This window comes from Epinephelus fuscoguttatus, linkage group LG2, assembly GCF_011397635.1.
Source record: "Epinephelus fuscoguttatus linkage group LG2, E.fuscoguttatus.final_Chr_v1".
NCBI classification, from domain to species: Eukaryota; Metazoa; Chordata; class Actinopteri; order Perciformes; family Serranidae; genus Epinephelus; species Epinephelus fuscoguttatus.
The window spans coordinates 9,937,165-10,080,709 of NC_064753.1; the positions used below are offsets into that span (position 1 = coordinate 9,937,165).

At 40.8% G+C, this 143,545-nt stretch overlaps 7 protein-coding genes, 2 long non-coding RNA genes and 1 pseudogene across 14 annotated transcripts; 5 read left to right on the forward strand and 5 right to left on the reverse strand.

Moving 5' to 3' along the window:
* Window positions 1-2,019: 2,019 nt before the first annotated feature.
* Window positions 2,020-41,616, reverse strand: mmp15b (matrix metallopeptidase 15b). The gene is made up of 10 exons (XM_049597154.1): window positions 40,564-41,616; window positions 25,466-25,614; window positions 24,939-25,061; window positions 23,583-23,890; window positions 20,041-20,202; window positions 18,428-18,624; window positions 14,086-14,224; window positions 10,206-10,356; window positions 9,220-9,338; window positions 2,020-8,771 (listed from the first exon to the last, which is right to left on the reverse strand). The coding sequence occupies exons 1-10, from the start codon at window positions 40,675-40,677 to the stop codon at window positions 8,254-8,256; spliced, it is 1,980 nt and encodes a 659-aa protein (XP_049453111.1). The 5' UTR covers window positions 40,678-41,616; the 3' UTR covers window positions 2,020-8,253.
* Window positions 41,617-42,802: 1,186 nt separating this feature from the next.
* LOC125879107 (adhesion G-protein coupled receptor G5-like) lies at window positions 42,803-59,426 on the forward strand. Of its 2 annotated transcripts, XM_049560758.1 has the most exons (16): window positions 42,803-42,831; window positions 43,326-43,416; window positions 48,614-48,660; window positions 48,962-49,068; window positions 49,156-49,231; window positions 49,477-49,618; window positions 50,075-50,194; window positions 51,804-51,923; window positions 52,070-52,115; window positions 52,213-52,307; window positions 53,913-54,031; window positions 54,418-54,686; window positions 54,784-54,880; window positions 55,152-55,281; window positions 56,623-56,779; window positions 57,775-59,426. In XM_049560758.1, exons 4-16 carry the CDS (start codon window positions 48,963-48,965, stop codon window positions 57,867-57,869), a joined length of 1,572 nt encoding a protein of 523 aa, XP_049416715.1. In that variant the 5' UTR covers window positions 42,803-42,831; window positions 43,326-43,416; window positions 48,614-48,660; window position 48,962; the 3' UTR covers window positions 57,870-59,426. The 2 variants fall into 2 exon arrangements, with proteins under 2 accessions (XP_049416715.1, XP_049416723.1); XM_049560766.1 differs by lacking the exons at window positions 42,803-42,831; window positions 43,326-43,416; window positions 48,614-48,660; window positions 48,962-49,068 and having other exon boundaries at window positions 49,173-49,231; window positions 49,482-49,618.
* On the reverse strand, window positions 47,455-54,490 carry LOC125879123 (uncharacterized). 2 transcript variants are annotated; one of them, XR_007447831.1, is made up of 4 exons: window positions 54,390-54,490; window positions 52,681-53,160; window positions 52,210-52,314; window positions 47,455-48,652 (listed from the first exon to the last, which is right to left on the reverse strand). It is a non-coding gene; the product is annotated as an uncharacterized LOC125879123 (long non-coding RNA). The 2 variants fall into 2 exon arrangements; XR_007447830.1 differs by lacking the exon at window positions 54,390-54,490 and having other exon boundaries at window positions 52,681-53,918.
* Window positions 59,427-59,660: 234 nt separating the features above from the next.
* LOC125902538 (adhesion G protein-coupled receptor G3-like) lies at window positions 59,661-72,620 on the forward strand. 2 transcript variants are annotated; one of them, XM_049598984.1, is made up of 14 exons: window positions 59,661-59,783; window positions 60,523-60,599; window positions 62,566-62,790; window positions 62,918-63,086; window positions 63,952-64,111; window positions 66,184-66,306; window positions 66,462-66,599; window positions 67,958-67,994; window positions 68,373-68,467; window positions 68,717-68,832; window positions 70,492-70,760; window positions 71,050-71,155; window positions 71,756-72,081; window positions 72,206-72,619. In XM_049598984.1, the coding sequence occupies exons 2-14, from the start codon at window positions 60,548-60,550 to the stop codon at window positions 72,316-72,318; spliced, it is 1,929 nt and encodes a 642-aa protein (XP_049454941.1). In that variant the 5' UTR covers window positions 59,661-59,783; window positions 60,523-60,547; the 3' UTR covers window positions 72,319-72,619. The 2 variants fall into 2 exon arrangements, with proteins under 2 accessions (XP_049454941.1, XP_049454949.1); XM_049598992.1 differs by lacking the exon at window positions 59,661-59,783 and adding an exon at window positions 59,896-60,253 and having other exon boundaries at window positions 72,206-72,620.
* A 1,744-nt stretch (window positions 72,621-74,364) lies between these two features.
* LOC125902552 (adhesion G protein-coupled receptor G3-like) lies at window positions 74,365-84,599 on the forward strand. The gene is made up of 13 exons (XM_049599005.1): window positions 74,365-75,128; window positions 75,211-75,291; window positions 75,407-75,458; window positions 75,837-75,927; window positions 76,222-76,353; window positions 76,739-76,897; window positions 76,983-77,037; window positions 77,121-77,212; window positions 78,750-78,868; window positions 80,007-80,287; window positions 83,503-83,605; window positions 83,688-84,004; window positions 84,094-84,599. The coding sequence occupies exons 1-13, from the start codon at window positions 75,068-75,070 to the stop codon at window positions 84,207-84,209; spliced, it is 1,659 nt and encodes a 552-aa protein (XP_049454962.1). The 5' UTR covers window positions 74,365-75,067; the 3' UTR covers window positions 84,210-84,599.
* On the reverse strand, window positions 80,176-83,483 carry LOC125902561 (uncharacterized). The gene is made up of 4 exons (XR_007451108.1): window positions 81,986-83,483; window positions 81,852-81,909; window positions 80,708-80,885; window positions 80,176-80,316 (listed from the first exon to the last, which is right to left on the reverse strand). It is a non-coding gene; the product is annotated as an uncharacterized LOC125902561 (long non-coding RNA).
* Window positions 84,600-85,309: 710 nt separating the features above from the next.
* LOC125879342 (uncharacterized) lies at window positions 85,310-87,763 on the forward strand (annotated as a pseudogene).
* A 6,324-nt stretch (window positions 87,764-94,087) lies between these two features.
* slc7a6os (solute carrier family 7 member 6 opposite strand) lies at window positions 94,088-102,221 on the forward strand. The gene is made up of 5 exons (XM_049559884.1): window positions 94,088-94,331; window positions 95,071-95,400; window positions 97,762-97,968; window positions 98,528-98,660; window positions 101,260-102,221. Exons 1-5 carry the CDS (start codon window positions 94,143-94,145, stop codon window positions 101,397-101,399), a joined length of 999 nt encoding a protein of 332 aa, XP_049415841.1. The 5' UTR covers window positions 94,088-94,142; the 3' UTR covers window positions 101,400-102,221.
* Window positions 102,222-103,325: 1,104 nt separating this feature from the next.
* slc7a6 (solute carrier family 7 member 6) lies at window positions 103,326-113,045 on the reverse strand. Of its 2 annotated transcripts, none has more exons than XM_049562834.1 (10): window positions 112,878-113,045; window positions 107,500-108,082; window positions 107,267-107,392; window positions 106,912-107,056; window positions 106,687-106,810; window positions 106,506-106,609; window positions 106,255-106,351; window positions 105,722-105,871; window positions 105,190-105,373; window positions 103,326-105,064 (listed from the first exon to the last, which is right to left on the reverse strand). In XM_049562834.1, exons 2-10 carry the CDS (start codon window positions 107,987-107,989, stop codon window positions 104,997-104,999), a joined length of 1,488 nt encoding a protein of 495 aa, XP_049418791.1. In that variant the 5' UTR covers window positions 107,990-108,082; window positions 112,878-113,045; the 3' UTR covers window positions 103,326-104,996. The 2 variants fall into 2 exon arrangements, with proteins under 2 accessions (XP_049418791.1, XP_049418800.1); XM_049562843.1 differs by lacking the exon at window positions 112,878-113,045 and adding an exon at window positions 112,038-112,085.
* Window positions 113,046-114,596: 1,551 nt separating this feature from the next.
* Window positions 114,597-136,837, reverse strand: LOC125904860 (adhesion G-protein coupled receptor G5-like). 2 transcript variants are annotated; one of them, XM_049602564.1, is made up of 15 exons: window positions 136,614-136,837; window positions 127,136-127,208; window positions 125,018-125,313; window positions 123,974-124,160; window positions 123,699-123,744; window positions 123,313-123,427; window positions 121,583-121,705; window positions 121,224-121,340; window positions 120,242-120,284; window positions 120,005-120,111; window positions 119,657-119,772; window positions 119,280-119,539; window positions 119,094-119,193; window positions 118,567-118,841; window positions 114,597-116,950 (listed from the first exon to the last, which is right to left on the reverse strand). In XM_049602564.1, the coding sequence occupies exons 2-15, from the start codon at window positions 127,197-127,199 to the stop codon at window positions 116,823-116,825; spliced, it is 1,977 nt and encodes a 658-aa protein (XP_049458521.1). In that variant the 5' UTR covers window positions 127,200-127,208; window positions 136,614-136,837; the 3' UTR covers window positions 114,597-116,822. The 2 variants fall into 2 exon arrangements, with proteins under 2 accessions (XP_049458521.1, XP_049458512.1); XM_049602555.1 differs by having other exon boundaries at window positions 119,280-119,542.
* Between the last annotated feature and the right edge of the window lie 6,708 nt (window positions 136,838-143,545).

Consider the following 143,545-nt stretch of genomic DNA (forward strand, 5'->3'; position numbering starts at 1 on the left):
TTTTCAATATTTCATAATAAAAATAGTTTAAAAATACTATGTATAATGCGTATTATAATAATAATGTGAAAAGACTGTCTCATAGTAACCTGTCACCTGTCTGTGCAGTTCCCATCACCTCATCTTCAGTTTGTTTTGCTTTTACAGTTAAAACTTTACTGTTTTGGTTGAGGCTCATTACTCTCATCAGAGGCCATGCAGGCAGCTGATGACAGTCACCCATTGTTCAGCACCTCCCCAGCACCAAAAGGCTGTTTGCAACATAGTGGAGAATTGAGCAGCTAAAGAGCCATATATTTCACTCAGCCGCTGGTGGAGACCAAAAACAGAGCTTAAAGGAGAGTGACCATTAAATTTACATAAGCCAGGTACCCAGGAAAATATTTTTGGATTACTGCTAATGTTGCTCTGTGTTACCTGAATGTGTAAAGAGGTGGCTGTTTGTTAACCTGTTTACCATTCGCCTAAGTAGCTAAAACATTAGCTTAAAAGAACAGTTCACCCCAAAATCAAAAATACATGCTTTTCCTCTCACCTGTAGTGAGATTGTTTTGGTGCCAGTTGCCCAGTGCTGGAGATGTCTGCCTTCTCTCCAGTATAATGGAACTAGATGGCTTGGCTTGTGGTATTGTTGGAATCTATTGTAACTGGGAGGAAGCTAGTTACAGCTTTTCAGAGCCACCTTTCAAACCAGCAGGCGGTGAACATTAGATATGTAAAACTTACATGCTGGGACAGGTGGAACATTTTACCCGCTGGTGGCATGAAGTGCAGTGTCAGAGAACATCAAAGTCAGAGTCTAAGAAAATATCCTGCACTTTCACTTATTCAGTAATTTCCATTATAATTTCCATTAGACCCAAAACAAAAATTAATTGAATCTAGTAACTGTCTTTGTATTTAAAGCTTGATATATTCCTTTGTGTGATAGAGCTCCATTGTTGCAACAACAATTGAGAGCACATCCTTGAGCCACACTGCTGCACTGGGTGTTCCTTCAATACCCTGAACATGGACAGCTTATTTTGAGTGAACCTGCTGCATGCCTATGTAGGCTACATACACTCCTGTTTGACTAAAATTCGCTGAAAACGTTAGAGCCAAGCTGTTTTAGGAAAATTCTTCGCCTTTTTATAAGTGACATTTTTGAGGGAAGTTTTTTAATATTCATGACTTCAGTAGGAAAAATGGTTATGGTTCTGACTGAGTATCACTGACAGGGTAGAGATGTGAGAAAGTACTGAGAGAGGGCCTGATGTGTTGGTATCTTATAGCATCTGTTGACAATATGTATAGTGAGGATTCTTTTACTGGGGGGCATTTTTATCTACTATATGTCAACTATCCATCCAGTGGTTGGCAAGATATTTCACTCTGAACCAGACAGACACACTGTCTTCCCTTAAGACATGTCTGTAGTATGTCTTGTTTTCTTTGTTTCATCCCACTGATATATACCTTCTTTCGAAAAGCTTGCAGTCCTCAGATAGCCTCCCAAATTGATCACAAGGACCCAGATGAAAACAAAATAACTATCATTTGGTGTCAATTTTGGCCAATTACGCCTGCGATGGGATGTGAGTAGGTGTCGCTTTATTTTCGGTCTTGGCAGCAACTTACTTCAAGTCACAAAACATCTTATTAAAGGCAGCCGTCAGTCTCTGTTCTGTAATTTGGGTGTTTGGATAAAATCCATCACAAAAAAAGTCTTGCAGTGCTGCGAACAATGAATTTCCTCTCAGTGTGATGACACCATTGCCCTGTCGGTTTCTTACAGGCTCTACAAGCTGCTCGCTAACTTCCTCCCTGCTCATGTGGCTTCCTGGCAATCAGCCAGACCCCTCTCTCCCCACGCCTCAGCCGCTTTGCTGCCTGTCCCGTGTGAGACAGGAAGCAAGGCCCTATGGACAGTGACCTCACCAGGAAGAGTGTGTGTGTACTGTATGTGTGTGCACAACCGTAACCCTCTAGTCTCTTCAGATAGCCAGAAAGCATAAAAAAAACATTACTTTCAATATTTTCAGAGCATTTTTTTAATGTGTACATGTCCAGCATGGCTTGTTAACACACTCAACTAGAGGTGAACACACAACACAAATGTATAAAATCTTACATTTTCTACAGAAAAACAAAACACTAACAACCAATCAAAAAAACTAATTGGAATGTTATTAACAAAAATATTCTATCAAGTTTGGAGAGAAAAAAATGCACAAATAAAATCAAAATAATTTTTTTAGACGAACAGTAACCTCATCTTTTCTGATCGACGCTGCTTTCTTCTTTTTCTCGTCTCATCCCAGTCAGGGATGATGGTTTAGTTTTTTTCAGAAAGTCACTGAACCATTACTCAGGTAGTAATGAAGAGAGGCCTAGTGTGAGATGCCAAGTTCCACTATCGATGGTCAGCACAGGATTGACTGAATCCAACATCTACTCTCTACTTTAGCTGCAGTTAGAGGATGAAAACAGTTTTCTACAGTGGGCTGCTCAACAGTTTGTATGCCTGTGTGAAGCACCATGAGAGCTGCACTCGTCCGGGGCAAAGCCGTGACACAGATGCTGAAAGTCATTTGTCAGCCATCTTTCCTGTTCCATCCCCAGCGGTGAGGAGTGGAGTGGTGATTTAAAATGAGTGGTTTCAGAGTGGATAGGGGTCGATGAGCGAGGTGAGATGCACTCTGGGAAAAGAGAGAAGCATCTGGACAACCCACGATCCTTTGGGTTCGAGCCATCATTAAGCCACAAAGTTGAGCCAAGTGAAACGGTAACAGAACACAGTCATACTGTTGCAGTTTTTTTTTTCTTTTTTCTTTGATCTGTTCAGTCCGTTATTTATTGATCTGGTTTTTCCCAGTAGAGTTCAGACTTTGCACAGGGGCTGATGCAATGACTTTGAAGCTCGTGGTTATTAGAAAGTGCAGGGATATACAGTGACCGCAGGAAGCTGAAACTGGAGAGCACAGACACAGCTAGAAGAATACCTGCCGTTTGAGTGATTGTGGAGATTTTAACAGTTCATTAAAATAAAAGACAAAAAAAAAAGATGTTCAGAGTCAAAACAGTGGGGCTGAATGAGAAGCGCTTAACTTGCAGTGTTTACAGAAACACATCCTGAGAGAGATGAAAGCTTAGACAAGCTCAGCGATGTCCTAACCCTACCTAAACTTTGCATCAAGGCCCTGTTCATCAAAACGACCGCGGCATTAACATAAAAGAAATTCAGCCTTTGCAACTTTATATGTGAATGTGACATCCTGTTGCTGCGTTCAACAAACCTGACAGGTACACTGTTTGTAAGTGAGTCATTCCACAGTATTAAATGTTGCTGAACAAGGAGGTTGATCTAAAAACAGGCTCCGCTGTGTGAAACTGGACCTTGGCCTGGACTAGTTTCTTAAAGGGTGAGGGAGGAAAGAGGGGGAAGGAGGGGAGGAAGGTGATGCCGGGGAAGACAATAATGTGTTTGTGTGTGTATGATGGAGAGAGAGAGAGAGAGAGAGAGAGAGAGAGAGAGAGAAGGCCATTGTTGTTGTTATGATCCCCTCGGGTTTAGAGGGCTGGGCTGAGTATGTGGAGGGGTGGGGAGAGAGGGAGAGCGTGGCAGATTTACAGTCAGAAAACAGGCCTCGCTTATGGAGAGCAGAGCTGATTAACTGAACACCTCCACACACACACAAACACGCATCAATCAGCCTCTCTCCATACCTTTCAATGTTTCTCTCCCGCTTGCTGTCCGGAGACAATGAATCTCCGTCAGCCTCAAACCACAGAGAATCTCTCAAACTGCTGAATCGCAGAAACTAACATTTCAGGTAAAGAGAACTCAGGTGACTTTTTTTCAACACTGAAGTGGTTACTTTAGCTTTGAAGTGGTTACCTCCCTGTGGGCTCGCTGTGCGGAGGTTACAGAGGAGAAAAGGAGGTCTGATAAACAAGAACTGCACACACAATGCTGTGTCTAGTGCAATGAGTCGACATTTTCTGAGCCTGTCCAGACACTCGGCTGTCTGAGCGCTCATTGATGTGCCTGTAGGACCAATGGAAGGACAGGACAGCTGAGGAGAGAGCAGAGGAGGTGGGGGTGGGGGCTTTTAACGCTGATTAGCTACGTCCGCCAACCCCCCCCCCTCCACCCCCAAAACCCTGATGGCGAGGAGGTGAGCGATGGACACAGGACACCGTTTCCTGGCAACTACTATTGACTGGCCACAGATCAATCTCCAGACTTTTGGTGACGGCTGATTATGCTCTTCCCTTTCTTCCTTTCAGTAAGTGTCCTGTAAGCTTTACCTCTGTTTGTGTAGGTGTCTCACCTCAGCCTGTCTGCACCTTGCTGGAGGCCTGACAGAACAGCAGAGTCATGTATCTATGCCGTCTTTCAACATGTGGGGCAAAAGAAAGATGGATGAAGCAAAACTACTGCTGCTCGTGAGGCACAACTGGAATCGATATGCAGGTTGTTACATGGGGGACATCCGCAAGCAAAGCGCTTACTTAAAATATCTGTCGCCTACTGTAAGCTAAAGATTCCTCTTTGGCCAGCGCTGCTGTTGAGCTAACAGAAGATTTGGGTCACATGAACTTTTGCCAGTGGGATAGAGCCATCAAACTCCTGTCTCACTCTCTCTCCCTTCCACCCCTCCTTATTCCTGAGATTCAAGCTCTGCAAGCTCAGGGAGACGAGGTCTGCCTCCCTCCCCCTCCACCCGCTTTTCCTTGTCTCCAGTCTCTCCTCACCCTCCCAATCCACATCTGTAACCTGAGCCGGGTGAGCTGAGCCCCCACTGGTCAATTTGGCAGCTTACCTCTTAGATAAGCCTTCCTCCCATTCATATTTGAAGTGGCACTCTAAAGTCGTCCACTCCTACACTCTCTTATTTCAGGCTGGTTTCAAGACTCAAAATTGATTTTTTTTTAGTGAAAGACTAGCAATGATGGGATAATTTCCCATTTTCCATTCCTGCTACAATTTTCGAACATCTTAAGATAAGGCTGCTCATTCCACAAGAAATGAGTTATGTCACCAGACCAAAGAAGTTCCTGAAAATGTATTCACAAATGGGTCAAAGGAAATGTTTTTGTCTTTGATGAATATTGCTTCGCTTCTTTCAAGGAAAAATAAGAGATTATTTTACAGGAGAACACATTGCACCTCCTGAACTACTACTAAACAATGTAAAAACCATTTACAACAGTCCTGTATACTGTGCTGATTTTTTCACGCATATTTCCATGGCAACCACTGGCTTCCATTAATTTCTGTGCAGTATAAAAATCAGTAAGCAAACTCAAAAAACTTGTTTGAGATGCTTAAATCATCAAAGTAAACTATTTTTCATTAGTTTATTAATGTGATTTCCATACTCTACTACAGAAATAAATGGAAATCAATGGCTGCCAGGAAAAAAGGATAACACAGCCTTTTTTTTTTTTTTTAAACTGATATAACAGAGTAGTTAAGAAGGACAATTTTCTTTGTCCCATCTTTGTTCTTGCAAGATGAAAAGGGGGCAGTGAGTGTTTTGGTTCCGGGAGTTCAAGGTTTAGTTTAGGGGTCGCAGGGGTTAACAACATTCGCACACACCTGCTGTTTTTTAATGAAGAGGATTAGTCTGTGTTCACATGATCCTGCAGGGCCTGAGCCCGCCCCGGTGCTTACAGCTACGGTATATTTACAACAGATAAACCGCAGGTCATCTGTGAAGTTTCTTAAATCGTCCTTTCAGAAAACACCAGCAGTAAAAAGTCTATTACAAACTGCATGGTACATTAGCTGCACCCTGCCACTGCTGTGTTGCACTTGTGGTGTTACATCCTGTCCCGAAGTTAAAGGCCGCGGCTTTGCTTTGTTTCTCCCTTGTTTTATGTTACACACACACGCACACGGATGCGATGAATGCTCCCTCTCTTGTGTTATTTCACAGTGAGCTGACTTTTTAAATTAACCATTAGTCTGTCTCCTCTCCCGTACAAAGAAAAGGTCTTATTGTTGACAGAAAGGAAGCTCTCTGAGAATTAGCCACATAAATGAAAGTTAAGGGAAGAAATCCCCTTTAAAGTCTGAACCCTTTCAGCCAAAAGGTCTTTAAAGGCTTTCCAAATAAGGAAAAGAAAGAAGGTAGACTTATTGTTCAACTACGTGAGCACAAGATTAGAAGGAAAACAAGGCAGCAGTGGTCTGAATTCAAAGGACATTTACTATTTATTACAACTTGGGTCTTATTTTTATAGCTACAATTTCTATGTGTTATAACGTTTTACTTAGCTTAAAGACTGGAAGCAGCGGGAAGCAGCTATACTGATTAAAGCTTCCTCCATTTGTTGGAGTTTATCATTATCTGAATCGTGGGTCTATGGATAGAGGGTGTTGAATACTGTACAGATCATAAAGCCCCTTGAAGCAAGTTTTGATATTGGGCTACATGTCCACCAACAGAGCCCCATGTTAGACATTGCCTGAACCAATTTATTTGGAGTTAGGCCAACAGTGAGCACACATAAAATGTGAGCATCATCGCACCCTAATGCTGTCTGTGCACAACTACGTTAAGTATGGCAGGTCAAAATCGAACCAGGAAGCTGGTCTGTAAACTGATTTATGTTTACACCAGACAGTTTGAGTGTGAATTTTACCATCTGTCTTCATTTTTTCCTCCAAATAAGTTTGGCTGACATGGGGGTTTGTTTTTAAGGAATACTTCACCCCCCAAATGACCATTTGTATCAATTAATCTTAGGCAAGGACGAGAAGGGTGCCTGCGCTGTTAATGTGCAAGTGTTTTAAATAGTACCATTTTAGAGAAAATGCATGTGTCTGGGGAGTACTGAGCAATATGTCCGAATAAATGAGAATGAGAATTACAGTTTGTAAATGGGTGTTTTGCTGTTATTAAATGCAGCCCCCTATAACTTCAATTCATTAAGAATTCTCTGTTTTCGGATTCTTTGCTCAATGTGAAGGCGTGAGAAAACGTTTTATCAAACGCAACAAAAATAATCTACAATTTATCATTTGGTGGGTGAAGTGCTTCCCTAAAGCTCTAGTGCGTCTTACTGTGAAGTTGCAGATTGCAAACAACTGAAATTTCTCCTGTGTGTGTTGACAAACTATGTTGGCTGACGCAAAAACGCAATTAGCCCTATCTGGAGCCAATGTTTGGTTTGTCTCTTCTGGGCTACTGTAGAATAAACACAGTGGTAAGGTGGTGACGAAAACACAACAATTTTCAGGTCATTGTGTGAATACTATATTCTATTTCTGCCAATAGATGCCCCTTAATCCTACACACTGAACGTCTGAGCCTGTAAAATCTTTTCAGTGATATTGCTACATTCCCAGTTATCAGCTATTATCTTGATGAGTACAGTGTTATTATAATTATTATTATTATTAAAACCACTATAAAAAATAAAATCTAAGTTGTCATAAATTGGAATTATCCTTTAAAACCAAGGTGATGCCTGTATGACAACAAACTGAACTGGTCCAATCTTCAGACTAACAGCCGTAGCCTCATCTGTTAGTGGGAGTCAAAGGGAGGATAATATCTGGGCTCAAGGCAGGAGTCAAAATACCTCTTAATGTAAACTACAGTGAAATGTCTGTGACCAAACCCTGTTTCACTCTCGCTCACCTCCCAGCCCATGACATACTGTACTGCAGAGCATAGGGAAGAGATGGAAGAGGATGATGAGAGAAGGGAGAGCACTACTGAAGCACTGTGGTCCGTCTACAATTCTCGCTCTTTCTTTTCTAACCCTTTGCATTAGTTCCTTTTGTGGCAGCTGCGATAGCATAAGCAGATGTCAAGTTATCAGGGAGGACAAAGCCCCTACTGAGATTAGAGGGAGGAGGGAGGCGGTGCAGAAAGAATAGAACGGTCTTCCTGGTTTAGAAATAATAATAATAACAACAAATAGTCACACAAAATGAACCAAAACAAAAACATGAAAAAAAAACCAATGTGCAAACTTCTCTCATATAAATAGACTACAGTCAACGCATTGTAGAGCACCATGGGAGACGGAAGGAGGTTAGGGTGGTGTGTGTTTGTGTGTGTGTGTGTGTGTAGATGTGTGTGTGTATCAGTACAGTATTGGATCTTCTACCACATGTACTAAGAGTTGCAGGAGCCACTGAGCACAGAGACATGAGACAGATGGATCACTGGGAGAAGGGATGGATTAGAGGAGGGTGGTGTCTAAGGTTTCCATTTAAGTTCAAAGTTCACTGTCCCCTAATGTCAAGGGTCAGACCCAGTCCTGCAGCGAGCGCTTGCAGTGCACCAGCAGCCGCGGTGCCCCTTTGCTCTGCAACGTGTTGATGATGGCGTAGATCAGTCCCAGGATGCACAGCACCAGGACCAGTGGGATGGTTACCATCAGGATGTTCATGGTCCGCTCCTCGCTGTCGTCCACCTTCAGCACCACGTCCACCTCGTTGGTGTCTTCCTCGCGACCCTCTCGGTAGTCTTCGTCTTTGTCGCTGTCCGACCCTTTGCCCGTGTCTTTGTCCGTTCCACCACGATCCGTTCCCTCTGGGTCTTTGCCTTTGTCACCGTCACGTCCGTTCACATCCGGGTTGAACGGTGGGCGGTTCACGTCAGGGAATTTGCGTCCTGAGTCTGTGTCTGTGTCTCTGTCTGGGTCCAGATCCACGGTGCAGCCCATGAAGTCTCTTAGGATGGACTTGGGGTAGCCTGGTTCGCTCTTCATACGGTGGTTGTCAAACTTCCAGTACTTGGAACCCTTGTAGAAGTAGGTGTACGCTGGAGAGGGCAAAGAGCGCAGAAGATGTCAGCCAACATAACAATTGGAAGTCATGAAATTTATAGCAATAGTTCCAAATTTGCCAAGAGTTAAATGAGAAGCATGATACCACTCTTATTATTGAGTGGCATCAATCTTCTCATCATAAAATTCTCTTTTTATCAAAACTAATTTGTTGTATAAATGGAAAAATGTCTTTAACAGAGACTCTGCTTTGAGATTGGATCAGCCCTCTCTGTTTTCACTCTCACTAAGCACAGCAGAGCAAAAAGCACTTCACATGTAGGCTCAAATTCTCACACACATGCTATCCCCTGTCCCTCCTGACGATTGCATGACCACACCCTAATTCTTTGTTTCAGGCGTGTCTCTCTCTCCCCAGCCCCTCCTTGCTCCATTACGCACATATACACACACACAGAAGCCACTTGTCTCGTCTCAGCTCACCTCCATCATCGCTGAGGAAGGCCCCCTTGGGAGAAGAGGGCACTGACGTTCCCCAGACACTGATTGGTTTTGGGTAGCCTCTGTCAGCCAAGCGCGACTGCTCGTTGAAGCGCCAGTACCTGCAAAGGACAGCAACGGAGATGGTTGTTACTGTTTATGAACTGTCCAAATGAAAAAAGAGCAAACTTCTTACACAGTACAGAACATGGTGTGTACATATCTGTTCTATTTCCACACAACATCCATATCTGTTGTGTGTGTAAATGCACCAGTAAACCTTAAGCACGTCAGTCATAATGTGCTTAGCGAGGGCTTATTGGATTCACAGACCTAAAGTGAAATTATTTTTCTATCAGTACTGTATATATTACCCTTGCATATTTACAGAACTTGCTCATATTGTTAACACAGAACTGTACAAATACAGCTGCTGCTATTCGTCATGTGTAGCTTATACTCACAGGGCAATGGGGGAGGGGCACTCTGCCATATTCTCTGCTGTGATTGGTTGTTACATCACCAATTATCCATTCTTACACAAGCCAATGCAAGAGTGCTGATTCTGACCACACCCCCGAAGCTTATCAAAAACAATAATTCCAAAATCACATTTTATAAACTCTTTAGAAATGGGCTGGAGAGGCAGTTATGGTGGGTGAGAGATGAGCCAGGGCCCACAGAGCATGCTGGAGGCTCCACATCCAGGGGTGCGTGGACACTGGAGGACATTTGACAGTGGACACAGGGCCGTGGGCACTGTCTCTGCAGAGTTACTGTCGCTTGCTCTGGTTCTCAGACATGTTCTGCAGGCCCTGGCTCTCCATTCACCCACCATGACTGCCTCTTCAGCCCCAGTAAAGCATCCAGCATGCTATGGGGGCCCTGGATTGACTCTCAGCTGCCTGGCTCTATCCCACAGCCCCTAAGAAGCTCAACAGGTGAATGAGAGGTTTCATGTGATGTTGACAGTTTGCAGGCTACATTACCAGTCTCCTTGGAAGAAGTAAGTGTAGCCGGATGGCTCCCACCAGATGGCTGTGTCTATTCGGTCGTAGGGAATATCTTGACCGTAATCAACCAGCTCCATTGGATAGCCCTGTTCCAGGTTAGCCTCCCTGAAGAGCCAGAATCTGTTTGCTGAGGAGAGGAGAGGAGAGGAGAGGAGAGGAGAGGAGAGGAGAGGAGCGGAGCGGAGAGGAGAGAGAAAAAGTGCTCAATGATCCTTTATGGTGCACACATCTGTACATTGCATATCCACCCCCACTCATAACCCTTAAAGACTCTGGAAAATGTTAACGCACACAATCATACAGCATATGTCATGTACACTTGGTTACACACGCGTCCACTCACACACAATAACAGATGTACCAATACACACTCGGGCACGCACATTTTAATTTGCTGGCACAGAATATGTTAAATAATTGAAACTGAATGAGAAATAAAAGAGAACAATACAGACAATCAGAGAAAGCAGACCAGCATTTACACACTTGTAAATTATATGAACACAATAATGATTTGCTGGCAGGCAATCAGAAACACAGCAGAAATGAGCACATCATTGACTAAGGAGTTTTGGTTTAGCTTGTAATTATCCATTAGGAGCGGCTTGTCTCGTGTCAGGCTGAAGCAGATTTCTCGCTGAAGGGAAGGTTTTATTGTGTTTTATTGTGTCAGACAGGGGGACTCCATTCCTCCTGGCACCATTACATCTCTCTTCTTGGCTTCAATCCGCCTTTCCCTCCTTCTCCCCCCCTTCACACCCACCCATCCATCCACCCACCTCCAGCCCCTTGCTACTTGTTTAAAATGAAAGCTCTACGCTCAGCATCTGGAGAGAACAAGAGGTTGACGCAATGCTTCCTAGGGTTCCTGCAGTGCACAGCCCTCATGTAAAATCCCATGACTTATTCCATGACTTTCCATAACCACACTGGAGCACTTCAGTGACCTAAAGATTTGATTCCTTCCTGCTGTGTATCTTGTTTTTCTGAAAGGATAAACAGTTTGGTTTCTATTACAGTTGGGCTTATTTGGGATAAAAACAGCTGTGAAACCCCTGGGTAATAACACAACAGCTGTGTAAGAGACGTGGATAAATATTTTTTACACCTTTTAAAATAGACATTCCAGATATTTGATGCCCAATATGTCCTAAATCAATTAATCCCTCTATGCATCCACCCATTTATCCTCATTAACCCTTTGAACTCTGCAACAGAAAGTCCAAAGGCGTTGTGATGGAATCATCATTCATTCCTCTGGCACCGCCACATGTAATGTAATGTGATGACACAGATGATAGAAGCCTTAGCTTTTTTCTGCAAAAAGACTGAATGTTCTAGCTGTTATAGTTTCCATTTTAGATCTATATATATCCAGGATTATGCAAACAATGAATCCCGCAGCCATTACAGGAAATTGCCAGCATAATTATGGTGAAATACCGTGTTCCTAAGGTCATTACGTGACGACATAGAAGATAGAAGCCTTAGCTTCCTGCTGCAAAAAGAAGGAATGCTGTAGCTAACACGGTTGCTATTTTAGAGTGATTTCAACAAGATCATGCAAACAACAGTCTGCTGCAGCCATCCCCAGGAGCTCTATTTTTAAAGGGTAAAGTATAATTTAAAGCAAACAAAAAAAAAAATCAAAAGGTTTAGCCAGCCAACACATGCAGAATGCATCGTATTGTCAAAGCAGAATATGTATACTGTTGATACTGGGCGTCTTGTCACTCCCCAAAGGGACACACCAAGCTCAGGACAGCAGGAGGTGGGGAGTGACAATAATAATTTCCCCCACAGGGAAATGTAGACTGTGAAAGCTGTGGGTTTTGTTGACCACTGTTTCCGCTGATTGGATGCAAACTGTATACTGTGATTCTTGTCTATCTCAAAATCACACGTCAGCTCACAAAGCAAGTATAAGAACAAGAACACATCCCTACATTTGGACCATTCTGGACTAAGTTGAGGCCATTAGTCCACAAAAAAAGTACAGGAAAAAAAAATCAGGTCTGCTGTCTTCATGCTGAAAGCATCAAGATGATGTTCTATTTTGATGTGCCCATTTAAAGGTCTGTGTTTGTCTCTCCCTCTCACAGGTCTGCCAATCCTTCCTTCCTTCCTTTTATCTTCCCTTCCCCTTCATTCCTCTTGTTCCTTCTTTGCTAATGGCTTGCAGCCAAGTGTCACACTGAGAGGCTTGCCGATGACATCATCCTCCTCATCAACAGCTGCCCCAAAGCCTGTAGCTCTCAGAGTGAAGCGGCATGAAAGACTGAATTCTTTTTTCGTTCAACAACTTTATCCACCGTTGTAAAAGACAAGCCTCTCTCAGCGACTTGCAGCACAAATAATGAGCTGTGCTAAAAGAGATTTATACTCTGCATGTAGAATACATTATGCACCCTCTCTAGGAGGTGGGGGGTGTATATCTTTAACATAATCTAAAGAAGATGAAAAAAGTTCCAGAATCTGTTTTATTGTTAATATATGAAAGCAGTGAGATATGGTGGTTTCAAATGACCATGGAGCATTATAAATGTATTTAGGTTGTTAAGAAGAAACCAGATGGTGGATGGTTTTCTATGCAGGAGGGTTACGTTGAAGGGTATGATTATGTTCCATATAATAGTGATATGAACCCTGCACCACTTGTACATTGCATTATCTATAATGATAAAAAGAAAAGAATATATAAACCTCAAAGAGCTGACATGCTGCTATATATGGTATAAGACAAACTGACATAATGATAAACCTAGATCTCGTGAATCCAGCTATGATTGTGTATTGGCACGACAGCGTAAACGGCGCTGCTTCACTGGAAACTGAATCCAAACACTGGTGTTGTTTGTCATTGTTGCTACTTGAGCATAGCAGTGCTGAGAAACAAAGTTTGTATGTTACTTTCCTGCAGGCTGTAAGGCAGCTACAACCCTAATTAAAAAATTGGGCATATTTTCAGAGATTGTTTTTGATACTGGAAGTCTGTCGTGCTCTAGAAGTGACAGCTAATAATACCAGAAGACGATTATTTAAAACAGACCCAGGCCTGTTTTTACAGCAACAATAACCAGATACATAAATGATATGTGTATTTCCTGCAGGAGGGTGGAGAGGCTGCTTTTCACTAGCAAGATAAGAGGAGTATGGATGAAGAGGTGAATGTGAGTCAGCTGGTGAGATGATCTTTCAAAACGAGTGGACCACTTTCATGAGGTGTTGTCTCTTTCTTATTCACATCACATTGCAAATCAAGGAGTTTTTTTTAATTTACACAACTGCATAAAAAATGTAGTTTTGATGTCAAACTGTGAGTCATTATCTATTTTATATCATTCAAAAATATATGAATGATAATTGTAGGTTTCTGCTGTATTAAACATGATTCAGCACTTCTTTTATGACCTAGAGATAAAAGATAACAACTACCGGTCCTGACCAGTTATTCTGCGCTCTTGTTCTTTACAGTAATAAGTGAGTTTGTTGCCATTTATATCCCACCCCCCACCCCCCCCACCCCCCCATTGGGCAGCAAGGTAAAAGGTAGCAGATTCAGAAGATGGATTTCTTACTCTGTTACCAGGAATTGCTTCATTTTGGTGTCAACATTGCTCCATCTGGATATTGTGGAAACAACAAGTATACCAGAGAACTGCTAACTTTGGGCAATGCAGAGCTTGTCTTGGAAACAAACCAGCAATTAATAACTTGATGACTGTACACACAGTGAGGTGCAGACCAGTGTGAGCTTAAATGCAAGTAAATCAAAATGAAAACACACAACACCACTCTTCTCCAGTACAGCATTCCTCATATACCAAAACTCTATATGCATGTGTTTGCTGCTTACCTTTAAAGAAGACGAACCTGCCGTCGTGTCTCTCATAGGCAGCGTCTATGTCTCCAGGTAGACCCCTCCAGAAGTGACTGATGGGCATGGGGTAGTTATCCAGAACCCTGTTCCTACGCACTCTCCAGAACCAACGGCCCTGAGGAGACAAAATTAAGAAGTGTGTTTGACACATGCCTCCATGGTGGACAAAGAATCCAAAAACCAAGAACATTATTGATTAATTGAAATCCTGAGCAACCACATTTAACAACAGCAAAACTATATCAAAACATCTGCTAACAAACTCACACAACTCCTGTACACCTCCTGAATGAGCTGAAATGAGGTGGTATTTCAGCTGAAAGCACAAGCAGAGTTCAAATTTACGTGCTTGCCAAGGCATGCTACTTCTCCCTGCATGAGACTGTTGATGCAGAAGTGTTTTAAATAGTAAGGTTTTAGCAAAAATGCAGGTGTTTGGGCAGTTCTGAGCATACAACAAGGTAATGAGACTTGGATTATACTGGACAAGTTGTATGAGAGTTTGTAAACAGGTGTTTTAATATAGTTTTGCTGTTGTTAAAGACGGCCCCCATTTACTTCAATTAATCAAAAAACTTTTTGGATTCTTTGTTCATCTTGAAGATGTGACAAAAACACAGTTTTCTTCAAGAATTCACTGTAACAGGAAGTGAGCCATGAATTTTCCAATAAAAATTTGGGGGTGAAGTATTCCTTTAATTCCTGGCTGAGACTCAACTCCTCCGAATAAATCAAAATTAAACCAATGCTATGGTTTCTTATCTAAGTATAAATATAAATCTCTGTTCAGTGGATGCACAGAAAGCTACTGTAAGCAAGGTGTTCTCTTTTCATTAGTCAACTGATTATAACAATTTTACCTACTGACATGAGCACTGAAGTAAGGCTTTATGGTCACCATGCCAAGCAAACTGAGGTCTGCAGGATAACTAGACCAGAACGTACAATAAACTAACAATAGCAGAACACTGGCAGGCTAATAATAGTCCGTCTCTGCTCTGGTGGCTTTATCATGTCCCTTATTGCACTCTCTCTGTCGATCACAGCCTGATACAAGATCACTTTTATCAAGAGCTGTTAGGGTGATTTCCTCATCAAGTCAGCAGCACAAAACATGGGAAATCACTGGTAGTACTTTTTAACCTAAGAACTGCTGAACATTCATATCTTCTCTTTGTGCTGCGCACACAAAGCAGCAGACAGATTTACACCAGAAGCCCTCAGACTCATTCATAAGTGGTGAGTCAGTGGCCCTGCTTGTCCTGGATAATGTAACGGTAAAATGCTCAGTGCTGCTTCTTTCTGGCAAGCACACCTAGTTTTGTCCTTCACGCAGGACACACTGGCAGACAAGATGGCGCGGCAAGGTATGGAATGGAACAGAACGGAGATGGGTTGGAGAGAGCTGAGAGAAATAGAACAGGGCCAAACAGACCGCACACCCTTCGATCTGTGTGGTCTGACAGCTCCTTGCGTTGACCAGATTAAGAGTGAATTGACCATATTAGTCCTTAGCAGACGAGAGCTGATCTCAGTGTGGGAGTCTTAATACTGAAAGCAACTCCATGTGCTCTGCTGGTTGTCTTTATGTCCAGCCCTCTGCTGTGAAGATATTCGAAAAGTGAATAAAAGAAATGACAGCTCCTTTCTTCTTTTAATGGACAGGACTCTGTGGAGAAGAGAGAGTGGTGCTGATGTGCTACAGATTACTCCCACTCATGCAGTACATTAAGTTGTTTGCCAATGCAGAGTAATAGAAGGGAAGAACAATGTCTGCCATTAATAACTAGAATTTCTTAACAGTGGAGGCATCACTTCCAAATTTACATTGGAGAATATCTGAATATAGACAGCAGTCTGAAATGAATCCCAAGTCAAGTACTGAATAACAATAAAACATATAAATCAATAACAGTCAATACTAGCTGAACATTTCTGACAAGTGTCAGTGTCTCAAGTGTGTACATCACATGACTCTCTTTGCCCTTTCTGACACACTCTCGGAGCCACGACTGATGTATTTTACTATTTGGCACTTGGCAGGTGGCTGTTCCAAAAATACCTTTTTCATAATGTTTTAAATTCACAAAATTCAACTTCTCACTCAAAGTATATGAATTGCTTTTGGTCTGCATTCACTCTGATCAGGTCTGCAGGGCCGCCCATACAGAACATGATTGTTCCCCATGGGGGACAACAATTATCATGTTCAGCCTAAATATGAGCAACGATATCCACATTTCATTTTGAACCAAAATATTCACCATTACTTACTAAATTAATACATTTAATTAAAGTAAATGTATTATTGTTGCTTGTAAGCAAACTGTTGCAGGAAAAAAAAGAAAAAATGCTGGTGGCCAGCCACATGATCCGAGAAATTTAGTGATCTTAAACAAACCAAAGCCAATTTGACAGTGGCCAAACTGTAAAATGACACCTTTACACGCGTCACGTGATACCATGGGGCCAAAATGACATCTGTAAATAAGTGGACATATAGATATTTTTTGAGATACAACAAAGTACAAACACTTAAATAGCTCTTATTTAAATCACTATTTCCTAAATGTTGCAAAACCCAGAGATATCTTCCTGCTGTTATTCATGTGAACAAGCCTGAGACAGAGTGGTTGGGAGGAGGGGTTAAAGGAAACGCTGGTGCGCTTGGTCTATGGGCCCATGGATGCAGAAGATCTGGGTATTTTTATACCTGGAAGTAAAAGTTTTTTGGCTTCATGCACCACTGAGCAACTTTCAAAGGAATGAAAATGGCTAAGCCTCCAATGCTGTATCCAGTTCTCTTCATAAATCTATGCTCTAAACTAGGAGAGAGAGCACGCGCATGCTTAATATGAGAAAAGCAGATCTGGGGAGGTCCTATTCACTTGACCTTTTCAGGGGCTCAGCCATTTCTGTGGGTGGGCCTAGTCATTTGTATTAGGCTAAGAACCGCTGGTTGGCAAGGAAAAAGTTAATTTTGGACACTGATTAATGTTATCTGGTCTAGCTTCATGACTGTGGATGAAACCTAAGAACACAGACATTACTGGCTGAGATGAAACCCGAGAGCACAGATATAACTGTCTGACCATGTGCAGCACTTGTCCAGGCAGCTGTAGGCCAAGTGTTATAACTACCGGTCAGTGTCAGACACACTTACAGTCTGAGATAAGAGATATTCATAGCCTGATCTCTGGGTGTTTGTGGGGACAGGGCTATTCTATACTTCACTCGTCAGCAATAATAATGCAAAACAGAAACACCTTCCTAAGTTTTTTTTATCTTTCTTTCGCTCAAAGTATTTTACATTTTCCCCTCGACAAAGGCATATCAAACAGTTTACTTCAAGATATGGCTGATAGTTTGATACTATTAGATATCTTCAGCTGCTTGAATCCGTGCTGCTGCCGTTCCCTGTGAAATGTCAAAAATTGCAGATATCATGACAACATTTGTGGAAGAGAGGCTGATGCTATTTTACAGTAAAGCCTGGGTGTTCTCTCTCCAGCTCTGTCTAATAGCTGCCAAACTCTTCAGAGTTCATCGCTGCCAACACTGGACGCCTCCTCTGACCTCTCTCACTGAAACACATCATTGCTTATCTTTGTAGAGCTGCACTATGTATAGAGCATCACTGAATAATCCCTGAAGAAGAAATGGAGTCCCTTTTCTTCAGAAATTTCTGTTACTTCAACTTTGAGAATGACCATGTAAATTTCTTGCATGATCGCCACTGAGCAGGAACCCTTACCTGGTGGTAACACTTAGCAGATGTTTAATAACACGACCACAGGGCTGAGTTACATAATATCAAAAGACCTCCAATATTAAATAACGAAAACAACCCAGTTGACAGCAACTGCAGCCAACAGTGAAATGACCTGTAGGTAAAAACCCAGCTAATAGCTCAATGCTGCTTCAGCCCTTATGAATATTTTGTGTGGGTCCCGAGGCTCTTTAAGTCAAACACCTGACCACACCCCACCCTTTAAAAAGCGTTCCGTCTCATAAAAAACACAGGCCCTGTTGGTTTACAATCCACAAGGACCTGATTGAAAACAGAGCCCTTGTTGGCTGTGCACACGCCGTTTGTTTTAAACTGATTCTACAGAAAAGAATAAGTAATTTATTGACACTGTTAACTTGTCAGGACAGCTCCTCTGCTGGAAGCCAGCTAAATTTCCAAGCAAGGACATGTAATAAACCACTGTGAAGGTACAGTAAACATATCACTTCTAATTTTTTATGTTCATAACAAGCTAGCAGGCTGTGGCTGAAGTTAACATCCTCATTTTCTGATCCCCAAACAATTTACCTTGAAAACAAACATCTCTCCTCGGAGCATTGCAACCGTGTCAAAGTTCCCTTCGCAGATATTGGGTCCATAGTGATCTGGTCTCTCTGTGGTCCTGGGACGGTCAGGATGCCGAGGAGGTGTTTGAGGTGGCCTGGGCTCTGGGCGGCGGGGTGTCACAGTGGGCAGGGCCTGGGTGGGGCCGCTGTCTGGTTGACCTACAGGGACAAACGGAATGAGTTAAATATATTGTATCACATTATGAATAATGACAAGATATACCTGGGACTGGCTGAGCAGGAAAAATGTTACCCAATATGTCTTACTTTTCCTTCAGTACTTCTGAAATGCTTGAAATCAATTTTCTAGATAAATTAAGGCAAACTATTGGGATAGGAATTTGGATAAACTAGAATTACAGCCTCACAGATGTATGCCTCCACCAACCAGTGACGTTGCAGTTTACATCCATGTCTGTCTGAACTCATATATTACATGCAGTGAAGACTTTGATGGAATTTAACGAAAGGTATTAAGTGTTATACTTCAGCAAAACATGGCTTCAACCCAGCAGCACAAATGTTCTATATAATCAGAGGAGTTTCAAGGTGGACACTCAAGATTATTCTCACCAATTCAGTATCTGACCAAATGTCTCCCCTTCTGTCTCTTAGTTTCAGTGTTGAATAATGTCCAGGAAAGTAATTTTGCAGAACATTCTGATATAAGCTGACCTTTGAACTTTTGGATATAAAATGTCATCATGTCTTCGTTTTATCTTATTAGGCATTTGTGTAAAAAACTGTCATAATAAGTTATGGCGAAAACATGATTTATGAGGTCACAGTGACCTTTGACCATCAAAATCTAATCAGTTCATCCTTGAGTCTAATACCCCTTTTCCACCAAAATTAGCATGTGTATGCAGGTTGTTGTTTTTTTAACTGGTGTGTCACGTTTGATCAGAGACAGGCCGGAAAACAGGTTAGTAAACAGTAGAAAGCAGCATGGAAATGTTACAACGGTTACATCTTTATATATATCTGTTACTTATTTGGTCTCTCTTTCAAACTCAGTGCAGACTAAGTTGGAATGATGTTTAAGTGCTGCTTGGACAGAGACAGACAGGGTTTTGTGGTGGCGTGTCATTGCATCTCGCTAGTAAAGGGGCTAAAACTAGCATGTTCACCTGTGCATTGTGTGCCGTTTGGAGCAGGAGGCGTGAGTAATTTGACCTGGGTGTGAATGCCGATTGAAACCTTTCCCATTGCATTAAAAAGCCAGATGTTAGCAGGTTTCTTGTGCAGTGGGATGAGGGCTTAAGTGGATTTTGTGCCAAATTTTAAGAAACGCTCTGAAGGCATTCCCGAGGTATTATGCTCACTAAAAAGGGACGGACAGATGGACGGATAGACTAATGAACCAACAACCCAAAAACATAATGAAAACACATAAAAATGAAAAGAAAATGGTCATCAACAGAGTGGTCATTTTGTTACTGGTAAACATACAAAAAAATATATTTCAATTTTACAGAAAGTGCAATCATCAGTTGATGTTTGCATGATTTAACACACTGAAAGGGTTATTTATATACTCTTGACATCAGAAGAGTCATCCATAAAACATCCTACCATAGATCTGCTGTATGCCCCGCCGGTCGTCCTCAGGCAACTGGAAGTCGTCCGTCTCCATCCATTGGTAGAAGGGAGCCATGATGGCCAGTGGGTTGTTGGAGTGCTCTAAACCCAGGGCGTGGCCCAGCTCGTGGACTGCCACCAGGAAGAGGTCATTACCTGTGTGAATATAACAAAGCAAAGACACAAGTTAGGAGAGGAAAATTAGAAGATATGCACTGAGTTTTTTACATTTGATCTCAAGAAAGGAACAGTTTGAGTTTGTTCAGAAGAACTAAGAGAGAATACACGTGCCCCGCTGCATTTATTCATGTGCCTTGGAAAAACAGGACGGCAAAAGCTGCAGGCAACAGAGAGCAGGAAGGCCCAATAAATCCATGCAGTCACTGTATAAAAACAGCTTTTCATTGTTCCCTCCCAGTTATGATGTCATTGAACATCTCCATAGATGTGACACATAAATCACACACAGGCATGCTAATGATTGCTGATATGAATCAACATACATTTCTAACATTTCTACCCAGTCAAAGGATGCTGTTGTCCACTGCCACCACAGCAATTACACACTGATACACTGGCAGAGCTGACACACTGACCACTGCATCAACTTCCTCTTTACACAAAAGATGTCTTTTTTTTAAATAGAACCAAAGAAAACCTGGTCCAGAATTGACCAACATATCCCTTAAAGTTCATCTCTGAAGTAAAGCCAGCACACACACAGTTATTTCCCCTCAGTCAATACCTCCTTGTTTCCCTGCCCTGCTCTTGGTGAACTTTGAACTTGCTAGGCATTTTGTCAGGCGAGATGGACTTTGCTGATTGGTCAGATTTGTACGAGTGACATAACGCAGTTGGGGGATTGGGACTTGGTGATGTCACTGCTGTGCATGCAAAGGGAAGGGGAGATGTTCTGGATGCCTGTCCTTGCACATATCCTCATTTCCTCTTTGCAAAACACAAACACACGCAAACACAAATACACACACAGGGATACACACAGTTCATCTCCCCCACCATCTATAATTTCAGAGTCACATGAATGTCCTCATGGTGTACTAAGCTGCAGCTCACACTCAAGGAGAGAAAACAGCAGAGGGCAAGACAGAGTGCTAGAGATAGCTGGGGATGGAAACAAAGAGAGACAGAGAGAACTGAGAGCAGATAAAGAGGCCTTTGTGAGGTAACTGTGACAACCATTCAGTTCGACAGAGTAAACTTCAAAAGTCTGGGCAAAGTTAGAAGTTCAGCCAGTGCAACTACTGCTAATTCTGACTACCCTGTACACATACATGCATATTTTGTCATTTAAGCAGTATTTCAACTCTTTGAAGCTTTGTTCACTTGTTTACCATGTCTCACACCTCATTCATCAGCAGCTGAAGGGACTCCCTTTGATGAACACGCACACTAAAGCAGCACCCTGACAACCAACATGGACTCTCCAAGTCATTTGCTCTGCCTTTTTGCCAGTAACTGACTCACATTTGTCTCATCTGACCACAAAGCACCACAAAGGCCTCTGACCTTTTACTGCTACTGGCCTTTAGCGTTTCATCTGTGTGAGGTGTGTTCGAGTATGCCTGTCAGCAAGTTACTGGGCTAAAGGGTAGAAGCTGTTTTTGTTTGAACGTCTGTGCCAGAAAGGCTGATTAATCACATTGTGCATCACAAGGTGCAACTGCTCTTCTCTGACAAATCAAACTGAGGTCAAGGAAAGGGAAAGAATACACTTTACCCACAAAGAATATATTGAATGGATTTGTGCTTTTACCATCATATACATTTTTTATGTTTAACTATTGATCCCTAAGCTGAAGTCCGTTTCTGTTTGGCCTCACCCAAAAAGAGGTCAGAGGTCAGATCTGATTCTATCTCATACTCGAGGACACTGCAGCAGGGCTAACTAAGGCTCACTTTTCGCTTTACAAAAATTATGGTTGCACAATGTATCTTTTTTTTCACATCATAGTAATACCAACTACTGTGTAAACACATCGCAAATGACTGAAGTATTGCACTCAGGGATTTTTTGTGTAAGTTGAAACAGCGTCAGTATTGTGAATTTTCCTCATATCATGAAGCCCTTTATATTGTGCACTGTCAGCCAACTGAAGGGTCAATCTGTTTGAGTTTTGCCAGCTGAAAAAAAATCCTAAAATTTCACACAGGGTAGAAGATATGTATCAGCAATAGTGCAACTGTAAGGCAGTAAAAAGCTGGAGTTAAAGTAAGCTAAGTCTGTGAAAAGTTTGACTAATTAGATATGTGTCTAACTGGTGTCAGAAACGTTTGTAATTTGGTTCTACTTTGCTTCTGAGCTGTTTAAGTAGCGTGGTGCAACAAAGGGACCAGTCTGCAGATCTCCCCAAGTGGAACACACTCCCACTTACTGTGGCATTCCACCGTCCCTGTGATCTGTCCTGCTACACATCCCACACACAGCTGATCACACAGATACAGACACACACACACACACACACACACACACACACACACACACACAAGCTGTCTCTGTCTGCTGTGTGCATGTTGATAACAGGGCAAGGAAGCCCATTGTCACAAAATATCCCTCTCTAGGCAGCAGGGTTAATGGGTTCACAGCAACAAGAGGAAGACTTCTTAAAGATTCTTGAAAATAAAGATATTTTCTTAATCCTCGCTTGTGAATATGATTAGTTTAATTCTAGACATTGGTGATAAGAGTTGTAATTGGGTTTAGGGTTCATCTTAAGGAAAGTGTAAAGGTTAGGCAATGGTTTCAGCAAACTGAAGTCCTCAAAGGCACAAATGTACAAATATCTTGCATGTGTGTGTGTGCGCATGGTGCAGCTTGACAGATGGATCACAAAGCCCATAGCGTTATTGTATGTCAGTACAAGTTCTTAGCAACGTTTGAGATCTATAAAGAGGTGCAGTTGGGGCAAAGACTGTGATGTCACCAAGTGTCGACTTTGAACTTTTACAGAGGTAAATGGAGCAGCGGAGCCTGACAAATGAGAGATGATGTAGCTGGCTAAGCCTTGCCAACTCTAGTTAGATGTGGAGGAAAGCGACGGGGACAGCTGTTTGTAATCTATTATACAGATCCATTACAACCTGTGCAACATGGCATGACTGCACTGCTGCAAACTGACCATAAGCTGAACACTCACAGAGATGATCAAGGACCTAACAGCCCCTCAGTCCTCATTTCTACCTGAAAGTTCAGTAATGACTCCCTCTGCCCTCAAGAAAAAGTTTTATAACACAGTGAGCTGTCTGTGTGGCTGCACACACATAAACAGACATTCTACACACCAACTCAACTTGTGCAGCAAAACATCCACCCACCTGAAGTCACTTAAGACAGTGTTTCTTTTTAAAGTTGTAAAAACCTCTCCCAAAAAGGTTTTTGTATATTTGGAACATCATTTTCTTTCTGGTTGTTATTTATGCTTTCTGTAGCACTAGGCTGTCACTGAGAAAAATAACTGCTGTCCCTAAAATCCACAGTGCAATAGACATTCTGAATCATACAGACAGCAACCATTTACCTTGTACGTTCTGGTTTCCTATGGTCCATGGTTCATCCGAGTCAAAGTGTGTGTCTCCACCCATCCCAGGTCCAGGGAAGTAGGCATGAGCTAGGAAGCCTCCCTCCCCATCGAAAGGAGAGCTGTCTCCGTGAAAACCAGAAGCGAAGAAGATCATAATGTCGGGCTCCTTACGGCGTCCATATTTGATCTCCTGGTAGGGAATTTCATCAAAGGTCAACGGGGTCACCCTCTCCCAGACTTTAAAAGCGCGACGGATGGCTTCGTATGAATTATACTCTCCAATCTTGGGAGTGTAGTTCTGGATACTGTGGGAACAAAGAGGGGAAGAGAAAATGAATCTAACAAATACCATTGTCCCAATGGAATCATTTGTGGAGTCATAAGCAACATGGAAATGAAAAAGTAGGCCTGTCACAATAATTAGGTTATCAACTTATTGTATGATATATTGACATGACCTTGATAATTTTTCCAACCTTGATACTGCCTGCTGTGTTTGCATGCCTGTTTTCTTCACAAAGGATTGTCACCAATATTTTAGCCAGCACAAATCCTAAGCAGCAGAATTTTCCCGACCATTATAGGACTTGGGAGCAGCAATTTTCCCTTTTTTTCTTTCCATCCTCGCCTACTTGCACAAGTCCAACTAAAAATCAAACAACACTCAAAGACGACACAGCATAGCCTAGCAGCAGCCTGCAGCTGCACTTCTGGAATGGAAGACGCACAGTCCTCATAGTTAGCTTGTCAACCTCTGGCAATGAGCCCAAAAGTCCAACAACTTTGTCCTCCGCTCCATAAATCCATCAGCAAACCACATGGCTCACAAGCTGTCCATCCCCGGGAGCTGACTGCAGCACACCGGCCAGACTATGGAGGTTAACTGTGGTGTTCGCTATGCTCAGCTTGTCTATAAATTGCAAAATGCATCACTTAGTTTTGTTTTTGTTGGCCAAATTTTGTATTACTTCTCAAACTGAATAATTGTGGGCTACTCCTACACATTTTCTATAGTCTTATACATACCTTTTTTGTATATATTAACAGGTGTTTCTTACTTTTTAAAAAATATGTTTAATATTTTTTTCATAATCTAATTCCAGTGTCTGAATATTATTAAAAAAAATCAAAAGTTTAATCTCTCTGAAAGGGTCTGTTTGTGATAATATTATCATTATATCAGTGGCATATGATGGTCTTAAAATGACAATGTCCCTAAGCCCACTTATTTCTGGGACAATGTATCATCACACAAGGTAGTTATTGTGATATTGTGATAGAAAGATTTTGTGGATGTACTGTGCATTTGTGGCAGGTCAGATTTCCTTTACAAGCAGAACGTCTTTTTCTTACCTGTAAGTGAGGTGGCTCTTGTTCCATTTATGTCCTGTGAGGGCATAGCGTTTCCGCCGCACGTTGGTTTTGATCTGGCCTCCAAACTTGTCAGGCACACCACAGCGGGGTCTCCTCATGGCACTGAAGGAAGTCAGAAGCAGGCAAGAGATATATGTGTGTGTGTGTTGAAAGGCAGGAGCACCCAAGAGAAGAGATGAAGGGGAGCATGATGTTAAAACTTCTACATTCTCCTCTACTTTTTGTTGTTTAATTTAAAGTGTACCTGTGAGCTGCCTAGTGCAGCCAGGCTTCTGATCCTGCTCCTCTAAAGTAACTGGGGATAACCAGCGCCTTGCTTAATCGTGGTTACTGAGTATTTCACCAGCAAAATCCTGTCCTGGTTAAAAGTTTATTTCCAAATTTGAGGCCAAATCATCATCAAAACGGACAGCAGGACAGTGTTTTGGGGGCTGGTCCACATTAGATATTTTTATTAGCAGGTGTTCGTTTAAATGTGGAAAACATCCTAGTTAATCCCTGCTAACCTGATGGTTTGAGGGTCCATCGTTCCAGTGACCTCCAGGCCATAGAACCGCTGCATGTCGCTGACTGCATTGGACAAGATCTGAGCTGATCGCATGGTCGACATCTGTCTGCTGGCCTGGGGCAGGTAACCGTACATCCTCAGCCATGCCTGTAGACAGGAAGAAAACTGTTACATTTATCATTATATCATCTATTTGTATATTGTGATGCCATCTTACTTGAATCAAAGCTCATTAGACTTATATCTCTGAAGCTGACAACACCAAAAAAGGGGAGAAAGATTTAACCTAAGACAGAATGTGACAATATGTCCACAAAAGCCATTTCAAACCAAGGATGGATTTGGGGCTGAAACAACTGCACGGAAATCTATAAAAACTGATTTTGTGGGTTCTCATGAATGCTTGCACAACCCTGCAGAACATATTGAAAAAAACATTCTGACAAACCTCTATTTCAGTGGATTTCTGCCTGCCTTTGACCAATGAAATCCTTTGTTTCAAATGACTCTACCCCCTGGTCTTACCTAGCTTGGGAAACATCTTATTAAATTTGGTTTCTCAACACACATTATTATATGACAAACACTGCGACAACTCCCTTCACAACCAAATATCACCCAGCAACTGCCAACATTGTATGCTGGTTATGGAACAGGGCTAGCTACAAGGACATCAACACTGTAGGGCCTACTGTATCTGACTGTTCTCTGGGGGGTGTGTAACTGGTAGGGCTGGGGTGCAGGGGGTTAATGACAGACTCACAGAAATGTGATATTTGACCCAATCACAGATGACGCAAAGTCTATCCCACCTGTTATGTAGAAACCTAATATCACACGCACGCACACACAGGCAAGCACTTGCCTATGGGGTAGTCTCAGACACTAGATACGCCTACACACGGACACACTCCCCATGGTGGTGCAGGGAATGTAAAAGGATGTGTGTCTGAGTGTGCATGTGTGCTCATGCATGTGGCTGTGTGAGCGTCTTTGTGTGCAAGTTTACGCCCAGTTTTCACAATGCAGAATACTACCTGATAATCTGTATTGACTTATCCACTCCTTAAAAGCCATAAAAACAAAACTCACCTCTTTCAGTCTGTCTGTCTCTCTCTCACACAAACCAACAATACACACATCTCATAAATCTGAAATACTGTATATAATAAGTGCTCTGGTCACATAGCTGCCCAACAAATTGGTTAGTGGAGGTGGTAACCCCCCAACCAGACGAAGGGTTTATTTGCTGTATGTGTGTCCTACACAAACAAAATATCCCCACAGTCCAATGAAAACAAATTACAAAGGGTCTCCCAGACCTGCCTTGATTTACTCTGTTTCCCCTCTGCCTGAGTCTTCTGCACTGTATACACAACTATTATAGGACTGTATGTAATAAAGGGAAAAGGACCTGTGCTCCTCTTTGAAATCACCCACTGATGAGAGGAGTTGATATTATCAACACAGAGCTACTGACATTAAAAGTACCAGCCCAGCTGGTGATATTAAACCTCAACATGACTTCAAACAGAGTACTTTGCCTGCAACATTCACAGCTGGAGATAAAACCACATTTTGCCTGCATACATTGTTCCTACACCGTGAATTAATGTGAAGAGAATGCATAATGCCTATCAGTCAATCACTGTCAATTTCTGAGCTGAGTCTGACAGATACTGACGGCATCTCATCCTTTGTGATCAATTAATGTAGGCGATAACTACTGTCACCCATTAAACATGGAGCCTTTACTGAAGTGGCGACTCTTCTCTTTTCCCCAGAGGTTAGAGTTTTACACCAAAAGTGTATCAAATTTTTCTGACAGTGGTAACAAAAAAGACAGGAAAGCTGTAAGTCATTCAGTAAGCTCATTTGTCAAAAATTAAAAAAAATGTTGAAAATACAAGCAGATGATCTGTATTGTTAGGCTTGTTCTGGTTGCTTCTTTTTTAGGGAATATATTCATAGAAATATATGTAAAAAAAAATTACCGCCTAGCAGCGCAGAGAATCTATACAATTAGCACAGTTTCAAGGTGGACGCCCAAAGTTAGTGTCCGCAATTTAGTCTCTGACCAAATGTCTCCCCTTCTGTTTCTGTTATCATTGAATATTGACCATAAAAGTGTTTTTGCAGAACCATATGATGTCAGAGTGAAGATTTACTTGTGTTGTTTTTGTTTTTTTTTTGGAACCAGTAAAATATTCAACAAAACAAGAAATATGTAACAAAACAAAAAGAAGGAAAGAACACAGGTTGTTTCAAAGAAAAACTAAACAGTATGATGACACATGCGAGAAGTGAACCATAGAAACAATAAAAACAAGGGCAACTACAAACAGTACATACAATACATACAGGCTCGTTTGCCAAACTCTGTACATACCCTAGGTTTAGACAATAAGATGACCTTTGACCTTTTGGATATAAAATGTCATCAGATATTTGTGTGAAATTTTAGCATATGAATGCTTGAGTTATGGCCAAAAAGTTGTTTTGTGAGGTCACAGTGACAGTGACTACCAAAATCTAATCAGTTCATTCTTGAGTTCAAGAGGACGTCTGTGCCAAATTCGAAAAAAACTCTGCAAGGCCTAATATCACATTCATAAGAATGGGACAGGCAGACGAATGGATGGAAAAACAACTTCTGTCTACGCCTCTGACAACTGGGACATAAAAAAGATGCATTGACTGATACAAAAGCAATCCTTTTCAATCCTCACTTACGACCCACTCTCAGTGTTCAGTGGTGGTGCTTGTATTTTCTTTTTTTTCTTATTTTGCTGTGTTCAGGACATTTCTGGGCACAGTGGCAGGTGAAGTTGGGACTTTATGAAAAGGTAGCGACCATGTGCCAGATTGTAAACAGCATGCATCCAAGAGGAAACTACAAAAACAGTGCAGATATATTGAGGTGAAACACCACGTGTATAAAGCTTGTTCCAAAACAAGAGTCAATCTGGGGCTGGCTTTCACTTGTGCTGGCAAGCATAATCACAAATTCTAACTGACAATTCCTCCATAGTATACCTTTAAAATTAAATGAAGTCAATGCAGAACATTTCTTCAAATTCACACATCTGTCGTAAACAATACAACTAACTCAAAGGCACAATGCAGTGAGGCAAAAATCTTCACCTGAGACCTCATGTCTTTATAGTCTATCTACTGGCCATCAGGAGGTCAAGGGTAGAAATGCAAAATGTTTGAGCCCTCAGGCTGCGCAGCACTTGGCCTGAGGAGCTCAAACCTTCAAAACCCATCACATCTCAAACACATTTGTTCAGACAGGCTGCTATGTGATGATGAGCTTTCTACACACATTGTTCCAGCACTATTTGGCTGTTTCAGTCACATTATTATTTCTTATTACTTACAGTATATATATATATATATATATGTATATATCTTACGATATAATGACGAAAACTTTGTCTGTGTCTCTGTGTGTCTGTTCCACGTTTTTCTCCTCACTGACTTGGTCAATCCATGTGAAATTTGGCACAGTGGTAGAGGGTCATGGGAGGATGCGAATGAAGCAATATTACATCAATTGCCCAAGCAACCGATTGAAATTTCAAACTTTGAATGGGCACATCTCATGCCCCGTATGTCGTAGAGACATGAAACTTTGCACAGAGATGCCTCTCCTCATGAGGAACAAATTTGCCTCAAGAACCCATAACTTCCGGTTATATACATTTTCCGCCATTTTGAATTTTTTTGAAAAACACTTAAAATCGATCTCTTCCTAGGAAGTTTGACCGATCTGCATGAAACTCGGTGAACATAATCTAGGGATCAATATCTAAAGTTCCCTCTTGGCAAAAGTTGGAAAACTTACTAAAACTGAGCTTCTATAAGGCAATGAATATTGCGGAGGGCGTGGCTCGTCACATAAAGGTGTATAACATCTCACCACGCAACTTTGTAGGCATATGACCACACATAATCTGAGGGGGCCCCTCCATTATTGACCCGATCAAACAAAATGGGGGCGCTAGAGAGCTAATTTCTTATCTACATCGATTTTTGCTAAACTTGGTAGATATGTAGAACAGGACACCTCAAGGTGACTGGATAGATTTAACTCTAATTGGCAACTGGGTGGCGCTATAACAACAGAAAAATGCTTAAAAATGGCTAAAATGCGACCGATCGCTGTGGCTCCCCCTGTGGCCGAATGTTTTTTTTTTCTCTTTAATTTTTGGTATGACTAAGTCATGGTATGGTATGCTGTACATAATCACGGAAACTCAGTGTGTCATTCTGTCAGTCAGTCATTCTGCCTGTCTCACGTTTTTCTACTCACTGACGTGGTCAATCTATGTGAAACTGCACATAGGCATTGAGGATTGGCATAGGTAGAAGGTGACAAAGCTATGGACTAGTATATATGTACATATATATATATATATATATATATACATATATATACACATACAGTGTTGGGCAGTAGTGTCACTACAGTAGCGGACGTTTGTAGTTTAACTACATTTCTCAGTAGCTTGGTGGTAGCGTCACTGAATCAAGTAACTTCTCAGTAGTTAAGCTCTTTTATTGATCACTTAGCACGGTAGCGTCCACACAAGCTACATTTCCAAAATCATTTCTGAAGCTCAAAGGGCGGGGATTTCTGTTATGGACTGAAATAAAACTGTCACCGCTGGAGGGGACAGCCCTCCAATCCAAAACCCCGCCGTTCCGAACCCCCCCCCCCCCCCCCCCACTCCGAAATTGATTTTCGAGTCCATATCGAGTTTCCTGCATCAAACACTGCCGCCCGCTCTCCGGCCGCACTCACACAATTCTGAAACTCATTGAACTACAAAAGCTTGAAATGAACATTCAACTCATTGTTTTTTATTGAAAATACATCACTGTCTTCATTTATTATGTATAATTTCGCTAGCAGCAAACACATTTAGAGGAGACGCTTGTCAAGTCTTTTTACGTGTGCCATCCATGGTGCTGAAATCCCGGCTGCAGTCGCAGCGCTGACAGCAGACCGGGGGGGGAAAAAAAGATATTTCTTTGCTCTGTGCTTTCAGAAAATAACCAGGGTTAGGGTAAGAAAGACCAACAGTCTGTACAGCAGTCCCACAGTGTTTGCCAGGGCATATCAGGCTGTGTGATTATGCACAAAGATTGGTTTATCGCATTGGAGCAATTTCATACAATTTCGGACATTTAACATGATAAACTAATTTCAATTCAACATGGTCATTTTCTTAGAGGATTCAGCTGAAGCATAATGAGTGTTATATGTCATTAAGATGAAGTATTTGCTTGTTTTGTGGTTAATAATGCACATAATCCATTTGACCCCATCATGAATGGGATTTTTATTCGTTCCTGCAGACAGAGGCAAAAGGATCAATGTGTAGCCTCCGTTTCCTTTGCGTCCGTCTCGTTCATTCAAACTTTGTAAACACGGTTGGGATTTGTAGGGGACATACTTGTGTATGCTGATCACTATAAAATGTGTTTACTAAAATGTGTTTACCAGCCTCATTTCTAGTCAAAACAAATCTCTTTACACTTAAAAAAATACTTGTTTCAAGCAAATTTTCACTTGAAATAAGTATGAAAATCTGCCCATGGAGCAAGTTGGTTTTTTTTGCTTGCAATATGAAAAAAAAAATTGCTCCATTGACAGATTTTTTTTCTACTTATTTCAAGTGAAAATCTTTGTCAAGTTACTTTTTAGGTGAGGAGTCTTATTTCAATTGTAATGAGATTTGAGTTTTTGCAGTGTACATACACATACATACACGCATGTACGATTTGACCATGTTGTGACTGTCTGAAGCAGATCTTCATTCTTGCTGTTGTGGTTTGAGTCGTGTTGGGAGTTAGTGCAGCTCACTGTTCAATAAACAATTGAACTTAACTTTTTTACCTGCCTATCTGTTTGACTGACAGTTTTATTGATCAGTAAGATAACACTGACTTGGCACGAAGTTGGTTCAATTTAGTAAAAAGCTTGGATGTAGTTGCACTAGTTACTTTCATTTTGCAGTAGCTTAGCTTGCTCCATTTCTGAGGGTGATAGCTTTTGATGTAGTGAAGCTTCATTTAATATTAATATCATTTAATATGTGTATATATATATATATATATATATATACATATATACATACACATAATTTATTTTAGCATTTCTCCCTCTCTGTGACTCATCTTTGTCTTTCTCATCCTGTCAGTGGCTGTATCAGCTCTCTAAGTGAGTGTGTAGGAGCAGGAAGAGATGTGGAGAGTATTGAACTGGACGTGACCCTGACCCACCTCTGCCTGCAGATAAGAAAGCTTCAGACACACAATGACACACACACACGCACAAATAAATTCCAACACAAATATGCACTTCCTGAAAGACTATCTAAATACTCTCACCCACACGCAAACACACACGCACACGCACACACACACACACACACACACACACACAGGCAAAGGAAACAGGTGGCGGGCTTCACAGAACACTCTCTTCATCTGAAATAACTTCAGCATACGTTTTCACTGTTACACAATGACTATGAAGACACCAGCATCATCATTAGTATATCAGCTGGACAATAACTCAACACCAATGACTAATCAATAAGCACTCCTCCTCTTGGTTACTGTTGCTATGCCTGTAGTTTTCCAATCTTGCAGGACGTATAATGCAGTTAACACTGATAAGAGTGGCAGATTTATCATTGTATATTTTCAGTAATGTCTGACAAGGGGTCCCTGGTTTCAATAAAAGGTCAACAAAAGCAGGCTTCTCATTTTTAGACAGTGACTATTGATTTTCCCAATTGAATTGATAACTGTCACTGAAAGATATTATCATGTGGGTTGAAAAATCCATCTCAGACTGACTTGTTTTAAAACAAAACTCTATGGAGAGGCAAAGACCATTCCTTTCCAGTGAACCACCATGGAACCTTATTTCAGAAAAAATATATATGGTAGTTAATCGGGAGAAAAACAAGGAAAACAATAAAGTCACAGTTTGTTATAGAACTGCTTAAGTCTCACGGGAGCTACGATACCTGTGTGTTTCATGCCAGGATATACTCACATGAGCAAGGGGTCTCACATGTGTTTTTCATGGCACATTTCAAATGGGATGAAACATGACAAATAATAAATTCATCTTAAAATGAAGAACAATACAGTCAGACAGAGTCACACAGCAGAGGGGACCTGCTTTCTCTGGAGCTGTACCCAGTGATCAGCCTCCTTTTTGCTGAATTTAACACATTGTATAAATTAGCCTAGCAGGTAGCAGCCTTTTCCTCTACTCTCATGAAGCTGGGGACAGCAGCAACATTTAACAAAGGTAACATATCGGCTCCATTATTACTCACAAGGTTCAAAAACAAAAAATGTCTTAAACTAGACATGTTTTCCTCACACATACAACATGCTAACATTATAAGCATAAGCTTGTGACATTTCCCATTGCATTAATTATCCTAGCTGCTAGTGGACTTTCCTCTACTCATATGAAGCCATAATGAATCACACATAAGATTTAAAATGCTATTTGTGGGGGCTTTATCATCTCATTTATTGTTTATGTTTCATGGTTTCTAATTTTAAAAAAAATAAACAGGAGGTCTGGGTTGACTTGCCACGTACACTCATCAGTTACTCCAAAATGGTGTAATTTCATCACTAACTCACTAACAGACAGACTTTCATCTTGGGGGTCTGGCTGGCCTGCATTCTACGGTCCAGCCAAAAATAATTATTACCTCGCCACTGACCACCCTAAATATTTTTTTCCAAAATAAGGTCCCATGGGCGACCATCCAAACTCTTTAGATGCAGAGTATCGCTCTTACTACAGCCTATGCATACTACCATGGCATGTAGAGATATCCAAAGTCTGGCAGGCATACTGTGCCTGGTTACGGCAGCATACAACCTTTGAACTTTTTTTTTTTTTTTTTTTTTTTGCAAAATGCTAATTTTATAGGTTGGATTCCATTAGCTGGGTTGAAGAAAACAAATGATTCTTAAATGACAAAAAACATGTCCATAAAAGACAGAAGATCTTTCAAGAGCTAATTAGTAATGAGCAGCACTGATTGTTGCTTCATGTCAGCTAATGCTGTTCATATTTCATACTCCCTTAAGATAAAAACAAAGCACTTGCTGTAATGCCCCCGCTAACGCTGGTAGTGTTGCTATAGTCATCCAACCACAACAGAAACTGCAGGAGAAACAGAGGAGTAAAACTGCAATTCCCATCAGAATTCTAACAAAAGTAATTTAAAGTAAAACCCAAGCTTGTATTCTGTGTAATCTCCAACATGAGCCACATTCCAGCTACTTCCTCCCCGCTCCTCTGTGATCAGCATCTCCACATAGTTGTCACTGTTGCACTGATAGTACTTGATGAAAAAGGGAAATGCCTTCATGTCTGTGGATGTTTGTGTCTCGTGTATATAGGAATGAGGTGAGGTTGTCTCTACACACACTCTCTGTCCCTTTACCAAGCCAGTATTTACAACGGGCTGCAGTTGGGTATGCGGGAAGAGCTGCAGTGCTGTTGGGAAGATGTATGGAGGCATATGAACCCCTGCCACCCCTCACGCCCATCGTCTAAAACAGAAAAGTACTTCAGTCTGGCTGTTCACCTTCCCTCATCAGCTGGGCTGAATACAAAACAAGTCTTAGACAACAGGAGCAATAGGGGAGTGCTTGTGTGTATGTGTGTGTGCGCGCGTGTACGATTGGCCTCGTCTATTAAATGGTCTTTCAAAGAGTCCTTGAGCTTACCTGCCAAAACCAGACCTAGCAATATACAACGAGTTGTAAAACCTGCCAGGAGTGTGTGTGTGTGTGTGTGTGTGTGTGTGCGTGTGTGTGCATGTGTGAGTGAGTGAGTGTGTGAGTGTGTGTCCACCACAATGTCAGCCAAGATACTAACAGAGCTTTTATTCCGGGGCTTGGTCTGCTGCCATCTCTTACCCCCAAAGTCCTACCAAGAAGATGGATAAGAAAATGTAGTACGAGAAAGAGAGAGAAACAGAGACAGACAGAAGGAAGAGGATTTAATTTGTTCAATTTAAAGATTTCATGAGGCACACAGAGTTAGAGAGGCAAACAGACATGCCACTTTTTCTGCCTGCAAGACAGTAATCCGCACATACAGACATATGAAGCAGTAGAGCTGCACAAGACTGGGAAAAAATAACATTGTGGTCTTTTTTGTCCGGGTTTGAGCAGCAAACCCCCTTTCATCACTGTTAGCGCTAATAGCAATGTTAGCAGCATCAGCACGGCTAGTGGTGCTAACAATGCTAAGTGGGTTTTGCGGCTCAAAATGAAGCCGCCTACTCACTGGGGCTACCTGATCTGACCAGAGCATGGCCACTATGTTTCCGCAGCAGCACCATCCCACCACTGGGACATTGTTACCATTGGTAATCACAAGTAAGAGGCGCCACCAGCTAGTGCGTAGTGCAGAGCAGCCAAAGCTAACCAGTGGAGACTGAAGGGTGGACACCGAGTTTTCACATGTAAAAGCGGCTCTGTCAGTTAAGCCATCGGAAAGCAAAAGGCAAGACATTTACTACACAACACACAAAAGTTTCACCACCTCTAAATGGATAGCTGTTTGAAATGTCAAAGGAGTGCTGGACAAAAAGGAAAGCCTCTTGTTTGTCATGTCATTTTGCATTTTTCTTAGAAATCAACTGGTTAGTTAACAGTTAATGGGTGTCAGGCTATCAAACGCAAAATTAACCAAAACTGACAACCCTAATATTGCAATATAAAAACACTGGAATCTTTTCAAGATGAACTGAATAGCTGTATTTGTAAAGAATAAATCATTCTATATATTCTATAGTCTCTGCCTGGAAAATAATAACAAGAGCGCCTGCACCTGAAAATGGCATTTTTGATGACTGATGACTTTTTGAGTGTAAACCGTCCTCTGAATTGATTTTGGAGGGTGAAATTAGACACTTTACTACACTGGTTGACTCACCATGACACCATTGTATTCATATAACATTAATAGGGGAGACCAGGGGCAATTATAAAGGGGCCGATTGTAACACACTGTTGAGCCAGCCTTAGTCACCGCAGGGTAAATTCATTCACCTTGACAGCCCTAACTTCCCACGTCACTTACATACGTAACCTGTCTTACAGGGGAAGACACGGCTAGTTACATTAGTCATCGAAAATGAGGATCATTTGAGTTTTCATTTTGTATCAAGCAGCAAAAATGTTGTAGTGTGAGGTGTTTGCGTTAATTTGCCTTACTTGACATCACACATCCTGCGATGCTGCTATTGCGCACATCTTAATGTCAATGCTGAAATGATATATTGTGTAGCCCTATAAAGTATACTAGGACACATAAAAATACAATTGGGCATCGGACAGGAAATACCAAAAACATATAAATAAATGCACAATTATCCTAATTAGGATTACACACTCAGAGATGGTTTCCATCCAGTCTGTGAACATGGTGTTAGCCAATCACAGGGGAGCAGGGGGGAAGCGGCTGGAATGTGAAGAGACAGCATGCTGCAGATTACATGGATATAAAGAGGATACAGACTGAGGAAGTTGTCGAGTTATCTGCAGCAATAAGTCACTCATTACTAATCTCCCTACTATTGCTCAGCTTTAGCTAAAAAATTGCTGTTGCACACTTTTTGCATTCTCTCTATGCAGTCTGTCTTATCATGTCCATGTTTCTTTCTGTACTCTCTCATCCTCTTTCTCTCCTATTCGCCAGTTTTCTCTCACAGCTTTCTCTTCAGACAAGAGGGTCCATTGTATTTCCTAAGATGCCTTCGAGTCCCAGGCCCAGCATGCCTGTGCACTGTGTGTGTGTATGTGTGTGTCCCATTTAGAGAACAGCTGTCACATTCAGCCATCACATGCTGCACAGCTGAGACTGACCACCACCGTCCCCGTCAACTTTCTCTCTCTGTCTTTGTATGCTCTCCCTCTTTCATAAAGAGCCCCACCACAGGTTTCTCTTGGCCGTTGCTCTGATATTTCTCTTTTTCAATCAAAATTTCTCTGATTCTTGTTGCACTCACAATCTCTCTCTTTTTCCTTCATTCCGCTATCTTCCCACTTCATCCTTTTTGTCCAGACAGAGTAGGAGTTGAGGTCTCAGGCCAACTCCTAAACACATGGATTGAGCTACATCTGAGAGTGAGGATCAGATTGAACTCCAGACAAAGTATTACAGTGTGTGAATAAACTGTTGAGTGTGTGTATAACATAGTTTCAACACAATCCAACACAGTCTAGGTTTGTTTTACAGACACAGGCTGCTATGGACCAAACCAAACAAGATACCATGTTATGTGATTTTATATGTTGATTATGCTGATCAAGACACACTAAGGCTTCATCCAGACTTAAACTCCGTACGCATTAGTTTTTAGCACCATTTCAGAATTTAATTCTGTCCATATTATCACACCTGAAAAATGTGTATCAAATGACTTCATGTACACTAAATATGCATGTACCAATGTAAATAAGGAAGCAGATTGTGTACACTGCAGGTGGTTGCTTAGTTATAAAAAAGTCCTACAAGGATGGCGAAAAGTAAGACCAGTGATTTATTTACTAAACCAACAACAAGGTGAAATGTTAATGAAAGTGACATTAGTATGGCGGTCAGAGCAACAAATAGGGCAACATACTAAGGCAATACCATCTGGGAGCATTATCCATCATCAAAGAAAGCCATGGAAATGGGAAGTAAGTACCCACACAAGAAAGATGAAACCACAAAAGGCATGTGGACCTATCTAAAATGTTTTGACTCTAGAAGCTGTGGTAAGACCCAGTCAGGAAGCAAACGTGGGTGTCTATGTCATGGCTTCCAAAAGTCTTCATTTTTGCCCTTCCAGACTAAAACGCAACCCCAGAGTTTTCAAAGGTCTTCATTTTAAGGGCTCCAAAATACCGGAGTAGTGCCAAAAGTAGACGTAAACGTAGCAAGAGTTATGTTTTTTAAAACTGAAACATAATAGTGTAAAAGTAGCCAAAGTCCTTCTTTACCTTTATTTGAGAAAGTAGACCATAAAGTGTGCGTGTGTCTTCCTTACCACAGAAATTCCAGCGTATTTTCTGTTCACACATACAAATTTCTATAATCCCTATCATGGTGTTTGTGAGTGAAATCAAATGTTCCTCTCAGACTACAAAGAAACGTAGCCTTTATCAGCCACAACAAACACCAGTGACTTCTTAAAGCAGGGTCTCCCCTACCATAAGGATTAGTGGGCAGGTCATGGAGATCAGCAGACCCATCAACAAATCAACATCATGACATGTTTAAGTTAACAAGTAGCACTTGTGGTCTTAGGACGCATTCACACCCGCACTATTTGGTCCGCTTTAAACGAATCGGGAGAAGAAGCAAAGGTAAAAAAAAGAAAAAGTTGGGAAATGTCTCGTGGGCAGACGTGGAGTAGTGAGGAGATGCAGTTGTTGCTCCATTGCTTTTGTGGTGACCAAGCCAGCTGAAGGGAACGGATTTCCATTTTCTGTCCTGGCCAAGCGATTAGCCGGGTTTTCTTCTTCCTCATGCTTTTTTTCTTCCTGGTCAGTGGTTGTTTTGGGCAATACCGCCCCCAAACGAGCAGCTGTTGTAACTGCATGACTTTAAAAAGTGTAGTGTGAAAGTGAACCGAAACAAATTAAGGCACGAAATTTTTCAGCATTCCCTGCCCAATCAAACCGAGTCCCCTGGACTATCCTAGTGTGAATGTGCCCTCAGATACAAGCCTCCGTTCTTTACCATACTTGCCAAGGTGCTGCTGATTGTAAGATAAGATAACAATGCAAAAATAAAAATCATCTGAACTTGTCAGATGGAAAGCTACAGGCGACAGGTGCTTATTACACTTTCCTCCAAGGCAACACAGCACTGTGTATTATGCTGTTCCTAACAACAACCGTGGCATGGCACGAGCTTCCTGACCATATAGATATTTAGCATATCTTCATATGTAAAACTGACCCCAAAGTAAAGGCAGTCCTGACACTTACATCGTCTCATAATTTGACGTTTAATGCAAATAGCCTAATAGTGTTTTGAGTGCCTACTTCTTAATAAAACATTCATGCACGACACTAGTCTGTATTGTCTTCTTTATTTTGCTTTGTAATACGTTTTTGTTATTAAATAAAGACAGAGTAGGAGCTGAGGTCTCCTATAGCTATCCAGTAAATGCCTATCCAGTAAATTAACTGCTACGGAGGGACAATATTTGTTGTTGGCTTGACTGTCATTGACATTCAGCTCTTTTCAACAACACCACAGATTTCTACCAGCGCAAGAATATCCTATTTGGGAAGCTGTCAAGCCTTTCTTCTTCAATTAGTTATGGAGCCTTAATTTACTTTTGTTGGAACAGCAACCATCAATAAAGTGCAAGTGCAGCGTGTCCAAGATGCACTTTACTTTCGGAGATCTATGCTTGTATGGAGCATTCCAAATGTTAAGTAGACAACATGGGTAATGCAATTGTTATGATTTCAACTGACATACACAAACACAAACACATTTAGCAACAAGTGCTTAGGAATTTCTCATCTGTCCACACATTGTGTAAACCCTTTAGCTCTTGTCTGAGTAAGACACATTAGCAGACACCTGTGCACACCCACACAACCCCACACCCACACACAATACGCCACCAGAATATGTTGTAACCTGACTGACAAGCAGCTCCCTGAGTTTGGTAATGCAAGCTCACTTCTGATGACCAGGCGGTCTCTCTAGCTCTCCGTCTGTCTGTCTGTCTGTCTGTCTCTCTCTCTCTGTCAGGCAACAAACAAAAGCTCCACCACTAATTACCTTCTTATAGGTATAAAGTCGGCTCTTATCTCTTACATTGTCTCTCAAAACAAACAAGTGTCCTGGATAGCCGCTGGACTGGTGGAACAAACGTGCAAGAAATGCTGGTTCAAGTTCCAACTTGTTACTTTGGTGCACTTTGGCTAATGACACACCTAAATGAGGTAAAACAAATGTGTGCAGGTGTTCCTAAGGGTTAACAGGTCAGTGAAAAAGACATTACGAGCATTAAAAAATATGAATTGCCAAGAGAAAGATCTCATTGGATATCCTGTTGGAGAAGTAAGCTAAGTCTTGTTGATTCTGCTTTGCATTAAAATAGCTCTCAAAGTGATAAGCATGAGTATGATGCTTTGCTTTTTGTGCGTGTTTTGCCATTCACCTAAATTTTAAGGATAGGGTTCCTAAATTCTAGCACAGTAATTGTCAAAGAAAGGTCTAGAGGCAATGAAGTGTCTTTGAGAAGGTGTGATGGGAGTGCCCATTAGAAAAAATAAAACATCTCAACTCACGTTCAATTACTAAAGGACATGAAGGTCTCTGAGAGGTAGGGGGAATTACATTATAGATGCAAATGGTCAAAATACTGGGTCCCTGACAGGCAGATTTTTGGAACCCTTTGGGTGTAAACGATTGCAGTATAAAAGAGTTTAAGTTCACATAGTTCTTATTTTGCCTGCCACAGTGTAAGGGTTTGCTGCAGAAGCTTTTTTTTTTGTGGACTATACACCTGTCAGTCAATCTGAAACCAAATGAACCACACAGCACAATAAGCTTGTGTTAATGGTATTATGATTATAATGATAATGTAATTATTAGTATCATAAACCAGATGCTGTGCACTGGATGGTCCTGCATTAATAATGATTGGCTGGGTCTTATTTGAAGTGTTAGACAGGTAACAATTATAATAAAGGCTGCTATCATGAATTGTGACAGTATAATGCTCAAGATGAATACAATTTTAAACACACTTGTGTGGTTATTTTAACGTATTTGACTTGAGCAAAATTGAATTGTACTCTTTCCAGTGCAGCAGTGAATCCCTGTTTCTTTGTGGAAGCAAACCACTGCTTGACACCATGACTTAATTTGGTCATTTTCAAATGGTGTAGTGTTAAAATTAATATTATGAAGTATTCTCTAACCTCTCCTGTCTCTGTTTTCACTGCTATATGTAAGTAAAGAGCATCATTTAGTTAGTTTTATCAGTGATAAGACTGTTGTGTTTTTACCTCTGCGTTGAAGGCATCCTCCGCTCCACGCGCCACCAGCGCACAGAGCCACAGCGCGAGGAAGGTGCGTCTCCAGAGCAACCAGAAGCAACTGCTCCGCGAGGTGGAGGCCATGGTCCGAGCGCGAGGGAAATCACTCGTCGTTTGTCTTGGTTCAATCCCGGCGGTGTAATATAATGTCTCTGACGAGTTTCTAACTCGCGGTTTTGCTAATTCATGCGGTAAAAGCCCTAATAAAAAACTGCTGTAAACTACTCCCTGGCAAAAATGTTACGACAGTCCTCAACAGTGCACTTGCATCTTGGAAAAGAGCCCCACTCCAGATTTACAGTCAGAGCTGTACAAAAAACCCACCCTCCATAAATGTCGGTAAGTTGTCTTCACTCATGTGTGAACCTGTGAGCCCATACAGCTTTCTCCTTCAAGTTTTTTTTTTTATAACGTTGACAGACCGTGGCACCTTTATTTGCTTACAGTGCTGTGTTATCTCTAGCGGGAGTAACCCACCAGAGCGCACGTCTCATCTAATAAACATCGAAGTCGTTGCCTTCCTCGTAACCTTGAAAGTGCACTTTACCAAAGAGCCACACCGTCTCCAGCTAAACTAAGACTACTATCAGCAAATTGGGTCTACCGCAGAAATGCTCTGTAGTAAATCATTTACTGCCAACAATGTTCAAATCCGGCTGGTGGATAATCTCCCCTTGCGATAATGCCTATTACAGTGCAGTGAAATGTACCCTGAGAAAGTTTGCAAACTACAAAAACAACAACAAAATGATAAGTTCACCGCACTTGACCGACTCCTTCAGCAGTAGCTTGAACCGGTGTCGTAGCGAGCACCGCTCTTTTAGACCGCGACCTCTCTTGTTAAAAAAACATATATATATGACGGTTTCTTTGCCCTCTACGTCCAGTTTGTCCCTTTTCTCAGAAGAAATCTTCTTGGACGCCGATACTTAGCTAGTTGCTATCAGTCATGTCCTGAGTGAGTGGCTCTGTGTTGTCTCCCGACCGGAGCGGGACGGACAGTGGACTGCTGCTCGTGCCTGTTTCGGTACCTAACGTGGAGATGCTAGCGTCAAGCGTGACAGCACGGTGACGAGGAGTCCCTGTCATGACTTTCAAAATAAAAGCTAGGTAATCTGATTTAGTCTGACAGCAGAGAGACTAGGCAGAAAGAGGGATATATGATAAACTAATACAGAAAGTTTATTTTCTCCCTTCAAAACCTATGACATTTCCTTTCTCAAATATGGTCTTGTTAACAGCACACAACAGTTAAAACTTTGAAATGTTCGTGAGCGGTAATGGGAAAGATGTATTAGCTTATAACATTTTACACAGGCAGCCAAGAGAACTGCAAACTACCTGTCTTGGTTTTTAATTGAAATATTTTTAAAAGCTTTTTTTCCTTTATGATTACCTTTGCATCTTATTTTGAAGGCACATCGTTTCCGGCACTGTCTTGTCTCTTTGTGGCTGACTTGATGGAACTGACCACTACAATGCTCTAATCAGCCGGACGGATGGAGGTGGAAGTGGGGAGGGAGCAGAGAGGCCGGATGCTAGCAGACAGGACCCTCCCCCCCCCGGGACTCCACCACAGCGACGTGATAGACCATATCACGCACACACACGCGCGTGCACACACAATCCGAATATGGCAGGAAAAAACTGATAAGATATGAGATTATAACCACCATTATGTATAATAAACTAACTGTAGACTCATTATTCATTAACCAACATAAGAGTGTTGTTACTGTGAGTTTCGTGTGGGCACACACACATACACACACACACACACACACACACACACACACACACACACACATAGCAGCACACACAATGGTTAAACTTTAGCATTGCATAAACTTTATGTTTATGCATAAACTTTATGTTTATGCAATGCTGCAACGTTAACTTTATATACTGTATGTCACTTTGAAATCCTTAGCCTATTCAAAATAAGGTCTACTTATTGAGTCAAGAATAAAAGTATGATGGTCAGCATGTGCCCAGGTGAGAGGGAAGCATCCGTCATCACTGCAGATGGGTTAATGGGACAGCAGAGAATGATCTTAGCTCCTCAGGCGGTCCCTGTCATTTGCTCCCTCTCTGAGACTGTGGAGAGACATGTCCATATAATCAGATCCCTATCAAGGGATCCCATCTAAGGCAAAAGGAAGTAGCTACTTGCAGAATGGGTATGTTTGTCGAAGCTCAAACCATGCCTAAAACAGCCACTGCATGATCAATATCCAGGTTTGTAATTGTATTTTGTCATTTCTCATTCACTGGGGAGTCACAAAAAAAGATTAAAGAGGGTAAGAGAGAGGGTGATAGTATAGTAAAGGTCTAAAAGGCTCACTGATTTCAGTAGCCTGAGGTCAGTACAGGAGAAGAGGTGCTATAGTCTTACCAAAAACACATAAAGGTCACTGGTAAAGCCTTCCTAAAGTGCTTCAATATCTGAGCCTCGGTGCATGCAGGATATTATAATGCTTCTCAGCTAGTGTTTTAGATGTGGAGGCAAAAGGCAGCAGTAGATCAGCAAAACATTTTGCCATAAGTAAGAGTTTTTCTTTTTTGGAAATCCCCACTGTCTAATGTGTAGCCACTTTTGCTGACAGCTGAAAATGCTACATTTACTGACAAATAAAGAGTATGTTTTATCACCCAGGGTTTTCCATTTAGTCATGAGGATCAGCACCTGCTGTATGTGAGTCATTCTGCTTCACTGGTCTCTTTGTATCCAGGTGAGCAGTCAAAGGTGGTTTCTCACAGGAAGGATCAAACCCCAGAGGCTAACATCCGTCACCCTGACCTGGTGCTGCGCTATGATTAGAGGTAACTTTTGAACAGTTTTAACTCCTATACAGTTAGATGGATTGACTTATAATTTGCCAGATAAGTCCAGCTCAGTGTGCTCAAAAAAGCCACAGAACCATTAAGGTCCACCAAACTAGAATTTCCAACATTTCGATCTTTTTGAAAAATAAATGTTGACATCTTCTCCTTAACTGTAGGTCTGATTTGCACCAAATTTTCTGTGGATCATTATTGGCAATGAACTTAAGAGGAGGTGCACCTTAGCACGTAAATAGACCTAACTTTGTAACAGCTGAGCCCATGGATGTATTGAGATCAAGATACTTCTGGTTTAGCGCTCCAATTATTTGAATGGGAAAAAAGTAATCAAATCTTGGGGCTCTTCTAGACTCTCCAAATGTTATTGGACCAAATGGATTAAATCCCCAGTGCAAGGGTTGCGACGTTCACAAAAATGTAGCGATTGATTTACAAACATCTCATTTACAATATATGTCTAAGAGCATCACGTGATGGGCTCTGAAGTTGGAATTCGGCCGCTATGAAAATCGGCTTCAAAGCCATGGGCACTTCCTGAGGGCCTGGTTGAACCAATCATCACAAAACTTGCTGAAAATGTTGGCATTCCAGTTTGATTTGGGTAGAGGAGGCGAATTTCCGTTTCCGACGTCCGTTTACATGTAAGTAAATATGCTGAACCATTGCGATGGATTCAGAGTTTGCAGTGACGCAAATTATGTTCCGCCTCGTTAGTTCACCGCATGGACCATTTAACCTGGCAAACGTGATTGGTCAATATCAGGCGGACTACAAACAGCCTACAACCGGAAACCAGGGCTCTTCCGCTCTTCTTCTGGAGGCAAGATCTCCGGGGCTTGCCTACACACTCTACATTCACTGAATGTAGAGTCTGTATATAGAGACTACCCGCAACACACCCTGAAATGTTAATTTGAATAAACCACTAGGGGGCACCACAAATGCAAAAACATGGGCATGACAAATTACACTATAAATCAGAAGTTGTTTGCACAATAGTTAGAAAACGCAAGATATGCTGAATAATGTTGAATCGTATGTGTATAATTATTTTGACATCAGGCAATAAGGTGGTGCTGCAATGCAATTTTGATTTATTTTTTAAAACTTCATACCACATCTTCCATGGACCATTACTGGATAAAGCTTATCAAAAGTTATCAAAATCTTTTTTGATATCTCATTGTTTTTCGAAGATATTGAACAGTTTCTTCACAAGCAGCATAGCTCAGCTCATAAATAGACCTGCTTCTACAACCATTACTACGAAATTTGCAGGATATGTCCACATAAGTACCAGAAACATAACCTGAAAGTTTCATTTCCAATGACCAATAGGAGGTGCTACAAATGCAAAAAAAAAAAAAAAAGATAGCTGTGGCATAATACAAATCAGATGTGCCCCAGGGAGTGCACCTTGAAGCCAATTTTTGTAGTGGCCAAACAGTGGAACTATAACTTGAGCATGTCACCTGATGATACTAGGCCCAAAAATACTTTCCCCCAAAGGCTTACTTTGACAAAGAGATATCTGATCTGATTCACCAAATGGTCCATTTCACTATTGGGATTTAATCCACTCAGACCAATAACATTTTGAAAATCTAAAAGATCTGCAAGATTACATCTTTTTATCCCCGTTCAAGTTAGCAGAGCACTAAACCTGAAGTAGCCAGCTCGTCCGGCAGTAGTCTCTAGTGCACTTGCTCTATGGCAACAATGATGCAGAAGCAGTACCAATCACCCAGGTATTTTCATACCAAGGAAATAGAGCTTTTGTGCCTTCACGCACTACTTAGCAACTTTCATAGGAATGAATGGGGTCCTGCCTCCAGCACTGTATCCAGGTCTCTTTTTTCCATCTGTGAAATCAACCCATACATCACAAATTGTTTTTCCAATTATTACAAAACTTGCAGGATATGTTCCATAACAGTGTTGAACCATGTTTGTAGAACTATTTTGAAACTGCTCCTTAGGGGCCACCACCAGCTCCAAACAAGTGCATTGACCTGGCACAAAATCTGGCCATTAATCAATGAGAGTTATCACCAAACTCAATAGTTTTTTTTTTTTTTGTTTGTTTGTTTTTTTAAATCAAACAGAGTTTCTGCAATTAGTCAATAGTGGTGAACACTGTTGCCAAAGAAGAGCGTGGCACGGTACAGATTGGGACATAAATAAATGAGCATCTATCAGATGGTCATAAAACCTGTTCATTATTTTTATGCAGTAGTTGTGAACCATCGAAGGTCTTGATCTTTTGCAACTTTCAACTTGAAATAGTTCATGCTGCCTTCATGCTGCTATATTTGCATTGTTGTAACAGTATTTTATTGTTTTCCTTAGTAAGTAAACACAGACAACATTTGTCTCCCAACAAGAAAACTTCGTCCACAATGACCTCTAAAACAGCAAAATGTATCACTATTGTCTTCAGGGACAATAGACTGTTAAGTTATACAGTAATGCAATACACAACAAACATATATTCACTATACATACACTTGTAGGATAGCTACAGATACATACAGCCATGCTAGTCAACCCCGTCTTCTGCATTTGGCAACAAGTTCTCATTCACATAACACCTTATGTTCCCCTTACGTCCTCTCTTGTCCCCTTACCTCACCTGGCACTGTGAGGAAAGTCGCCATAAAGGTCACACAAAAATGAAATGAGGCAGTCAAGTGTTGTACTGTCCAATTTCAAGTTATAATGTATGTATGTCATGTTGTATAATGTAGCAAATTGCAGTCTGATTTACAGTAGTGATGTGTTAAAGTAGGTTTTAAAATTGTATATAAATTGACTGTAAATACATACAGCTTGTCTGAGTTTGAGTAAGAAAACAATTCATGACACTTTGAAAGATGTGGTCAGTGAACGTGCTTTGTCAAAGCAATGAAAAGTTACTCACTGTTGTGCTGAATGTGTGGAGAGTTTTGAAAATCAAGACCTGGCTGTTGAGAAATGTGTGTAAGCAATTGAAATGTATTGTATGTTCTTCTTTGTTTTGTTTTGCTCAGTCAGCTCTGTTCTATTCTGATTAAGTCTTGTCTCGTCTGATTTGTTGGCTCTTTGCCGAACGGGCCACCTGGTGGAAAGGCCACCTGCGTGCCCAGCCAGTTAACTTGTTGATGGATAAAGCATAATGCGTAATACACACACACACACACACACACACACACATACGCAGCAGAGAGAGAGAGCAATGGAATGCATGCTCAGCATCACAAGCTACAGGTGGGTCCATAAACACATAAGAGTTAGAATTAGTCAGGTGGCCTCAGGTTCTTCTGATGACAATACCAGCTCCAAACACAAAACATCAAACACCATCACCACCATCACTTCCTCCACAAGTCAAATGGGCCTGACAGATACTGAGCGTGTTCAAGATTACGTAAGTGAATTCATAAATACGTATGAAATAAATAATCACATGAATAAAAAAATGTGGAAAAAATGTAAGTGAATTAATAATTTCTGAAATGATTAAAGATTTTATTAAATCTCAACTCATAAATAAGTAATGTTATTTTATCTCCTTTTATCAAGGGTTTTATAGGACTTTTTTCCATTATAATGTCACTTAATTTAACAATGTCATTTTTTATAATGATGAAAAGTGACATTATGGCCCCCAGGGGTAGAGGGCAGTGACAACACCACTGTCATGAAAAGTCATGTCATCATAAAACAACATGAAACATGTTAACAGGAAAAATGTCACAATAAAATAAATATGATCTGCAAGGAAATTTGGTAATTATAGGTATGAATTGTGAAACATTTTGTAATAATTGCTTGAGATTTAATAATTTCTTCAATTATTACAGAAATTGTTGGCTCATTTATGTATTTTACACACCTTATTCCTGTGATTATTTTTCTCATAATGTCTGTTGTATTTATTTAATATTGAACAGTTTTGGTTTTATAGACAGTAGACATGGGCATTTTGTCTACTCTTAATAGTGTGTGTGTGTGTGTGTGTGTGTGGGGGATATGACTTAATGAACATGCTTGTTTTTTTTCTGCTCCATTACATGTAAATGTCACAATAGCCAGAAAATATGGGAGTAAGATGTGCATGGCTTGCAATAAAGATCCAGGTTTTCATGTAGAATACATATGTGATGGAGAGCAGTGGGGTCTTCATTGGGGGAAAACTGGAACTGATTACCCAGGGCCCCAGTGGGAGGGGAGCCCCCGAAATTCTAGAAGTTTAGTATTATTTGCTTATTTTTTATTTCTAAATAATTAATGCCATTACTAAATTAAAAGTGGCTGACTTAATCAGTTGAAAGACTGAGCGTTGGACAGTGGAAAATGGCAAAATGGCTTAATAAACCCCTACACTAGGATTCGTTTTGAAACGCAGCTAGAGCAGAGTGAACGACTGCTTATGCTGCTGGAGCACCAGCTGACAATGTCATGTCTTTCCCAGAGAAAGGGAAATCAGGGTTCCAAGAAAGAAAGGAAGCCAACTTTGTCAGAAAAAAATTCAAAAGGTGTGTGAGAGAGACATGGATCAAGAGATGAAGGGCGAGGACCCACAGAGACTGCTTATGTATTAGGCCCAGAATTTGGTGCTACACCCCTGCAGGAGAGTCACAATTCAAATGTTTGCCTGTTACCAAAAATACATTTTTGCGATTACTGAATTCTCCAGGCTTTGATTTAACATTTCATTCTTGTCATACAAGAGGACAAAATACAACATCATCAAATAAGAGGACTTGATGCCTTCATTCAACTCACAACACCTTGGCTTTTTTGATATTTTTTGTGTGCTCCTGCCCTCTGTTGGTTTAAGTAGTGACATGCAGCCATTAACCAAGTGCAGTGCAGTATATTGACCAATGACTGCAATGAAGTTCAGGATAAACAAACTTCTAAACAAAACCTTTAGGGCTTACAGTATATAATAATTTGCAATGCATTCAATGTTAAGTGTAATGTTCTTTAGTTTGTGAGCCCATATTAGGTGACAACAAAGGTGATACAAAAGGTATTTTTAGCTTTTTGTCAGTTACTTCCTACTTACTTCCTTTTTTTTGTTTCAGAATGTCATTTACATGTTGTTGGGTTGTTTTTTTTTTTCACTTCTCATGAAGCGCTTTAATTTCGGCTGGCTTCCTCACTTGCTTCTGTCCTGTTGTCACATCAGCTGTACTCGATATCTTCTTCAGACAGGGGAACCAGCAACCTGAAAAGGTAGACAATGTTTTGATTCTCTTTAGGTCAGAACTATATAACTTAGCTATCTACATTGATGCTGATATTAGGCCTATGGAATATCTGTTGGTTATTGGTTAAGTGTATGGAAATGACTGCTTTTGTAGTCTCAGCTGAGATCAACAGATGTGGTCAGGGGATTGTGTTTGTATTTCCCCCCATGTCTGTGTTTTGTAGATGACCTCAGAGGGGTCACATTTAATGACTATTTCTTTGCTATACATTTGTCTGTAAAGCACAAACAGGTTTTTGTTCTAAATTAATCCTGTTCCCTTAACAGGATGGAGCTGTGGCTCCTCTGTTGGCTGGTCCTGACTTTGGTGTCTCATAACATCACCTTTCAACAGGGTCCAGGTCATTGTAAAGTGTCCAACGGAAAGAAACATCGTTAGTTGCCACAAAATATGTTTTCTTAAAAATATATACTATTTTTGTATTTCTTGAATATCAATCAATCATTCATTTATTCTACAGAACCTTCAGACAGCAGAAATTGTATGGAAGACGTGAACAACCTTTTGGGAAACGGAAAACTAAGTGACTCTATTGAGTAAACATTTTAATTCTCTACTATCTGTTGGGATTTTTATGTTTTTGTGAGCATCCATGTTTGAGTAATTAAAAAAAAGTATTTCACCAGATATGTACATGGGAGTAAAAACCAGGGCAAAGGGTTGAAATCACATGTAAGGTTAAGGCATTCAGTGGTCCAGAATTAATGGCATGTTTTAAGGAAAACAATTTTAAATTGTAATGATGTGAATATGTTTGTACTTTGTTGTCCTCTTCCACAAGAGCAGTGAGGGCCCTAGAGGAGTTTCTAGAGGAAACAGAGATGCATGAGACTAAATCCATGTCTGTCGGCCGTTTGGTGGCTGTTCTGCACAAACAAAAAGGCCCCTTCAGAGGTCTTAAACTTTCTGCTAATGATGATGAGGTAAGTATGCTAGTAGCATGGCCCTATATGGCAATGTTAGCAATTAGTTAGCGAACGTTCTGATCCCTTGTCCATGTTCCTAAGAATGAATTTTATTCACACTGGTGATCCCCTGACTTTTTCTCTATAGCTCCACCACCACCAACACCATAACTGCTAATTAGAAAATGTTAGGTTTGCATGCTAACATGCAAATCTAAGATGGTGAGCATAGTAAACATTATATCTGCTTTGCATGCTAACATTGACTTGTGAGCATGTTTGCATGTCAACATTAGCATTTAGCTCAGTGCAGCACTGTGCCTAAGTATAGTCTCAATGAGCTGCAAGCATTGTGGGTCTTTTTTAACATACTTGCTTTGCAACATTTGCATCTTTTTTTAAATGTTTGCAGCTGGTAATAGAGTTACCCATGTTACAGTTACCCAAAATGTTTTTCTCTGTTCTCTGATATAGGCAAAGTCAGAAGAGGCTGTCACCAACAGCAAAGTGAGCGTTCGACTGCCGAAAGAGTTGGATATTGGATCAGACAACACGGTTGTGTTCTGCATGCTTACCTGGCCTGAAGCAAATGGGGTCAGAGACTACACACTATTATGTAAAATTCTGCGTAAAAGAATCTGAAGAACTGTAGTCCGAAAGACTATATGTGCATTTTACATTGTATGCAAGGGACCCAAATTATCTGGAGCACTTTGCACACCATAACTGCTCCTTACACTGACATGCAGTTTTGCAGCATGTTCATTGTTTTCATGCTCATATTATTACGATTTAGATAACGGGGTTCAGATGGGATTCATTTGGAAATGGTCTGGTCTTTTGTGTTACATACCACACACTGTATCATCAATCAAGCCAGTTAGGAAAACAGTATGCAAATATTATTTTGACTATAATATAATAGTCAAAATCTTTTTATATAAAACTCGGGTTGTAAAAAAACATAAATCTATTTTTATCACAACAAAATGTATATATTTTGCATAATTGGTGCCCATTTTCAAATCATATTTTGGAATTATTTATTGCATTCTGGGCAGCCATTGATTCTATGTTAATATCAATGAACCGGGGCTGGGACAGGTGTGAAACCAGAGTGGCTCTTTACTGTGGTGTCTGTTTGTGTTTTTGCAAATGAACCAAGTAGTTGCAGTGTTTCACATTACCCTTTTAACTTTAAATGCATGCACTGCTTCTATTTTTCTTTTCTTTTTTTTTGTGGCTAAAGAAAAAATTCAGCCCGATAGCACCTTAAGAAATTATTTTATTATCAGCATTAGCTTTTCTCTACTGGCTGCAATGGTTTACAGGAAGTGGACTAGGTGTACCTCATTTACAAGTGAACAAGGTTTGGGTTGAGTTTATAAAAAGAGGAACACTGTCGAAGGTTGTAAATCTGACGTCATAGCTTGCATGTGCTCATTTTTCCAAGCTAAATTACTCAATATATTTAGCTCATATAAATGACCACATAGTTTCTGCTTCAGCTGACCACCAGCTACTCATTTTAACCACAGGAAGACAAACCATGTCAACTTTAGTCTCTATAAACAGACTCTACATATCGCTGTCTGCCGGAAGTCAGACAGTGAATAGGCCTACAGCCGATGGGTTCCGAGAATGTGTCAAGTAAAGTGAGCTGAACAGGGCACAGGTTCATTCATTTGATAATATAACTAGCACTGTTGCATTTCATTGATTTAATTTTTTATAAGAATAGTACTAACCAAGTAAAGCCACTAAAAACAATTACATTGCATTTGTGGGAGCGTTCACATTTTGATACTAAGCATAGTGGTTTGACACATAAACTGTGTGTTTTTTTCGTGCCTTGTACAATTGGTCAACGATCACCCTGACAGAAATCATTCATAAAAGAGGAAGAGATGTCAATTTCTGACTAAATACAATATCCCTAATGGTGCAGCAATGCATGCAAGGGTAACAAACAGCTGTCACTTTTTGCTTCAGTCTGCAGTAACATGCAAAACATTATTAGTTTCGGCAAGCTTTTATGAAGGATACACCGATACAGAAAGACTGATAATATCAAGCACAGGATGATAGGGTGGATATTTTCTACTAACCACAGTGGTAACTTCAGGAAAGTGATGACATTTGTCACAATACTTGTCTTGCATAACCTGCCAAAGTAACTGTCTGACTGTATGTTGTCCTGTAGATCATATGGGGAAACAAAGCTGTATTATATGAGAGCAGACTGGTTGGCCTGAGTGTGGGGGGCAAGAACATTTCAGGACTACGGGAGTATGTCAACATCACATGGAATCTCACTGTAAATGTAAATACAAGCTCATTTCTCCAATCATTTGCTGTAATCTTAACTTCTGTGACTTTTTATATTTGTATGTTTTGCCAAACAAAAGTCATAATTAATACATACAATATAAAATACAAATGTAAAGCTGTTATATTGTTGTGTCACAGGAGACCCAAGAACCCAGGTGTGTCTTCTTTAACTTTTCAACCAAGGGTGAGTAACCAGACATCACATCCATCATGAATAACTTTTAACTTACAATAGAGTTTATGAAATTGGGATCTGTCTGTCTCTTTGTTTGACTTACCAGAATACAGCAGCGAGGGCTGTGAAACAGTGTGGGAACCTGGTCAGAGTGACGTCACCTGCTCCTGTAATCACCTCACATACTTTGGTGTGCTCATGGTAGGCTCTGCCCTCCTCGAACATAGTAGAATTGCATAGAGACAAAAGAGACATTGTGTACAGGATGTAAGTAAATCGTGAACATGACGTAATGTTACATAAGCAAGTTAAGTTCAAATAAGTCAACACTGACTTTTGGTTTTAACACGGGACACAAACAGCAGTCTCCTGGGTGAAAGTGCTGTGTTTGTCAACCCACCCACCACCCCAGCTGTCTTCTGTACAAGGACTTTGTTACACTTTATACTACCTATGGGGTCATAACCAGGGATGTAAAAAGAGAACTGGATACAGTGTTGCAGGGCCCCTATTTATTTAAAGTTGCTCAATGCGCATGAAGCCAAAAAAGGTTGATTTCCGGGTATAAAATCACCTGCATCTGCTGCATCCATGGGACCCACAGAGCACTAGTGTTTCCTTTGACCCAGTCTTCCAGGTACTTGGTCTCAGGCTCTGTCACATAAATGACAGAAAGAAAGTAACTCTGGATTCGGCTATTAGTGATTTTTACAACTTTTAGGACATAATGATTTAAATAGGGACTATTCATACTGGGAAGTTTACATGCCTCAAAAAAAAAGAAAAAAGATCCACTAATTCACAGACATATTTTTCACAATGTAAGTCTATGAGAAAAATACTTTTAGGCCCAGTGGCATTGTGTGTTGTATTCTACAGTTTGGCCACTATGTCAAATTGACTTCAAAGCCTGGCATTATTCTTGGGGGCTTGGTCATAACAATCAATAACTCACTGTGTGACGTTGTTGAACCAGGGAATTCATGTCTCAACCACAACACGAGAGAGGATCCTTATTGACTTTCCACTGGCATTGTTTCTGTTCTTCTAGCACCTAATTTGAATACATGACATGACAAAACATCTTCCACGAGGCCTATTAAATTGCTACTTCATCTACTAGCCAGAAGCAACAACAGTCCATTGATTTACCAAAAAGATATATTGAAAAAATGTAGATAGACAATATAAACGTATAGAGTGTAGATATAGTGAATAACCTTTTAGCATGACCTCCGCACCTTCAGCCCTTTAACTTATCTTAACACGTATCTTAAATGTCTACAGTGTGTTGCCTTTGACTGTCAAACATTTCCCTCAAAGGTTCATTGTCATGAATTTTTATATGCTGCATTGCTGTGTGATGTCATGCTTTGCTGCTTACTGTATTGTCATTCATAATTCTACCACTAAATCTTTATATAGATATGTATAATTCAACACATTATGACTTTTAGTTAAGATATGTAAGTATTAGCAGCAAGATATCGTGGTATATTTAAGTATCACTTATAGAAGTAATCAAGAGTCATAATGCACAATGTAATTATATATATTATTAGATTATTAGTAATGACGCATAACGGTTACATACTGCTAAATGAACATATGGAATTGAATACAAAACCTGGTGAGAATGGAGCTTATTTAAACCGCATTATGCATTTCGGCAGTTTAATTTGTAACTCTGCGTCATTATTTATTAGCTTTTCTCATGCAAATCCTTATCAGCTCTATCAGATAAATGTAATAACGTAAAAAGACAAAATTCCCCTGTAAAACATAATCTTTGTATTCTCTCCTCAGGTGTCTCCTTCCTCCCTTTCAGATGTAGACCTGGAGGTTCTGTCTTACATCACTGTGATTGGCTGTAGTCTTTCTCTTTTTACCCTGGTCATCACTGTTCTGCTCTTCATCACAAATAGGTAATCTATTCTCCCCAGGTGAATGACGGGACTTCATCCCTCCTTACCTTCAGTCTAAGCTCTCATATTTTCAGGCACAGCAGCAACCCTCTGTCCCCGCCCCATCACTTCTTTACTTTAGCACTTTCTGAATGGCTTTGTCCACATTTTCCTGATTAATTACTTTCCTTCTTCCATGACTTTAAATGCCATGTGCTCTACCTCCTTCTCTATCACACTTGTCATTCCTTCTTGCAGTAAATGCCATCCTTCCTTCCTTATTTTTGGATGCAACATCCTTCCTTTCTTCCCCAACTTAATGACTTAATTTCAGTGCTACTGATAAGATGGTGAAATCTGCACATAACTGAACACTTACCACACATCAACTCTCCTCTATCTGACAGAAAAGCCAGAACAGATGTCTCCATGAAAGTCCACATCAACCTTGTCATTGCCCTGATCCTCCTCAACCTGCACTTCCTCCCAAGCCAGGCGGTGGCAGCACTGTCCTCCACTGGGCTTTGCCTTTACATGGCCCTCTCTCTTCATTACTCCCTGCTGGCCACTTTCAGTTGGATGGCCCTGGAGGGTTTCCACCTCTACCTCCTCTTGGTCAGAGTCTTCAACATCTATGTCAGGAGATACTTGCTCAAACTCAGCGCGGTGGGATGGGGTGAGTGCAGTCGCCAAGGCTAGGGACCTATAAATTGCCAGCATCAGCCAACAAACTCTTGAGTGATTGAACTCCTTGCTTAATCCTTGTGTTTCAGGTATCCCTGCAGTCATAGTGGCCCTGGTCATCATCATTGACAGAAGCGCATATGGACGTGTCCCTCTTGACTTCGATAACCCCAACAGCACTAAAATGTAAGGGAGAGGCAGGAACAAATTTGCAAGCGAGTACAATCTAGACTAATGATTAATTGTTGATTGTTTTGCATGTGCATCATATTTTCTGTGTAATTGAATGCATTTGGAAATTGTGCATGAACACAATTCACAGTAACAACCGTTATTATAAATGACAGTTCCAGGAATACTTCACAGCTGAATCTTTAGTCGCCTGAATTTCCATTTTTTAATACAGAATTCATATTTAATTCAATCCCTAATCTATACTCTCTCTTTCTATGTGTAGATGCTATATAGGCAATACTACAGTGAAGACGGTGACTACAGTTGGAGTATTTGGCTTGGTGTTCCTCTTTGATGTGATCATGTTAGGGGTGACAATCAGACGTGTTGTGAGTCTCCACCAAATCAAAGAGGTTCGAGTCATAACTATTATTCCCCTGTGCTACAATCCTCATCCTCTGTCAACATTTAACATTGTAAAAGCTATTAAAAACAATTCACTGCGCCACTCTGACGCACTATGCCACATGGACCGGCTGTGCCAGGATCCTCATTGTAAAATTACATATTTGCAACCTTTTTGTCAAGATTGACCCCTCAGTATGAACCAGTGGGCTTGAGGCTGAGTGTCATAAACACAGCAGGGAAGATGAAAATATGATCGACACGTTGTTTATTTTGGTTTATGTATGGGATTTGTAGGCAATTTAGAATGTCTTGTTCTTTATCTTTGTCTGATATTGAAAGGATACATTTCCTTTTTAAAAAATCAATTTAGTCTATGTTTGCTATTGTGATAACCTTCCATTAGTGTCTGGTAATTTTGTTAACAGTTCACCCCAGAATCAAGAATACATATTTGTCCTCTTACCCATAGTGCTATTTATCAATATAGATTGTTTCGGTGACAGTTGCTGAACATTGGAGATTTCTGCCTTCTTTCCACTATAATGGAATTAGATGGCACTCGGCTCATGGTAGCATCAAAAAAAAAAGTATACATTTGAAAAACTCATCAGCAATGTCTCTTTTCAGAAATCATAATCTAATTTACTCAAGATAATCAGCACACCTTATTGTGAGCAGTTTCATATGGGAACTATTTTCTTTCCACAAAACTATGCTCGCCAACTGTATCACTGCGCAGAAGGAAGCGTGCATCTACTTATTTACAAGATGCTCGTGCGTGATACAGAATGAGATGTATACATTAATGGTATCCTCAGCTGAGCTGTGATGTTTGCTAGCTCAAGTGAGCTAGAAGTATCAAACTAAGATCCGCACTTCCCTCTGCACAGTGATACACCTGATGAGTGTAGTTTGTCAGAAAGAAAATAGTTCCGACAAGGTCTGTGGGTTATCTTGAGTAAGCAGGTCATGATTTCTGAAAAGATGCATTGCTGTTGAGTGTCATCTAGTTTGCTACAGGTAACAGGAAAAAATCAATAAATCCTGGGTTGAACTGACCCTTTAATACTCATTCTCACCATAGTTGTCTCCCTTACACACACAGTCTGTATACAGTAAGTCAACAGCTGTATCTCAAAATGGTGATGACCTAATAAGACTCCTGAGAGAAAAATTTTAAAATGAAGAAAATAAATCTACTTCCACTCAGGACGAGTTTTCTAGACTCACCACTGTCCTCAAAAGCACATTTGATGTTCAGTGTTAAGACCAAATACACTTCATTGTCTCTAACCAGTAGTTTCTGAGTGTCTTTAACCTGCTCATGTGTCATTTTTGCAAGTCAGTTTGGGAAGAGTGACCCTGGTAGAGCCAAGAGAGACATCTGTACCCTGCTGGGAGTCACTACGCTGCTTGGCATTACCTGGGGCCTGGTCTTCTTCTCATTTGGCTACCTAACCACTCCTGGCCTCTATCTCTTCTGCATCCTGAACTCACTGCAAGGTCTGCACAACCTGTCTTCACATGATCAGCTCTTACATGTGGTGATGTCAGCCAAGCGTTGTTGGCTGATAGTTCATTGACAGTATTCAAAGTCGATCCTCTTTGTTTCACGCTTGATTAGTAGATTTAGGATGGGGCACAATAGTGTGTTACTTCCGTAACTACAGAAAGCTAAAAATAGCATTTTTTTTTACATTGATTCACATGTTTATGCCAAATCTAACTTTGTTTAGAGCAACGAAGCTATCAAGGAAAGGTCATACGTCAGTCGAGGATTATGAGATATTGAGGGACTCTGTTTGTCTAAATATGCGCATTCATTTTCCTTGTTAATGGTCTCCAAACAGATCATGGCTCTGTCAGCTGCAACTCAGCCTCTGCTGGACAGAGCCATGATCCGTTTGGAAACCAATGATAAGGAAAACAAATGCGCATAATCAGATAAAATCAGTAAGCGTCATGTAATGTGTGTTTTTTAATCTGGTGGAAGGGTTTTTCAGTGAAAGTTGATGGGTTATAGTGTGATTTGCAGGGCCCACCAATAGAACTAACACCAAAGACTCGCTCCTCAAACACTGCCACTGACATATGACCTTTCCTTCATGAAAGTTTCCTTGGTTAAGAGCAGGAACTGCTGTAATGTTTTGTCTATGCAGGACCATAAAGGCCAACTTGGGACTCTCTCACTGTGAATGATTAATTGAAACACAAATTTGTACAGCAGCATGAATAGCTTCACAATACATGGTGAACGTTTCTGGATTTTCACCCATGACACAAGTTCAGGAGTTTTGCAAACTGAGAACTCCTCAAATGTCAAGAATTGGTGTATGTTATGATAATATTTTTACAGATATCAGCCTGACTATTTGTATACCGACAAACAGTGACATGGCACGGTTGTTTATCAGTCAGCTATTTGCATGATTTGCATGATCTTGTCTTCCTGTACTCTCCCTAACACTGTCCCTGTCTCTTTTCCTCCTTTCATTTAGGTTTCTTCATCTTCCTGTGGTTTGTGATGTCTTTGAGAAAGACTGAGAACCCACCGGCTAAGACGAGTAGTGAAACACGCAGCACCAACAGCTAAGGCTAAAGCCATCACACCGAGACATTTTTATTGTGTGTGTGTGTGTGTGTGTGTGTGTGTGTTTAGACGTATTCATACTGTCAAGTTTGCTAATATTATTTCTTTTTTAGATGTCTTGTGCAACAATGTAGCAGAGAAGCAAACATGCTAGTTATGGTGAACTCAGCTGTAGGTGACTCTAATATTTAATACAAAGATTCATAAATTTAGTGTGATTTTTGTTTGTTTTGTCATGTACCCTGTAGCTCTGTGTTGAAGTGTTTATCCATCCTCTATACCCAGCAGCTCTTCTGCTTCATTTTGTGCACAACTGTGTGAACATGAAAAGAGCATGCACGCTACTTTGAATCATGGACTGCCTTGGTGTGACTGTCACACCCTGAGATTTCTTTTTCTTTTTACACAGAACATCCAGAAGGGAAGTTAAGAGGATATCATTAATCTCCTCTTTGAGCCCTCACCAAAATCATTTTGCTACTGAACTCTGCATCCACTAAACTAAAGTGCCTGGTGCAAGTGTGACCCGTAACTGTGTAGATCATCGCAACATAGTTGAACACCATCCATCACTATCCCCGAAACACACTCCAATGTAGCACAGAGTAGATGATTAAGCATTTTACCTTTTCCATTTTGGGGCAGCTTGATGTGGGTCGTACCCATCTCACTCCTATTAGCGAAAATTTCAGGAGAGAATGTTGCAATGAGGAGATCCTTTGATAACCCATTAAAGAAGAGAGAGAGAATCTATCAAGCAATGGCAACGAGTTGCCCAGATATGACAGGGAGAGCTACTGTAATTGGTGCAGATTGATTTTATGCCTCAAGCCCAGTCGCCAGAAGAGAGTGTTGGCATTGTACATTTGTGCAAACCATGCTACATTTGTACATTTCATACGCATAATATCAAAGTTTCTAAGATGATGTAGTTGACTACATACAAGCGGATTTTGTCATCCGGAGATGGCGGATTGTGTGACACCATCTGCCATCCCACACCACTGAAGACTATTGTTCAAGACCGACAAAGAAAAAATTTGATTGTTTTTAGCTGAGCTACTAAAATTGTGCCACCAAAAACAAGTAATAAAAGCCAAAACAGGATCTTTTCCTAATGATAACCAAGTGTTTTTTGTGCCTAAACATAGCCACACATTAACCACAGCATTTTTGAAATATAAAGAAATTTACAAATGTTACATATCCATGCTTTGCAGAAACGTACATATGCTATTATCCATTTTGGTGACTGGGTTGAAGGCACATATCTACTTTTCTGCAGTATGTCATGACAGGATCTGGGTCAGATCTGACACTGATTGAGTGCAAGACTTTCTGAGAGTGTAGATTCTGAGGTGTACCCTTGCAGAGAATCATCTATTTCATATTGTATATTTTATTTGAAGTACTGTTTTGTGAAGATTTTCATCATAAATATATATATATATATATGTACAGTATATATATTAAACTTTTTTTCACATGTTCATATGTGTCTACATATGTTACTTTAATGCTGTGCATTCAGTTTCACTGAAAGCTGTGTGCACCAGTACACCTGGAAACTTTACAGCCCTCAGTGGTTTTCCAAACCATAAGGTTATTGTATATGATATCACCTTCATGGTGACAGACCTGGTTTACTGTAGCAGTGGAATTTAGACTCTGACATCATTTCTTTACATATAAACATTAAACACACTCACCTGCAGTAAATTTACTGTACTGATATGGAGTTTTTTTTTTGCATAAAACAAATACATGGAGCAGACCAAACAAAAGCACTACTGTATTTTACTTTAAGCCCCTAATCATGAGATAACCCAACCAGCACAGTTCACAAGTGTTTGTCTGGCTCACTGCGTACACTGCAGGAGGAAGGAGAGAACTGCTCTGAGTCCACTGAGTAATAATGTAAGTGTTTGTTCAAGTATTTTTTCTTGATAGGCATGTACTTAAGGTATTACATCATTTAGTATTATGTCATTGCTTGTCAAAGTGTAAAGATTACATGTCAGCGAATGTAATCTAACCAGAAAAGTTGAACATTTGAATCATAGACATAGGAATCGAGGTGATGGATTTTAAATGTAACTTTAAGTGGAGCTGTATGAAAGACTTTGGCCAACAATATCCATGTCTAATTTTTACTTTACTGTTTTTGAGTTCTGAATTTGGAATAGTTTCTGCAGCATTTCCATTATGAGAACTGACCCCATATTTGTCTCTGTTAATAAGGGGTGAACTAGGCTGCTGTATCCATGGGAGAGCAATCTAACAAGAAGAGAGGGACAGAAAGAGGAGGGGAAAGGAACAAAGGAACTTCTGCTATTTTTCAAAACAAGCACTGTAGTTAAAATCAAGTGCAATCCTTTGATTAAGCGGTAACCTGCTTTTAACATTTTAGCACTGTTGGAATCCAGAGAGTAAGCTCATATTTGTGGGTATTTGATTACATAGAAAAAGCAACAAAAGAACAACTGGGGGTGTCATACATGCTGCTTTGCTCTGTTTAGTTTCATCTGTCTGAGTTTACTTTTTTTTTTATTTTTTTATTTTTTTGTGGATGTGAAATAACATACAGCTGAGATACACTGAATATATCTGCACTTAAATGTTGCCCCTCATTACTGCTTTTTATGTATTCCATCAGTCACATATTCAGAGCAAGCTGCACAATGGCTCCCTTACTGCTGTTACTACTGCTGCCCGGATCGCTGGCCTGCCATGGTACGAATGTCAGTTTTATCTGTGTAGGTTTTGCTCACAAAAGAAAGAGTTATCCACAAGTTCAAATTAGGTCAAAAGTTATTTTAGTATTTAGTAATTTCTCTCTTTGTTTTTTGCTATTTATTTTTAAGGTAACTATTTCAGTCAAAGCAGAAGTAAAATAGCACACGGTTGGTTATCTAGCACCGCAGCACATAAGAGGACTGACTGGGAGATGGTCCTGTGGAGTCTAAAAAGGAAAAAAGGAAGAGCTAGTATTGTTGAAAGTCAAATCATTGTACTTAGTAGGGGACTAAAATTCCATTGCACCTTATCATTTCTTAGATTTTCCCTAATAAATGTAGCCACCCCACTCCACTGTTAAAAGCCACTTTGCTTTCTTGTGCTTCACACACTTCTTTGAAGCTGGGAAACATCTGTAAAACCCCTAACACATTTGGTACCTATCAATCAGTAAGAAAAAAAATGAACCTTTTTAGAGATGACATTAAAAAGCGAGAAGCTGGACATCTTGTGCTCCTAAGTATGCCAGTGTGATCTTTATGTCTTCAAGAATGTGCTTACCTTTTAGCCCCTTTCCTACTGCGCAAAAAACCCCACTAACACCTGCTACCATTTGGCTTTTGATTATTTGTTGGTTAAGGTTACAGTCACAGACAGGTTAAAGACATTCACTGGACAAATGACTATGCAGTAGTCACAGGTATTTATCAGCTCTAGCTCCAATGTGGATGGTGGATGTGCTAGTTTCCACTGCTTGATACGATGATATACTGCTACAAATACCATCTATCTCTGTCCAAGCCAGCCTGTTTTCTCTCCCAACTCGTCAAACGCTGCCATTTTGCCAGTGGATCTTGGCACCACATAACAACGTACAGTGGCACCCTTTGCAGCAGCATGATACGCACAGGGCAGTGGTTGTTTTTCATGCAGCGGACAGCAACCCAACTTGACACACTCTATCAGTGGACCTTGGCGTCAGACAATGAGCACAGAGGCAGTGTTTTTAGCAGTATGACACGTGGCAGTTTGTGACTCTACCAGCAACTATACCTTATCATAAACAGTGAGAAAGTCCATATAGGGCAGGTGGGAGGGAAGGTGAATGAGTCAAGCAAAATTCCACCTGGGAGCCCATTGTTTCTCATCTAGACCTAACCATGTGATTTTGGTTGCCTAAACCTAAGGAAGTAAACCTAACAACGAAGTGTTTTACCCTTGTCGTAAGTTTATTTAAAAAAGACTGTATGCAAGTAATGAGTAGAAACTTTTTTCTGTGAAAATGGAAGTGTATTTTGAAAAGACACAATACATGTAACAAGAGTAAATTGATGCGCCGTCCCTGAAATTGTAAAAGTGACGCAAAAGGGTACCTAACATCATACTTTGAGGTGTAAATCCGCTGACAAAGTAGCGGTATTTGATGAGTTGGGATGAGAATGTGTTGCAGCAGCACTGGAACATTGTTCAAAATTAGTTGGGACCAAGTCTGAAAGAGAAAGTAACAGTTACGTCTGAAAGTAACAGACGTAAAAAGAAGTAACTACCGTAACCTCTTCACTGGCTTCCATGCTGCTTTCTACTGTTTACTAACATGTTTCTGGTGCAGTGGAGTCTGTGATTCTAATCCAAGACACTGTCAAATTCAACAAATATCTCCTCACAGTCCACTAGCTGTTGGTTATGTGTGTGAACTGAACCCTCTTCCATGTCCTCGCCCATGAGGAACCATGATAGTAATGAAACATAAATAACATTGGGATACTACCGGAGCTTCTGAAGGAGCGCAGACAGGAGGGGTGTATTTCTTCGAATGTTGACTCTAAATATCAATTATCTTTCTCCACAAAGACTCACACAGATTCCACCTGAAAATATGTTGAAAAGTCTTCTTTCATGTCTTTGTTCCTGAAGATGTGTAAGATACAGTAAGTTATTTCTCATCTTCTGTTTCTCTGTTCAGTTCATCTCAGCATTTCAGATGGTAACATTTACTTTACCATTAACACCAGCCACACTGTAATTACTGACAATCGGCCTGATACTGTGACATGTTTGGAGGATGGATTTCCCTGCCACATTGAATGCACGTTCAGCAACTTGACCGAATGGCGCAATATATCCTCTGAATGCTTCAAGGCTGAAAAGACACGAGGTCCCAACATGACCGAGTACAGAATAACAAAAGGTAAATACACTATCTCTCAAGAAGACTGATCACTACAGAATGAGGCGCAAATTGTCTCTGATCAGAAAGGTGCTGTGGCTGATTTGCCCTGTCTTCTAAAATGTCTGATTTCTCTCTCACTTCTCAGATAGCAGTTGCAGTGTATACATGTGCACCAGCACTAGCATCTTGCCACTCATTGCTTCACTGGCTAGTAACAGCTCTGGCCAGACAGCAATGATGCAACTCTCCCACATAAGGTATAGCTGTCCAGAGCTCTTCAGTAGCAACCATCAAGTCAAGAGAGCCTTTATAAGGTAAGTGTCAGAGATGCCTCTGTCTGCTGCTCTCGAGACACACTGAATTCATTCCTCCTGTTTGTGGTCAAACTGTTTTAGCCACGGGCCACGGCTCTTAGGATGGCAATATTGGCTTGTCAGTCAATTACACTACTTGGGTCCAGTAGGAAATGCCTCAGCCACAGCAGGGGCTTTTGCACTAAATGTATTTACCTATAAATTAAATGTATATATTTATAAATACATATGAATGACTACAGAGTCGCTGTTGGTGCTGTCATTTTCCTGATCTACAGTATAATAATCATGCACTATTATTATATTGTGGTGATGCTCTTTACACAGCAATGTCCCATCAGATCAGCTGACCCAACAATAAACAGATTTTGACTGAAGGGCTGTTGTCTCTTCTCTTCTTATCTCCTCCAGGATGTATTTAAGAAAGTACAGCATCCTCAATGATGATAAATTTCCAATTCAGATTAAATCATCATAATTCTTAAGTCAAATGAGTGTTTTCATGGCTTGGCGCTGGCGATAGCTGTGGCCAGAGGCATTATATCTTTGGGTTCTTCGTCTGTCCATCCCATTGTCATGAGCCCAATATCTCAAGCACTCCTCGAGGGAACTTCTTTACATTTAGTACAAACATCTACTTGGACTCAAGGATGAAGTGACTAGAATTTAGTGGTCAAACGTCAAGGTCACTGTGACCTCACCAAACATGTTTTTAGCCATAATCCATAAATTCATATGTTAGCTCACGTCTTAATTAGTGTGGACCACTGCTGAATTTTGTTTGTACCAAACAGAAAATTCTAAGTAAGTACAAACTCGCCAACAAAGCAAACTAATCTGTTTGAGGTCCATTGTCTCTCTGCAGTGCGGAAAAAAAGATGATTCATGACATCATGGGAACATCCCGGCCTGAGCCTGGAGGCTTTGTTAACTACAACCTGAAAGACTTTTCTATCAATGTGTACAACATCAGTGAGGCTGACCTCAACTCCATAAACTCCAGGATCCAGCTTAAAGCCCCACAGGTACGCAAGCTATGATAAAAATAGTGCTAATGAATGTAGAAGGAACAACCAGGGGTGAAAATCCCATTTCATAGTTGGGGGGGACAATAAACAGTAAAATTTTAGAGAATAATTCCAGGGGGGGACGGGGAAAAAAAGTTGTAGCCTGTCTTTTATACAGCATCTTTTACCGCAATTTGACGCTTTAATCTTTTCTCTATCTGTCAACAGGCAGGCATAGGACCTTTCTTAGCACTGGCTGAGTCCACCTGCACATGTCCAGATTTAAAGCCACAGCGTGTAGGAATTTCTCCCATCTAACGTTGAAATCATATATTGCATTCAAACGGATAATGCACTCTAGCGCCTCACTGTTTCAAACACGTATTGCAACAGCTGTAGCTGCTGTGTACCAAAGAGCTATGATAACACTGATGAAACCATGTCATCCGATACTACATGGAGTATTCATTCAGGCTCCTACACAGACACACGTGACGCGAGTTGACAAACCCCCTCCTCACCATGCTGGCTGTGTTTACAACGTAGGACTGTTGGGGCGGATGTAAATTGAAACAAACCAATCATGTCTTGTCCTTTGACAACTGACAAGTGGCTCAACCTCACACACCTCATCCCTCTCCTTGCATTACTGCGCCGCTAACAGCTGTTAGTGGCCAGAGGCACTACTGCCGCGTAACAAAGTCCCACTCTTTGAGCATAATGCAGGATCATGTATTATGCAGCATCACGGGAGACGGAATCCTCGTCGCCAAGAAAGTGCAAAAGGGATTTTCTGAATGCAGACATCAATTTTTGCCAATAAACAACTGAAAATGTTACGCAATGCCCCTTTAAAACAAAAAGATTGAAATCAAATTAACATGTACACAACGACAACAGTCAGGTGCACCGTGCTGTCCAAGGTGCTGAGTGTGTCTGGAGCAGAGCAGGTCTCTGTCTCCCCGTGCGCAGTAGTGTGAATATTTATGCTATTAAGTAAACGGAGAAAACATGTCTCTCATTGTTTAATAGCAGCAAAACAATAAGGTTTCATTCATCAAAGACCGAAACTCGATCTCTCTCCTTCTCTCCCCCTTTTTCATCTGGCTCAGGTGTGTGGAATGGATCCTTCTCTCTGGCTGGCTGCAGGAGTAAACCATTCTGTTTGTTTTTTTCGTTTTTTTACCGGCAGTGAGATAAACATTTCCTGCAATTAAACTGGTGAACTGGTTTATAAATAGTGTGCTGTGAGATCTGCTGCTGCGCACCTCAAAACCGTGCGTAATAGTCGCGCGTAATGACCTCGTCAGTTAAACTGCACGTCTGTCATGTTTGTCTTACTGACAGGTGGAGAGCCTACAGACAGGTACCCATTAGCTACGAGCCGCTCCACCACTGACTGCTCTTGTCCTGTCCTCTCCCTCTTCTTTCTCTCCTGTCCTCTCTGACTATCACTAAACTCTGGCTTTTGAACAATGCAGGAGAAATGGTGCAGACAGTTTATATTATCAGCCTGGGCCTGGGGCTTGTTGTAACAGTAAATGGGATGTGTTGTAACTTGTGTAAGTTAAACTGTATCTGCGAGAGTACATCTTACCCCGCGCGATGTGGGCAGCCGGGTCCAGCCACACGCTGCAACTGCTGCCAAGTATTAACGGCTGCTAGCCCCGCCCGTTGGAAAGAGTGTGGGATCATCGTTGTTCCCAGGGGCGGAAATCCCGGGGGGGCGGGGGGGGGGACTAAATCTTTAAGATTTAAATAGCACATTATTGCGCTTTTATAATGAGCACCGCTTACATTGTGCTTTTAATAAATACTACTGCATTGTTCAAAAATTATTAATTGTGTCTCAAATTATTCTAGGGGGCTACAGCTTTATTGAAGGGGGAGTCATGCCCCAGGATTTCCGCCCCTGGGAACAACGATGATAACAATGACATGATGGTGAACTTTTCTGGCTGACATGACATTAGGCAGTGCTCAGTTAAAACAAACCTTGCTGACCAATATTAAGATTAACATTTTTTTATATTCTGAGTGAAAATGACAAATTCTCGTGCTTAACCCCATCTTCTTATATCAACTGTTAGCTGCTGCCTGAAAACAAGCCATACATCCCTGACGTTTGGCTGCCTGCGTATGCCCTTCGCAACATCCCAGAGGAGAAGAGGATCATTGGTTTGGTCAGCTACATGCAGCACAGCCAGTTCCAAGTATTTCATTTGTCCTATTTACCCTCTTTTTTCAGTTTAAACATTAGTCATAGTTGTGAATGTTGGCAGATTGTTTGGTCATCATGGTTGTAACATATATGTACTGTATGTATTTATATGTTTCTTTTCTTGACTATATTTAAACTGTCTCACAGTTTAAACAGAAGGAAATCTCATCGATGGTTCTCAGGATAGAGCTACTGGGCGAACAACAACTTCATAATCTGATGACACCAATCAAGATGACTTTCGGAATTCTTCCACACACAGATGTGGAAAGTCTAATTAAGCTTGTATGCATTAATGTTTTTAATATCCATCTGTTTGATTCGGCAAATTTGGGCCACGTCAAATAGATTAACTTGAACTTGATAAATTTTGGCATTGAGCATTTCTGCAAACCAAGAACATGTTATATTTCCACATAAGTGAACAAATTAAAACTATGTATTTTCAAAAATGCCTTGGCTAACCTGTGGTTAGCTTTAGGCACAAAAACCACTTGGTTATGTTTAGAAAAAGATCATGTTTTGGCTGAAAATACCCTGTTTGGAGAGCACAATCCTGGCCAGAGAAGCAGCGATGTTATGGTATGAAACAACTGAGTTTCTTGCCAAAAAAGCTGCTGGGAACATCAGTGACTAGCTAAATCACAGCCCATTTTTGGCTGGTCTTGAACAGAGCTCTGCAATGGTCTGCAGCTCAACAGGCATCTCGCCAACACATTCTCACTCCAAACTTTTCAAATACCGACACTTGGTCAGTGGCCCATCACGTGTCAATTTACGCTTGTTACATGCATTGTCTCTTTTTCAAAATAAATCTCCCAGATGATGTATGGTTGCTGCTTGTTAAATGCATACAGGCTTTCTTAAAATAAATAAGTAATGAAAACGTTTTTAGGTTTATGTCCTTAAATTTAGGCAACTAAAGCCTGTGGTATTACAAGATATATATATATATATATATATATATATTAAAAAAACATCATGGTTTGGGTTTAAATTGGCATGATTGTTACTAACATACATACATTACATGACAAACGTCAGTAGCATACCACATTGTTATTACAATAACTCCATTAACATTTGGTTTCACATGGGACACAAACAGCTGACTACCAGGTGAAAGTCCAGAGTTTGTTTGGCTCATCCACCTAATCTTCCCACCTGGCAGACTTCCCCACTCTTAATACCACAGTAGTTGCCCGGAACATCAACAAATGCCACTGCCAGGTTGTCTCATACTGCCACTAAAGTGTGCCTCTGTGCGTTGGTGTGTGATGCCAATGGGCCACTGATCAAGTGTCAGCATGGGCTGGGCGAATGGCAGGCAGAGTAAAATTCTGACATTGTTTTTATACCTTTGTATTTTAATAACCTGGTTTAAACGTACATTTCGTTCCTGCAGCCAAGCAGTCCATCAGTCCATCTGTGCCTCCTTAATAAGGATACATTGTATTTTGTTGGTCCATAAAAACATAAAACTGTCAAATCAAATTCATCCCACAGTTTACAGAACACCACATCACTGAACACTTGATTTTATCACAGTGTTTTGTTAAATCTACTTTTAATCTGTTGGGTAAGCTTGTTTGACTGCATGGCATGTACCATTGTTAACTATATTTTTTGCATTTTTTTTACAGAATGAATCATTACAGTGTCACTATTTTGATGAAAATGGTGGGTTGTATGTTGGTTTTTGCTCAGAGCAGGATAAACAGGAAATAACTGGAACTGTATTCTCTGTTTATTACTGACAATTTGGAGATAATACATCAGTATGTTTCACATTTGCAGCAAAAACGTCTGCAAAGTTATAAAAATTGGAAGTACCTGCAAAATAAGCAAGTCAGGAGAGAAAATCTCAGTTACATATTTAACTTTGTGATGGTAGTCCATCTTTGTCTTATTATGTGTTAGAATGTTTAAAAATGTTTTTTTTTTTGTTTGTTTGTTTTTTTGTTTTTTTTAAAGTGATGTTTGTTGATCATGCTATTTAGAAAGCCAGCGGAATTAGATCTTATTAAGCTAACTAAGTTATAATGTTCATGTTCCCAGAGTGGCTCTGGAAAACAGATGGCTGTGAGACCAATGGTACCCAGACTGAGATCATTTGCAGCTGTGACCATGCAACACCTTTTGCTGTCCTACTGGTAAGAAGACAAACTTGCTGTCACTAACTCGCTCCTGACGATGTAGCCTTTGTTGATTTATTACCTTTTATACAGGAAATAAAAAGTACAACAGATGACAGTCATCTTTGATCATCTCTATCTATTCAGCAGTGGTACAGTGCTGGTATTAACCCAGCATTAGAAATCCCACACTGTCTTGTTCCAAGATGTTGGTGAAAGTTACGCTGTAGATCACACTTAGTTTCCACACTTCCATATTTTTTGCAGATGAGAGAGCCAATTGCAGAAATCCACTGGAAAATCCTGTCATACATCAGTTACATAGGCTGTGGCCTGTCTGCATTCTTCACTGCTTTGTCCCTGGTGATATATGTCTTCAGTAGGTAGGTATACAGGTATTCTAGGCATTCTATACAGCTACCTCTTAAACAGCTTTTTCATCCTACCAGCCACTTCTGTATTGCCAGTCAAATGATCAAGTAAACTTATTGAATGATACATTTCTGAGTGTTAGCCCCTTTTCTTTTCATGGTTATCCTACCAGGCAGATATCAAACTTGGAGGAACAATCATACTGGGCTACCACTACTGAAAAATCTTAGTGTGTCTATACACACAGAGGCAGAGACACAAGAAAAGTAGACATACTGTGGGGGCCATACTTACACTGAACATTTTGATGGTATCTCTGCACGCCAGCTCTGTCAAATACACCACACTCTTCTTCACCAGAACCACAGTGTGTATGGGCTGTAGCTGCTGCTGTAGTGGGTCAGGCATGGGTCTCATTAAATAAAGAACGCTTACCGTCATTGGCTGCAAGCAGTACTATACAAATGGTCATTTTATTCTAGACCTGGGTACAAAAAGGACTGAATGCAGGTATCATTGTAATGAAGAAGTGAGGATACTACTTGGTACCAGGCTAACGGCAGCCTCCAGAATGAAGCTAATGCAGTGCCAAAAACAGCAGTTCTTTGAGCAGCTGCTTGAGGCTGGCTCGGGAGGTTACTCAATCCCCATAGACCCCCATGTTAAAATGCAGAACTTCAAAGCAGAAATAAACATGTTCACAGCTTGGAACAAACAATGGTTTCTATAACTAATTACAACATTCATGACATCATCTGTACAGGGGGTAAATTTTATTTGATTCACCTGTTTAACATTTTATTAAGGCTTGAAGTTATGCATAATTACGGGCAGGGCCACTTGAGTGACAGGCTGACTGTTGCCACCTGTAGTCGGGGTCAGATCCGCCCCTCATTCCCCACAGCTCCATCTTCTTGGTCACTTCTGGCTCCAAAAATCCAAGATGGCAACAGCCAGAATGCCAAACTCGAGTCCACAAACCAATGGGTGGTCATGGTAGCTACATCCGTTATTTCATACAGTCTGTGGCACTGGGTTATTTCGATCAATACTTAAGGTATTGAGTAGGGGTGTAACAATAAACTGGCATGTCTGTGTCACAGTTTCCATGTAAGTTAACCTCCTTCCTAAACATTCAAACAGTGCTGGCAGCTTAGTGCCAGGCAGACAATGGTAGGCAGCCAAGAAAAAAGACAATGAGGATATTTAGTGATATGGTCTCATATCGACTGCAGGCACCTGAACTGAATCAAATTGAAAGTATATCATGGCAGACTTTGTGATATCAGCAAACACTGTATTGTCCAAAGAATCGATATAATGTCGTATCAAAATGAAACTTGTGATTTGAACCCCTAGAATCACGTACTGATACCCAGCTCTATTTTTCCAAATTTAAAGAATCACATTCTTACCATGAGTATCCTACATGCACACAATATTTCTCTGCCAAGGTTACAATAGTGTTGGTTATTTCACTTAAGGGATTTCTGTATTCTTTTTTCTCTGCACTCTAAAGATACAAATAAGGGTTTTGCTTTCTTTGTATTTGGTGTTTCTTTAATCATAATGTTGCGATCAAGAAATGGCTCCAAATCCTGTCTGATTATCATAAAGCACCCTATCTTGCTTGCGACTTGTTTTATGTTCTCCTTCTGTCTCTTCCTCAGAAAGCACAAACTGGATTACTCCATCTCTATCCACGTTTCTCTGAGCGGGGCCTTGTTTCTGCTCAACTCAACCTTCCTGCTGACCGAGTGGGGGTCCAGAGTGAAGCCGGACTGGGTGTGTGTGTTTATCGCCGCTTTCATGCATTATGCTTTGCTCTGCTGTTTCACCTGGATGGCCATAGAGGCACTTCACCTCTATCTACTGCTGATAAAGGTGTTTAACACCTACTTCAAACACTACCTGGTCAAACTGTCTCTTGCTGGATGGGGTGAGTGAAGCAAGCACACCTACTGTGTTGACTACCTGCTGATGTGGTGTGAGATCACTTTCATGATCACTCCAGTTTTACTTATTACTGAACTTTGCTGACTGACAAAAAAATGTTTGGATGAATGTTTTCCACCATCAAACTTCATCACAGCATCACCAGAAATATGTTGATGCCATGTTTTGTATGCTTAGTATATGAAAAGTCCATCAGGAGCAGGTTGTCTCTTTAATAACCTAGTGATGCTAAACTGTGTGTGTGTGTGTGTGTGTACACTTGTGATTCTCAGGGATCCCCGGTGTAATCGTAGCAGTCTCTTTGGGAGTGAAGGACTTCAAACAGTTTTACGGAGTTACACAAATGACCATTGCTGATACTAACCAAACTAACACCATGTAAGTAAGCTAACTGCTTTTAGCATGACAACAGGAATCAACAATTTCAACAATATCAGTCCTTAAAAAAAACACAATCTGACCTGTCACTATCACAGAGCATGGTAAAATGTCATTTTTACACTTTTATATATGATCATACAGTGTTTGTTGGTTTTGGCTGTTTTCACACAGGTTTTTGTGTGATTTTTGTGGCAAAAAGCCTTCAGGTTATAACAATCTTTGTTTATTTGGTGAAACCCATGCTTACTAATGGTAACATCAAGTGTGGTTTACAGTATTAAAAAACATGACCATGTGCGAAGACATTTTGAGTATCGCAAGGGAATGGCGGACTCCGCCACTAACACTGAAAACTTATGAAGAGAGGTGATGACAGACTGTAAACACATTTAATGGCTACTGCTGAAAAAACAGCAACCATTAATAGTATCAAAAACTGTATTTCATTTCATAATAAAAAAAGGACTGTAGCTTTAAACATTTAAGATGTAATAATAATAATAATTATCATCATCATCATCATCATCATCATCATCTGTATGTATTCTACATGATCTGTTGTGAAAGTATTCTGACAGTCCATTGGGTTGCCCACAGCTGCTGGATCACTGATGACTCCTTCTTCTACTCCTTGAACCTGGTGTATTTCACCCTTATATTCATCTTCAACTCTGGCATATTGATGGCAGTGGCCTCTAACATCTGCAAGATGAAACGAGTGTTCAGGAACAAGTCCAAGCTTGGAGTGCAGGCTGATGGAGAGACATGGAATGACTTGAGGTTCAGTGAGTCCTGCAGGAGTGGCCTCACTGTAATGGGTCTTACCTGCCTGATGGGGACCACCTGGGGCCTGGCCTTCCTGGGCTCAGGATATGTCAACTACCCCATCCTCTACCTCTTCTGCATCCTCAACTCCACACAAGGTCTGCTGTCACTTCTGAGTTTGTCTCTGTTAAAATGTTTTTAACCTGTCTATGTGTTGACAGGTTTGTCTTTATTAAATGTTACCAGCTACCAGTTTAGTAATTAATGTGTCTCTTTGTCAAGGTTTCTTTATTTTCCTGTGGATCTGCCTGTCGGCCAAGAAGCAGAGGAAGAGAGACATGGAGGACAAACTGTCCTCTACTCCTGTGATGTCTTCAGGAGTCAAATTTGATTAGACTCCCTTTGCTGCCATTAGTCCTGATGATAAAGGCCTGATGTAATCACTGATAACATAGCTGTGCTGGTAATCCCCATGTAACCACAGAAACTCCCATATGTAACCCTGTTTGAAATGTCCTTAAACTGTAAAACACTTTTATCTGTAACTTTATTATTATCCTCACGTAAATGTACATTTATTTTTTAGGCTTAAGTGTCATTTTAGTGAAGCTCTTTCCTTCACTAACTTACTATAGAATTTTGTACCTGTGTTTTTGAATAAAGTCTTAATATACCAGAATAGAGCAATGGTAACTTGTTGCTATTTGTAAATGGTTTGCATTTTTTTTTTTTAAATCATATAGCTTTGAATTATTTATATCATATATTAATGGGACAGTTCAGATTTGTTGAAGTGGAGTTGTATGGGGTACTTATCTATAGATAGTGTATTACATACAGTAGATGTCAGTCGTTACGCCCCCAGTTTGGAGAAGCAGGCAGTAGTCTGACGTGGAAGTTACGCAATCGACTGCTGTGGAGAAGTCAGCAACAAAAAACATTTTAGCCACATAAAAAAGTCCCACCTGAATATTTTTACCTTGCTGTCAGACAGTGATTTCCAACAGGACAATAAAGCTGTTATATTGCTGTCTTCAGGGCCAGACTTCAATGAGAAAATCAATGATTCAACATCAGCTGAACACAGGATTTGCCGGTCTACCACTGCCTTGAACAGTTATTTTGTGTTTCTGTGTGTCTTTGGCTTTTAAAAGTTTGAATTCAGATTCATCAAAGTCACACAATGGCAAAAACTAACTAACAGATTAAGGCAGAGAAAAGCAGCTCTCATGTTCAGTGAACTAAAATTACTGTTTTTCTCAGTAGAATCTGGTTGGTCTGATGAGAGCAGAGATGAGTTACTGAAGCTGTTCATGGCTTCCCCTTTGAAACAGGCTTTCTGGTGGAAAGATAAAGCGATGAAAATATTCTTAATATGCCATACACTTAAAATGATATTGATTTTTGTAGGTAGCTAAAATGTGTTTTGTTGCTGACTCCTTCACAATAGTACATTGTTAAGCTTCCATGTCACACCCCAGTGTGCCAACAGATTGATTATGGAAAAGTACCGCTTACAACCCCACTTCAAAAAATCAGAACTATCCCTTAAAGAATATATGAATACGTGTCATCAGGGGCGTAGCCATCATTTCAGAAGTGAGGGGGACAAATTGTTCAGAGGTCTATTGAGTGATTTATCATCCTCTCGCATTCAGTTGCACCTCTCCATAGAGGCTAAAGAACCACATAACCACAAACAGCCACAGTACAGCACCAAGGGACCGACCGAAGATGGATATTTTCCCCAAAATTACATTTGAATTAAATTATGAGTGGTCATCAGGAGAGGATGAGGAAAAGGAAAGCCAGGACTCTTCTGTGCAGACCTCCAGGTGTGTTTGTGTAACATCAGCCGACCTCGACAAACTGGAGATTAGCAAAAATTAAGCGAACACGGTCAGGAATTATCACTGATCATCTGATGAGCCTCATAGACGACCACTCATAATTTAATTCAAATGTAATTTTGGGGAAAATATCCATCTTCTTGGTGTAACGCCAGTGTCAGTTTGCGTCACTGTAGCGAGTGTAACAGCTGGTTAATTAACGGTTGTGTTTATATTTATAACACCTGTGAGTACTGTTACAAGTCCCACTGATGTTATACTCTATATCCACGGAATGCTTCTCGTCCAATCAAAGTACTCCTTCGGAACTAACTGTTGTATAATTAACTTTATGTCTTAGCCAAACAGAACACTATTTTACTACATTTTGTAATTTGTAGACTACTTAAATAGCCAAACATACCCCATACCTCACATCAAAGTGTAGTGTGTGGCATATCCGATGTACATGAGTTATTACCTCATTGTTTTGAGTTAGTATCCCTCAATGATGTTATCCATCATGACTGAGAGATGAAGAGTATGGATTGTCGAAGGCTGTAACTGTACTCATTCACCTCATTATTGGACTTGGTAACTCATTATTTTGACTTAGTATGTCATTATTTTGACTTAGTATGTCATTATTTCGACTTGGTATCTCATTATTTTGACTTAGTATCTCATTATTTTGAGTTATTAGATCTTATTTTTTTTCCATCAAGTGGGCTTCCATACCCATGCGTGTGATGTGTATGTGTGCTGCCAACTTTGGAAAACATGAAACAGTTGCAGAGTGAGTTTCACTTCCCCAGAAGCCTGTAAGTGTCAGTACTTGTTTACCACTGTGACGAGACAATTTCTTTTTTTCTTGCGTTAATAGGAAAACAGTAACATTCAGAAACTTCCTCTTTTCTCAAGGCACTTTACTCTACTCTTAGATTTAGTCATGTTGAAATATTGACATCCTGTGAACAACTACATTGTAAGTGGTGAATTTATTTTCTTCTCTCTCAGTAATAATTACTATAAATAAAAATATGACAGTTTACTCTCTCATAAGCAGATCAATTAGATTCCCTGTCAAAATGAACATCAGTAGCTTAAAAGAGTTGGGGCATAATATTTCCTTTAAAAAACACGTCAGACATGAATCACTTTTAGTCTGTATGAGCTCTCCACCCCCGCTCCACCACTACCATGTGACATATGTAGATGTGAAACTTGGTGCTGATTCAACAGGCAAATCTCACACAAGCAGAACAACACTGCATCAAACAGTCGCACCATATGTGTGTTGGAGAAAAAGTGAGACATGATGTGGATTACTCTGTTTCTGGTGACACTTGTGTGGGTTTCAACAACCCAAGCCGATGGTGAGTTTTTCTCTTTTTATTGTGTTTTTTTATGGTTGTCTGCTTATGTGTCAAATGCAGTTTTAACCGTTAATACATTAAGGTCCTAGATCTGTAACACCAGAGGAAAATGGTGTCACTTATGGTACTGTGCCACCCAGCCCGAGGGACTCTGACTCAACCTGTAAGTGGTGATCATATGTCACATATAAGTTTAATCCTATTCACCTGTCTGTCTTATCTCCATATTTTGTACTACCTCTGACTTTTTCCACTTTTTTTCTCTGTCACTCCGACAGACTACTGTGAAAACGTCCTCAGAGACTGTGAAACTGACGTCCTCTGGATCAGGTAACTCATACTGCTCTAATAAATGCTGGGATAGCTTTGACATGATTGTGACACCCTGGAACAAAATAAGTACATAAAAAACGACTGAGAAAATTATTAATTATAACTTACCATGTTGTTGTCGGAGGAAATATTTCTCTTCATCAGCCTTTTAGGAACTAAATGCACATGACTGCATTTTTTACCACAGTGTTTTGAAATGGCTTTATCAGCCAAAGAGGTGTTCACCTTCTTCAACCTATAAATGACTGTGGCATAAAAATCATGTCAAAGGTTAAAAAGACAACTGAGATGTGTTGTTTGCTCACCTAAAATCAATACCTATCAATGTTCATGTAAGTGTTTGTTTTGCTGAAATGCTGAAATATGTGTTGGTAGGTGTTATGAGAAAGGAATTGGGAGGTGTATACCAAAACGACGTGGGCCTATAAGAGACTTCATTCTTCTGCAGGCAAACTCATCTCAAGAGGTGAGAGCAAAATTTTGGATAACTGGCTTCGAGCTCTTGTCTCATCTGGCTATCAGACAGTCTAAAGTTTTGTGTGAAATGCATCAACAAATGAGCAAAACAGAAGGAAAATAGTTTGAGTTGTTTACTCATCATACACATAGGGTTCAGGATGTTAGTTTCCACTGCAATGTCTTTACTCACAACATGTGCAGAAACCAGTGCAATCACCAACAAGTTCATCTCTATAAATAAATAATACCAATCCATTTTTTGCATGTTTTGTGTAAACTGTATGTTTTATGTTTTGTTTAGGCTGAAGTGAGTCCCACTTCTAAACACAGGGTTTACATCCCATCCTCAGCTCTCAGGAGAAGCAGAGAAGATGAGTCTCGTGAGGAGGAGGTACGGCTGGTGGCCTCTGTGGTCAACAGCACTTTCTTCAAGGTCAGTAGTTGCTCTGAAGGTAAACGAGTCCATCCCTCATTGATCGCCCTTATTAATCAAATGCTAATCCGAATAGATGTGTACATAAAGAGAAGTAGGCAAATTAAGGAATTTGTGTAGCAAATTAAGGAATTTGTTTAGCTTTGGGAAATCTGATGTGCGAAAGGAGGATGGATGCAGAGGAGGACCTTCATATTATTGTGACACTGGCCTCTACTTTAAGTTAGCTCCTACTGTGTAATTACACGAGTGCCTTGCCCTCATGTTGATTTGCATTGATTTCCACACACTCACAGTAGCCATTGTGTATATTAAAATGAAGGAAAGGTTGATTGAGGAAGCTGATTTATCTTTAATTGACAGTCCAGTATGTCATGTGTTGCAGCTGAGTCCCCCTCAGAGAAGACCACGTGGGAGACATTTCACACCAGTCCACATACAAGGCACTGTTCTGGGGGGGTTAGTCCTGGTAGTGAAGGTAGGGAAGTATGCTGTCCAAAACCTTCCAGAGCCCGTCAAATTAACCTTCCAACACAACAAAGAGGTAAAGAGACTAAACCAGCTATTACAGTGTTATATTTGTAGCATGTATCAATCTCCTGTCTTCTTATACTTTGAATATGTTTCAGGAGGTGAATGGGACGTGTGTGTTTTGGCAGGAGTCACATCTTGACAATACAACAGGTAGGCTACACATGCCAGCCTACAGTCTTTTTGCTCTTAAATAAACAGTCAGATTTGTACATGATACCGTGTGTGTGTTTTAGGTCATTGGAGCGCAGTCGGCTGCGAGACCAGTGACACAGGAACTGACTTTATTTGCAGCTGCAACCACCTGAGCTTCTTTGCTGTGCTTGTGGTAAAATAAACATTTTCTCTCATCAGTCACTCGCTAACTAATGTACAATCATTTGCCATGAAGAGATGTTTTCAATAATTGTTTTCAATAATCTAAAATGTAAATGTGTTATGTTGTGTGTCACAAAAAGTGTTGCATGCCTGGTAAATAGTGTCATTGGCTTGTGGTGTGTTTTCTCGTCACTTGGGCGGCTGCCCCCTGCCCTTCCTTAAAGCTACAAGAGACCTCACACTTAACTGTAACGTCAATCAAGATGATTATAAAAGTATTTAATTATTTATTTAGTGGTTGTTGATATACAAAGATGCTCTAAGATTTTTGCTTTTACTGCTAGCACAGTCTGCAACCACAACTAATCTGTATCATTCAGTCCAGTTTGCCTAATTTCCCAAGATTTAGAAATAAAACAAGCCCATACTTTGCCACACAGTTCTACTTCTCATTTTCATCAAACCAAAATAATTCAGAATTTTTATGCCTCAGCGCCAGCGATAGCCGTGGTCCAGGGGCGTTGTTTTCAGGTTGTCCGTCCGTCCGTACATCCGCACGTCTGATGTACATACATCATGTCTGTCCCATCCTTGTGAACACAACATTTCTAGAACGCCTCAAGGGAATTTCTTCAAATTTGGCACAAATGTCTATTTAGACTCAACAAGGAACTGATTAGTTTTTGGTGGTCATAGGTCAAAGGTAAGGGTCACTGTGACCTTGTCTGTGTCATTCTTGTGAACGTGGTATCTCAAGAACGCCTCAAAGCCTCCCAAAATTTTGTGGTCAAAGGTCAAGGTCAGTGTGACCTCCCAAAATATGTTTTTGGCCAGAATTCAAGAATTTGTATAGTAAGTATGACAAAACTTCACACAAATGTCCGACAAGATAAAAAAAAATGTAATGACGATGTTTTATATCCAAAAGGTCAAATGTCAACTTCACTGTGACATCTTAATTTTCAGCATCAAACACTTTTATGGACATTATTCAGTGTCTTAACTAAAGAACAGAAGGGGAGACATTTGGTTAGATACTTAATTGATGACACTAATCTTGGGTGTCCACCTTGAATTTGTGCTGAATGAATAGATGTTCTTTGCTGTTGGGGTGACAATGGGTGTGAAGCGTCCATGTTTTCACAGACATGTGTGGAGGCATACAAACGCGGGGTGGTAATTCTAGTTTGTTCTGTGTTCTTACAAACGTGCATGCAGATTATCATATATATTTCAAACGTGCACTCAGAGCACAAGCTGAGACGATAGACTACAACTGAGAGGGTCATGGAGTTCACCGAAATGTGCAATGTTTTATCCCACAAATCGCCTATCCAGGTGAAATTCCAAGATTTTAGTGATTATAGGCTGTCACTTGAGGTACAAAATTGTCATTCAAGGTCCCATCCAAAGTCACACAAAACTTGCAAGAGAAAATGCAGATGAATAGCCACTAATTCAGCCAAGCATAAAAATGCAATTTATGTACATTTTTAAATTGCGCATGAATTCCGCCTGAATTTTTATTATATCTGCTTCTGTTCCAGAACCCTGAATTATCCGTGGATGAAAGTGACGCTGTGAAACTTAGCTACATCACTTACACTGGATCAGCACTTTCCATCTTCTTCACAGTTATCAGCTTGATCATCTACATATGTCTACAGTGAGTCTTCAGTTTGACTTAAAACGATTATTTCCATAAGACTTGAGGAAATTGTATTGAAATATATAAGGATATCCTTTCACAGAGATCATCGTCATACTGCTTCACTGTTTGACACATAGATGCAGGGGGGTTGATCTAGTTTTCTGTCAGGATGTGGGCATGAACAGGAAAAACATAGTCATAGATGTATATTTGAAACTCAGCTGAATACATACACGTTCTTTTCTAAGCTATAGAGCCCAGAAGCAAAACGTTCCGGTCGTCTTCACACAGTGGTGCTTTATAATCAACAGCAAGGTTTTCTGCACTGCCAATATAGCCAACCTCTGTGTTAGAGTTTAGACAGGCTGTCATGACTAAAAGTGAAACACCACCTCGCCAGTGGTGTCATATGTCATGCTGAAAGTAGCAGTACACTATAACGTAGACAGATGACCAAGGGAATTACTATGCTTTACCCAGAGTGCTTGTGGGATGGTTGACCAGTGTCTGAAACCCTCTCCCCCCACGCCTTCCTCATGTCAGAACTGGGGGCTTTGCATTTGACAATTTCTGTAACTTTCCAAATAATAGTCTGACAATTATGCCTCTCTTTCAAGATCTATTTATTAACACAACTACTTCTGTCACTTTTTTTTTGTACAAAAATCTGACTGCAACACTATGAATGTTTCCAGTAAAGACAAAAGTGATTGCATCTCTACATGTCACACAAACTAGTCTCAAATCAGAGTACTGTGGCACAGTAACCAGACAGTCTGCACAGAGTGAAAAAAACTTTTAAACCAGCAACTAAAATAACTTCTAACATCTTAACTGTCTGGGTGAGATAAGTGGGAGGAAGTGCCACGTTCAGTGCAAGTGGAAACGCTGCGAAAAGTCCCCAAATAACAATGGGTATTGCTGTTTGTTGGTCTCCAACAGGAGTCTGCAGCACATGGGTGTCACACCATCCATCAGCTCTTATACCACATGAATGTAGAAATGTTTGATATAAAACATACATTACAATTGTATCTGTGGTTTGCAGAAAAGTACAAATCTAACATTTCCTTCTGGTGAATGGGCTGACTGAATCTCCTCAATAGGCAATACAAAAATGATCATAATATATTGTAAACTGTTTCCTCTTCAGACGGCGACGTCCAGAGAAGGCCATCGGTGTGCATTTGCAACTGACAGTAGCACTGCTGTGCCTCCACATCATCTTCCTGCTGTCCAACCTCTGGGTGTGGCAGCTGAATGAGACTGAGGACAGCTGGGTTTGCAGGGGTTTGGGTCTCCTTTTACACTGGTCCCTACTGGCCACCTTCAGCTGGGCAGCTCTGGAGGGATTCCACCTCTACCTTCTCCTAATCCGAGTCTTTAACATCTACGTCAGGAGATACCTGCTCAAACTCAGCCTGGTGGGATGGGGTGAGTGGAGCCTGGTTGAGATGGTGTTTCTGTCAAATGTTTAAGGTGTATGAATTCACTTTTTAACTGTGCTATCAATGAGTCAGAAAATTATGACGGATATTTTTAAATTTAAAAAAGTCTTCAATTATTATGTTTTTGGGAAATTTGAGAACATCAATGTAAATGCTTAGAATTCTTTCCATGATCATGTCTTCACATTGTAATATGGACAGTTTTAATTCAGATTGTGGCGATACGGGGGCGTTTTACTCAAGGCAGATATGGACGTTTTACTCAAGGCAGATATGACACGATTCCTTGTTTTAAAAAAAAAAAAAAAGAAAAAAAAAGCATATGCTTTATTACAAAAAGACAATTTAACAATACCAGTTACACAGGGGCAAATAAATGGGGGACTAAACTAGGGCTGAGGCTTACCGGGGTGAAGAGGCTATTGATGGTGTGGAGAAACCCCAACCAGAAATATAAGCACCCAGACACTCGTGACAGTCACACGCACACAGTGAGGAGACCCAGAACCCAGGGGAGCACAGCACACGAAAGGGGGGGGGGGGGACCCCGCCACCAGGTCACCACCACCACCGGACCTCAGCAACTAAAAACAAAACAAAGGGGAAATTAGTGGGGTCACACCAACACAATTCAATAAACAGAAATATCCTAAACAAAACAGGCCATTGGCAGGCAATATAAATCAAACTAAACAAAAATACAAACTGCCAACCGCCAAATAAAGAAAAGACAAATACTGAAAAAAATTAATCCTCTGCCCAAACAAAATATCAAAGCCAAAGAAATTAGGGAAATCAGACAACAGGCAGAGGGAACTGAATACAGTAACCAAGAAAACAAAACCCATCCACCACAAAAAGGGTTTAACCCCACTCCCCAGTCGAACGTCGTTAAAATTGAGTTAATTAAATGGTCGGTAAAACATAATACCAAGGCGTACAACGCAGGCAGATCAACCAAAACGAGTAGACAAAACAGGCTAAAGCAAAAAAGGAAAAACAACAAAAGCTAAGCAGCCGCGGTGAAAAACAGCAGCTGTGAGAAACAGCGATCCAAAAGCAGCCGCAAAAGAAGCACCAAAAAGCAACGAAAAGAAAAAGCAACGAAAAGAAAAAGCAGCAGCGAAAAGCAGAAAGCAAAAACACTGTTTGACACATAGATGCAGGGGGGTTGATATAGTTTTCTGTCAGGATGTGGGCATGAACAGGAAAAACATAGTCATAGATGTATCTGAAACTCAGCTGAATACATACACGGTCTTTTCTAAGCTAGAGAGCCCAGAAGTAAAACGTTTATTATCTATAAATTTAGCATGTGCATACAACAATTGGGAATGCAGGAAGCTACATACCAGTTAGCAGGTCGACCAGTCTCTCACACACACACACACACACACACACACACACACACACACACACACACACACACACACACACACACACACACGAGGAAGAGGGTAACGCGCAGCTACCGGCGTCCACCTACAATCCGGCTATTGTTAGCCGCGGTCATTATCAGCTGTTTAACAGGCAGAGAGGGAGACACTCACCACAGCAGGCCATTTAGGTGACACACACACGAGCCTGGGAAGCACCAAGTCAGCCACTCTGCAACACAACACAAAATCATTAGCTCCCTGCCACATGAGCCGAAAGCAGCAGGTGAGCAGACAAACCGCGTTACCTGTCCGAAACAAAACGTCCGGCTCGGAAATGACGTCACCCGTCGGAAGCAGCGAGAGAGAGAGAACTGGCAGGGTGGGATCGCCCCTTTTATAGGTGGGTGCGCCTCCGGTGGTTGGCTGTGCCATTGCCAATTAGGCATGGCAACCCACAGGTCTCTGTACTGCCACAAAAGCAATTTCATCAAGTTACAAGGGCCTTTTTTTTAACCACTAGGGGCGCAATAAACCAACGTACAGTTTTTGTATCTCACGTTGTAGCATCAGGCTCCCAGAAACTCTGCTCGGCCTTGCAGTCAGTTTTTCCCAGTGGCCACTTGAAAGAAAGAAAATATAATAAAAATCCTGCTGCCAAAAAGAATTCTCCCCATAGACCACCATTATAAAAGAGATGTCTGTGAAACTGTTGGCAGGGCACCTTTAACTGCAAACAAGGTTAATTATGACTCTTTTTATTATGAAGTGTTAGGCGTGATGTGTAACAGTACAACATCAGCCTTTAGTGTGACATACAGCATACATGTTGGCAGCACTTTATAAATAATAACAGCAGGATAATATTGCAATAACAATCATTTGCTCTCCCTGTTACATGGTGGCTGACCTCGTCCTCTACTCGGAGGGTAAGGAGCTCCCAGACCTCATTGTTTTTCCAATTTGCGGACCATTACGGTTGCTGTTCTTCTTCTTTGCGTTTGCTGCTAACTGCTACTATCCACTTTTTAAACCTCCCAACAGTGGGTCACACATGTAACAAGTCATCAAAACGTCACACCTGTCCCATCCATTGTCCCGTCCTGCTGGCTGGTCCCTTTACACAGACGTTGATTCACTGGTGTTTCTACCTCTGCTGCTTCTAACTCTGTCCCCCCATTCAGTGATGGTACCTTTTAAAAAGAATGGCCAGATAAAACAACTGAAATTATACTCGTTTTGAACAGGCAGTGTAAAAGGGCACAAAAGTCACAGAGGTTCGTTTATTTTGCATCCTGGAGGGGCTGAATAATGAGGCTCCGTCACACACAGGAATAAGCTTAATCAGGCTTAAGTTATACAGTCAATAATTGGTAATATGATCAATTCATTGTAGGTTTTGGTCTTAATGGGATTCTGTAAAAATAAAACTAATATAGAATATTACTAGACTTGCCTTTTAAGCTCAGTTATGCAAAGAGGGAGTCAATAGGAAACCACAGCTTATTTTTATCCTGGACCTCCCAGGTAAATCATCATGGTTATGACCTTTCTGCTAAGTGTGGTTGGTAATGCACCAAAAAAGCATCAATGCAATAAGTGGAAGTCTGTAGGCGATATAAACGTCACAGGTTTCAAAACTTTTAAAAACCCTCAAATGTTGGAATTTTGATCATAATCTTTATTTTGGTCTTTGGTTTAATAAAATGATTTTAAAAACTGAGAACTGGTGTGTTCTGTCGTCCTGTCTGTGCTCAGGCAAGCATGTCGAATGGTAATCAGAGCTTGTTAAATGAACTCCTCTATCTGTCTTGTCTTTACACAGGTCTCCCAACACTGATTGCAGTGGTTTGTGGGATTTCAGGCGTTTACGGCAAATTCAATCCAGAATCGGAGGGTGTCAACATCAGCAACTCACCAATGCAGTTGTAAGAATTGTTGGGATTTATCCATTCAACCATGCAGGAGGTTTGAATTCTTAATTGCTGACTTTGATTTTTTAATCTGCAGATGCTGGATGAGCAGACACAGGCTTTTAGTCAGCTACATCACCACTGTTGCCTTCCCATGCCTTGTGATACTGTGTAATTCCTGCATGCTGGTCCTGGTGGTGTTTAAGTTCTGGGGGCTAAGGGCAGGTAGTGGAGCCATTGGAAGCAGTAGTGGCTGGAGGAGGACGAAGAGAGAGAATAGGGGCAAGTTATGGAAGGACTGTGCCACAGTGCTGGGTCTCAGCTGCGTGCTGGGCTTACCTTGGGGGTTAGCAACCATCAGCTACATCACCATCCCTGGAATCTACATATTCACAATACTAATCTCCCTGCAGGGTCAGTATGTGCATGGTCCTCATATAAAGGATCCACTGTGCTTTTATGATTTACTGGAAGAATTCACAGCCTTTCTTTTTTCTACCTAGGTGTATACATGTTCCTGTGGTCCGTGGCTTTGAACCGCAAGTCTCGATCTGACTATAATTCCTCAACCAAAGACCCTTCCTCTCAGAAAGTGATGACCACCAGTTTCAATAATTGATATTCACACCTGACACACATGTATTATCCATTGCCTATATTAGGTGTTTACATGCCTTTGGACTGCAGTCAGTTGAATGATAACTGACAATAATGCATCAAACACGCATCATGAACAGTAACCCCTTCTAATTATTTATTGTTTTTATGATTCTTATGGTTACAATAGGTTGTCACTGGTGAATCACTGAATAAAAATATCTCTGTCTTTTCTGTGAGCATTATAATACGTCATGATCAGAAGGACAACTTTGTTAAAGCAGCGCAGACACCGTGGATCCTACAGACACTGTGTGCTAATGTACTTCCAAAGATTAACACAGATATGTTACATTTGTTACAGAAACTGTCTAATAAAAAGGACACAGTACAAGTTCATCTTTGTCCAGTATAGCAGTGTGTTGTGTCTGAATTCTTGATGCTACATTTTGTATCGGGTAAGGTGGCGTTATGATGGAAATCCTACACAGTGAAATGTACTCATTAAAAGCATTAAATATCCTTCATCAAACTTAGAACTTAGAATATTACGATTTACTACAATGGCACAGTCACACCAAACATGAGTACAGTGATATTCATCAAAGCAACTTCACAAAATATTTGATTCCACGAACCGGAAAGTGCTAACACCATTCTGTCACAATAGCTCTCCAAGCTTTTTTCTGCATAATGTCCTTTGACACCATGTGCCGCAAAAAACACCCAGGTGTGATTAAAAAGATTTCTAGGCTTTGGTGCCACAAACACCATTAGAAAACACTGCATTGTGTTACTAAAAGTACCCAGGTCTAGTGACACAAACACCACTGGAAACATTGCAAAGGGTCTCCAAAAAAACAGCCGATGTTGTTGGTGTCAAACAGTGGTCTGCAGCTTGGCAGCCATCTTGCTTTGGCGTCACACCATCCCCTCCACCTCCTGATGATAAAATCAGCTCATATAGCCTACTAAGTCACTTTATGAAATATGTATGTGCTATATATGAAATGTACAAATTTTTACATTTTTACATAAGATCATAGTTTAGTCAACATACCTTACTACTGCTCAGAGGATGTACAATTTTAAGAAACAAACAGAAAAACCCTTAGTACTGTAATGAGCCGGCCCGGAACAGGCGTTGTCAGAGGCCAACAAACACTACAACTCAGGGTGTAAATAATAGACAAAACTTTATTTAAAGATACTATTTATTGTCATCTGGAGAAAGGGGAAGGTGGCACAGCAGTGGAGACACGCAGAGGGTGTCCCAAAGGAGGAGAGCTCAAGTACCATCGAGCAGTTCAGGATCATCTCACTCCTCAGTGTCGAGGGCAAGATATTCTTTAGTATCGTTGCCCGGCGCATGACGGAGTTCCTCCTGAGGAACAGTTATATCGATACCTCTGTGCAGAAGGGGGGAGTTCCAAAGGTTCCAGGTTGCATCAAGCATACAGGAGTCATCACCCAGCTGATCCAGGAGGCATGGGAAGGCAAAGGAGACCTGGCAGTCCTTTGGCTCGACCTTGCCAATGCCTACGGGTCTATCCCACACAAGCTGGTGGAAACCTTGCTTGACTGATACCACGTTCCAGGCAAGATCAAGGACCTCATACTGGACTATTACAGCTGCTTCAGTTTGAGAGTCACTTCCAGAACAGAAACATCCGCACTTCATCGGCTTGAGAAGGGCATTATCACTGGATGCACCATTTCAGTGATATTGTTTGCCTTGGCCATGAATATGCTGGTGAAGTCAGCAGAGGTGGAGTGCAGAGGCCCACTCACCAACTCAGGTATGCGGCAGCCCCCCATCAGAGCATTTATGGATGATCTGACAGTGACTACAACATCAGTCCCGGGCTGTAGATGGATCCTCCAAGGCCTTGAGCGTCTCATTAGCTGGGCCCGGATGAACTTCAAGCCATCCAAGTCCAGGTCCCTGGTGGTGAAGAAGGGGAAGGTCACAGACCAGTTTCGCTTCTCACTAGGAGGCACCCAGATTCCATCTGTGGGAGAGAAGCCAGTTAAGAGCCTGGTCAAGATCTATGACTGCACTTTGAAGGACACCGCAGCACTCGAAGCAACATCAGAGGAGTTCGGAACCTGGCTAACAGCAGTGGATAAGGCAAGTTTAAAGCCTGGATCTACCAACATGGCACCCTGCCACGACTTCTCTGGCAACTGCTGGTTTATGATGTGCCACTGACCACCGTGGAGTGCTTTGAGAGGAAGGTCAGCTGTTTCCTGCGGAAGTGGTTGGGCTTACCACAAAGCCTCAGCAGCATCGTCTTGTACGGGAGGAACAACAAGCTGAAACTGCCCTTCAGTAGTCTGACAGAGGAGTTTATGGTCACCCGAGCAAGAGAGGTGCTGCTGTATAGGGACTCCAGTGACGTCAAAGTCTCCTCGGCTGGCATAGAAGTAAGAACCAGCAGGAAGTGGAAGGCTCACGAGGCAGTCAACCAGGCTGAGTCCCGCTTGCGACACAGTGAGCTGGTGGGAACAGTGGCGTCCGGACGGTCAGGTCTCGGGAGCAACCCAAGACCTCACTTCAACAAGGCCCAGAGAAAGGAAAGGCGTCAGCCGATCCAGGAGGAGGTCCGAGCAGGGGTGGAGGAAGCCCACTGCACTAGGACAGTAGGGATGCGGCAGCAGGGGGCGTGGACCCGATGGGAGGAGGCAGCTGACCAGAAGATATCATGGACAGAGCTATGGTGATCTGAGCCACACCGGATCAAGTTCCTCATCCAGTCGGTGTACGATGTCCTCCCAAGCCCGTCCAACCTCTTCCGCTGGGGCCTGGCTGAGAATCCACTGTGCCCTCTCTGCCAGAGTGCTGGATCGCTGGAGCACATCCTGAGCTGCTGCGCAAGGGCGCTGGGGGACGGGAGCTACCGCTAGCGCCATGACCAAGTGTTGCGGGCCATCGCAGAGGTCATCAGCGCAGGCATCTCCACCAGTAAACACCAACAACCAATAAGGCAGCCCCTCGCCTCTGTTAGGGCTGGGGAGAAGCAGCAGTGCCGGAGTCAAGCAGGGGGGCTGCTGGCAACAGCTCGAGACTGGCAGCTGAAAGTCGACCTAGGGAGACAGCTCAAATTCCCGGAGAACATTGCAGTGACCACACTCAGGCCAGACATGGTCCTGGTGTCAGAAACAACTAGGCAAGTGGTCCTGCTGGAGTTGACTGTTCCCTGGGAAGACCGGATGGAGGAGGCCTTTGAGAGGAAGAGGGCCAAGTATGAGGAGCTGGCAGGCGAATGCCAAAGCAGAGGATGGAGGACCTGATGCAACCCCATCGAGGTCGGGTGCAGAGGATTCGTAGGCCAGTCTCTCATCAGAGCACTCAGGATTTTGGGAGTGAAGGGACAGCACAACAGAAGAGCCATCAAAAACATCACTGACGCAGCAGAAAAGGCGTCCAGATGGCTGTGGATCAAGCGGGAAGATCCGTGGACAACCAAAGCTACTTAGACACAAGCCGGGACTGATCACCCCGGCTGGGTCGCCTGGGCGAGGGTGTCTGTTGTGAGACCCGAAACACCCAGTGAACCCAGGATACAACACTGATGATGTGTCTAAGCTGCACTGAAAGTGTATTTAGAACTAAAATGTACAAGATAGGGCACCGAGACACTGAACTAACTAATTCACCTATGGGCAGACTTCTACCCTAACCGGCAAAACACACAGATAATCAGTGCAACATATTACACACTGGCGTGTGTTGGGAAGAGGAGGAGCTAAATATGATCATTGGCAATAATTCATAATTATTAATATTAATTATGGATTATTAAAATATTTGATTAATTAATTAATAATTAATTAATTATTACATAAGCATAATAATCAAATTAGCTTACAGCGGGGCACCACCGGGAAAACCCGGACCAATGATCAGACGTAAATTCAGTCTCAAGAGTGTTCACTTAGGAAGCTAATTCTAGGGAGATATCAGCAACTATAAGATGAACAGGAAGGAGTGGAGCTCAGGCACTGACTTTGTCAACCAGCTTCATCACAGTATACAATGAAAAACCAAAGCAACCTCTCTTTACAGTATAACAGGGTTTATTCACACTGATGACATTAATTTACAACCAACATCAACATTGCTCTATAAACCCTATCAACTATAAAACATTACCAAACCAACCAGCAAGCATCAAGAAGGGTGTGTGTGTGTATGTGTGTGTGTGTGTGGGTGTGGGAGAAAGTGGGTGAGTGAGCGAGAATGTGTGTGTGTGTGTGTGTGTGTGTATGTATGTCTGAGCGAGTGGGTGTGTAACGCCAGGGCCACACTGCCCGCGGAAGCGCAGCGCACCGAAATTCTCGCGCGCGCCGGAGCACCTCCGTTCACATCAGACGCTGCTCCCAGCTCTTGTTTTTCACTGCCTGGCTTGTCAGATTCCCTCGCGGCTCGCGCAGAAAATAGACCAGACGCCGAACTGATCGCTGCAAATCGTGAGCCTGCCGCGGAGCTTCCCGGCACGGCGCGGCCAGTGTGGACGACACAGTCGGTTAACATGGGCGCCGAAAGGAAACTGCCTTCTCTTCTCGGCGCTTCGAGGCTATTCGCGGCGCTTCCGCGGGCGGTGTGGCCTTAGCGTGAGAGAGGGAGGCGTGCGAGCGTAGCAAGATGGCGGCTGTGACGCTGCAAGCTACGTCACGCAATGGCGGCTCGCCAAGAAAGCACGCGACTCAGTAAAAGGAGGGGAGCCGGTAGAGAGGGACGTTCGAATTGCTCGGCTCCAAGTGTAGGTTAGTGGAAGAGAGGAAGAGAGAAAGGGAAGCACTCAGAAGTGTGGTCACGCAGGCGGTATTGAGATGCAGTAACCCGTCTGTGTTAGGCAGAGACGCGCTGGGCTCAGCTGGTGAGCTGCGTGAATCTGGACATTGAACCAACACAGCCGAAGTACTGATCAATCCCGCGTGCGGGGCGACACAATAGCGGTCCGACGAGGTCGGATCACTGCGTATTACAAGCAGACACAAACGGGCAGGAGAATAACAGACAGCAGCAACACAGGCAATATTTTTACAATATCAATGCAGCCAAAATCGGACGTGGCGGTCCGTATCAACAAGCCCTTACAAACTTAAAAAGAAAACACACACTAACTACTATCTGCCCAGAGCTAAAGCCTCTTACTGTTGCAGAAGGTGGAGTGATGTGTCGGTCGTTCCTCGTGCGTCCTTTGTTATGGCAGAATGAAAAAACAGAAAACAATATAAACTAATAAAGCTTTTAAAAACAATCCCAAAACCAAAACTGAGATTATTTAGCTATTTCTTTAGCATTAGATTCTATTACAGCAAAATTCATGGATTGCATCATCAGACTGTATCTCATAGATTTATCGGAAATGCCGCAACAAAATGCTTTAATAGATTTTCTTTGTTGTTGTTACAATTTTTGCAGAAAGTGATTTGAAATGCACAAAATGAAACCAAAATAATTCCAGTAATTCAACATTTGCTCCTTGTATTACAAGTTAAGTTTTAAGTTTAGTTTACTAATGGTAATAATAATTATTGCTTGAGAGTTGCGTGATAATGGGGGAAATAATTACATTTTGTTTGTCTGTTCGGATAAAAATGGACATCAAAGTTCAGTATCTCTTTATTTTACCCTCATAATCTACAGATACAGAAAAACAGCAGTCAGGGGCGCCGCCAGGGATTTTGGGCCACATGAAAAGAATTTTTACTGGGCCCTATACACAGCTGGCCGGGAGGCCGTCAAAAATTTTTGATGCTATTTTACATAAAACTATGCATTTTGATGGTATTTTTGACTATCATTCCCACATTTGTGAAAAAAGAACAATCTCTTCCTCCACTTCCACATTCCTCCCTGACAAACTTGAAGAGGATCCTGGACCTGGCTCTGCAGAGTGTACGTTATAGGGCTGACCCAAAAAATTCGAAGCTTTGAAGCTTCGTTTGATGGCACGGGATTCGATTGTGAAAAAAGAATTTTTTTCTCCCATTTTTTGGGGGAACCTTGAACGCAACACCATCTCCGACAAGGAAATAGAAAGCCCGATGTGCAATGAATGGAGACCTATTATCTTGCTTGAACACAGACAACTAAATACTTTCAACAATGTGACTCAAAATAGTGATAAAATAGAGTTTATTGATGTAAAATAATATGCTGATGGTGACATTTTCCACCGGTCCGCTGCGCTCTGAGTCTGGTGTCAGTGACACATGCTGCTCTGAGTCGCCCATCTGTCTGCTTGCGCTGCACCGAGGGTTTTAATTTTTGTTAAATCAAAAGTTAAACACTACTTATCAGCAACCAGAAGTGTTTTTTCGTTTGTGAATATTTTTATCTTAATTCTAGGGTTGCAAGAAACTACCATTTCGCCATAATTTGTAAGTTATTAGTTAAAAAAAAAAAAGTTGTTTGCTTGCTCATCCCTAACTAAAATGATCACCTTCTTCAGAATATTATTAACTTTAACTTTGTCCCTGGTCTATAAGCTGCTTATAGACCAGGGACAAAGTTAATATTCCAAAACTTTCCACCACATGAACCACTAACAAACCCACCTTGCTTTTTGAAATACTGGGCGACATACTGTCGACCCTTTGCTTCTTTCTCCTCTCTTAGCTTCCTTTCTTTCCGTTTTTGGCTATTGGATTTTTGAGGCATATCTGCCTCCTTAAGCCTGATTTACCCGCTGTCTGTGACAAATTATGGAGCACTGCAGCTGATCAGTCTGACTGAACCATTTTGTGTAAATAGAGAGGGGGGGGGGGGGGAGTTTATGTTTCCAAAACAAATAAAGTTATTGTTACCAGTACATTGTAAATAAAATACATTTGTGATTATAAATTAGTTAGTAACTTAGTGTCATATTATTTTTTGTCAGTATTATAATTTTATTAGGGGCCTCTCTGGGCCCCTCTTAATCATGGGCCCCTAGACCCTAGTGAAATGTCACAACATCCCATAAATTGTCAATTGTCTTGCAGGTGCAGGATGTAGTAAATTGCAGTCTGACTTGCAGTAATTTTGTGTTATGTAGGCAAACTCAACAGTCTTTACAGTAGTATGTTGAAAACAGACTGTAAATACACAGGCATTTGGTGGTGGTTGAGTCTGAGTGAGAAAACAGCGTTTTGAGAGTTGTTACTGTGACAAACTAATGAAAAGTGATCAGCTTGCATCTACTGTTAGCTCAGCTAGCACCACTGAGCTAACATCACAGCTTCCTTCTGCGCAGTGATACAGTTGGTGGGTGTAGTCTGGCAGACCAAAAATAGTTCCCACATAAAACTGCTCAAAATATTGTCCGTGAATTATCTTGATTATCCAAAAAAAAAGTTGAGTTTTTCAATTTTTCTTTTATTTTTTTAATTTTTCCCCACTTTGATCACCACAAGCTGAATGCCATTTACTTCTATCTTATTGGAGAGAAGGCAGACATCTTTACAGCTGATATCGCCAACACTTTACAGCTCACATCAGAACAATCTAGACAGATAAATAGCACTACCGGAAAGTGGGAAATATTCATGTTTTTTATTTGGGGGTAAACTGTCCCTTTAAATTGGTTATGTGTGTCTGTTATATGTGTACTCCCTGAGAGCAAGCAGCCTGTCTGTCTTTAGTGACAGGTCCTAAAGACAGTAACTGTAGCACCGCAAGCTTGCATACAATTTGTACAAAGCAAGTAGGCCTAATACTAGTATTCAGATTCAATTTTTCAATGCAATGATTCAAATTAACAATACAATTTCAAATTATGTGATTCAAATTCAGTTTTTCAATGCAATTATTCAAGTTTAGAAATTCAAATTCAAATATAAATGATTCAAATTCAGTTTCTGGTGGCACATATTTCAGCCAATAGAAATACTATTTGGACTAAATACATAAAAACTACTTAAGTCATCAAGAAAATACCATAATCAATTTGTAAAATAAAAAATTACATTAAAAAATTGGTTCATTTATATACATATGATGTATGATTCAAGAGTTATGGTTATCCCTCATTTTGACCTGTCTATCACAAATTTGGGAGTAGACATAGCTCTAACATTCTCCCAGACTTTATTTTAATTTATTTTAATTGATTTCTCATGCTTAATTTATGCAAAAAATATGGTTTATTTGTCTCTGTACAATATATGGTTCAAAAGTTGTGGATACATTTGATTTTTAATTTTTTCCATATATTCCGATTGACGGAATTCGAAATTCTGCCAGAATTTTGAGGACTACCCTTTTTCGCGATGGAAACATCAAAATTCATTATCTACAGACCTTCATGATTCCAAAAATATATGTTTCATTTAGAAATCCACTGTCACCATGGGGACCCCCCCTTCCTACTAGACTATAACACTGCTGGAGCTGCTCAGCAAGACCGCCCAGATGTGTGTATGCCCATTTACTCAGAGAGTGAGTTTCTGCAGATGATTCAAATTTTAAAATCTCCACTCAAATGAAGGCACAGATGTTCAAAAAAAGTGAGTTGAAAAATGTTCAACATTTGAACTACTTAGATGCAAAAGTCTCTACAGTAAATATTATTTCCTTTGTTATTTTTAATTTCCACACACTAATGCTTCTTTGTGTTATATTCTATATCATCATTTAATTGTACACTCAATTGTCCCAATTTAATTTTTTTGTGATGCAAGAATGTTATTGATTATAATTAACCTTTAAAAAATGTATTATTATGATGACACACTCAAGACTCCAAATAATGAGTTTATTAAATTAAGGGGACAGATTAATTAATTAAAGGGCACAAAATATTAATTTAATGAAAAACATTACAAATATCAAGGATAGCAATCATATATAAGTTATTTGAAGGCACAAGTTATTAAGGAAATACTGTTTTGTTTATGGTAATATTTACAAAATAACAAATAAATAATATTTGGCCAAATAAAAAATAAGCATCACATAGGTGACAGACTTCATCAAGTAGGTTTACATCTCTAAGTAAATTTTACCAACTGACCTGGATTTGGGCGGCACGGTGGTGTGGTGGTTAGCACTCTCGCCTCACAGCCAGAGGGTTGCCCCGGGCATGGGAGCCCTTCTGTGCGGAGTTTGCATGTTCTCCCTGTGTCAGCGTGGGTTCTCTCCGGGCACTCCGGCTTCCTCCCACAGTCCAAAGACATGCAGATTGGGGACTAGGTTAATTGATAACTCTAAATTGTCCGTAGGTGTGAATGTGAGCGTGAATGGTTGTCTGTCTCTATGTGTCAGCCCTGTGATAGTCTGGCGACCTGTCCAGGGTGTACCCTGCCTCTCACCCGATGTCAGCTGGGATAGGCTCCAGCCCCCCCGCGACCCTCGTGAGGATGAAGCGGTTAGAAGATGAATGAATGAAGATGGATGAATGAATGACCTGGATTTCTTCTTTGTAATAAATTTTGAGAGGTTCAAAATAGCATTTAATTTCGATTAAAAATTACTTCAAAGATGGGGCTGAATTAAAAATGTAGTTTTTCAGAATATGAAAGACAAAAGAATTTAACAATGATAAATAAATTGTTATCATCAGATTCAAAATGAGCTGCATTGCTGTTTCAGTAATAACTGCATGTTTTGTTTTGCACAATATATAATTCACAAAGTCTTTCCAAAAAAGTAGGACTAATAAGGAAGTAATAATACTAAAACTACTACTAATAATAATAATATTAAATTTTTTTTTTTTGACATTTTATAAATAAACAACATGAAAACAATACATATGTAAACAGATGATGCCAGGAGATCAGAGCACTAACAGAAATCATACATCAGTTCATGAAATATAGGCGATGATAATGATTGTTGGGTCCTAATGCTCCGCCGTATTGTGACGTCTGTGGTACCCGAAAATAAAGGCGGAGCTCCTCAGTTTTCCTCCTCCCTCTCTGACTGCCAGACAAACCAGACAAACTCAGACAGAGAGACAACATGGATCCGAACACGACGATTCTGCGAGTCAAGAGAAAAAGGGGGACCGACCCCGCGGATGCGTTGTTGCTGGCGTGTAAACGTATCCGACCGGAGACAGCCCAGAGCTCAGGTGAAACGGTCCCGGAGCCAAATGAAGCCGAGGTGGAAAACTCTGTGTTCAAACTCGTGGCGACCGTAGCGACACAGGTGAGAGGCCCGCTGCTACAGCACGGTGCTAGCTGACCAAGCGCTGCGGGCTAACGTCACGCAGCTGGCGGTGGAAACGGCAAATAAACCTTAACTAGACTGTCAGTACAAACCTACCAATATGATAAATGTGACTGACTGATAGCAAGCTGCATTTAACTGCTTGAAACGATTGTCGTTGTTGGAAAACTACGAGCCTGCTGTGCTAGTTGTTGTTAGCATCATACTCAGTTTAGGCAGCGTTGCTAGCTAACATTAGCCGCACATCAGCTCCAAATTGCACTAGCCTCTGCAATAGTTAGCTCATCTTGTTGACGTTGAGCGTAGCTGTGACGTCTTTGCAGGCCTCGAAATGATGACTTCATCCAAAATCAAAGCCGCTGTAGCTTTACCATCACAATGTGTTTGAATACACAGTGTCAACAGGGACGCCTCTTCCATCACATAAGCTAGTTAGCTTAGCTGCTAAATATCCTTGTACATACGAGGTTAACACTTTTTCGATGTAATGTAATGCAGCGTCATACATGAATTTCATTGTGTTTTCACTGCTTTTTATTGAAATGCTACATAATGCTTTATATGATAACCTAATGCGCACCGTGACACTTGAAGAGAAAGCAAGTGTTGTCAGTGATACAATGAGGATTGAGTTAAAGAGAGAATTATGTTTGAGGAGATGTTTTGAAGAATTCTGTTGGTACCTGCTTAATTCTCACCCCTGTCATCTCATCACCAGGATGCTCCTGTTCAGACTCAGGTGCGACAGGCTTTGGCTCGGCCTCGCATGGCCCATGCCCTGCGCCCCTCTGCTGCAAGTTCACAACGGATAATTGGGGATCTACGGAGCACAAAGTGGAGCACCCGGAGGGAGGAACGCTACAGAATACTCTCCAGCCACCGTACAGGGCTGTCAAGTCCAGCTGAGCAGCAAACCCCCCAGACAGAAAACTCTGAGGGCGTAGAGGAGACTGGGAAAGAGCAGGACAAATGTCTGGGTCTTGGTGCGATCCAGGTGGTCGATCTCCTACATGAGGATGCAGAGGACCAGGACAAATCCCCTGGCAAGGTGGGTTCAGTGTTATTGCAGCCATTTAGAGATTAGTAATATCAGGGTTTTGTTTAGAATGGAATCGACTATCATGCTGCCTACTAAAATTGAAAAGTTTACTTTGTAGCTGTCCACAATTTTGAAGGGAAAGAAGTGTTTTCTGAAATATAGATTCATACCTTTAAAAATAACAGTCAATAGAGTAAAACAAATGAACAGGGCAGAGAGAATGAATTGGTTCAAAGTGTGGTCACATTTTCCTTGAGCTGACAATAATGCCTGTATACGACTTTGTCTGATAAAACGTGCAAGCGGCTCCTAGATTTGCATCACTCACTGGCCAAACAAACAATAATAATCTATTGAGGGGCTGGTAGATTTTGGAATCCACCAGCTACAGTGGCAGGTGGACAGAAAAATTTATTTCCAACCCCTCCACAAGTGTAGGAGATATCATTGTTCTAAAACCTGCTAAACAAGCTGAACATAAATTTGAAGAAATATGACACCATACCACAGTCAGCTCCCAGTCCCATCTTTATCCATGGCCAGTATGTTTTACCAAGCCACATGGAACCTGCTGGGATAATATCAAACTGCTGTGGACAAATTAAAAAACAAAAGCTACCTGTATCTAATAGTTTTGCTTGTTCAGCTAAATGTCTTAAAATTTGGCAGATGGGTGCAGATATTTATAGGCTAACACTAACCAGCCCTTTCTCCTGTACCATTAGCACCTGCCTTCAAAATTTATGTTTATCTTATTCTAAATTTCCTATTTTTCTTGCACAGCAATTAAAAGGAACACGTGAGCAATACTAATAAAAGTAGCTGTATTAATGCAATTCTAACAATGCAGTTTCCATCCACACCAGGATGAAATTCACACTTCAGTTTTATTTAGTAAAAAGGGTTCATCTATATAGGGTTCCTACAGTCATGGGAAACCTAGAAAAATCATGGAACTACATAATCACAATTTCTAGGGCTGGAATTTTGTTGTCTGTCATGAAATTGTTACAGTAATCTGCCGTGGCTAACCTTCCACGCAGTGTAACACAATGGCAAATTTATTCTCTGTAGCTGTGGAAGTAACGCAGCTCTAATATGCATCACTGTGACATTGTTTTTGTTTACCGTCATTAGGGCTGCTTGATTATCGAAAAAATCATAATCACGATTATTTTGGTCAAAATTGAAATCACAATTATGCAAATGATTATACATATACAGCATGTCATTTTTGTCTCCACATGGTCGTGCGTTTACAATTCTCCTCTGCTCTCTGTACTGCGCACGGCGGAGTTCGGCCCCAATGCGTGCACACACACAGACGCATGTGTGCGCGCGCACACACACACGCACACACACAGACCAACCTCTCTTGCTCTCCCTCTGCCATTTTCGGCACGCTGGGTTCGAAATCTTCCACGATCACCTGCTCCTCGCATTATTTGTAGTCCACCTACTTGACTGGCTCGTGGAGTGAATAGAGGGGAGGGGGCAGTATTGCACATGCACTGCTTCCGTAGAAGACAAAATAACATCTCCAGGCGTCCGTGACCAAAAATAGTTTACCCTCGATTTCATTAATTTTGAAATAGTTTAACCTCAAAATCGTAATCACAATCACCAGACGATTATTGCACAGCCTTAAAGGAAATGGCCACTTTAGAATGAAAATACAGACAGTACTTTCTCTTCCTCATGCGGACAAGAAGTCCAGTGTAGTTTTTTAATCCACAAAACTCGTTCGGGGTATCGGAGGATAACAGCTAGCTGGAATAACAGCTACTCTTGAAGTGCACGTAACCCACATTTTGAAAATGTAATAAGACTCCGCCAATGCAAGCTGCGGCATGCAAAATTGACTTGAAAAAACGTAATTTACACCACTTTTATAGCATAATTTCTCACCGTGGTCAGTTACCCTGCCCTGCAGGCGTGCTGTATTTGCATGGCAACTTGCGCAAGACTAGCTGATGGCTAGTGGTGGTGCTAGTTCTCGAGTCTCGCACGAGTTGCCATGTAAACACAGCACACCTGCATGAGTGTTTCTCGTCACTATCTGGCATTATAACTCCATGCTTAACCTCCCTAACCATGCCTTATCATAGTCATAAAATCCATGTGTATGGATTGAACAACAAAATGTTTTTTGTGTTATCAAAGGCTTTGAACAGAAGCAACAGTAAATATTTGAAGGCATATTGATTCACTGTTGAAATACTGTTTGAATACAAAGAACAGATGTGAAGTTGTGACATAAGGTGCTGCATAAGTTGTTTAGCTTCGTATTTCATTAGAGTTGCATTTGTGAACATTGGTAATGTCAATAGCCTCAGCAGTGATGTTTTCTCTCTGTCTCTTTTTGTATAGACGCTGTCCTCAGACCCAGAGGTGATCCTGTGTAACAGCACCAAGATGCTGCGGGAGCGCCTGAGCATAACCGGAGAGAGACTGGGGGAAGAGCACCGGGAGCAGGACGACGACTACGTCTACGATCTTTACTACCAGGAAACAGTCACACCAGGGTGGATCCAGGACATCCTGTCTGTCAGGGCCTATGCTGATGAGGGAGAACTGGTGTGTGTAGATGGATGGACGGACAGATGAATGAGTGCTGGAATCGGAGTGAGTGAATGAAGACATGGGAGAAGTAGAAGGTAGACATGGGTATAGCCTCACAGCCTTTATATGTTAACTACTTGTGCAGTAGTCATTTGGATAAATCAGCAAGTGTCAGCTGACATGTCGCTGGTCTTGACTAAATTACATGTCTTTGCCAACCTGTAAATTTTACCCACACTCTTGCTTACAGTTGCTTAATTAACTCAAAGCAACAGCCCTGCACCAAACATGCTTTAGGCCAGTCAGCACCATATAATCTTGTGTCTCCACATGCTGCTGCTCTGATGAGACTACTTGTAAAAATAGTTTATGCCTCTAATTTTGCCTATAGATGCATAAAAAGTAGCATTTAATACAATTTCTTCAAATCTTAATATTTTGGCCAAAAAGATCCCAACAAAGAACTTAAAGGAGCTCACTAGCTGTACAAAGAATTTCTCAGAGGACAATAAAACCAGTAATGATCAACAAAAATGAGACTTTTGCATAAATAGGTTGTTGTTGTTTACCCCAGGTGCCTGACCTTGTGGTCCATGAAGAGGAGGTGTATGAAGATGAGGATGATGAGAACGAGGAAGGCAACTGGAGGAATGACTACCCTGATGAGGAGAGTGATGCCGACAGTGACAGAGAGGAGCGCTATGGTGGTGCGTATTCATGTACTTATTAATGTTAGTTATTGTAGTCTGTGTAAGTTTGTACATGGGCCCCTTTTTAACTCAACATTAATATTAGTGTTTTGTGAATGTGTGATTTTACTTAACCTGCCTCTGAATAATAAATGTTGCCCCCTGTTTTCTCTTCACTTGGAATGACAGTTAGTCATTGTTTTAAAGTAGTAGCTATTTGGCCACCCAGTTTTTAGGTAGTGTTATCTTTGATATTTTTTATGTACTAAATTTTGATAAATATACACTTGGAGTTAGTTAAGTAAGGGATAATGTATAATGAGCCGGTGAATACTGGGAAAATAACTCCCTTCAGGGGAATGAAACCCCGACGCGTTCTATTCCCCTGTCGGGATGCGCGTCGGGGTTCTATTCCCCTGTCGGGAGTTATTTTCCCAGTATTCACCGGCTCATTATACATTATCCCGCTTATTACACGGCTAATTATCAGTTAAATAAATAATGTTGTCTGCCTCTGCGAAGTGCATTAAAACCGACCGGATTCGACAACTTTTGGTGAAAGTTTTGTACTCACCCAGGCTTAGTGGACTGAACTGAGGCATAAAACTCGCGTAAAATGTCATTAAGCATGACTGCCGAGTGTTCTTTTGTTTTTGGCAGAGAAAGTCCGTAGGTATTCTTTTTCTTCAGCGGCATCCGTTAAAATCAGCCACTTCTGTTTGTTTTTTCCCTTGGAAGTTGTTGGACAACTGCAGTGTTGCAGGGCAGCATCCCTAGCAACGCTGGGCTACATAGCAACTGTGTGTAATGACCTTTGCTACTAGCAGCGGTCATTACACAGTAATATCAGACCGCAGAATGCCGCTACTGACCAATCAGAATACAGCATTTAATAGAGCCGTGTAATAATGACAAATAGCAGGCTCCTTGTCTTCTCATAAAGCAGGACACACACATTTTGACTGATGACTTCCGAGCCAGGTGTGAATGAATGATGAATGAATGATATTTGGCTGTGATGATTGATGGGACTAAGTTCATCTGAGTCTGATCTAGGGCTGCTTGATTATGGAAAAAATCATAATCACGATTATTTTGGTCAAAATTGAAATCACGATTATGCAAACGATTATGCGGTGATGACTTACATTGTTTACACTACAGCATGTCATTTCTGTCTCTACATGGTCGCACGTTTACAAATCTCTTCTGCTCTCTGCATTGCGCACGGTGGAGTTCCGCCCCGATGTGCACACACAAACACAGACACACGCACACACACCACACACACAGACCAGCCTCTCTCGCTCTCCCTCTGCCATTTTCCGCACGCTGTTTTCGAAATCTTCTGCGATCACCTGCCCCTCGCATTATTCATAGTTCACCTACTTGACTGGCTCGTGGAGTGAGGAGAGGAGAGGAGGGGAGGGGGCGGTATTGTGCATGTGTGGCTTCCGTAGAAGACAAAATAACATTTCCAGGCGTCCATGATCAAAATCGTTTACCCGCGATTTCATTCATTTTGAGATCGTTGGACCTCAAAATCGTAACCGCAATCACCAGACGATTAATTGCACAACCATAGTCTGATCCATTTTCTAGGTAAATAAAGTGTCGACCTGAGCACACGGTCAGGAAAGAACTGTCGCTTGTCAACCCCAAGAGATAATATTTTTATTTAAGCTGGGCATTTTTCAAATACAGAAAAAAAATATTTTTGACAGATCATATATTTTATGTGTAAAATTGATGTGAAAAGTAACCATAGCTGTGAATTAAAAGAAGTAAAAAGTATTATCTTTCTTTCTGAAATATTGTGTATGTAAGAGTGGAGGTATAAAGTAACAGAAAATGAGAATACTTAAAGTACAAGTGCCTTTAAACTGTCCTAAAGTACTTCAGTAAATATGCCAAGTTACTTTGCACCACTGCTCTCTGCTACTAAATCACTTTTGGTCTGAAGCTATTTATTGGGTTAGTATTGCATTTTTGTTCAGATCCTGAACCCTTACTTCAGCAAGACTTCCTGCTTATCATAACAAATCATTTGGCAATATTTTGCTGTTAATGCATAATGTAACGGTCACAAACACTAACTTGGGTGTTGCTGCTGCCGAGTTAAGAGATGGGCAGTGACAATGTAGCTGTAATACAGTGACGGTGTTCTGCTTTTCACTTTTAGTTGAAACTTATCAGTTTCAACAGTGACAAATCCTGACTCATAAAGTTCACTTTTTGTAACAGCAGTGACTTGGGGTCATCTGGACACTATATTGGATCTTTATACATGAAGCAAAGTTTAGGCCTGAGTGACTGGGAGTGACAGACGCCTTGATGAAGCAACGATGCAAAACACTAAGTGAATGTTTTATGTCATGAGTGACAAATATTTTTGGTTCATCATGATACAGTGCAGAGGAGGTAACTGATGGAAAACACTGCGTCAGAAGAGCCTATGCATATCTTTGCCAACTACAAGACTTAAAATTTCCATGAGTCATTGAAGCAGCAGCACATATGTGACGCGTGTGCGATTGTAGCTCCCAACATTTTCCTGTGTGTGGGCTGCTTAGTGCTTCCTGTCATTCACTGGCTGACCTTTGTCTCGTGTTTGCAGGTTACTGGGAGGAGGAGCACTCGTACAGCCGGAGGAGCTGGAACCGCTACCAGAGGGAAGTGCTGCATGAGCTGGGCTGCCATGGTGAAGATGACAATGAGGAGGATGATGACGATGGAGACAAATATAATTCCGATTGATCTATCCCTTAACCCCACACCTGTTAGTGGATCTTCCCATTGCCCTCTCCACTAATAACACCGTACTCCATTGACCTCTGTGTAGATGAGAGCAGAAGGAAACAATAATGGCACATGAGAGAAACCTGAAAAATAGATCCCATGTTTAAGTGTAGCAATTAATGTGTAGCACTCATCAGATTTGACAAAGTTAAATTGACTGAGAAGATCATGTTCTTAAGTGAACACCACTAACTATACCCTGCATGTTAAACTCCATTTTATGTGCCAATGCAAAAAAAACCGTCACAGAGCACATCAGCCACTAATGGTTGAGAAAACTGCAAACATACCATCTCTCAGTATACATGTTCTTATGATGAGATCCATTAGTCTCTGCTACACAGAAGGTGAAGGAGTAGGCGTTATTTCCAGAAGGATCCAGAGTGTCTTTTTTTTTTTTTTTTTTTAAACTGTGGTGGAGTGAATTTGTGTGTGGGTGTTTGTTCAATGTGGATGTGTGTTTAAAAATGTTGCACATTAGTGTGATATGCCTTGTATGCTTTGTGCTGTTAACACTTCTGTTAGTGAGACGTCTCGGGCCGCGCGTGGTTGCAATTTAGGATGCATTCTGTGCATGGTAGTGTGTGTAGGTACAACTGTGTGTGTTAGATTTTTTTGCATAATGTGAAAGCGTGATGCATACGTTTTGTTGTGGGTGTGCGAGTTCAGTTGAGAAATTCCCCTTTGAAGTTCAGATTGTTTCTCTTGGATGCTTGTTGAATTTAAGTTTTTTTTGTAAATATGTAGATGTGTATAAAAAGAAAGCTTTCAAAATAAACTTGAAACATCTCAGTGTCAATTTGTCCAGCATGGTGAACGCAAAGATCAGTCCCAGCTGGTCTGAAATTTTCAGTGACGCATTAAGTGTTTTAGGTGTAGGAGGAAAATCTGAAAAGCTTCGCTCTGACAGGTGAAGTGTTCAAAGCAGATAGAGCATTGTAGGCCAAACATGAAGCACATAAAGAGAAGAGCTGGGATATGGATGCTTGATTGAACATATATATTCAATACATATATTTTAATGGGCAATTGTGCATTGTCAGTGAACGTCCCCTAAAACGTTTTAACAGGCAAAGATTGTTGTGTCTGACAACATTATGGAAAGGACCCTACAGAGATAAGGAGTTAATTTGTTAAGAGTAAGATCCTTTTTTTCCAGCCATAAACAGCCCCAAAATTTTCACCGCCAAACCCACCAGACCCCATTTACATAATTAGTAATTAAATAATCATGACACAAACTTCATTCAGAGTCTACAGAAACAAAATAAAACCCACTAAAACCATCTTGGTTTGTCTTTGAACTCTCCCAACAACCACCAACTCTGGTTTGTTTGAAATAAACTCCTAATTCACCCTGTTACACATGAAAAATAGGCTGATTCTGTACATGCTAAAATTACTGCTGATTTAAATGGAGTCTGGTGGGTTTAGCAATAGTGATTTCTGGGCTGTTAGTGGTTAAATAAAAATGATTTTACCCTTTCACAAAAAGGTCTGTCTGTAGGAATAATTTCCACAATGTTCTCAGAGACTTACAGTAACAATCTGAGCCTGTCAGTGATAAAAATAATATTTTAGTAGATACAAATGGACGACGTGGTTACATTGCTGCTGGCTGCAGCACTCTTGCTCAGAACTGGACTAATTAAAAAACTGCTGTCTCCAATATTAACATAGTCACAAAACATGGTTAAAAGGTTCCAGGTTTGAAAACACTTAAGTTGCACTGTAATGGCACCAGATGAAACGCTACATTGAAACCAAGAGGTGCCATTTAAAGTTAAATGTAATTTTACCAGTTAAGTGAATATGGCCTTCAATCCTGTGCATATTGACCTTATAACACCATACAAATGACATGTTATTTAGAAATTATATTTAATATAAATTGATTTTTTTTGCCACACAATTTAAGTCAAACAAAGAACAGGACAGCTTCCTATACTGCTGGACAGAGTGGATTCAGCAGACAGTTAACCCACCTCAGCCACCAAATGGAAAAAACCCTAATACTTTATTTCAACATACAATACTTAAAATGCCAAAAATAAACCAACCAACCAGACAACGACACCAAAAGTACATAAAGGCAATAACATTAGGACGATGTCTCAAAGTCTTCACATAGCAGCAGACAAACAAAATCTTCCCTTTTTCATTCCAGAAGTGTAAAACACACATGATTTGTCTTTTAATTCTCAGGTGACATTTAGCACATTCACACATACTGCACATAGTATCTTTCAGTTAAAATAGTTTAAATTCATATAATAAAATGTACTATTATAAAGGTCCCTGTGGTCATTTGCAACACCTGTAAAATCTCTCGGCACATACTGTTATGAAGGCATTTAAAGGGGAACGCCACCTAAATGATGAATTCCATCATATTATTTCCATGGCCAAGGAAAGTTCAAGCAATATTTGCTAATTTCGCCCAATGTCAGCTGGGATAGACTCCAGCAACCCCGATGAATGAATAGAGAGTTGTTCATGTTTACTAATTTTTTTGGACTGTCTTTGACCGTAGGAATAACGTATGAATTTTGAAAATGGGTGAAGTTCCCCTTCAGTGAAAGTGAAGGGAGTCTCTGAGTCTCTCTCAGAGAAAAATGTCTCTGTCCTAGCTTGTGCTGTCCGACAACCGTTTATCCAGTCGACTTCACACATGGTGGGTGCATTGCTGAGGACCCCAGGAAGTGCAGTGCTGAGTGCAAGCTCTTCAGATCTAAGCATCTACGAGTAGTGCATTACTACTGCCAGAAGTACACATTGTGTAGTGTACTGAAATGTGGACCCTATTAACTGTTACACCTCTGAAAGGCATGCTGGATACAGCTCGCTCTCCGATGCTCACTCCAGTACATTCATAAACAGACGAAGACGAGATCGAGGAGAACAGAGTTGTTACAATTAACACATGTAACTTTTGAAATGAACAGCGGGGCTGTGACTTCACTGAGGCCATAAATGTTCGTGTGAGCTTTTGCACCCAAATGATGCGTATATTCTAGCACTGCTAGGGGATGCAACTATGTCATGGCAGGTTATTGCTCAGGAAGGAAGCTCAGTGTTGAATGTGAAGTAGTTTGGATGAGTGGCGCTCGAGAAGGCTGCAAGCAGCAATACTAGAGGCCAAGCAGTCCGCACGTTTTTAACGGGCACTGCACCAGTATAGACACATCCCTGTGGAACTAACAAGGCAAATCCTTTATATTAATATATCTATATATAGAAAGATAATTAAATACTGTGCTGAAGAAATTAAACTGTAGCCATGTCCACAATATGCCATATAACAGTACTGTCTATCCTTATAGCTAGAGGTTTTGAATGTCCTTGAGTTTCAGGATAAATCTGCAAGTGAACGTGGCATCTGTGGCAGCATTATCGGTGTTGTAAACAAGTCAGTGGAGCCTGGGAGCTTCATCACGGTGAATAGTACAATAAAATCTCTTTTTTCATCGAAGAATCCCTCGTCTGGCTCCCCTGGTGACTGTCAGCTGCGAGGATGCAGAGACTGCTGGATCAAGTTTTTAAGTGTATTGGATGCTATTCACTCTTGTCCATCTCTGTCAGTACGCAGTAGCAGGTGTACTGGGTGAGGTGAGTGAGAGAACCTGCGGTAAGAGACGACGACAACGTGTTAGCCTGCTGAATCCAGCTGTTGAGAGAGTGTAACAAGTGATGCAGAAATAACAGGTGTGCCTTTTGTCAAAGGGTGTTAGTTTAGTGGTAAACTCACGCAGCAACTTGGTGATGACAGGCGGCCGTTTGGACTCTGGTAAATGGACACCCAGGAAGTAGACAGGAACGCCTGACAGTGCAATGGCGATGCCAATCAGGGAGTTGATGGTGTCGCTGTAGAGAGGTACTGCCACCAAGAAAACAGCACATAGGCAGAACACCACCGGGTACAATAAAGACAACTGTAAAGAGAGAAATCAAGAGGCAGACTGTGAGCTGGAAACACAACAAAAAACTTTGTATTGTTGTGTGTAATTTGCTTTCATGACATGCAATAATTCTTAATATCATTTTTTCCCTATTCAGTTAAACACATGTGCAATATTTGTTTGAGTTTGCTGGAGGAAATATATTTATTTCTATGTGACACAGGGAAACTAAAATATGTGACTATTCTTGATAACATTTATTCAGCGCAGAATTTACTCAGACTACTGTAACTATGACCCAGACCTGGATAAATGGCAGAAAAAAGAGGAATGAATGGACGGGTGCGCGAGATTTACACAAGTGTGTTTAAGTGGTCTCACCTTGAGCGGTCTGGGTCTGTCGGGCTCTTTCCAGCGGAGGTAGATCTGGCCGGCGATGGACAGACCCATAAAGAACCAGTAGCTAAAGCTGTAGTAGTTGATGAGTTGGAAGACGTCTTCCACTGTCAGGTAGATCAGAGACATGATACACTGGACAGAGGAGGAAAGAGAGAATGAAGACAGTGAGTAAAAACAAAAACAGATGTGAATGAATATACATTGAGATATAGATAGAGATTACGTTATTATCACCTCTACTTTATCTGCCTAAGTTGGATAAGTTTTATATTTATTAACAGGCAAAGAACTGACAGATACTTATAGTTTCCATTACCACCAGAATCTTGTTAATGGAGAATGGGTTTGGCATAGAAGTTAAGAAAAAACATATATGAAGTTCCAACTTCAAATCAACACATACAGCGAAGGAGACTACTAAACTAGTGAGACTAGACTTTATAGTTAACTACCATTAAGTTTAAGTACTCTGCACTTCTCCACAAGAATGTACAAGTAATGATCTATTTTCATACATTGAAGATCAGAGCAGGGATCGGAGTGAATCTCTGAATGTGGATCATAGACAGAGCGTCTGGAAGGTGACCCTCACGAGAGCCCACAAAGAACAACCTGGATGCAACAGATGAAAATTAAGTTGGATAACAATTAAAAAAAACAATTTTTAAATAAGCAGTGCAGATTTTTGCAGTTGCAATTGGTGTGTGTCATGTGTGTGTGTGTGTGTGTGTGTGTGTGTGTGTGTGTGTGTGTGTGTGTGTTCTACCTGGATGCAGCTATAATGGAGGCATTGAGGCCTCCATAGCAGGACAGAGCCACAGCAATAGGGATGGTCCAGCTCATCACACCAAGAGTGTGATCTGCAAATGTCTGAAGCAGATGCAGAAACTGGTTTAGTAAATGCAGTTTGAACTCGTGCACATGCATCAGTCAATTAGTTTACTCACCACTGCCACTGCATCACTGGCCAGTATAGCACTGACATCCAGAACAGCATAGTAGGCCACATTGGTGAGGATGTAGATGATGGTGACGATGGGCATAGAGATGCCGATGGCCAGGGGCAGGTTCCTGGAACGACAGGACATTGGATCATTACCAGGCTGATTCAAGTATTCTGACTTGCCTCTGTTCAGCCTCTCTACTGAAAAGGAAACAAAAGCAAAAGTTACCTTTCAGGGTTTTTGATCTCCTCAGTAACAAAGTTGAGGGTGTCCCAGCCAGAATAGGAGAAAAGGGCAGAGTAGAGTGCCAGCGCGATGTCACCAGGGTCTGTAGACGATCCCTGAAAGGATGCTTCAAAGTTGGTTGTGTAACCTAAAGAGAGAGAGACACAGAGAAAGAACAATCAAAGGAACAATCTGTGAAATGTTTTTGCATTTATGTACAAATAATCAGTCCTTATTCCTCTGTCCATGACTGCTAAGATTTCAAACTTTCTACAAAGTAGGGCTGTCCTGGCACTTTTGAAAATCATGGCCTAGAGGAACAATGTGAAAAGGTAAGTATGGTAGCAACACTACTCACCCTGGCACAGCTTGACAATGCCAGTAATGATAATGACGATGAGGGCAGCCACCTTGGCATAGGTGAAAATATCTTGCACTCGGGTCCCCCACTTTACATATGCAGAGTTGATGAATGTCAGTAAGCCTGGAGAGACAGGAACATTTCACAGAGGTTCTGTTGCTTCTACTCCGGCAGGAACAGTTAGACAGGCATGAGTAAACAGCAGTCGTACGCAAAGTAGATCTACTTACATATACACGCTGCAGCGATGAGCCTGGCTGCTGCATATGGTGGTTCACATGTTGGAAAGAGCGGCTGCACCAGGTAGTTTGCAAATGTAATGGCTATGACCGCTTGGCTGGTGGGCTCAATAATCAATAAAGATGTCCACAGACGAATGAATGCTATGAAACCACCGAATGACTCCAGGATGTATGCATAAGACGCCCCTGATTTGGTGATGGTGGTGCCCAGCTCAGCGTAGCAGAGGGCCCCCACCACAGAGAACAGTCCCCCAATGACCCAGATCACTAGCGACAGCCCGTAAGAGGCACTGTAGATGAGCACACCCTTGGGGGAGACGAAGATGCCAGAGCCGATCATGTTTCCTACGATCAGGCTGACTCCATTGAGCAGTGAGATCTCCTTCTTAAGCTGCATGCTTTCTTTGGGTGGCTCTGAAAGATGGGGAGAGTGGCCCACACTGCCATTCATCTTCTTCGATTCTTCACGGTCGGCCATGGTGCCGCTGTCTCAGTGCTGAACCAGCAGGAGCTGAGGACCGGCTGTGGACACTACAGAACCTTATCCCTTTCTGGCAACCTCTCGAACAACCTGTACAAAAGATTCAGACATAACAAGTTATTGATTGTGACGTAAAGAGGACGTCAATACTAAATGGTGAGTCAGGAGTGTCCAGCAGGTATTTTCATCTCTAATGTGTCAAACACTGGTAAAAGAAAGGTCATGACATGAGTGCAGAGTAGGCAGGGAAACAGAAGAGAGGTTTGATGAACAGATAAGAGAAAGGGTGGTGAAAGTGGAAACATTATCAGCAGAGGTAGGAAGGTGGAGAAACATAACATCATGCATCATTAATGTCCCATGATGCCGAAGGCGATTCAGCAGGGCCAGTGCTCATCATTAATCATCAACTACACAGCCAAGCTCAGCTCTTTAGTCATGTCTTAATGACAGAATCTGCATTCTTAGAAACACCCAACAGGAATGAGATACAAAAAAGAAAAGAAAAAGACATTCTCACAAAAATGTTCGCCCATCCCTAAATGTACAGTTCACCCCGGAATCTAAAGTATATATCTCTCCTCTTACCTGTATTGCTCTTTATCAATCGGATTGTTTTGGTGTGAGTTGCCAAGTTTTGGAGGTATTGGCCATAAAGATGTTTGCCTTCTCTCAAACAATGTCTCATGACACGGTTACTCAAGATAATCCACAGACCTTGTTGTGAGTAGGGCTGCCACGATTAGTCGACTAATCGATGACTAATCGACTATTAAAATAATCGATGACTATTTTAGTAGTCAACTAATCGGTTTGAGTCATTTTTCATAGAAAAGTACTATAAAAGTGCCCCAAAATACTCTTACTGCAGCTTTTTACGTTCAGATATTGGCAGCTTTACACTCTCCTGTGACGTGAACTAAAACCCTTCGGTGTGAGTATGAAACAAGACATTAATTGACGTAATTTTGGGGTTTGGGCGAGACAGACCGACATTTTTCAACATTTTAATACATTTTTTGATGAAATGATTAGTCGACTAATTGAAGAAATAATCGACAGATTAGTTGACAATGAAAATAATCGTTAGCTGCAGCCCTAGTTGTGAGCAATTTCATGTAGGAGCTCTCTTCTTTCTACCAGACTCCACTCGCCAGTTGTATAACTGCGCAGTAAGAAAGGTGGATCTAAGTTAAATACTGCTAGATCACCTAAGCTAGCTGATGGTAAAGCTCAGCCAAGGAGAACACCATAATGTTTACATCTCACGCTGTCACAAGCATAAGCACGGTGATACAGTTGGTGGGTGTAGATTGAAGGAAAGAAAATAGTGCCTATGTGAAACTGCTCACAATAAGGTCTGTGGATTATCTTGAATAACTGGGTCATGATTTCTATAAAGACACATTGCTGTTGAGTTTGGCAAATGTATCTTTTTGGCGCTTTGAGCACCACAAGCGAAGTGCCATCTAGTTCCATTGTATTCAAGAGAAGGCTGACATCTCTACGGCCGATATCTCCAATACTCTCCAACTCACACCAAAACAATCTAGACTGATAAAGAGCACTACAGGTAAGAGAAAAAAATGTGTATTATTGCTTTTGGGGTGAACTGTCCCTTTAAATATGACAGGAAATCCCTGTTTGTCACACACCAGCAGTCCCAGGTAGTTAAAAAGGCACATGCAAAACATTTATCCTGTCACTTCAATAGCAAGAGCAAAGTCATGAGGTCCTCCTGCCTCATACCACACACACAAAAACAAGACATCACGATAGAATGCTGAGCCATTTTATGTTTACTGTGTAGACACATAATAAATTACTGTATGTTATACGGAACAAAATAGTGAAATGGCATCATTTCAGAACACGATCTAACCTATCTCCAAGCCGGCCTGAGAGAGAACAAGTGGCACATAGATGAGAGAGGAGCAGGTCAGAATAGCAGGGGTCGTGCCGTGACAATGTAGGTGTGGAATGCACAATTTACAGGACAGTAACATAACTATAAATCGGACGGGGGGGTCAGTTTTCGCACAGAGCTGGTGCTTGTTTGTTGGGTCTCTGCACATGAGGGGTGCATGCTTCACTTCAATCATTAGACATCTGTTCAACACGCACAAACTCAACACCACACCACCTGCTGACAATAACAGACCAATCAATGAGTCAAACAACCACACTGCTGTGAACCGGAATGTCATTACTCAACAACAGACACTTTCCCACACACAGATCGACACAAAGAAGTATCCTCCTGCAAGTCAGAGCACAGCTCGATTCATGCTAGGAGCTAAATGTGTTAAGTGGTGTGAGTGTTAATATGTGTGTGTGTCAGCTGTTAAATGTGTCAAGCATTATGCTACGTAGTCAACAATCCCGAAGAAGACGTAACAAAGGTGTGGTGTATGATAAACCTTGTGATACCTCAACTACAGCTAGAAATACATTGATGAAAGGATTGACATTCAACACTTTTATGATTTTATAACTCTGGTGCGACCATGTGACATGTCACCATGATAGATTCCCTAAAATGCTTATAGGATCAGTCACTGTTGCTACCTTGAGGCTACAAAAATCTGCAGTGCTTTGTATATGATTTTATTGTCCTGGGTTTAGCCTAAACTCTTTGCCACATGTCATCCTCCTCTCTCCATCAGGTTTTCTCTATTTTCTAATAAAGGCTTGGAAGTACCTATAATAACCCTAAGAGACAAACAGCAAGCTGGGTATAATACAGAGTAAATCATTTTCCAGTGCAATAAAAGGTCAACACTGTGGAGGAGCCTTGTGTCTTTGGACTCCTTTGAGCAACGTCTCCTTCTCACATGAACTGAGAAATCCAACCAGCAGTACGAGTAGCTTGCTTGCTGCTGCGCTAGCTGGCTGAGATCATTTCAAAGCTAATAATTCATCTCACATTTAGTGCTGAAGCAACTGTTAGTAACCAACAGTCAATTTATCTGCAGCTATTTAAATAATCGGTTAATTGTTGAAGTTTTTTATCAAGCAAAAATGTCAAACATTCTGCGGTATCAGATTCTGTAATGTACGGATTCTGCTTTGCTCTATTTCCTTTATCATTGGAAATTGAGTATCACTGGGTTCTGAAAGAAACAAGCTTTTGGATTACATATTTATGAGCTGCTGGGAATTGTGACAGACATTTTTTCCAGAGATGGAAATAATCATTAGCTGCAGCCCAATTTACACTGATCATTTCTGCAGCTTTATCATTCTCAACTGAGTGTGTGTGTGTGTGTGTGTGTGTGTGTGTGTGTGAGTATTTATACTATGCTTCTGTCTAAGACAGCAGGCTCACTATCATGTGTGACTGCTCACCACATGAGCTTTGTTTTCAACTTATTGAGTAACAGGAGACAGACCCAGTGCTGGGGGAGCTACAGTCAAATAAACATGACAGGAAGCTCCTGATAATGAGAATTATTTACCTTCTTCTTTCACAATCTGTGACATAGGCCACAACAGGAAGTTTTCCACCTATGGTCCCTTGCGGCCACATTTTGTATGTTTTTTGTACTTTGTCTGTTTGTTTGTTTGTTTGACTGAGATAATTGAAATTAAGCTAAAATCCATATCTAACCCTTGGTATTCTTTTTTCAAAAACAAAATGACACTGATAAGAATCAAAACGGCCAGTGACACATATATCAGCTAAGATAAACTGTAAGAGTTGACATTCACAGTATTTGTGAAGTGATTAAGTGGATAAGTGGGTGAAAACGGCCAATCATATTCTAATAAGCATCTTATGTCATGCCCCTCTACAAATGGCACAGACTCACGTTTACCACAATATTATGCTGAACAGGTGGATAAATCATTACAACGAATAAAGGGTACTGATGACTTCCCTGCTGCGACCATAGCTCTGATGACATCAACCAGTTTTGGATAATCTCATTTCAGTTTTGATGATGGTGCAGTAGGGAGCAGTCTATTCACTGTTGTGACGTCACACTGGGAAACCTAAGAGCGCTACGAAAAATTAAAACACGATCATTAAAAATCATCTTACCGCAACAAAGCACCGGGCCGGTGTTTTCTTGTTTTAATTGCCGGTGTGTCAAGCGACATGATATCACTACACCCAACTTCCGCTTATGACTTTCAAAATAAAGCCACAATTAAATTGTCGCAACTTAGTGTAAGTTTTGTGTCTATCTCCTACTGCTTTTTACTGAATATAACGAGTCAAATTTTAACCAAAGCCCACGTATGTCACATTACACACGGGCTTTACGAGACACGAGGCATAAGGAGGGGGCAAATCATAGAGAGAGCCCTGTCACTCGGTTAACTTAACAGTGAGAAAATATATATGTATTTGCTGTTCTTAAATAGCCAAATATAAGTCTAATAAAGGGCAAAATGCGCTCTTAATAACAACAGGCCAATTTCCTGCAACAATTTTAACAATGAATGAACATTAGCGTTACTAGCTAGTCTACATTATTGCTAACATTAGCGTATTCTTTCATTAAGTTAACGTTAACGTTACTCCCTCACTGCGTATCATGGCATTGAATCCTACTACGGCAACCAAGACGAAAAATGTCTGCGCTCTCCTCCCTGAAAAAAATCAAAGGTATGAACGCTGTCACAAAATACACAAAGTAAGGTGATAAATTCAACATGTTGCTTTCATTTTGAATGTGACCCTCTGTACCTCCGGTAGCATCTCGGCTGTCTGCGGTTAGCTTGCCGCGACTCCAAACAGACGGGACTTCCCTTTTGTCCCAGTGCTGTATCTAAATTCAGGTAGCTCTGTCTTCGGCGAAGACGCAGACATTGTCCCGTTTTAACAGGAACTATTCCTGCTCAGCGGCAACACTCACAGGCCATTTATCACTCTTACCTGTGCTGCTTTCCCTCCTGCCGAGCTAGCTCTTTTGACAGCCAGCCAACACGATGTTCATCCGCAAATACATCAGTGCCCGTAAACAACTGCTGCTGCTGCTCACAGGAGACGTCATGTGACCCCGCTATACTATAGGAGCATCAGGAGGAGCACAATGTGCACACACAAGTGTTAGGACGTATTTCACAACATTTAGTCCGTGTCTGACAAACGTTTTTATGTCATTTGGTCAGATTTTTTTTAGTATTATTATTTTTTTGTGAGTAATACTGTTTCCAGGGCAACACTGCAGTCAAGGAAGCCATTATTATCTGAGATGTTATTTATCATATTTAATCATATCTTAATTAAGGATGTATAAAAAAGAGTATCAGTTACACCGAAAGCTTTATCATGATAAAAATCTTGAACTATTTTGGCATAGAAAATCAAATCATTCCCTATTGTACTGAAAGTCAACATGGGAGTTTTTATCACCATGCTGTTGTTATTGGCTGATTTGCCATTTCCCTTGTCCATTTCTGTGCATTACATTAAAACAGACAGTCCCATGACACACTGCTGGTGTGTGAAGAATGGACATGTAATTAGAGCAGCCCTGCTAAGGGCATAGGGCAGAGGGGATGGGCCTCAGAACAGTATGTGCCATTATCATGTAAGTGAAGTGACAGGGATGGGAACACACATTAAGCCAAGACAGAATTTTTCAAAGCTTAATGTGTGTATAGGAGCCATTTGTATTTATATGTTTAAATGCATAAAGGGAAGGGATTTACTGGAAGGTTTCCCATCTTACACCTTGGCAATAAAAAGGCGGTAGAAGACAATTAAGTAGGGTCTTTGAAGAGGGAACACAAAGCCAAACTGACTCATTGCAGTTCTGAGTATTTAATGCTTATCTTAAGATAAAATGTCTTTTATTGTGTTGCTCTAGTTTTAGTTTATCTTATTTACAGTTATGAGGAAGATGACATTACATCACAGAAAACCATGTATGATACAACAAAGGCTTATTTCCATTGTGGCCCTTGATGTAAAGAGAACAATGATGCAGGATTTCAGGTTAGGTGACATGTTACAAACAAACCTAGAGAACATTTACCAAAACTCTAATCTTTGGAAGACAAACAGGCCACTGAGCAGACTGAGAAGAGTGCCACCTGCAGACAGCTACACACCACTGCAACTACTAGCACCAGTGATGTGGACTGAATGAACAGTGCAGCACTGTACAGTGTCATGTTTTTATGTATACATATTACTTTTGTGCTCATATTAGTGGCATAGACGCCTTGTGATCTACCTTATTCTTTAGAAGTAGACCTCTGAGTCTGGTTTGATGCCAACTTCACACTTTGACTTGGCATGTCTGAAACTGGTTGGCAGTTTAGATAAAAATCATGGAAGAGAGTTTAAAAAAAGAAGCATTTCTGGTGATTGTTTGGCGAGCTTCTTGTGAGACAACACTTAGCATTATTACAGATTATTAGGAGAAAATAAACCCATAAACATGGTGGCAGAGACGCTGAGAATTTTGATGGTGAACAAGCAGCATGTTTGTGAAGAGAACCAGAAATCTAAAACCTCCAGGGAGGAAACACACAGGCACAGATAAGAAGGAGGGACGACTGAGCAGGAAAACAGTGAGTCTCCAATGTGCTTACATTGCACTGGTGCACACTCAGTTTCAGAGACACACACAGCCATTACTTCGTTTTAAGCAAAGATTTTTTATTAATACTATGTAAATCCATAAAATCCATAAAAACACAACTATACACAGTCATTTCAGTGACATAACATTTCATCTTAGAAAATAAAAAAGTGCAAATATCACAGCATTTAAAACTCATTGGTGGGTTCTGCTTGAGATGAAAGAAATGTCATATTCACTAAAATTATATATACAGGAATTTGGAATTTCAGTTTGAAAGCTGACCACATTCTGCCAACCACATATATTAATTCAGTTTAAATTTGGTCCATTTGAAGAGGAAGACCTGATAATTATTATATTTTATATGTATTATTTTGACTTTAGCTCTGTATGCAGTCTGGGACAAAGTTATTATAAAACATTAAGCTATTATTTAACCATACACACATACTGTATGTGTTCTATTATGCACATCAGAACAATACAAAAGACGAGTCACTAAGCTTCTATAAATTCAGTTTTTTAAAAGACTGCATATCTAAAGTGCTAAGAAGACTTAAAATAAGCTATTAAACAAATGCTTACACGTGACATACAAAATAAAAAGCTTATCTAAGGTTCAAAGAGAGCTTCACTTATAATATAGGCTATCATTTTTTCTTTGCAGACAACATAATGAAAATCACAGCACAGTAATCATTTACATCCCCATGTTTCTCTGTCTGGATGTAAAGCTTAACTTTATCCAGTTTACAATATATAATCTCAAACACATTTTTCCCTTCTTTAACTAGACCCAGTCTAGGTATTCTGCAAACACAGGCTCCAGGCCTGTTTTATGAGTTCCTGAGTGATGGTGTCAATTCTTCTTCACTGTCCCAGAGAAGAAGAATCAAGTAATCAAGTATCTTTTCCTTAACCATATTTTGACTGCAAAGTGTACGTTGTTGATTAAAATACTTCCAGCAGAGTGTTGATTATATTTAGCTAGTCTCCAATAGAGGTCTTCACGGGTCTACCCCGACCCTAAGACACGAGACCCATACAGGTTAGGGTCCACATTTGGCTCTAGGTCGGGTCCCATTCAATTACCATGGGTCTGTTTACCATTATGTGCAATACCTGAGTGGATCCGAGATGAACGCATAGGTTAAATGCTGTGTGTGTAACTTCAGTGATAATAAGGCTGATTTAGGATCAGATTACAAGAGCGAAAGTTAGGTGAAAAAAGCACTGAGCAGCAGCGTCATTGAGTTGGCGATGGAGCGGAGAAAAGATGGGTAGCCTAACAATATTCCTAACTTGAATTGATTACATGAAAAAGTGTTTTGACTGGTGGAGCCTTAAAGACTAAAGGAAAATAAATAATCGAGGAATGGACACATATTCGGACTTTCTCGTTTACCATACTGGTAAATTTGAATAAATTATACTTCGTTGCTCATAGTTTCCCTAAAATTAACTAAACGATTGAACTGTGGAGAATCTAACCAAGTTAACGACGTGTAACATGTCTGTTTACATGTCACTAAAATTTCAACATTTATATTTGTACGTGCTATCTAACAAAAGCGCTTATCAAAACTGCGAACAACTACCGTAAATTGTTCCAGGCAGGCGTAGCAGCTCACATCACAGCAATAACAACAACAAAAATGTGAAAATTGAATAAATAAAATAAAAACAGAAATTTGAAAAATTATTAAACATTATTTCAAGTGAGATGCCCAAGAACAGCAGCCTATGTTGTGGGCCTATCTGACATGAAAAATGTTTTTAGAAACAGAATGGCATGGAACGGTTGCAAATTTAATCACTGGGTTTGTAGGATCCATAAAATAAACCCGAGATCCGTCAGGCCGCTCTCCTCTCTGACATGCACTGGTCTTGGGCAAAAACGTGTCAGGTAAATACGTTTTTGAAAATCATCAGGTTGGATCTTAGAATGAATTTCCTGTGTCTTTTAAGGCTCGGGTCCGTTATCTGGGACCCGTGAAGACCTTTAATCTCCATTCATGTGCTTTACACTTTTGTTCGTTATACCAGAGGACACCAGGAGCATTAGAGGCACAGTATGTATGGAAAGCTTGCTCACTGCTTTTTGGAGTCACTCTTCACTCCGCTCAGCTTTTCCAGCAGTTACCACACCTGACAGCTGAATTTCACCTGAAGAAACAGTGACTTTACAGTGTAGCAGCGGTGGACCGTATTTTACATAAAAACTTGACTGCAGCAGCTTTGATTTGCTTTATGTGCCATGTTTTTTTTTTTTTTATGAAGTCCATCTAACTCTTCTCCTGGGTCTGTAGCATGTGTTGCCTGGTGGACCCAGTGCTGGTGCTGCCTAGAGAGGAGCCATCAGCCTGTTTCCGCATCCGGTCCAGCATGAAGAACCGCAGCATCAGCAGGAACCCTGAGAGAACAGATCCAGAACAGGTTTGGCTTTATTAGCTGTCACAAGATGTTAGTACATGTATCCTAAAATGAAAAGCATTTGCTCTGTTGATAAAGGAAATGTTTGCCAGCCAGGTATCTCTGGTCTCAGTCCAGAGTTAAACAAATAAGAACCAATTTTTTGTTTTTAAACTTTTTACTTATTATTTTTGTTGTTTCATAGAACCAAGTTTACGAGACTTATTAATATGAGACAAAATGATATGACAAAAATAATTATTGCTAACAGAGACCACCTATATATTCTATACAGTACACGTCTATCTGCTATCTATACACTACTCACAAGTTTCTGTAGACATTGCGCAGAAGACAACATGCTGCTTTGATCAGATTTACTTTTAGACAAAGGCTAGTGTTTTTTCACTGTGATAAATAATCTGTGTTTCTGTGGGACCACATCAATTTATTTGGAAGCTGATCTTTTTCAGATCTGCTTTTCTTATTTTTCTATGGAAAGTACTTAATGTCTCATCATTGTATCTGTGAAGATTCAGTTTAAAGAAATCATTAGATATAAAGATCAATGTCCCTCTATCTAACCATATATGTCCTTCAAATCTGTCAGATGAAGCTACCGCTCAGCCAAGACATAGTCCGGCACATAACCCCATAAAACCACAACTTGTCATTCTGCATTTTGGTTTTTGTAGAGAGGAACACAATGTGTGAGTTTTAGATGGGCTGGCAGGTGGATTTTGTTTTGTTTGGACAAAGCCGGGCAAGCTGTTTCCCCTGTTACCAGTCTTTATGCTAAGCTAAGCTAAGCTAACCGGCCCCTGGCTACACTTTCATATTTACTGTACAGACATAAGAGATGTGTATTTCCCAAATGTCTAAGTACTTCTTTACATGTTTGGTGTGCATAAGTCAGCATACAATACAAATTCCATCCTCAATAAAACTCAAATGGAACAGCTGTTATAAGAGGGCCATGCACAGTGTGCATAAGCTCGACCAGTTATATCATTATACTGTCACATTAGCTAGCTGGCATAGAAAATTCTCTCACTGAACTACCAACATGCAGCAAAAATGGGGTTAACAAGTTGAAACCCGAATCAAAAACAAGCATCCTGCATGTGAGAGGAAACAGCCTCTCTTCTGATAGGCACCAGTAACAGGAGGCCTTGATTAACCACGGCCATTGTCTCATTGGAGCACTGGCTCCACATAAACAGTCACCATTCTCTGAGCCAACAATGAAAATACCCTCGACTATATATAGTTAAACCTTGTGTGAAGGTGGTGATGATAAGTTGATGATAAATGACACAAATATGTAGCTTGTCTTGGTTTGTTTCATGTTTTTCCCCTTTGGATCAGTATATCTATGACCAATTGACAAATATGTGTCTGGTGACACAGTACACCTGGAAATACAAGCCTCTGTCCTGCTATGATAGTTCTGTTTTATGCTCTTTTATAAATGACAAAAAACAGTCTACACAAGTTGAAGCTGGCAGCTAAGCTCCTCCTGCTATGCAAAGCTGAGTATAACAACATGATATAAACCCCAAGCTCAATCTGAAGTCTGCATGTTTTTAACTGGCACATAACACCACAAGCACAGACCTTGAAATGAGTTGAGGATGCAGAAGAGGAAGAGAATGAAGTCAGAGAGGGGTCCAAAGTCCAGGAAGGTCAGACCCCAAGTTGTCCCGAAGAGACAGCTGAGGCCCCAGATGCTGAGAAAAGCCACACGGTTCTGCCTCCATTCATCCCTGGCGCGAATTTTCCTGTAGACCAGGAAGAGCATCACAATGCCCGTGGACACCAGGATGGCCAGGATTGTCAAAGTGGTGAAATAGTGGGCAAGCCAGGCCTGATGGGTGTCTGTCATCCAGCACCTGGAAACACCAAATGTTTTAAAAGAGGGGAAAGCAAATAATCCCACAGAGGACTAATAAAATGCCAGAATAATGTTAAAATTATTCCTGTTTTTCTGAAACAGACATCCCACCATCCTCCTGCTAAAGACTATTGTCCAAACATGTGGTGTGTGACTTTGTGATTTACAGTGTTTGCTTTCATGTTAACACTGTCCAGGCACTGTATTTCTCCCCAGAAAATATGATATCTAATAAAACAAGCCCGCTTACATCAGATAAGGATTGTGAACGTCATTGCTTGGCACCACCTCCCTCTCTCCGTAAATGCCACCGACTGCAATGAGGATGATCACAGGAACAGCAGGGAGAACTGGACAAGAATTTTCAAAGTTCATACCATGTTAACCTTAAAATGCCATGACGTACATTTTTATAAATATTACTTGAAACACTCACCAAAGCCAATCAGGTTCCATACATAGGGCTTCGGGGAGGGGATGAAAACCATGTAGACCAACCAGAAGGTATGAAAAATTTCTATGCCCATCCAGGTGAAGGAGCTGAGAAGGGTGTAGTGGAGGCCTGCCCCCACCCAGACACATACACTCTCCCCTCCCACGTTGGCCAGGACTCCAGTTAAGAAGAAGAGCAGGTTGAGGGAGGCAAGAGACACAGCTAGGCCTAAGTGGATGGGTATGGACTGCTCCTTACATCGCCTGCTACATGCAGGGAGAGTCGAAAAGAAATGAGTAGGTTCCATAATTGTTAAAGAAATATTATATAATGTATATCTATTTTAATAAACTGCATAAGCGCTCAAAAGGCAGTATTACCTCTTCCTGCAGAGAAAAATGATGAGAGCGATACAGCTGATCACAGACACAGCACAGCCCAGGGATGTAATGGCGGTCAGGGCCAGGAGGTGGCGCACTGGGCGAGGCTCCATTTGCTGTCAGAGGTCACAGAGCAATGAGCCACAAGGCCTTCAGCCACCAAAATGGAAGTGCGTATATGTTTTTTTTCTATGCATTTTTTGTGTTTCTTCACTTGAGGTTAATACATGTGATAGTCTCTATATGTGTGTAAACTCATAGATGTTGATTTTTTCCCCCGCATTGTGTCACTTTATCTGTTCAGTGTCGTGTGTGAAAAAATAGCAGTGTGTCTGCAGCACGTCTCACCACTAGCACAGTGAAGTAAGTCAAATGGTTACAGAGGCACTCGGTGTGTTTCTCTCCTTTCTGTTGTGTCTTACATCCATCAACCAACCAATTGACCTGCAATGGATCTGCACAAATAAAAATAAAGATTTAAACAAACTTAATTATCATCTATGGAAATTACAGTACATAAACACAGAAATCTGCACATATGTTGAAGGAATATTGTTTTTAAGGTTAGTTCTAAAGGGTTCCAACCTTTCCTGGTGTCCCATGAAACACATTTCCTTGAATGCATTTTCTGAAATAACAAGGTAGAGAAAGGCATGAGCTGTGATCACTTCCCATTAAGATGCTGCACATTTTTGTTAATATTAAAGTTTCAAAGTAACCACTTTATTCAGTAGTAGTAGAAAGAGCCGCCACTGTAAATAGTCACAATAGTTAATTGAGTCCAACATGTAAAATCTGGTTTGCTGTGTGTAAACACATCACAGCAGATAGTGGAAGTCACAGTGTAATATTAATAATACAGATCAAGTACGACAATAAACTGTGGGTTTATGTGCATGTGTGCATTACAGAGAAGAGGCAACAGACTGTCCTACGTGTATGAACAGCACCATCTGTTTTCGCAAGACGTGAGGTAGGAAAAGAAACCTTCAAGTGGTTTCTGTGTTGTCTGCATTCGTAAGGTAAACTGCCTGAAGCAGACGTCATGAAACTAAAAAAGGAGCATCTTGTTTTTCTTTACAGCATCTGCAGCAAACCCACATTTGAGAAGTCTGTGAAAAATATCCGACTGTACTATTCGTAAATGCAGTATACAGTGGGGGAAGTAAGTTTTCAAGGCGTCAACATTTTTTCATTAAACATATTTTCAATGCAGCCACTCACATGGACTTTACACCAGACACTGAAGTTATTCCACTTCATTGCATATATATTATTAATGTAAAATAATGTTGTAATTATTTATCTGTGTAGTTTTTTTGAGTTAATATTAATGTCTGGTGTTCAATTCATGTGAATGGCTGCATTGAAATTACATTTAATGAAAAAAAACCAAAAACATTCATTTCCCCTACTACATATCTGTGGCTACCATTAATTTAAATCAAAATTAAAAAATTAAAAATCAAAATTAAACTTAAAATTTGACAGTATATATTTTTAAGATATAAAGCAGACTTTGATCATTCCAACACAGACAAAGGGCACAACAAATACACAAACTTACAGGTATGAAATCATGGTGAAAGTCAATCCTAATTGGCTCGGACAGATTAGCGATGACCTCGTTCTCCACAGTGATTTCCACAACATCATTAAGAACCTTGTCATGCTTGTGACCATCCTGGAACACACACACGCATACACATCTTTACCTGTCCCCTGATATAATACAGCCTACATACTGTATTTATACACAAAGGAAATGGTGCATTTGAGTGTAGATATTATGTCGGTGAAACTGGTGTTTTATTACAAAGTCTAGTCTTGGATCAAGAAATTTGGTGCACAGGAGTAAGGTACATGAAGTCATACTGACTTCTCTTCTCCTCTGCCCGTGTTGACAGAGGGCAAACAGAGCCTCACCTGGAACAGGGAGTTGTTTTGGAAGAAAGTGCAGACTACTTTGCTGGTCTTTTTTGCAGCTTTTTTTAAAGCATGGGGGAGGCAGACAGTGGTAGTGGTCTTCACAGATACACCTTTAGGGGCCTGGAAAACAGAATATACACAGAGGGAAGCCCACAGTTAGAGAAGGCATAGCAGGGTGTGGGTCAATTCATTTTCAAGTCGATACATGAACAGTGAGCAGGAAAACACTATACATGAACTGAGCATCAGTTCCTCATTATTTTATCAAATACATTTTCAACCAAATAAAAAAGTTCCTAAATCACTGACACGACTTGAACCACTCTGTTGCTCAGCTTGTGAGCGTGCATCACAACCCTATGCTGTACACAGCTGTAATTAGTAGATCTGCATGTGGGATTGCTGGGTACATACACAAATGGCCCTATTTTAAGATACATAGTTTAGAGGGAAAAAAGTCAGCATTCAAAATCCATCCTGTACTTGTCAGTAAAATGCAGCTATCGTTCACTTTCATGTGGTTAACCTCTCACCTATTTTCTCAACTAAATCACCACCACCCTCGACTTAAATGAAAATGTTAACACAGTTACTCATTCACTGGGTTAAAAACCTGCTGTTAAGGAAGCCCCTGATTAAAAATGGACACGTATAGTTACAGGAGTGGAGCAGCCTACTCAGTTGAGCTACATTATACTGCGGTCTCGAGACAAGTCAGTGCAATGCTTTCCAATGCTGTCTGACCACTGCTAAGGGGGAATAGACTTTGAGTGAATACATGAATATATGAGTTATTTTCTGAATCGATAAATTTCTCTGAACTGAAGTGAGAGACTAAATCCTTAATTATTGATCTCAGAATGCTCTCGTAACTTCACATGTCATGTTTGCAGCAGCTATGTGCATTGTACACAAAACAACTGGCCAAATGTTTGCAAGGCTGGGGCAGAGATGCATGCCCAAAAGAAAAGCCCACATTCCTGCTCAGAAAGAGAAACACACCCACATTTAAACATTATGAAAGACTTAGAAATTAACAGGTTTTTGGATATACTCAAATATAACAACTGCACGTAAACAGGAATATTAGTGGAATATTCGTTGTCATTAGACATGTAAACATCTTAGTGGGAATATTGTCTCTTTCGGAATCAGGGAAAAACCAAAGTAGTATGTGTATGTAAAAGTAGTCACTGATTGCTTATAAATCCCTACAGTATGTGAACACGCTTCTGTGTTTCATGCGTACTGATCTTCCCTTTTATTCTATGGTTCCGACAAAACAGGCATAAGAGCATAAATAACTGATGAATTTGAGTTTCTGTCTCAGAAGAAATTTGCTTCATTTTTGAATATGCAGCTTAAATGCAACTGAGACGAAACCAGTGTGGTCACAATATTGCTGATGTGGTTTGTGAAGGCTGCAGCGTAGGCTAACATGTGATCCGAGATAATTAAGTGTCAATTCTAAAGTTCAAATTTAATTCTTGAGGTAAGACATGGCAGTTTATATATTCGTATGATGATATGTTTGAAAGCTCCAGAACAGCTACGAAATGGACCTTAGGGTGAGATTGTTTTCTCCACACCTTCCCAAGGTCAACCTTAGCCTTAAAACCAACAAATACAAGCATTTTTTAAATGTACTCAAAAAAAGCAAACATTCTAGCATCTGTAATTCCCACACATCTGAGCAAACTTTAACTCTTTTTGTTTGTTTGTCTTACAGGTGATGAGATGTTGTAACCCCTGAAATCGTCCTTCATCTCCACCTCAGATCTGCGAGCGCAGGGATGCTCAGGATTGAGTCCAATCTGGATGATATCCCCAGATTCGTCAGTCCTGGATACACACATCAGCACACACACCACTATGATATTAAGTCAAAAACGGTGGTTTCAATGGTAATTTAAAAGGCAAGTTTATTTTTGCTACCCCGCCCTAACAGAGTTTAGCTTCCTGTTTGTAGTCACACTTCCCTTGATTACATAAAGTTTCACAACAGTGGCCTTAGCAATTAAGACAAAGTCATGTGAAAAAGGATGTTGACAAAAAAAACAAAAGTCTACAGCAGTAAATGTGATGGTGCATTGAGAAAAAGAGAGGAAATTACATGTTGACTTGGGTGGATCCCTGGCTCATCTGATCACACAATACCGCTGCAAAAAAAAGCAAAGTTTGGAATTTGACATGTTAAACATATGTCAACCGTGACACTTAAACAGAAATGTGACTCTAAAGTCAGACAACAATCAATTTGTAAACACTGTCTTAAAGGAGCAGAAAACAATACTAAAACAAATTTAAATTATGTACAGTCAGTAAAACCCTCACTTGCTTAATATATTCCATTTACAGACTACTATAGATCACATTCATTTTACGTACTGCAGTTGACGGATTGTGCCTTAAAGTGGTAGGCTGTTCGGATTTTGTCGGTGACAGGATCAGTTTTGACTACTGCATCCTTGATGCCATAGATTGCTTCAGGTGCCGTAGAACCATCAGACAGATCAGTGCAGCAGGAGCCCTGCATGCTGGCAGGCCAGCACAGAGTAAGGTTCTTTGCTTCAACCTGTACAGCAAAATAATATAAACTAAAATGAACAACTTTCATTAAGCTTTTTAACAAGTATCCAATTAAGATACAGTAGCATAACTGCAACCAAAACTCTCTTCACTTGGTAGTACTTTTAAATTTTACACAGTTCATATACATGCATTAGTATAACACATTTCTATCACTATCACTTTCCCAGCTGCAGTTACCAAGAGAAACCTTCTACATAACAGACTGTATGATGTGTCCTTGCCATCCGCTCACTTTGAAAAGGCAGAAAAATGTACTTGTCTTTACTTTTAAGTTATTGAGTCAGATAATGGGAAAAAATGGCAGGTGAAAAACCTGGGTTATATTTGCATGCCTCAAGAAAGTGCAGAGGACAGGAGGAAAACCAACAGTGTCATGTTATTTCACACTAGTTGGCTGCTTATGTCTACTTTCTTATGTTCAGTGACAAATGAAGCAGTAAAAAATTGCTCACAAGATGTCATAAAAACAATCAATGCAACTGTGGATGGAAATGCAGCTTGTGTGTCACTAGAAGCCTGTCAGTCCAACGAGGGGTGATGCTTCGCCAGCAGAGAGAGGGCCCATCCTAAGGAGGAAAGCTGACTGCCCCACACCAACGCTTCACACAGAATGCCCTTTCCCCTTCAGTTTTTCATCATCCAACCCCTGACCCTAACCCATGAATGGATTTTTTCAAAGAAAGGGGGAGTGAAATAATTTTATATGGAGATTTGGTAATTGTTTCTGTCAGCCAATTACTCCTTTTTATATTTTGATCTCCCTCCTGCCTCTCAAAAATAGATTAGGAGCAACCTCCTCTGCCTCTATGGACCAGCCTCCTCCAGTTTACAAATCCTCACCTTGCCTCCTTTCTCCTTTGTCCGATTCACTTGCAGTTTCACCTGGTCCAGCAACGGTTCCCAGTACAGACAGAACTGAGTTTCCTCCCCTGAATAAAGCCCAAGATCCTTGAGAAGAATCACTTCAGACCGCCTACACTGAGCCGTGATCTGCCCATCAATGTACAGAGAGTTCTGATTAGCTGAAATGGAGATCCCACGACAGCCTGTGGAGAGGCTGACATTCAGGCTTGGGGAGTCGCTGCCGTGGCGCCAGGTGCCACAAAACTTCCAGTCCAGGTCATTTGAACCTAAACCTGAAGGAGACAGAAGAAGACACACACTGACAAAAGGTGGCTGGATGTTTGGTTTTACTGTAAATATATCTAAAATACTGTAGCGACCCTGGGGCAGTGGTGAGTGTGGTATTAGTGGAGTCAGATGTCAGTCAGTATGAGGGCTGGAGATTGGTGGAGCAGAGAGGGGGGAGGGCTGTCCCGCTGGATACTGTAAGTGAGTATGTCTGTATGTGGGGGGGGGGGTGTTACGGTAGAGGAGTCAGAGTTTTGGGACGGAGACTTTACATGCTACCCCTGGAGTGTTACTGGAGTTTTTGGAGTGATCAAATAAACTGACCTTTTCCTGAACGCTACTCTGGTCTCCTGCTTGTGAGTGATTCATTACAATACATTCAGACTAAATAAGAGCTGTGGACGCAATACTGAAACAAACACTCGAGGTTTACACACAGATGAACTCACACTACAAAAATGGTCATCATGAACAAGTAATCTCTTTCAGTTCTGATTCAGTAGCTGGGTTTCCATGAAATTGTCACATTTTAAGCAAACTTTTGAAATGTTGCAAAAAAAGAAATGCGAATTTGGTGCGTTTCCATCAACTGGTTTGGCTTGAATATACGAGGCTCTGCACATCAATTTCATCAGAAGTTGGCAAAATAGGCTCTCTTTACGGTGCCTGTAATCTGCCGGTAAACAGAGGGGAAGAATTAGAGGTATGAACTGGAAACAAGACAAGTCGCTTGACCATCTAACTAATCTACAAGTGAACGACAGACGGAAGTTTTCGGAATTTGTTTCAGCTAGTAAAGTTTTTTAACTATTCTCTCATGTTAGCTTGTATTAGCCATGTTTCATGCTGTCCGGAGATCAAGAACAATGAATGCAACCAATGAATGCCTGTGGGGGGCGGGGGAGACAGTGGAAACAGCTGATCTGTCATGTGAGTTTAAAGTTTGCTTTGTCAGAACTTATTCAGAAAAGGCGTTTCCCTTATCTTATGCATCAACTCTTTTTTGACGGAAAGTAAAACCACCTCAAGCAAGTGAAAAATGTTTTGCGCAGTTCAAGAAGTTTTATTGAATTTTTTTATTGAAAGTTTCCATAAAACTTTTCTGATGCAACTTATCAAAATGTGCATGAAAATGGTATTTTTATGGGCTAAAATAATGCTCAATAACATTTTGGACTTGGAAAATGACATTCAGAAAAAGTTCTCGGCATCAAGGTTATAGTACATGTCTTCCTATGGTGGTGTGCGGCAAGTTAACAGAATGCCAAACTGTCTTAGGTGAGGACCTCAGTGCTTGCAGGGAAATGCAGAGGTGCCTCTCACCATGGCAACAGAGTAGAGCCCTCTGTGTGACACATGCACACATACGATTAATTTACAGGTGCAACTTGCAACTTAAATATGTGTGCATGCATTTGTGAGCATGTGTAACACCTATGTTACACATGCTGGTGTTTCACAGTGAGTGTTTACTAAAGGTGATTTACACCAACAAATGTGATTTCTTAACATAATTTACTAAACCTCAAAATCTTGACCCTTAATGGAGCCCACACATCCATTTTAAGATACTGACCCTCAAACAGTTCTTGCTACAAGTAAAACTGCACTGGTGGCAAGTGGAATGTTCCTAATGTCAGCTGAATATTTTCCTATTTTTTTAGGAGGCACTTGTATGCCCACAATGCCACACTTATCATGAAATATTAAACATAATACAATACAGCAATTAGATTGTTAATTACATGCAGAGATGTTATAGCACAGCAGAGCTACAGCGTGTTGTGGATTTGTAACAAAGAAAATGAGGCTAAAAGAGCTTCTTACCTGTAGAGATGAGGATGATCAAGATTAACAAAACCCTCAGGTTATCTGTCAATCGGGGCTCCATTGGTAACAGCTGTCATTGAGAAACAAAGAAGGAGAAATGCAGTTGTAAAAGAGGAACCAATCTGTAGTTTATTCCTGCGTAGACAGGGAGTGTCAGCAAATTAGAAAGCCCATTCCTGAGACCGGCTGCTGATAAAGTGGAGGATTAAATAAAAAAAGCATGGTGTGCATTTGCTGCCAAATTATGACCGTAAAAGGCACATTTCAGTGAACCACAATCATTCTTTCAGTGTGCAAACACACATCCTATATAAAACAAAAAGTCCATATCTAGAGGCAGCACAGGTTTAACATGACACGTTTTTTAATGATACTATTTTTATCCAGACGCCTGCTTTCTTATCGCCTTACTCTCTTATCAATGAATACAAATGAGTTCATGTTCAAAATCCACACAGGGGCCTTTCTGTGCTGTTATCAATGGAAACAGTCTTTCCCTTTAACTGGCACACATACGTATCCAAACACACACACAAACACACACACACAGTTAAGTCATTGCATCCCCCTATAGCAAGTCGATGTTACTCACTGCAAGGAAAAAGTAACGAAGCTGATATTGACTGTTTCAAAAATACACTGCAGACATTAAAATATTTTGAATAGAAGAGAATACGTTTCCTTGACAAAAAAAACTTCACTTTGCATCATTTTTAACTTACTGAGAATCATGTGAGTGTTGCCACACACCACACAGCATGTGTCAGTTAACCACACACATGCACACACACACATATGTGACTTTCTGTCTGAGTTTTCTCAATTCCTACCAAACTAGCCAACTCATTCGAGACAGTTTTCATTACACAGATGTTCCAGGTTTACTTGTTGCTTGCCTGATAACTAGCTTACCAGCTTTGTCACATTCATCCGTAGTCACACCTCGCAATTTAAAATACAACCAAAAAACCCTGCATCAATGACTGTGTGGAATGACTTTACAGTATATGTGACACTGGTTACGTGTGTAGACATGCAGATGCTGATTATGAAAGGGAAACAGAGCAGTCGCGGTTGTCTCCGACATCGCAAGAAGGGAACCGGTTGAACCACAGACAAACAGAGAGGCAGCAATGGAAAAAAAAGAGACAGACATAAAGAAAGGGAGAGAAACATATCAAGCTGCATCGCCTGGGGGGGTCAGCTGGCTATTTATAACTACGTGCGCTGAAACACACACCTGATACTGGAGAAGGACCTGAGTCTGTCCTAAGGACAGTCTGATAAACAAACACACACAGAGGAACGGATGTTAAAGCAATACAGAGCAACACGCCACAATGAATATGTGTGATATGTGACACTTCAACACTTCGACAGATGGTAGTAGCTTGCATGTATTTTTAAAGGTAAATATTGACTGTTTACTGTAATCAAACTAATTCAGGGACCAATATGTTGCTTCAAAGTCATTTTTAAACAAAGTCAGCAGTGTTACCATGAATCTCCCGGGGATACATGATATTGCTTGCTAACCTTTAGCTGATATAGCATTTGCATACCTTCTAAAATTCATTTTTCTGACTTTAGGTCACTGAAGCCCATTCAAAATAGGTTTGACACATGGCTTAGCATCATAGCAAAAGTATTTCAAAAGTGTCTTTAATGTAATGCTTACAGACAAAAAAAATGCAATTTGTTGTTTTAAAAAGACAGAGTATTACTTATGTGGATACATTTTTGACATTTATGATAGATTTTTCACACAATGAAAAAAAAAGTGTTATTCAAACTGGGCTTGAAACCAAGAGGACGCGATTAGACAGCAGCACTAAGTTCATCTATTTCTGTGCCCTTAAACTGTTGCCAAAGCTCACGCTATACATTCATTTTTTATGTCAATTTTCTGTCTTCAAAGATTGTTTAAAAGGTGCTGCTCTGTGGTCTGGAAATCATGACGCCTCAGTCTTCCTCATAATTAATCTGTGTGATGTCGTGCATTTTGAATGCGCAGTTTTCACACCAGGCCTGCAGTATTGTTAAGCTTTCTGGATCAGAAAAACCTGGTTTAGGATAAACTTGATTTGACTGGCTCATTAAAGCCACACTTTCAAAATGAAAGAAAAACAGTACTGTTAAAGTCTGCACTATACGTTAACCACATACTGGTTTCATACATCGCATTTTCTCTTTCACATTGACTAAATCCTGTGTGTAAGTAAGTTGTTCTGTTGCAATCACCATAGACATGATGGCATACTCATTACTTTTTTGGGTAAAATTAACCAGTACAATAGAGTGTGAAGCAAATTTAAATGATGATTGACAAACTGAGCTCAGAAATATGGCTGTATGTATTCTAGGGAAGGTGAGTATTAACTGATACAGTGACATTAGCCCTTTTTAGATAGGAATTGTGCAAATTTGCAGGAAAGCCCAATCAGTCTTCTTTCAGCATTGGCAGTATAAAAACAAAATCGGCCTACTTTTATTCATACAGAATGCACCTTTTTCGGGGCAATGGGAGGCATGAGCAAGTAACAAAACGTGTAGCTCAGCGTGTGACGTAAACACTGACGTGCTCCGAGGGTAGCCGCGGCTGGTCTGTCCTTTGGCGATTCTCTAATAAGCTGGCCCGTCCTTCACCGTCCCCATCATCTGATGGTTAACGGCCTCTTCATTTGCGAGGGCAAGGAGGGGTTAGGTATGTGTTTCCCTCTTGCTATTAGCTGCTCATTCCTGCTATCAGCTGTTTCCTGTTAGTCCGCCGCCAGTGGGTCGCACGTGTGGCATCATCAACAGCTCCTCCCACAAGTCATCAACAGCCCCTCCTGTGGCGGAAGGGCGCCTCGTTCTTTTTAAACCAAAAAGGTTCCGCCAACATCTCTACCCTACGAGGCGGAAAACATTCACCGAAAATCTAGCAGTGTAAAAGGGGCTATTATCTTTCTATTATTATACATACTTATATACTGCATACTGAAATATACAATTCTATAATACCAAAAGACAATACACCATAATAATCTAAATCTTAATGCCATTTAGACTGCTTTCACTTCAGTCAAAGTGCATGCATATTGTGTGAAACTGCAGCGTCTCAGTACTTGATCCGGCATGACTGGTTGCTTTGTGGTTTTGACACTTCCCTTTTTTCTAATTTAAGTGCGACAATAGAAGTTTTGGGGAAAAGGTGCTAAGGCGTAATTTCACAGCGGTTTTGTGATGGAACTTTTATATTATACACACACACACACACACACACACACACACACCTATTGTCCTACAGAGCATAGTGGTTCAGAAGCTACATTGGACGTAACCTGTGACCAATATCATGGCTCAGCTGCTAAAATAGTTTAGTAAAAAAAAGTAACGGTGGACTGGCTAATACTAATTTTTTCCATTGTTTACAAATCAGCGACTTTCGACACAGAAGGTTTGCTAATTTCCCAACTATCCACCCATTATCTTGTCTGGAAGGTCAATATGCTAAACACACGTAGAGTTTCACTGATTTATACTCAGATAATGGATATAATCCCTCTTTGTCTCATATTTGAGAGGAATGGGAAAATGATCTGAGGGCCTACTATCAGGTGAGGAATGGGACATGGCTCACTCTAGGGTTCATTTGTCTTATATATGCTCAAGGCAAGCCTTGCAGGTCTAGTGTGAAGGATTTAGTGGCATCTAACGGTGAGGTTGCAGAATTGAATCTTGTCCCGTGTGCCAAGTGTTTGTTAAGAGAACTACAATGGCTGATGTGAAAATGTGAATCGCCTTATCGAGAGGCAGTGTATTTGTCTGGGCTACTGTAGCACAACACAGTGGATTTGGTGGAGGAGGAACCAATTCGTATGTAGATAGAAACAGCTCATTTTAAGGTAACGAAAACACAAGAATTCTTCGTTCCATTTGATCATGAATTAATGAAAAGATAGTTATGAATATTACACACCATTTCTACAGATGACTACAGATGCCCCTAAATCCTACACACTGGACCTTTAATACAGTTATGAGAGGTGCAAACAGACCCCAGTGACCCTCTACCATATGTGGTGGTCTTGCCAAAAACTTGTCTCTTTCCTGGTCATCCTTTTTTGACACCAGTTCCAAACCTTATGGCTGTAATAGTATGCCTAATTGCTATTTTAGGTATATCCTCAGTTCCAGATGATTCCAATCTCTGTGCTCACTTCCAGCCTTTACCTCTCTATTAGCTAGACTCTCAATTCTATTTGAATGGAAGGATGCAACCCCTCCATCATACAGCTAGATTATAGATATGTTGTAGAACATCGAGCTGGAAAATCAGAAATCTGAAGCCCCCTTAAAAGCTCCACTTCGAGATTTTATAAAACCTGGAACCAATTAATAAACTATGTAAATAGTCAACCTGGCCTGGAGCGCATACCTCTACAGGTGGTCTGTCCTATATGTGCTTGAATACTCTGTGATGATGTTTGTTTGTTTTCCGTTTTGTTTTTTGTGATCTGCCTGTTTCTCTTGTGCACATATTTGTACCGTAGCTTTTAAAAAACAACAACTAGTGGTTAACATTTACACGCATTTCAAAATAATGTGTACAGCTCAGAATTGGTTTAGGTCTGTACACAACCATGCAACCGACCATGGTTTGCGGTCTACCATGCTAGGACATGCAGAAACTTGCTTTGGTTACACCATGATGTACAAAGACCAGCATGAACCTACCTATCGGGTAAAGGTGGACAATGTGAATTTATTATACAAACACAGTATATGTATTACAGTTAAAATCTATGTTGTCTAACTGTACATATAATTTTTTTTCACTGTTTCACTTGTTATTCTAAATTAACTACTGGACATTTAGTCAAATGTGGAGAAAAAAGGAGAATATCTTACCTTTTTTTTTTTAACTCAAATTTGAAACTGCAGAGTGGTTAAAGCTCATTTAACAGATCAGTTGATTTCTGACTCAGATGTCTCAATCTCAAATTCCTCTGACGGAAAATTGAATGATAACGACAATAAATATAAATTGGGATGTTTTCAAAAAAGTTATCAGAAATGGTGTTAAACTGCCTGGGTTTGGTGATAGCAGCACATATTTAAAAACACATTGGCTAAATTTAGACCAATCCAGGACTACGCAGTTGAGTTTTGGGTTAAGATGATGACACATAATTCAACAACAAGATCCTACAACAGTCATTCAGCATCACACTGCTGCTGAATTCATCCACAGCATTAATGTGTGACTCACGTAAGCCCCGACCAGATCCTTCTCATGATGGCTCTCTGACTATAGACAGAGTATTGATGATAGTTGCACTGAGGGAAGAGGCTAGTGTCACCCCCACCCAAAGCTACAAGTGAGAACACACAGTGGAAGGCTCAGTTCTCCGCAAATGTTTGAGAGAAGGCGAAAATGTCCCCCACCGACAACACAAACTTTCTTGTATGTGCATGTGTGCCACATACAAACGTCTGTGAAAAAGTGTTGGCACTACGGAGAGGGCACAAGGTGTATATGTATGTGTATTTAACATAACTTTTCTTTTATGTGGGGCTTGATAAAAATATTATCTACATCTCAGACCATTATAATCTCCCTCTCTCACACAACATTTTAACTTGCTGAAGTGGCATGACATGTAAGCTAACTCTCCCTCTACCCCCACACCCTCTCTATTGTCCCTGCACAGCGCCCAGGCATCAGTTCAGCACAAGAATTTCCCCTTTTCTTTCAGTTCCCAGCCTCTAAGTGGGTGTGCGAGAGGCACTGGCCAAACACTGGCAAAAATGGATGTGTGTGTGAGATGCGGACTGGAACGCTGCTCACATACCGTAGACTTAGTATGTCTCATTTTTTATTACCAAGCACACACTCATCTTGAAACTTACTGCCTCACTGCACTTGTCACGCCTACACCCATATAGGATGATATGGAGCCCTGATGTGTGTTTAGGTGTGAACGCATTCAAGTCCTCCAGCAACCCTTGCATGTGTGAACAAGATAGGCCCCATCAACCCCTGACCTCCTAGTCTGTCACTTTGTTTTCCAGTAAAATTTCTCATGTGTATTCCCATCTCTGCATCATATAGGGGTCTGACTCAGGGGTCATCTTCACAAGTCTATTCTGACCGCATGCTAAGTAGAATGGCAGCCAAAACAATGTGTGAGACAGACAGCAGATGAGGGTGACAGAGAGTGGGCAAAATATCAACTCCTCTCTTGTCTGAGCCATTTACAGATCTAAAGCAGTGAAGCACATTTTGTTTTTGGGGTGAAATGTCTGAAAAAGTATCGGATGGATTGCCATGACATGACTTTGGTGATTTTGTACTTTTTTTTGTGCTTTTCTACAAGCACCATTATTCAACATTTTAATTTGCCGAGTGCTTTGTTTGGTTTATGACCAAAGATTCACAAAACTATACTTTGTGTTTAGTGGTATGATCAGCATGTTAGCAAATGGTGGCACACTAATACACAAAACTAAGATGGTTAACATTAGCATGTTAGCACTGTCACAGTGAGGACCTTAGCATGCTGACAATTGCTTTAAACTCAAAGCACTGTTGTGCATTAGCCTCACAGAGCTGCTTGCATGTCACAAACTGTCTAATAAGATGCCACAGGCTTTAGTAGTCCAAAATACAAAGATAGTTAAAATATAATTGTCAGATTTTACTGTGAATGTCAAAAGGTTGATTTGGCTTCTCAGCTACGGCTGCACCTTGGCTGTACATTTGGTGATATATATATATGACCTGTTTTCAGTGCAGTGAAGCACCTTGAAAATACCACTTCCTGCCCTTTTTAAGGTTGTTCCAGCATCTGAATGTCACATTTTCTGTAACTGCTTTTCATGTCTGTCCTTCTTTGTTGCTGCCTCCCACCTCAATAAAATTTTGACTCTTTTATTTGTGTTTTTTGTGTCTCAGGATTCTTTTGAACAAGTTGCTGCTTGCACTGAACTTTTTGGTTCAGCTAACAACAAAGCCTGACACAAAGAAAAGTTTACATCATTATCTAGCACATGCACTCACAGTAGACTGAACTTGTAGCTTAGATTTTGTCTTGCAAGAGTTTAAGTTTGAATGTACTCCACTCCTCTACAAGCAGCAGAGTGAAGGAGTAAAGAATGTGCATGGAAGCGTAATTCAAAGAACAAAAGCTGCTCTTTGTTGACAGGCCTTAGAGCTGAAGTGACAGCGAGCGTGAATAAGGGTCAAAGACCACTGGCTGGTTTGGAGGCTGTTTAAGCCAGTGGTCAAAAGACACACACATGGATACACATACAAATAGCTCTCATCCTCCGAAAACACTCAGCCAAAATGACAAAGAAAGGATGGATGCTACAGACCAGTTTGAACATTTATATTTTCAAATTGCATTTTGCTTTATTATGTTTCATTTTGAGCTCTTAAAGGGTAAGTTGGGTAGTTTTTCAATGTGAAGCCCATTTTCCTGTGTTCTCTAAGCGAAACAATTTTTTTAAATAGGTCCAGTACTGTGCAATAAGTGTTGTAGCAGGCAGTGGTGAATCAAGCTGCAATGAAACCACTCCGCCACCACACTGTCAATTTACGTCCACTCAAAGTGTTTGTACAGTAATATGCAAGCCAATTATGTTGAGGAAACTGGTGAGGAAACAGTCTTTCACTTTTAGTGCTGAAGTAACACATTAACCTCAGACATCTTTCTGCAAAAGCTGCTGCTGTGAGAAGACTGCTCGGTGCTACAATGTTGTGCATTGCTGCCAACATGGTCACAAGATAAGATTTGAGTTTGTTTTCCTGAGGCACAAGGAGAGCCTGGCATGCTATGGCTGCTGGTTTACATGTTGATTTACAACATATGAACACTTCAGGACTTGTGTGTGAAAAAGGTAGGTTACAGTCATACACTGAGCAAACACTGAGGAAGCTTCTGAAAGTGAGACTCATAACCTGCAATGGAAAGTATTCATAATACCTCAGACGTTTCTTCCTACCAGATGCAACAAACAAATAAAACCCAGCAGAGCTGTGTCGAAGCAGGAATGAGCATCAAAGTCTGCACACAAAGGTTTCAACTTGACGTGGAAGACTAGACATAATATCGTGGCTGTGGAATTTTCCCTAGGCTACATTTGTGTTATGTTCTTGCATTCTTTGCAATAGCACCATAATGATGCAGTGTGCGTGTTAGTGTGTATGTGTTCCTTTATCTGTATCTTGCTTTGTCTGTGAGGAAATTGGAGGAGCAGGTGGAATGCTGCAGATATTTCCTTTGGGGCTACGAACAAATCAATAAAACAACACGCACACACACACACACACACACACACACACACACACACACAAAAGCCAGCATGTTTATAGTGGCCTTAGGTGTGGGTCACAAGGCTCAGTTGGCCATCAGGGGCTTTCTTTTCCTCATTATGAAAAATGAAGTCAGCACAAAAGAGAAGGTTTTTTTGCAATGAGTCACACATCCACTGCAATATTTGCATTTCAAGGGATGGGGCATTTAGAAAAAACCCCTCCACTTCACTTTCAGTTTCAGACATCAAGCGATCGGTGCATGTGCTGGTTTACAAATGTCTAAACCGGTTCAATGCCCAGGATTTTTTTTTACCGTGTGTTTTTTTTTAACTGAGTGAAGTCTTTTGATTGTGCACCTCGGCACAGCCAGGAAACCGCATGATACAGCTGTGAGAGGAGCAAGCTAGAGCCTTGAAGTCCCTGCTGCCTGACTCATGTCTGACTTACAACACCTACCGATATGAATCTAACACCATACGGGTAGACATATGAGGGCGAGGAACATAACACAAGAATAAGTTCAGCCCTCTGTAAACAATGGTAAGGATGCCTTCATGACTCCACCGCCAAAATCATCAAAATAAAAACATGTTATAAATGAATAAATAAGATCATATCTACGTGGGTGCTGCATTTAACACGAACAATGGACGGATGCAAACCGATTTTTATCTATGAACAGTCTTATTATTGATTACATATTGCCTAGCAGCTCCATCTATAACTGTAAAAAAGCTATGTAGCTACATGCAAATTAAGTGACCTAAAGGCAGCATCAGGTTCACCTCATATCACATTATTCACAGGATATGCATTTCATAAATTATTGAGGGTAATAAATTCTTAAAACAAAACATTTAATAAACATAGGCTAATTACTTAACAATGATAGCAAAATATTTTAAGGTCACAAATGGAGATGCAAATGAATATCAGACATTTAATAGGCCAATGATTTTATAGCATTGTAACGTCATAACCTAGCTTGTTTCTATAGATTAACCTTTTTCCTGGGCTCACTTTGAGGACTTTTTCTGTCAGCAGTCGCGGTTTCTGGTGTCCTCCTGTAGACTCAAAGATTCCTGATGCCCAATGCCTCCAGTTAAAACTTCAACCCACTGTTACACACAAACTGGACCCAGTATGAAATTGAAAAAAGTAGCTACATACCGCAGTGACAACCTAGGATGGACGCTCAAATTCAGTCAACCACATAAACCAAGGGAGAACGGAGGGAGAGAAAAAACTTAATTCGTGTTCACTTGCAGTTTCTCATGTCATTTATCACGTCTTCAAAACACTCAAGAAGGCTGAAGTTATTTTAAAAACGGAAAAATCCGAAGAACAAGACGCCGGGCTGAAGCGTTGACCAAAGTCGTCACACACAGTGTGCGCTCGCGAGGGGATAGTCAGCGCACGCGAGGTGTGAGCGAGAGCTGATGATGAAAAGTAGAGCCGTTTCCGGTAATGACTTTCAAAATAAGTTAATAAACGCTGGCAGAGAAACGAAGCAATCTTACATTTAACAGGGTATTTATAATTCATGTAAAAATCTGCTCCAAATCACCTCTCAAATGTTTTAATTACCTCAACCTGATTCAGTTTATCACTTCTACAAAACTGTGCAGGCATAAATATTTTAGTTAATCGTGTGCTATGACTTATAAATATGACTTAATAAATAAAAATGCAAGAGACATTTACAGCGTATTTATTGGGGCAAACTTTAGCTAGAAATTATTCTGTGCTTCCTGTGTGTGTTATTCAAAGGGTATTGTACCTGGCAAACATAGCTCTAGTTGCGCACACTGACAGTGCATAGCTTCAAACAGTGAATTGAGCATTAGAACAACTTATGCTCATTGTAAAATTATAAATTATAAAATTTTCTGATTTTGTATCTGTGCAAAGTAGCTAGTTGTTGCATCACCATTTTTCCTAAAAACCTAACAACTTGTAACCTGTGTTCACCGCACTCGAATGCGTGCTCATTAATCAGTTCCTTATTTATCCAAAGTGTAATCTTTTCTTTAACAGACGTACTATTTTGGTTGAATTGCAGTTTCACTCCATGGCTAATGTAAATTATGATTTTTTTTTTTTTTTTTTTCAGTGACAAAATCTGCGCCTTTATTTTGAGGGCCAAATTTCCGGTTTTGTTCTACTACCTGTGTCTGGCTTGGCTGTCGGTCGAGGCGCAAGGTGTTAACGGGAAGCCAGACAGGGTGACTGGATCTGGGAGCACAGAGGAGGGGCTGAACAAGTGAGAGTACAATCAGTCCGTTCACTTTCCAGAGCCACTCTCAAGCCAAGAGGCAGACAAACCTCAGCATTACATAACCTTTAGTGTTTGTTTACTGAAGAAAAAACATCTAATGTCATTGTTATTAACCTAAAGCCCCATATTAAGTTTTGCAATTACATCTTAAAATCCCCCTAAAATCCATTATCAGATTCATGTTCATTGTGTTAATTCTTGTTCTGTTGAAGACTTGGATTTTGTAAAAATTTAAGTCAGGATATTGCACAAGTTCTCGAATAAGCACTCCTTCAGTGCCTGGGAGCCCTGTCAACTGGTCTATTCATAAAGCAACATGTTAATTTGGTTATCTCCAAAAGCCTTAGCAGAGATCCCTGTGATATTTTTTTTTCTGCGGCACTGGTATCAGGTAGTGTTAGAACTAAAAGACTTCAGTGCCACAGGCAGCTGGCATTCATACAGGTTTCAAATGTTACCACAAACCACAGCTACATCCCGAGGAGGCTTTGAATTGTGACGAAAGAAAACGGTATTGATGACTGCTTCCGAAAAACAAGTATTATCTGGCAAACATAAAGTCCCTTGGGTGAAAAATCCCTAAAAGGGTTTTAAGTTGGCAGCTGTAAAGCTGAGAAAATGACAAAAGACTCAAGTCTTGATGAGATATTGAAACTGAACAGCTATGATTAAGAGTTGGAGCTTGCTACCAGTTCATCCATGATTACTGCTCCCTTTCATGAAAAAATACAGGTCATATTAGGAGCATCACTGGGGCAGCTAGGACATTGCACACTGTGAATGACTTTTCCTTTTAGAATACAATGAGAGTTTGTGATATCCTTTACTACAAGTAGATTACAAAAACTGACTGCAAAGCTAATTTCCAGCAGCTTTTTCCAAATGAGTCTTATCTAAGAAACTGACCTGAACTTGGATACACAGTCTTCCAGTAGACCTTACAGTTAACTTTATGGCTCTCCTGCTTGTCTAGAAAGCTCAGAATGGCACCACAATAAACTTCTGGCTTTGTTGCAGGATATGAGCCAATAGGTCTCTCGCATCCTCTGCTATTGGCCTCTTGAAGCAAACACTGCAGACACTAAAAGCAAGAACCTTTTTTCTAAGAGTTATGCACATGTACATTTATGCATGTGCAAAAGCCCTTTGTGTCCACTGTATGTTATAGTTTCTTTACTTCCTGTCATGTGGATTGTATTGCTGATTGTATTTATTGTATTGCTTTCTGTAAAACATGTGATGTTTTGTCTCTAATGAAATTTGTCTCAGAGATGAGGTTTACTTAACTTTGAGTCGTGTTTGTATTCTGCTTTGCACAAAATATCCATGACGTACCAGCAGCTGCAGGTGTGAACGCAGGTTAATGTTTAAACCCACAGAGTTATCTGATGCCATTGTTCGTGCTCACCTGACAATTAAACTAAACTACAACTAACCTTTGTTTTAAGAGTCAGGCTTACAGCTTAGAAAAAAAAGAGGAAAAGAGAGGGGGAGGAAATGGCTAGATTCAGCACCTGGCTCCTCTCTCCTGTTCAACCGTCTTTGTAAGTGGTTGAGTGTGTGTGTGTGTGTGTGTGTGTGTGTGTGTGTGTGTGTGTGTGTGTGTGTTTCCTTGTACATGATGCATAATGGGGACCAAAGCTCATATTTTAGTAACAGAGTAGGGACATTTTGCCCGTTCCTCACTTCTCCAAAGGCCTGTTTGAGGTTTAAGACTTGGTTTTAGGGTTGAGGGCTAGGGTTGGGGTTGTAAGTACAAGAATGTGTGTGTGTGTGTGTGTGTGTGTGTGTGTGTGTGTGTGTGTGTGTGTGTGTGTGTTTGTCTGGAGCAGGATTTGTCAGTTGCGTGGGCATGGGTAATAAAGGGCCCACTGTCTCAGTGTTGACAGGTGCACTTGGGATCACTCACACACACACACACACACACACACACACACACACACACACACACACAAATGCACACACAATGACTAGAGGAAGAGATGAAAGTGACATATACATTTGTGACCCAAAAGATCTGCTGTGAGAGTTAGAGTAAGAGACAGGTTGACAAGAGGGAACAGGGAGAAAGATGAGATAGATAAAATCAATATGAGACACAGGCACTGCAGATAGTCTCAAGCCTCCACAAGTTAGTTATCTTATCATCCATCTCCATGTAAAAACCATAACTGACTCTGTGGGTGACTAAGGTTCTTCCTCAATAGATGAACTATTAGGCCTGCCATTAAAAAGGTAAGGTGCAGTGGAGCAGAAAATATTTGTGCGTGCTTGTCAGCAGTGAACAATGTCCTACACTTGTCTGTTGGCCCCTGTAAAGTCATCTCCTGTCAAAACCTCCAAATATGGACAAATAGTCTCTGACTGTCTGAACTTGAAGACAAATGCTTTTGTGGCCTATCATGTGACACAAGTGTGGGCCTGACAGGAAAGTTGATCTAACATCCTGCAATTATAGTTTCCCACAAATACCCACCAAAGGCTAATATCCGAAAGCCAATTTTCTTAAATCCATCATGCTCAACTGTGGTATTTTGGGACAAATATCACATGTTGTGAAATCTGTGAATGTGTGTTTTCTGTGTAACAGTGTAAATAACACCACACCGTGAGGGGAAGCACACACCTTCTTAGAGTGAGACTCTGCCCAAGGTATTAACAATGATACATTGTGTACTGGGAAACACGCTGGTATTACTGCACTTGTAAGGACCAATGCTGGCAAGTGCAACACACTTTGCTACATACAAGTCCTTGCCCTTGATTAATGAGTTGTTTTTTTACCCAAATTAAATCCTGTTTTTAAATCTGAACTTTGACTTTAAAGATGTGGTGGGCAGAAATGTGGAAAAGGTGAAAAAAAAATGAAGAATTTGAAAGTACACCCTTATTTAATCTTATTTCATTGCAGAGTTGCATGCACCTTACTCACTCAGCCCTTCCTTGCCCCAATCTCTCTCTATTTATGTTTTTCAGACACCAAATGAGAGAAGAGTTAGCTAGCTAGCCACCCTGAGGTCCCTCCAACTTGCTCCCTGCTGCTGTAGATTGCTTCCCCAGGAGGAGAGCAGACAGCAGCTTGGGAAATACACAGTACACGGAAATACAGTTGGTAGCTATAGTGGCTTGAATTTGGCTAGTGCAAACCCCCAGCATCGAGTGTAAAAGCAGGCTGTTGGCAGCGGCAGTGCTGGATTTAACCTGTGTAACAGCAGCAACAGAAAGTTTGCTGATCCCGCAGAGAGTCCGGGTTCACTGGTCCCCTGGTGCTGGGGTTTGCGCTGGCAGGATTTGGGACACTGTTGCCACTGACAGGGGGTTCGTCTCTGGAGCTGCTGCCTGCTTTCCTCCTCATGAGGTAGTCTGAAGCAGCGGGGAGTGAAGTGGAGGACACACTGTGATTCAAGGCTCTAGTGTTAGCTACATAAAAACCAACTTGAAGCCACAGCCGTGAAGCTAAACTATTAGCAACCTTTTCTCTCAATCTCTGAAACGCTTTGTCGATATTGTCAAGTGTTTTATTTCGTTCGACTGTCTTTTAGACTGTTTTTGATAAGTATTCATTTTTGGGGTTGCTCTACAGTCTAAACAGTTGTTGCCAATGCTGGTATAGCAATTTTCTTTGCAGGACTCTCCACCATTGAATGAGGCTTTCACTGAAGGGACATGCACATGCATCTGCATTTGTAGAATAGCCAATAGGAACACCCTCTTTCTGAAACCTGTGATTGACCAACGTCTCCCATCACGAGCTTGATTTTCTAAATCCTAACAACAGAGCCATGGGTTGGTGCAAAAGTCTGATGCTCTCTTGGACCACTTGAATTACAACATGCTCAAAGTTTTTTATGGGATTTTTCCCCGGTGAAGCCAAAATGAAACTGCTTACCCCAGCTTTTACTCATACTCCCACTTCAGTTTGAATGTAATATATTCTCAGACTCCTAAACTGCTCCAAATTTCTCGAATTCATTCTTACTGAGGACATTTTCAAATACACGTCTGTGTTTTCATGATGGAGGATGCTCACAGGAGCCCTTTCTTGTTAAATTTACCAACAATAGTCAGAGGCTTTTGGGGTCACAGGGCTACACCCTCTAAAGTTTAATGATTTTACAGCAGGGTCATAAAAGTGAAAGGCTAGCTTTCTTTATGAAAGCAACAACTTTACATGGGTGTAAATCAGCTCAACACCTGTCACAGATTCAGCCATCTTTGGAGCTTTGTGCCTCAATACATTTCACACAGATAAGTAGCAATGGTTCACCACAATCGAAGGTTATTACAGAGTTTTTGATCACCTTCTTTGCAGAGGATGTCTGCAGGTCCTAATTTTGGTCCTTTCATGTCAAGTGTCTGTGTAAAGGTCACTGTGATATGCACATAGTACACTGCTGTGGTTGCATGCAGGAAGTGAATTAAGTCACAGACATGAAAGCATAAAGGACGGAGTCTAAGCTTACTTAATAAAAACAATAACGTACAAAGCTATGTGCTCCTATGTGTTCATACAAAAGTATACATACATGAGTTATCACATAAGAAGCTTTTGGGAAAATAGTTCATTATAATATGCTACAATATGCACACAAAAAAAAATACAGTAGAAGAATAAACACAATGTACTGCAGTCAACCTTCTGAGGCCTAATTAAGTATTGAAAACAGACACTAGGTAAATAAACCAACATGAAGGGTGAGTGGGCTGAAAAGAAAATGCAATATATCTGTCGTGGAAATTTTTTTAAAAATTAGTGAGTAAGAATGTCAGTGTCACCATGTATAATAATAGTAATTGTATGATTCATCCATGGTCATGATTTGGTATTTTGAAAGATTTTAGAGTCCTTCACTGTCTGCATGCAGACATGTGAGGAGGCTCCAAGATATCTAAAGGTTAAGATACTGTAAGATAAAAACCCAGTAGATGTTCAGACTCCACTGTTAAACAGATCTGTATGATGTGTGAAATACACTTTATAAGGCTGAATCATTGTTCTGTTATTTAAAGTTCTGGGTATGGCTGTGTAAATGCATACATGTTGTACCAAGATCGTGTGTTACATTAAACATATATTCAGGTAAGATCAATTGAGCCTTTGAGATTTATTCTATTAGCTATCAAAATGAAGACTGACCAAGAATACAAGATTTTTCACATCCTCTTTCCTGAACTGATTAGGCCTAATATTCTGCGGGCCAGATGGAAAGCTTTGGAGAGTCCTATGTGGCCCGCACACTGTCAGTTGACAATCACTTCCCCAAAGACTAAAAAAGAGGATCTTAACTTTACAAAGATGTAGTTCCCTGAGGCCCATCAGGTGTCTTTAGTCCCAGAATAGCTCTATTTATATGTGCTGTTTCCCAAGTTTAGCACATGAGAGAGGCTCTGGATGTTAGAGCATCCTAGAGGTAAAGAAACCTCATTACAGAAATATTTTACTATCAGTATTTATGTGGTTTGAATCACTCTTTGAAATTTCCAGTAGCAGGTAATTGCGAGTTGTGCACCTTCATAAATGACTATTGGCTATAACATGACCACTTGTATGAGGAGGAACAGGCAGCTGTGTCAGCAGTGTACACTACCTTCCCAGCACCAAACAGCAAACAATGTCAGCTATCGCAGAGCATTAAGCAGCCTAAGAGCCAAATATTTCACTCAGGAGTGGGTGGAGACCAAAAACAGAGCTAAAATGTGAATGTTGGACTAACTTTTATTATGTAGACAGACACACAACTCCAAATAAATAATAAAATATAAAATAATAATAGTAATACGTATACGTATACTGTTACTACTACTACTACTACTACTAATAATA

Coding starts and splice junctions, on each gene's coding strand:
- mmp15b (XM_049597154.1), bottom strand. CDS start 40,677: ATGGCCTCCACCTCGCGGAGCAGTTGCTTCTGGTTGCTCTGGAGACGC. Junction 25,062..25,465: donor ATGGACCCTCAAACCATCAG/GTTAGCAGGGAT, acceptor GACTTCCTTCAG/TGCCATGAGGAGACCCCGCT. Junction 10,357..14,085: donor CAGGTTCGTCTTCTTTAAAG/GTAAGCAGCAAA, acceptor TCCTCTCCTCAG/CAAACAGATTCTGGCTCTTC.
- LOC125879107 (XM_049560758.1), top strand. CDS start 48,963: ATGGAGCTGTGGCTCCTCTGTTGGCTGGTCCTGACTTTGGTGTCTCAT. Junction 49,069..49,155: donor GTCCAACGGAAAGAAACATC/GTTAGTTGCCAC, acceptor TTTATTCTACAG/AACCTTCAGACAGCAGAAAT. Junction 55,282..56,622: donor GTCTCCACCAAATCAAAGAG/GTTCGAGTCATA, acceptor TTTGCAAGTCAG/TTTGGGAAGAGTGACCCTGG.
- LOC125902538 (XM_049598984.1), top strand. CDS start 60,548: ATGGCTCCCTTACTGCTGTTACTACTGCTGCCCGGATCGCTGGCCTGC. Junction 66,307..66,461: donor TGCAGCACAGCCAGTTCCAA/GTATTTCATTTG, acceptor ACTGTCTCACAG/TTTAAACAGAAGGAAATCTC. Junction 67,995..68,372: donor TCACTATTTTGATGAAAATG/GTGGGTTGTATG, acceptor TCATGTTCCCAG/AGTGGCTCTGGAAAACAGAT.
- LOC125902552 (XM_049599005.1), top strand. CDS start 75,068: ATGATGTGGATTACTCTGTTTCTGGTGACACTTGTGTGGGTTTCAACA. Junction 75,928..76,221: donor AGGCAAACTCATCTCAAGAG/GTGAGAGCAAAA, acceptor TGTTTTGTTTAG/GCTGAAGTGAGTCCCACTTC. Junction 83,606..83,687: donor AGCAACTCACCAATGCAGTT/GTAAGAATTGTT, acceptor TTTAATCTGCAG/ATGCTGGATGAGCAGACACA.
- slc7a6os (XM_049559884.1), top strand. CDS start 94,143: ATGGATCCGAACACGACGATTCTGCGAGTCAAGAGAAAAAGGGGGACC. Junction 94,332..95,070: donor TGGCGACCGTAGCGACACAG/GTGAGAGGCCCG, acceptor TCTCATCACCAG/GATGCTCCTGTTCAGACTCA. Junction 97,969..98,527: donor ATGCTGATGAGGGAGAACTG/GTGTGTGTAGAT, acceptor TGTTTACCCCAG/GTGCCTGACCTTGTGGTCCA.
- slc7a6 (XM_049562834.1), bottom strand. CDS start 107,989: ATGGCCGACCGTGAAGAATCGAAGAAGATGAATGGCAGTGTGGGCCAC. Junction 107,393..107,499: donor CATCGCTGCAGCGTGTATAT/GTAAGTAGATCT, acceptor CTGTCTCTCCAG/GCTTACTGACATTCATCAAC. Junction 105,065..105,189: donor TGTCATCACCAAGTTGCTGC/GTGAGTTTACCA, acceptor CTCTTACCGCAG/GTTCTCTCACTCACCTCACC.
- LOC125904860 (XM_049602555.1), bottom strand. CDS start 127,199: ATGGAGCCCCGATTGACAGATAACCTGAGGGTTTTGTTAATCTTGATC. Junction 120,112..120,241: donor TTCATGGGACACCAGGAAAG/GTTGGAACCCTT, acceptor TTATTTGTGCAG/ATCCATTGCAGGTCAATTGG. Junction 116,951..118,566: donor CATCCTCAACTCATTTCAAG/GTCTGTGCTTGT, acceptor CTGTTCTCTCAG/GGTTCCTGCTGATGCTGCGG.